Source organism: Thermobia domestica, chromosome 11 (assembly GCF_964235325.1).
Source record: "Thermobia domestica chromosome 11, izTheDome1.hap1.1, whole genome shotgun sequence".
NCBI lineage: Eukaryota > Metazoa > Arthropoda > Insecta > Zygentoma > Lepismatidae > Thermobia > Thermobia domestica.
In genome coordinates this window covers 209,261,697-209,405,875 of record NC_137464.1, presented here as the reverse complement: position 1 = coordinate 209,405,875, position 144,179 = coordinate 209,261,697, and the positions used below count along the sequence as shown (strand labels likewise).

General features: G+C 35.4%; 1 protein-coding gene across 1 annotated transcript; it reads right to left on the bottom strand.

Annotated features, from left to right (window-relative positions):
- Positions 1–76,895: 76,895 nt before the first annotated feature.
- Positions 76,896–142,707, bottom strand: LOC145665441 (pickpocket protein 28-like). Its single transcript, XM_081732749.1, has 11 exons — positions 142,503–142,707; positions 128,237–128,515; positions 118,428–118,676; positions 112,733–112,790; positions 106,608–106,744; positions 102,801–102,966; positions 97,795–98,068; positions 87,356–87,415; positions 81,858–81,999; positions 79,834–79,919; positions 76,896–77,146 (listed from the first exon to the last, which is right to left on the bottom strand). Exons 2-11 carry the CDS (start codon positions 128,503–128,505, stop codon positions 76,896–76,898), a joined length of 1,692 nt encoding a protein of 563 aa, XP_081588875.1. The 5' UTR covers positions 128,506–128,515; positions 142,503–142,707.
- Positions 142,708–144,179: the final 1,472 nt, after the last annotated feature.

The following is a 144,179-nucleotide window of genomic DNA, read 5'->3' as shown; positions in this document are numbered from 1 at the left end:
TTTATTTGTTCGTTATTTAGTGATCTTCCCTTTTAGTTAAAGATTAGATACAGTTTTCAAAAGAGAAAGTGGATTTTTAAAACCCGAGTTCTATATTTCATTGCTATTGTTTTCTATTTTAAAATTAGAATGAAAAATAAGCATAATGATTTACCACGGGGGAAAATCAGTGATCGAGCTTTCTTCTCTGTAAGATCAGTAATCACATTAAAATACCACGGTATTTTATATTTACAAATAATAATAGTAATTTTATATATATATATATATATATATATATATATATATATATATATATATATATATATATATATATGGGTGTGCCGCGAGAATTCAAGTTACAGCTATAGTGTGCCGCAAGTTGAAAAAGGTTGGGAAACGCTGCTATAAGTTCTGCAAGGAGTGATTTAGTTTTTGTCCGGTGTGCTAAGAAAGTGGATCAGAGACGAAGTAAATTGTATTCACTTTTCTTATTCATTTCTACATCAAGATCTATTGCCTAGAAATCTATTGCTAAAGCAAAGTGGAAAATATTATTAAAGCTGGAACCATGTTCATAAATTCATTCTGCAGATTATTGAACAACAACATACGAACAGAAATTTAATATTTAAGTCACAAATTACAAATAGAAAAACTGAGAAAACATAGTTACCTTAATCTGTCCGGTACTGTTAGTCATTTCGCTAACATTTAACCGAGTACGAAAGGTACCACGGAGAGGTCTAGGATACAGCGTATGTAATACATCATGATTATCAACATTCACTGTAACTGAATAGCCTTTTTCCAATGACCAGTTGAGATGTTTCGCAGTTTCACTGAAATATGAAAATTATGACAAAAGCTGAAAAGGGTTTTCAGCGACAACGAAGAAGAGAAATACAGAGTGTCTGGAGAGAGAATTAAATAATTGGCAACTAGAATACATAAGCACAAGTAAAATGAGATATGAGAAAATCACAAATATCTAAATTAATCATAAGCATAGATGTAAATAAATCGACTTTCTTGGGACGGACACATTTTCATTTAAAAATTCTGACTTTTTAAAATGCTTTTAAATTTTTTATGGCTTCCTTGTCCAACTAACAAATTTATTTCCCTGTAGTGGGTTTTACAATTAAGAAAGTGTGATTACTACACCCAGTGCTTATCTCATGTTCAGTCCGGTGCTAGCTATCTTGATTGAATTTCTAACTGGCAATTGTTTCCGGCAAGGGTACATTAATAATAAACTATGTCTCAAAATGTACTTTTGATTTTCTAACCATCTTATAAAGTCTCTTGAAGTTACACATCTTGATATATGTCTTTTACTGGTAACGTAAATGCATTCTAGCAGGAAGAATAAAGTACCATAAACCAATATATATAACTTCTATTATTATTACTATATCTTGTCTTACATCTTGTTTTCTGTAAGGAAAACATTTCTTTCAGAGCTTTTGAGTTCAGTTTACAAAATTAAAATCTATAGACTCTTATTTTGGCTATGATGTAAGTTTAGCATCATTGTGCATTGAACTTCTCCTTTCTTTCCTATGATATTGTGTCCAAAGTTTTGAAGTAAGAAATTAGTGGATAGTGTTTCAAACGTTTCTTTCTTGAATTTAAGAGGTCTCAGTAAAATGTTATATAAAGTTATAATGAAGGTTTAACTTATTTATAAATTTTAAATGATAATTTTGTGCCGCGTAATCTACTATGCTTTCAGCACATTTATTGCTAACACTATTAAAATTTTCAGTAAAAATTTTTGGTGTTGAACGTTAAACCAAGTAGCTCTCTAAACAATTTGTTGGAACTAGAGTGAGACCATCAATTTACACTTTTTCTGACCTATGGCATAACAGATTTTTGTTCAGGATTTACTCTTTAGAATATGGTACCTAAAGGTCTTTTCATGTTTCATGTATAATCTCATTGTAATTACAATGAGAAAATCGTGGTAAAATGTACTGTTATCTTTCCACTAGACTTTAAATACTAAAAAAAATCCCAGGCAAAAAAGCCTCGGAAAATAGTTTACAAAAGACGGTTTCTTCTGAACCCCTGCATATGTAGTCCTAATATGTGTATTTATTATTATGCAAGAACCTCAAAATATTAACTAGTATTTACTACATTACTAACTGAAGCGGAAATTCTTCTCAAAGAAGGCGTTGAGACTACTGAAAATATGTTTGAAACATTTACATCCTATGGCTCCAGAAACTCGTTGACGAAAATTAGAATCAAATTTAAATCCTCAATCCAACGTTTCGAAAACTTGTCTCCTCATATATATGTTTTCCTATTTTTCACGATGTATCTCTTGTTCGATTAACATAGACCAAATTGAGGCCATTCACAATGATTCTCTATGCAAATATAATGTGAATCATAAAGAAATAGTTGCATTTCATGAATGTAAAGCTATGTTGCTAAATAAGTACGCTGTGCTAGCAACAAGATTAATTAATAGTAAGAGGATAGTATTTAAGCATTCTGATGCTAGGATTTTTTTCCAATATAAGGCCTCTTCAGAATTACGCAATATAATTTTTTGGGTTGACCGTTTCCTCCAGTTCCCTGAAGTCACCTACTTATCACGATCATATTAAACAGTGGACCTCCACAGCAAATGGACTACATGTTAGTAAAAATCTCCAACTCCAAATCGTTTCTAAGAAAATTGTCCGGAGATAGACTTTGCATCGTTGTAACGATATAGATTTAATATGTAATTTGACCGTCACTATCTGTGGCCAGTTTGTGGCCATCTGCGTTACCATTTGTTTTTCTTTTTTTCCTTACGAACTTTCCAATGAATCTTTTTTGACATAAATCACCATTTAAAATATCTAAGATGCCACCCGGCCCCGGGGGTCCACCCATTTACCACGATCATTTTAAAAAGTGGACCCCCACAGTAAATGCACTACGTCTTAGCAAAAGTTTCCAACTTTGAACCATTATAGGGGCCCGAGATTTTGTTCAACACCCTACATGAGATAGATATAAATGGATACATACATACATAGCTACAGATTTAATATACTAATATAGTTATGCGTATGTATAAAATTAACTTACTTTGATCTGAACATATTATTCTGATGTAACATGTTGAAACCATAGCATATATCTCTCTGAGTCACATATTTGTACATAATAGACTCACAGTTTTTACGTTCCATATGCCATTCACATTTCTCCAACAGATCTATTTTCTATGGATAAAATACAAATTTATTAAGTGATAAGCAAATAAATAAGAAAAGCCAACCTATTTATTTATTTATTTATTTATTCGCTATAGCAACATTTATAACTAAAACAAAGTTAATAATCTATTGAATTTTCATGAATACGTCAGTAATTATTAGATAAAGCAAAACACACAATGGCATAATGTCATAACCATCATTTACAATTAATTTTGTATTATCTACCAACTACACGAGTTAAGAACATTTGCGGGTCCCAAACGGTTCTGAATTCTTGCATAAAATTCACTAATCTCATTGGGTTGAAGTTGATTTGATGTTATGATGAAATGTGTGGGTAGGGGTATAGTGACTCAATGGTTCAGCGATCATCTCCAATTTGAGATGTACCTGATTCAGTCCCAGCCAGTGTAAGTTTGTTGTAGTTGTCCCATTCCCTCCCATATTCATATTCCACATTTTTTTTTCATAATTATTCACTTTCATTATCCAGTGTATCCTTTATCCTAAAGGTTATAATCACGGGTCGTATTTAAGATGTTTTTTACTTGTTTTTCCTCCCAGAAAGAAAAAAACTTTGGTGATCGTGAAAAAAACGAATTTAAGATTTCAATTTATTTACGTTTAATGGCCCCTACATGCCGCGCAAGGATAGTTTACTGGAAAGTGAAAATTAAAATTTGCGTTTCTTTCGAAAACGACTCGAATGATATTTAGACAAGTATTTCGTAAATCAGTATAGCATTATCAAGCCTATAGCATGATAAAAGTTCGTTTTCTAGCAAACATTCTGAAAGACTAGTTTACTCTTTTGAAAATTCTTTTTAACGATTTTCTCTAAAATGACCCAGCCAATATTGTTTATATCTCGTTTTTAAAAAATCAATTATAACCCTACAATCTGGTCACTTCTCATGAAAACCCAAGGAGTATTAATCTTGCCTTGGAAGCGACTTTTCTTTGAAATTTTATCCGCCTCAATTTTATCTATAGTGTTTAACCTATTAGCGTAAAAAGATAGAACACAGTATGTATAACTAACATTAAATTAATCGATATATGTATATTATCATAGTCAACCATTGTCGATCTACTGTTCGATGAAGGCTTTTGCAAATCTTGTTCACAGCAGTAAACTTCATCTCTATCTATTTTAGGCAATTCTTATCCCCGCTACTCCTCAATGTTGCTTGATTTTGTTGCAGTAACTTTATAGTGACTCTTCCTAGGTCCATTCTTATATCTTGGTGTCCTGTGTAAAATTGCTTTTAATTATCGATCACGATTTCTAGTTGGATTATGTCCAACTCACCGACATTACAATGCTTTCATTTTCATGATAATATCTGTGATCTTTCTAATCCATTTGTTCCTTTTCCTATCTTTGTTGGGAATTCATAGCATACGTCACCACATACTTAGTTGTTTAGTCTCCAGACGTTGAAGGTCTGATTTTGTTAGTGTCTCTATCTCTCATCCACATGTCACATACCCTATTCACAAACAGTCAGAAATTAATTCATTGAAAGTTCTACCCTCTAAACACATTAGGATTTTACTTTTAAATTTCATGTACATAGTAGATGAACATATTCCATAAGTGTAATTCATACTCATTTCATCTTTCTATCAGTTCTTCACTACTTGAATATGATCTACAGTGCCGTAACTACTTCTAAATCCAACCTGTTTTCTTGGTTGGAGAAGATCGAGCTGATTTTCCAATCGGAGCATCAATACGTTCGTAATCGCTTTCTAAATTGCTGAGAGAATATTTACAGGTCTGTAATTCCGAAGTCTTACAAAGTAATACGATCACACTTCGCTTCTCGAGAACTCCCCCACTTCGTAGACATTTAGTATAAACTTGCGCTAGGACTTTTTCGCTGCTTCACAAGCTTCTTTTAGTATATCTAATATAACTTCGTTTTCTCCTAGTGCCTTGCCTCGTTACATGCTTCTTTAACGCATAATCCATACCTTATGTCTGTTTCTACTATAACAGTACAGAGGTATATCTATTCACCCTTTCTTTCATTTCTGATTCATCAGTTCAAAATAATCTGCTGAAAAACAGTTGAATTTCTTCAGCACCTCTTCACGGCTTTGCCTTCTTAAGGTACGTTACGTCTTCAATTGTTTTTCTTGAAGTTTAAGTATGTACCGAGGGTGAGGGAGACGACGATTATGGTAATGAATGAAATGATGGAATGAACCAAGTGGATGGAAATGGAACGTCTCCGAGAAATGGCACACACAAGTGTTTGTCTACTTTAAAGCCCATTTAGTGCAAACTACTCAGCCACCTCTTACCTTCGTAGCTTTATCAATCAGATTTTTTATTGATCTTTCTAGCTTCTAAAATCGCCATGTCCTACTCGAATTTGAAAAATCAGTTTTTCAATTCCAGTTGAATTATGCTTTGCTGTCCTTGAAGCATCTTCATTTCTATAGTTCATATTGTCCTATAAGCTTTTTCAGTTTCCAGTTTGACCTTCAGATGTAATTTATTCCTCCCATTCGATTGTCAACAGAACAATGGAGTCTTCAATAATGTACCTTCTGTACAACAAGATGCAATCAATTATCTTTATTCTTTCACTTGCGTGTTACCAGGTCCATTGTGTGTAAGGCTTTTTCTTGAAGGAGACAATTCTTCTCGGCTACGACAAATTTTATTAAAAGGTTTTACATTTGATATCCTAAACTTCTTATTGGTTTCGGTTTGGCTCTATTTGACCTATTTTGACCTTCAAATATCCCAAGATAATTTTTACGTGGTTGTTTTCTATAGAATAGGAACGCTTCCAAAATTTTAGCTGGAAACCTAATCGGAAAATGACCGTTAGAAAAACCTAGGTGCATATGAGAGGACAATACTAAGATGGATCTCGTAGAAATAGAAATACAAAGTAGAAATTGGACCCAGTTGACTAAGGAGAAAAGACAAAAAAAAGTTTTTCTTAATGTGATATTGAACCTTGTAGTTCCATAGGACATAGAGTTAATTAATTATTTTCACAATTACTAAACGGGTGCATGTCTACATTCTTCGTAAAATTCTTCCACTTCATCGTCTGAATGGCTTGTTGTCGGAGCGTACTCTTGAATTATTTGTATACTTGCGAAAGTTTGATAACAAGCTTCGCTAATCGATTGGAGGTACTACAGGGTGTCCAATATACATTGCAACCCGTAGTTTGGAATAGTAGAACACAACCTGGAGCGGTACACAAATAATGTGTTATACCAAAATGAAACCTTGTTCATGCATATATTGTTAAACTAGGGAGCAACGATTGAAATACACTAGAAACCACACAGTGTTGCCAGATGTAACCGAAGGTGTAAATCAATTTTTTTACAAGTCACGTAAATTGACTCATAACTGATACGTATAGATGTTCTGTCGTTAACCTTCAGTTTGTTTAGTTGTAGTAGCTTGGAAACTATGGAATGGAAAAAAGAATTTTTCATTTCCGCCGATAACTAATCGGATGAGGCCTTTGCAATGAATTACTAGGGAAAACGTGGTTTTCATAAATTAACATTCTTAATTGGCAATATTATTGATGTTTCAGTGCATCAAAAGGTGTGTTAAGGATCTGTCTACATTATGCAATTCCTGAAAACAATGAAATAGAAACTTTGAAATTATCACGATAAAACTTTTATTTACATGCACCCGGCAACATTGCTATTCATCACGAACTGAATTATCAGTTTTACTGCAGATTCGTTTTGATTCAATGAATAGCAGTATTGCCGGGTGCATGTAAGTAAAAGTTTTATCATGATAATTTCAAAATTTCTTTTTCATTGTTTTCAGGAATTGCATAATGTAGGCAGATCCTTAACACACCTTTTGATGCACTGAAACATCAACAAGCTTGCCAATTCAGAGTATTAATTTATGAAAACTACGATTTCGCTACTTCCCCCTTACAGAAGCCTCATCCGATTAGTTATCGGTAGAAATGAAAAAAAAATCTTTTTTCTGCTCCATACTTTCCAAGCTACTCCAACTAAACAAACTTAAAATTAACTATAGAACATCCATGCGTATGAGTTATGAGTCAATTTGTAGGTTTTGCAAAAAACTTGATTTACACCTTCGGTTACATCTGGCAACACTGTGTACTTCCTAGTGTACTTAAATCGTTGCTTTCTAATTTAAAAATATATATGCATGAACAAGGCTTTATTTTGATATAACCATTATTTGTGTACCGCTTTCGGTTCAGAAGTTCTACTATCCCAAACTCCGGGTTGCATTGTATATTGAACATGCTGTACTTCCAAGACATTGCTCTTCAGATTTTCATTGATACGAAAAATTCATCACCAATGGTTTTGCTACTCGCTGAAACTCTGTAAAAAAAAAATAAATATCCGCTCTTCAATTCAATAAGTTCATTTTTTCTTGATTTCGCTTAATCCGAAGATGTTCTATTTGACCTTCTGCTCCCAGTATTACAGACTAGGAGTTTATATTTGCTACGATAATGTTTGTATAACGTTTCCAGTTTAAGGTTAAAAGTGCTTTTATATAACACATTAACTAGGAGGAGAAGAAGAAGAAGAAGAAGAAGAAGAAAAGGATAGGTAGCTGGATATGTACTGACGAATATCAATTTGTTTGTTGATAATTGCAAGTTCGTATGTTGACTTCTGTATTTACTGGTTGTTATGGCTACGAATGGTATCAAGGTACTTCTTTATTCATGATAATGAATATATAACAAGTTAGAACGACATACTACAAAAACTTATGTAAGTTTGCTGTGATATTTAATGCAAATGTTGATAATATATTGAATATTTAAGATATACAATCGAATGTGAAATTATTTAGAATGTAAATAGTGCATATTACTTTTTGTAGACATAGAAAAAACGAACTATGTGGGCACAAATATATATATGGTTATAGATACTTTCCATGGCAGGAGGGCGAACAAAAAGGAAGTTGGTTTTGTGTGACACGCATTAGAACACACTTGATGAGAAAGAATTTGTTGAAATATAAGTTGTTTCTTACTTATTTACATAAACTATTTGAAATGCACAGCTCAAATATTTAGAAGAGGCATTGATTGCTAAATATGCTAATCGTAATATTTTACTATCATACGTGTATTATCTTTAGAAGTATAAAAGTAATTACTAGGTAAAATTATTTACATCACTGCTTAATAAGCAGATTGAAAAGCTTTCTTTGGAAATATACACACTTTAAGAATATAGAAGTGGAAGAGACAAGCATTACAACTGCAAATTATTTCTTTTATAAATTTAATAGTTAAATATTTGTGAAATATTTATTAGGTAAAAATATTAATATGTATCATAACAAAAATATTGGTTAACTTACCTTCGTTGAGTTGCCTACCATTTGTGACATTATATCTTTATTTCTAGAAGTTCTGTAACTGAAAAGTATTAAATTAGTTACTATTATATACCACCGAATCAATGTCATAAATATTAAGTACATTCGGAAAATGTTGAGTCAAATATTAATAAAAGAAAATCTTATGTTCCAACGTAATCCATAAATGAAACCAGTGGTGTTCGCAGATTTTAGTCAAGCAGAAGTTCAAGTATTCATTTTCAGGTCATTTTAATATAAGTGTGACTTTTGTATTTACTGTACATATCTTAATATGGCATTTATTCCGAAGTTGGGCGTCCGCTTTCGCCACGTTTTTTCACTGTTATCTCCTTTCCACACTTTCTGCAATTTGTTATTAGGTTCATTAATCCGTGCTCTTCACAAACTTTTCAAAGATTTTGCTCGTTATTAACGTATTGCTTCATAAATGTTAAAACTGTTAGTTCATTGCCCTTGTACATTCGCCATGTTGATAACATAAATGCTCGTTTCTTTCCCACAATGCACTATTCAGTTACATTGCGCCAAGTAGTTCCTTCCGCTCGCCGCATAGTCCCATGTTTATAACCGCTTATATATAACAAATAAACATATTTTTCGAGACTCTTATATATTATCAAGCACACAAACGATCAAATTATCCTTTTCTTTCCTGTAAATTTCAAAAATTTTGCTGGAAACGGACGCCCAACTTTGGAACTTAACCCCTTAATATAGTAAATGTTTATCTTTTCCATACTATCGTGCTCAAGTAGCCTTAAATCCTGAATCTCCGTTACTTATAGCATTCTACGTACTGGCATTTTATGTACTTGTGGCATTCTATCTCTGTTACTTATGTAATCCTTGGATTTCCCAGCTAAGTAGATTTTGTAGTCCAATCAGAATTTTCTGTAATATGTCAGAACTTATTTTTTTGCTGTGTGTTCTTAATGGCTAACTTCCGAAAAAAATAGCATGGGAAATTTCAAAACATATGGGAGACATCCAGTTCTACTGAGGGGGATTTTCCCCTTATCCTCCCTGATAATTCAAACACTGAGGACAATGTGTAAGATTCTAAAATTAAAAGTAACTTCAGAACTAACCTGTTAATGTGATAACTGAGTTTGTTTCTGGGACGAAAATTTCTCAAGTCTTGGTCGAATCTTCGAGTGCTAGAATCAGCTGATTCTGGAGTCATAGCAATTTCCGTGCTTCATTTTTATTGATGTTAATGCAGAAAAACCCTGTTCACACAAATACGTTGATGGAAATGGAAGAAGTTGTGAAATAGCACTGTCACTAATTTCATTGTACTCTTTTCGAGCATAAATTCTAAATTCACAAATTGACAAGTTATCGAATTTCATTTGCAGTGAATTGTCAACAGACATTTCCAGCAGATTATCTTTTAACTTCAAGGAAGATTACAATTATTTAATGCAGAAGTGCTAAAAGGATTTGCTAGCCAATCTTGCGTTTTGTCTTCTCGCTCGATTTCTGGAAAATATTTCAGGAACTCTATTTAGATTTCGTAGATAGCATTTGATTTTCTCCAAGACCCCTTCAGTAACACTAACATCATTTTATTCAGAATTGTCAAAAGCAGTTCGAAAAATTGCTAAATTTCTTGTATTAGCATTACATGACAGGGGTATTTTGTTGTCAAGTTTCCAAAACCGTGGGATGATTTACAGAGATATAAAAATGGATTCATACACGTGGAAAAAATTCTGAGACTGTATGCAATAAATGTTGGAAATATTAGACGCGTATGACGTCATCTCGAAAATCGTCCATTGAAAAGAAAAAAACATTTCTTCAACGATCATTCAATAAATATAGGAAATATGCTTATTTTAGGATTACGTATTGCCGGAAACATCTTCGCGTACTCCCGTTTGAATAGTGCTGAACTAGACTATTGTTAACTAAAGTGTGGAAGAACTAAATAAGCTTCCAAGAAAACTAAGTTCAACAACACACTAAAAACCAGAAAATAAAATATAAAATAAAAGTATTAACTGACTTCAGCAAAAGCGCTAAAAAGTAGAAATTAAAAAAGAGCTAAAAAAAAGAAAATAATGATAAAGACTTAAAAGTAGAAAACAATTCATTGCTATTATCTAAATAAATTGAAGTTCATGCCAGGCCAAACGTCCATAGCAATTTTAGATGGAAATTGAAGTCCATTTATTAATGCCTCATAAAATTATTAATGAAACTGTTTTATATTAGGTATTAATTGGTTTAGCTCAGCATAAACTTTGATTTTTTTACAGATAACTAATGAATTATTTTCTGTTTTTAAGAGAATTATTATTATTATTATTTTCTGTTTTTTAACTTTAATTATTTTCTACTTCTTATCTCTTTTGCTGAAGATAGAGAATATTGTTTTTCTAAAAACAAAATTATATAAACTTTAAAACTTACACTGTGCTGTGATCATGCAATGGATTAGAATGAAATTAATACAAAAGTATCAGCTCATTAAGCTCTTCATTACAACACTAGCAGCGTAACAATACATAGCATGGATAAGAAATATAGTCCAATATTATGTCAACACTTGAATTTTAATTTTTGTTTAAGTATAACAAAGTCCAAAGAAAATACATCAATCGGCAGATGGCATCAACCTGAACAAAATGACAACTAGAAGATAAGTTTTCATACTTAGTTGTAAAGAGAACAGAAAAAAGCTATTTTTTATTATTCTAAAATACTTAAGTAGTATGTTGTTAATATCTTATATATTTTTCCTTCTGGTATAGTACATTCGTACTTTACATGAAAATCATATACTGAGTAGCATATTGTATTTATTGCTGTCTGATCTCTCCCAACACTAACACACATACACCTAACAGTACAACACATAATCCGACAGTGACAATGTCCTAACATAGTCCCTACATAGTCCTAACAATGATACACACTCTCCTAAAAGTAACACACACTCCTCTCAGTAACACACACTCCTAACAATGAATCACATATTGGTAACGGTGACACAAACACTCGTGACATTGACAAATATACTTCTAACACTGGAGACACATTCCTAACTGTAACAAATAGTCCTAACAGTGACGCACACGCTTGTAACAGTGACATGCACATATTAGTAACAATGGCACACATACTTCTAATGGTGACATACACAATCCTAACAGTAACGCACATAACTCTAGCATTGACCCAATACTTCTAACAGTAACACACGTACTCCTAACAGCCATACACATATACCTAACAGTGATAACACATACTTCCAACAGTGACTCTCACACTCTGAATAGTGACACACATAACACAACAGTGACACACACACACACTTGTAAAAGTGATGCATCTAATCTTAACAGTGATACACATACTGCTACGAGTGACGCACATACACCGAGCAGTGACGGGCATAATCCTTACAATGAAACACATACTCGTAACACATATTCCTAACAATGAGAAGACGTTAAACTCAAAATCAACTCAACTTGCTCCTCCAGTGACACACATATTTCTTACAGTGAAACACATACTCGTAGTAATGAAGCACATAATTCTAACAGTGAAACACACATAATTCTAAAAGTGGCATGCATTATCCTAACAGTGACACATATAACTTCAATAGTGACATATACAGTAAAGCGTCGGTTATCCGAACGTCGGTCAACCGAACGACCGCTTAACCGAACTGTGTACTCGCTCGCTTAAAGGATTTTTTAAAACGTTAATTTTGTGTACTGTGTGTATTGTTCATGCAAAATGCGTATGTAATATGTAATATTTTTGTTTAATAAACTGTACCATATACTATATATTCCTACTAAAGTTGCCTTTGTACGTTACTTTGTAATACTTAAAGAGATGTCTATTTTTATGAATAAATTTACTGTACAGTACTTCTTTTTGGCAAATAAACATGTACAGTACGATTATCCGAACAAACCAGTTTTCCGAACACCCATGTCCCCCAATTACTTCGGATAATCGACGCTCTACTGTAACTCCAATAGTGGCACACATTAGCCTGCTTACTCCTAACAGTAGAATTATATAACGAAACAACTTTATTCATCAGGAACAAAGCAGTTAAAAAGTGCGAATTACAAATTAGTATAATCCTCTAACAATTACAACGGGTTACCCAACTGCCATCGTCACCAAAAGGCAAAAGAATGTTGAACAACTCTTCCCTTGAGAAATATCAACTTTCAACCAGAAAAGTTGTTTATAATTGTGTGTAAACTGTACTTTGACCTATAGTGTCACACACAAAAGCTAACAGTAGGGTAGAAGGGGGAATTAGCAGGTATGTTTTTTCAACCTTTTTTCCCTCACAGGTTATAGGTGTTTTACTAGTTTTTAAGAACTGATTGTATGTTATAGGTTCTTCTGTACCTATTGTGGTAGTAGTAAGCTTTGGGCGTCTTTACTTTTGATGCTGCAACATTTTTATTGTTGTTGGTCTGATTTCCACCCAATTACCCCCTTGGAAGTAATTGGGTGCAAAATGATTAAAACCATTGCCGGCGCACATAAACCCGTGAATGTGATTGGGTGTAAATGCAGAAAACTCAGGCTTTCATTTGATGTATATAACTTGTATTCCACTTAAAAACTAATAGTTTAAGTGGCCTACAAAAGAAAATTATACCTTTGTTTACACAAAGGAGTAACTTATTTTTAAATTTCAAAGATATTTGAATGCCTTTTCAAGCCTTCCAGTTATTGTTTATAACATAGTATATTGTCCTGTGAACGTAATCGAAAATGTATCGCATACGAAAAAACTATAAGCAGTCAAAACTTTGGCCGAAAACCTAAAAAATAAAATAAAATTTAACAAACAAAAGAACAGGCTTTCTTATTCAAACAAACATAGGAGAAGGTAATAACACTAACACTAAATAACAATAAACTATTATAATAGAACATGTGTTGGAACTCTGGATTAATAAAAAGATTCTATTTGCAGCATCAGCACTATTGGCATACGCAACGGCCACTGGAGGTCCAAGTTGAATAATATAGCTTAACAAGCACAATGTACTATGAAACAAAAGTGTACACCACAAAAGACAAAACTAGCACATGATTTAAATGAATTCTAAGCAAAAAAATGTTCACTTAAGCCATTCCACCCATTTACCCCTACTTCATGGGAGATACAAATTTTAGCAAAATTTTAATTGCTTGACAGTGAGGATTCAAAATTGCTGCTCTTCACGGTAACATCCTTATGATGTTTTTAAGAAGGAGTAAAAATTCTGGATCAAAACATTAAGAAATGCGAGATTTATTGTGACAAACCAAAACACACACAAACCTGAAACTCGGTTTGAAATATGTCATTTTTTTTTCTTTCATTATTACACCCTCTGAAAATTTATCATTTTTTTTCTGATCAACGTCTACTCACCCAACATTTGGGTGTAATTAAATTCCATAAAAGTATACTGAAATGCAAAATATACATTTAAAAAAGTTTTCCTCCCAATTACTCCACCACCCAATCACCCCCTTCTACCCCTTATGCACATACCACTCAAAAATTTTCATTTTTTTTTTTAATTTGAAAGGAAAAAATATGTGAAATTTTTGTATTGTTATTCTCATACTGAACTTACTTGCTTGGCACTTCATTTCCAAAATTGTAGTCTATTTCTTCAATGTCCCCTAATTGCTCATAAATGTTTGTGCTGTTCGTAATCTGCCTACATATAGAAATGGCTGGAAATGGATAATTTACTAAATTAAACTTGTGTGGATTCTTCAACATTTTGAGCATGGGTGAGTCATCCCACTCCCGGTAAGCTTTTGAAATAAAATAGCCACATGCTGAAGCTGAGAGTAGAAAGAAAACAATCCAAACACATCTGAAAATAAATAAACAAATAAATAAGAAATAAATGAAGAAAAGAAAGAAATAACGTTAACATACAACTCTAACAACAGTTTATTACAATGTAGCATGGTTTGAAGCTATCTTCAATTCTGCTAAGCAACTTACTAATACAGTTTTTATGACCAATAATGCCTTCAGACGATTTTCTCGACGTGAGGGTGAGTTTCAATATACAGAGAATTTAAATAGTAATGCAAAAATATTACTAATCCTTGTTTACCATGACCATTGGTTAAATTTGGCCCGGGGTAGTCTTGCAGCTCCGAAGGGAAGAAAGTCTATCCAGGCCATCTGCTCAAATTATCACTGGTTATGACTAGGGCTCGGAAGTTGAAGACCTAAAATTGCCTAAAAACGACCTATAAAAAGACCTAAAAATATCTTTAAAAAGTACCTAAAACTGAAAAAAAGGACGTAAAAATAAGACCCAATTTAATTAGAATTACATATTTAATGAATATAATGCTCAAGAAATACAAGCTTCTGGTAGGTTAACGATCTGTCCTTCTTCCACAAACTGAAGTACAGACTAAAATACTAAAACTTCCTCACTCTTACCTTCCCCCCACCCCCTTGCTGAACTACATTGTTACGACTCCTTATCTGACTTGTGATTGTTTCAGATCTGGTCTTGTCAGTCAAATCGCTGAAGAATGTCTTATATATTGAATTTTCTTTACTAAAGAAAAGATGTTTAAGAGGCTTCTAAACTCCCATCTAATCTACCAGAAACTACTCTAAAACTTCCTTCTAGGTTTACCTCCTGAGAGCCGGCATCTATCTGAATGTTGCAAAAATGTTTCATTATGTTTTTTTTATAATAATAAGGGCCCACTAAACTGTAGTTTCAGTTTTCTTGAAAAACATGTAACTGTAAGGTGAGGGAGGTTGCTCTAACAACTTTCAGGTCTCATTGCTACACTTACGAACAACGTGTTTTCTGAAATAAGTTATAATTTCCTAATTATTTTCTCTTTACATTGCTTCTTTCATTAGAGAATGAGATTAACATTGATATATTTTTAAACTCTAAATATCTAAAGTTTTGTTTTATTTCATGTGAACAACTACCGGATTTACCAATAATAACCTACTAATTGTTACAGCAACCACCTACCTTCATCAAACTTTACAATCAAACTATTTGCAAATTCAGAATTCTAAGAGAAGTGTATGTGTTAATTCCTTACATTCATTTTACCCCCCCCCCCAAAAAAAATTTGTTAATTGCATGACTTACAAATTATGAGCCCCCCCAAAAAATAGCATACTTCGTCTTGCACAGGCATCCACTTTAGTAGGAACTTGTGGCGGAGTAAGAAACTTTTGCGATTTCCTTTACGTTCCTACAAGGTTGCTCGAACAACCATCGGGTTCACGATCGCTGAAAGTAGAAGCGACTCATGAAGTTGCAAGGGCCAGATGGTTGCTTGAGTAACCAGAAATTAGTCTCAGGTCCCAGGAAGCTAAGAAAAATAGGCTGTTGCATCCTGTAACAGCAGCAGTCCCATAAGTATTGTTTACAACAACAAAAAAATTTTACCTTTCAATGCCTGGTCTCTCTTTTTCTCCGATATATCGTAGTCCATGTAATGTGGTGTAGTCGCAATATTCTCGAGAAACTGTTTTCCACACCTCCCTCTTAGGCTTGACTTTTCTCCTAGGAGCAATAGGTCTATTAGTCTCGGGACTATCATATTCTTCACCCTTTGAGTCTGCCTTGCCCTCAGAGCCAAAAGTATTTTCAGCGTTTGGATGGTTTTCTTCATCGTGTGAAGGTAAACGAATAATAATACTCCTGTACCTAGCGGTTTCGCTCATTATGAAAATCCTGAAATACAAAAGAGTTGAGTAAATAACTGTTCCTGAAGTATCGTGCATAGTACGAGAAAGCAAACCGTGATTTTTAAAGTTAGATTAAGTTATATACTCTCCTTGCTCTCTTGTTTTAATTTAAGCTCCATGCAACATAAACTAAGCTTAAGGCATAAAGATAATATCTCATGTTCATTCAGAATCAGATAACTTTTCCAAAAGTTAAATAACAAGCAAGGATTGCCAGCTGCGAGTAATTATTTTTAACATAAATTTTTGGAATAAAAAAAAACATTTATTATTTTGTCGATAAATTACATAGGTCGACGTGAGGATGCGATACACTTGTAGTAATATTTTTTCCAGAACATTGTCGCCAGAATGCGCATTTTTTAAATAAATGTGCTTTTTCTGAACATGTAAAAAATTTCTTACTAGCAACGCTGCAAAACAACGTGCAATTTTCATTCTATCCGATAAATACTCACGAGTATTAAATTTGTACGTCAAGAATTTCCGTAATTAATTATTTTTTCTGTTTTTCGGGTTTGATTATCAGTAATTACACTTCAGTTAATTTAAACAATAAATAAAATTTAACGTGACGAATTGTGTCATTGGTTTTCTTCTCAAGACACAGTATCTGCATGTGCAATGCTAAATTTTGTTACAAAGGGTCAGATCTGTATCTTTCTTACTTCAATATATATATATATAGAATTGAAGATCGGTTGCGTGACTTTACGTATACACTGTACCTTAAAAAGAGAACAAAATTCAACACCGTTTCTGTTTACAAACCAGATAGCGGTAATTCGGTGTTACGGCACGAAGACACCAAAATACATTTCGACATATTGATTCTGTTCACAAAAACGTGACCGCGTAGCATAGTACTAATGCTCTCATGGTTGACTGGAGAGGTCCCCGGTTAGATTCCCGCTGGGGATATTTGGTCGAAAAGGCGAAAAATCCTTTTCAGACCAGTTATCATGCGTGAGATTTTTCCTCATTTACACCAGGCAAATGTCGAGATGGTACCTAACGTTCAAATCTCAGGTCGCTTCCTTTCCTCCCTTTCCTGTCTTCCTTCTCCACTTCCTTGGTAATGTGATTTTTGAGGGAATCCATCTCCCATCCGTGATGGGATTGAAAGGCCGTAGGTGTCGAAAGCCCAGAAATATAACTCTATCCATCACGACTCTGGAACTCACTAAAGGAATAATTAACACTTCTGACCAAAGTATATACACTTATTTATTAAAAACTAAATTACAGTGTAACGGTTTCTACAACTTTACGTTATCTTCATCAGACACTAACTGCAGACTTTTTTGATACGCCCTTGTAACTTTTAAAGAATTACATAGAATACAAAACGCTGGATTTCGCACCATTCAAATATCGATAGTACAGCGTCGCCATCTACATAACCTGATAAGGAGTCCTGCCAACCCAGCATAATAATTTCTTTAATTGTGCTCCGTTAGGTTATAACATACTTCCAATTTACATGTAAAGCAAGAACTTAAACAGTTATTGTGCAATGTTGCAAACTAAAGAAACTCCAGTATCATGAACATCTAGAAATAACCAAATTTTGAAGGGTCCTACAACAGTAATAACAGAAGTGACACGAAAGGGCAGTGCACATCTAAAGTACCTTACTGTCAAGTATTATAGTCATCATATGACGTATTTCAAACACGTAGAAACAAAGTTATAAGGAATTGAACATTTGACTTTTACAAAGGATATCTTTTTAATGCTTCGATAAGTATCATATTCAATTACGTAGAGGTTTCGATGGGCATTAGAACGTTTGCGAGGTGGGATGAAAGCTACAGCTTGTGTTTTCTACTGCATTAATGGAGAGGTTTCATTGGTGCATCAATGAGTGAAGTGATTAATGGCCTTTTGCAGATTTTGATTCATTTGCCAAATAGTGTGTCCCAAGGCTTTAACTCTGCATATTGAAATAAGCAAATATCAGGAGGAAGCGAAGGACAATTGGCCACAAAATGTATGTACAACATAGGTGATAAAGCAGAGCCTTGAGGTACACCTGACAGAAGGAATATAGGATGAGATAGTTTATTATTAATGTAGACGTAAGAAAGGCGATAGATCAAAAAGTGGCTTCTAAAACGAGTGTAAGCAGTGGGAAATATAAGGGGAATAACCTTATGAAGAAGTGCGGGGTTCCTGACCCTGTTAAATTCTTTCTCCAAGTCAAATAGTAGAAGGCAAGAAGGTTTTAATTAATCGTAGCGCGTTGTGATAAGGCTGGTGAGGCAAAGGAGTTGATCGTTGATGGAATATGAAGCACTGAAGCCAGCTTGGGGAATAGGGAGGTTTTTCTTTTTAGTTTCGAGATATGCATGGAGTCTCTTAACAGTGATACGTTCAAGGATTTTACTGAAAGTAGAAGTTAACTGAAAAGGGCGGTAGGATGATGTGTTGGTGGGAGACTTATTGGGCTTTAGAAACATGAGGGTTTTTGAAGTTCTTCACTCTATTGGAAAGAAGCCAGTTCGGAGAATGAATGTGTAGATGATAGAAAGCAAATTTAATGATAATTGGGGATTTTTGATATGCCGATACATAATGTTGTCAAAGCTTGGGTCTGAATTTCTCATACGGTTAATAACACTAATGATTTCATCAGTAGTGATGGGGGCTGTAAGATGATGATTCGGTGACGTATTGGTGACGTTAGGCTGTAAATGAGGAGAAGCAAGATTGATGCGATCAACAGGATGTGAGTTAATGAACTTGGTAAAAGGCACAGGTATAAAGATGTCTTGCAAGTAATCGGCAAAGGCGTTTGCTTTCTCTTCATCAGTTTGAAGCAGTTTGTTATTGTGAAGAAATGGGTAATGCGGCTTAGTGTCTTTGCCGCAGTGCATTACGAATTTTCCAGAATTTTGTAGGATATCTAGTTTTGTTAAGACTATTGCATGTTCTGACCAATGTTTTAATTTTTAAGCCTTAATATAGTTTCGAACGGTGCAGCGTAGCTGGGTGTGATGATGAAGAGTATCAGGATTTTTAGTACGAGTGTATTCTAGATACAGCTGACCAGAACGGGGAATCATAGGTAAATATTGAGGTATAAGACGAAGTTTATACGGTATGGAGAAAGTGGATGGAATGTAAAGTTCTGATGTATGATTGATAGTAGAGTTGATGGTATTAAGGCTGTTATATAGCTGGTCTTCTGTTGTTGAAAATTAAAGCCAGTGTAAAGATTCAGAAATATATTCATGATACGTGTGGCATTCGATCTTGTCGTAACGAAGAGTTGGCCGTGAGTATGGCGATATGTCAGCTAAGGGGTGCGTGATAGCTGCCAAGAAATTCAAGCACGTGTACGGTTCAGTTGGAAGCAAGAGTGTTAGAAGTGTCGAGCACATCGAGGGTCATCTGAGAAATAGGGTGATATGGAGAAAGCAAATCAAGAGGAATGCCTCTGGTGTTTGAAGTGACAAATTGAGGGAATGAAATGCGTTCATTATCGGTACGACTATGAAGGTTAATGCCTGTCATGATGATATAATGTTTGTATGTGTTGGAAGTATGTACTATTAGATGACATATTATATATCTAACTATGCAAAACGTTAGGTTGACTAGGATAAGCTATAATTCATATATATATATATATATATATATATATATATATATATATATATATATATATATATATATATATCGAAAGGGTCAGTAGCTAGAGAATAAAATCCCGATATCTTATAAAACCTTTGAAATTATGTAGTTTGAGAAATGTTGACCCAGGGTTACTAAAAGTCATCTGTAGATAAAGAATTGCAATAGCTCTTAAATGCATTCGCGTTTCTAAATATAAAACAGCCAAGACCCCAGATATATAGGCCCCAAATTCGAGGCATTTCGTTCTTTCACGCCTATAACGTGCGTGCTATACGATGATATGGAGTATCAAATTAAAATATATACTAAGTACTATCTACTAATATACAGAAAAGTTTTCCTTATCTTCTTATAAGGACACGAAAACCAACATGCAAAAAATTCAAAAATTCTATAACTCCGGCCCCAAGCAAAAGTTGCAAAAAAAATTCGAATCGACTATAGTGTTTGGGGTCAAGGTCTACCTATTCATCGAATTTGATTGCGAAACTCCTGGGGCAAAAGTGTTCCCTCCCTTGTGAGATGAAACATTCTTGAAATGCTGAATACATATCAATAAACCATTTATCTTTACCTACTACCGCTTTTGCTTTATGCATATTAATATTAAGATGGTAGGAGCTCCTTCGTGGGTAAGCGGTTAGCGTCCGCGCCTTTGGCGTGGGAGACCCGAGTTCGATTCCCGGCGGGAGCTCATGTGGTTCAGATTCCACGTTAATCAGTATACCCACGTCTCATATAGCCTCGTTGCTGAAAGGGACGCTAAACTAAATTCAATTCAACTCAAATTAAGATGGTAAGTTGTAGTAGATACCAACTACTTCCGATTGCAGTAGAGAAGTAAAGACGCATAAAACCCCTATTCTTGTGCTACCGAATTTATATTTCTGTTAAGAAAAAACTACTTCTCTACATTTATTATCATTTTTTTACTATTGTAATCAATATGGTAAAGGACGAGATGAAGCTTATATTGACACATTGAATTCATATCAAGCTATTTCTGAAAATTTCTTACCTTTTTTGCCTGACTGGAGATCAATATCGAAACCAAAACGGATAGATGATTTCTACCGTTTCCAGTGTTAATGGAGATATATATGGATGGATATGGAACTCTCCCTTTAGACATTGAATCGATTACAGAAAATCACTTTTCGCCATCTATTACTATCTTTCCTCTCTTATGATGAAGTTAAAAACCGAAAATGGTCTATTTCTATCACGTTCGGTTTAAATAGAGAATTAAGGATGGTGATGAGATCTATTCTTGGGATGCTGACTCAATTTTAAAAAAGGGCTTCTGTCTTTCCTCTATTGTTTCATAATCTGACTTCTGTACACAGTCAGATGGACGGACCTAAACGTTGTATAACATTACCCGTAGTTTTTCATCTATTAGAATGTGATTTTTGAAATCTAGGTAGGTGTCCAGATTTTTGTTTTAACATAACTATACTGTTTTTCCCCACTATTACTTCACCGTGACACAGTTTCAGCAAAATTACAACAGATCCCCGGCAAATACATTGCTATCACATCGTCATTAAATTACAATGAGGGTCAGTGATGATTTTTAGGGTGTGGCCGGGCCCCAGTGAACTTTCCGCCCAGAACAAATCTGTTAACTTGAGAATGCCGCTTGTTAACTTGAGAATGCTGAATCAAATTAAACTATTTTTTAGCGTCTCCTTTGATGGAGTCACGAGAAAATTTACCTCAAAATTGAGACATTTTACTTACCACTTATGTCAATGGTAAAATAATCCATACTCAAAGTTGGAATACGTATATTTATTTATATCTCAACTTTTAGATTGCTCTCATGACCTCATGAACAGATATAGTTTAGAATAGTTCAGCATTCTCAAATTAGTGTAAAAAGTATAATTAGAAATTTCCCTTAACGTACCCCTTTTTTACCGGCAACATGAGCGATAAATCGTTATCCGATTCTAATGAATATCGATATGAATTTCCCTCCAACCTAGGAAATAATTCTATTGTTCGGGGTTAAAGCACATCAAGAATATGGAAGTAAAATCCAGTCCATGTTGCAAGTTTGCAAATAAATACATAGAAAATACTGTGATTTTGCAGTATAGACTTCAGTACTTAAAAATTTATCGGTTTTGATAAAAAAGAAAAAAATGTTCAATATATTTCTTTATTAATTTCCAGTGACGTAACTAAGGAAGGGGGCAAATGGGTCTTGTGCGCCAGGTTGAGGGGCGCAAAATTGGGCAAATATTTGTTTTCACTATAAGGCAGGGAAAGTTTTTTTTTTCAAACTAAAGATCATAAAATATACCTTAGAAACTTAATAGAACAACAACGTATCAATAACTTTAGGATCATATTCATAGAGCATAAGTTAGCTTCAAAGCAGTCTCTTGAGGACCTTCGCAGCCAAAAGAGCTCGGAAAGTTAAATTTTAATTGCAGTCTTTTAAGTTTTCATTTAACTTACATTAATTTAAAAGATTTGCAAAATGCCCGAATATAAGCACTCGAGAGAACAGCTTGACTGTTTATCATAATTAAAATATTCTATTCTAAAACAACAAACTGTTGATTCATTCTACACATATGCAACCCCCGATATAATTCCAAAAACAGACATTATGATTTACAGATATTATGATAAGACTATAAGAATATTTCAAGCATGCTACTCTCAGATTATTTAGCAATCAAATACTAATTAGTTTGGTGATTTATCTTGTATACTAAAAATTAAATTATGTACAGCAATTTTGAAATCAAACTTTACTACTTGAAGAAAAGATGGAATAGGAGAATTATAATCTGTGATCCCAATATCAGGTGTAGTTGAGGAGCGTTTTGGTTTGAATTATCGCAGGAGGAGGAAAGGCGCTAAAGCGAGTTCATACCTAGCTTAGCTGCGTAACTGAGTATTTCCAATCGTTCCCATTGGCTACAGTTGAGTTCGGATAAGGATAAGAGATTTAAGAAACTGTGTTCCCCTGAGAGTTGTAGTTTTCATATTTACTCGTAAGTATTGTAATGTAAAAGTTCTTTTCCGCGAAAACTTTTGCCAAAATTATTTGATTTTCGTGTAACGTACCGTATACTTGCTTTTAGATTTCTCAATCATATGCTCTGGGTTTAAATTACACTAGTTAACAAATTTAAACTTTTTGTTTGTTACATGAGAAAAATCACCTGATCTTAAAGGAACTTTTTGCGCTAAATTCGAATATGCACTCGGTTTCTCTCCATCACGTACGATTTTCCCGTAACAGAGGGATTTTCGGGAAATTCTCTCAAAAATTTCCCTTTTTCAGATATTTTATTCCCTTAGCTCCTGTCCCCTTACATATAGTAACATAGAAATTATACCTAAGTATACCTTGATTTATATTTAATAAACCCTAAAAGTTTCGTAAAAATCGCTTTGTTCTTTCTAGAGAAATAAATATATTTGCATGTATACTGTGTGCACTGTTTATTGCACCTGATGGTAATGCTTTCAGATCTCCTGAGTTGGGGTAAAAACGATTTGCTTTATTACTACAAACACAGACATAAAAATGAATATTTACAATAGTCAACAACACACTTGTATTGCTCTCTGTAAATTAGAAACGTGTATAAAAATAGAATGTACTTCCAACGTATATTTTTTTTAAACGTACAGTATATGTATATCTTAATACATATATACAATTCTCCAAGTTTTTTCGTTTTGTTCATGAAATGGTTATCAATATTTGTTATCAAATGTAACAGGATGCAAAAGAAAGAAAGAATGGAATACAGGCTCCAGCAGTGGAACTTATTGGATGCAGAAACGAACATATCAGTGTACAGGGAAAGGCATGTTCAATTTTCAAGCTATTTCTCAATGCAAGATAATGTGTGCGTATGTACGGATATAAATGGGTTGATGGCGGAGCTAGGAATTCCTTACGTTCCAGAAGAATGGAGGTTATTTATCGACGCGTCAAAGGTCAGCCTTAAAGCTGTCCTTTTACATAATGGAAATAAAAAACCTTCTATACCACTTGCGCACTCAGTGAAGATTAAGGAATCCTATGACACCATGTCAACTTGGCTAAATCTTATAAATTACAAGGACCATTGTTGGCAAATATGTTGTGATCTCAAGGTAGTTGGTATTTTATTAGGGCTGCAGTGCGGTTACACGAAGTACCAATGTTTTTTATGTTTATGGGATAGCCGAGCTGATGACAAACATTATGAAGTGAAGGAATGGGAACCTAGAGTGAATTACGTACCTGGAGAATTCAACGTCAAATACGCTCCTTTGGTAGATCCTAATAAGATATTACTACCGCCACTTCATATCAAGTTAGGACTTATGAAAAACTTTGTCAAAGCCATGGACACATCTGGTGAAGGTTTCAAGTATTTGCGAGATAAGTTCCCTAACTTGAGTGATGCTAAGATTTCAGCGGGAGTATTTATTGGTCCCCAAATTAGGAAATTAATGCTTGATGATAGCTTTGACAGCAAGTTAAACAGTGCTGAGCTAGCTGCCTGGACAGCATTTAAGTGTGTTGTGCGCAACTTTCTGGGCAATAACAAAGCTGAGAGTTACACAGAAATCGTACAGGACATGATACAGAAATACAAAGAGTTGGGTTGTAGGATGTCTTTAAAATTCCACTTTTTGCACTCCCACCTCAGCTTCTTTCCTGCTAACCTAGGTGCTCTCAGCGACGAACAGGGCGAAAGATTCCACCAAGATATAATGGCAATGGAGAAAAGGTACCAGGGACGATGGGATCCTTCAATGATGGGGGACTATTGTTGGGGTCTTGTTAGAGAATGCAACATTTCTTACAAAAGAAGGAAGTAGTGTACGTTTTTGTAACCCAATGGAAGTTTCATATATTGTGATAGTTTTGATTGTCTTTTCATGACCTTTTGGTACATTTGTATTATTGTTTATTGTAAATTGTCACACTTGTAAATTATATTGTGTTATATTTTATATGTGTTTGTGGTAATAAAGCAAAACGTTTTACCTCAACTTAAGAGATCTGAAAGCATTACTATAAGGTGCAATAAACAGTACACACAGTATACATACAAACATATTTATTTCTCTAGAAAGAATAAAGCGATTATTACGAAACTTGGAGGGTTTGTTAAATATGAATCAAAGTATACTTAGGTATAATTTCTATGTTAGTATATGCAAGGGGATAAGATCTTGGGGTGTAAAATAAACGAAAAGGGAAATTTTTGAGGGATTTTCCCGAAAATCCCTCTGTTACGGGAAAATCGTACGTGATGGAGAAAAACCGAGTGCATATTCGAATTCAGCGCAAAAAGTTCCTTTAAGAACAGGTATTTCCTTTTATGTAACAAAACCTTTGTTAACTAGTGTTATATAACAACAAAAAAGTAAATTAGCTCTTCTCTCAATTTTGATTGTTTTAAAGTTTGTTGCGAAAGCCTTTACAACTAAGTTTCCATCCTTCATCTTTTTTTCTTTCTTTCTTTCTTCAGAAAATACATACGTACACCAAAATATATATATAGCGAACACAGCAATAGAACTAACTGAAAGTAACTGTTTTCACTGTTCTTACCTTTAGAAGAAATTGCGATTAATAACTCCGAGAACAAAACTCACATTTGGTTCACTCCATCAATTTGATTAAAAGAAAAGCGGAATCGAAATAATACTATTATGCAGTAAAATTCTCAGATGACTACTCTTCATTAATTATCGTTTTTAAAAGGAAATAACAGTTTCCCATGTTCCTAAGATCATGAGATCATGTGGACTTTCCATAAAAAACAACCGCAAGCGATTGAATTATCTAACTTCGCAAGGAAACCAACAGGACGAAAACCTCCTTTATTATTCTTAAGTTAAGAAGGAAGCTATGACAAACAATTTTAGGTACGATGCGTAAACAACCAATATTTATTTGGTCATTATTATTACTTGTAAAGATCTCCAAAATATTTATATATAGTACACTGTAACATCCTAAGTTTTAGCATTGAGAAAATTGGGTATTTTAACTTTGAAAGAAACGAAGTTTTGAAATATGAAATAACCCAACATAGTTAAAAGAATGTTACTTTATGTTCAGCTTGAAATAAGTTTTCTCATCTAGTAGTAATCGCAGAGTATGTCAAAATCAAGGTTGCCAGTTCAACAGGCTGTTCCCACCTTACCCACCTTAAAGGGTTCCCACCTTACTACAAGTACAACGTTATTGGGAATCGAGATATTCAAGGTTCCATCACATAATAATGTGCACATCCTCCGTGTCATTTTTGCGTCTCTTTACGTTCCGTTCGGATAGCCTACTGAACTGAATTGCTAACTGCTTACTTTCGTTAACATAAGAAGCGTCACGAATGTGAAACTCAAACAACTGGAGCAATTTGGAAAAATTTAACCATTTTAGATTGAAAAGCATGTATTTTCCAGAATCTTCCACTCTACATATTATTTCGCATCTTTATTCAGAACGGAGATGGCTTATGGCCCCAACTTTTGCATAATATCATATTAATAGTGTTCTTATCATCTTGAAACTGACAGGAGAGCTTAACATTTTGTTTGCCCAAAAAATACACCTCAAGGGTATATATACAGGGTGTTTCAGATAAAACGTCCAGTGCTTATAAATCCGAAACGCCTGAGAATGAAAAGATGAAACAAAAACTGAGATAGGAAAATATCATAGGGCACATCACATGGTGTTGTTGTGGTGGCCCCTAGGGCCCTCCTTCAAGGGGGCCCAGGGGCCAACTTCAAATTTTCAAATGGGAACATGTATTGAATCATACCTCATTCAATAGTATTTGAAAAACGAAACAACTTTTGTAGGAAACAATTTTCGATTTGGGCCACCGTTTTAAATGGCCGCAAAAAGTGGGTCCTATATCAGATAAAACGTCCAGTGCTTATAAATCCGAAATGGCTGAAAATAAAAAAATAAAACAAAAACTGAGATAGGAAAATGTCATAGGGCACATCACATGGTGTTTTTGTGGAGACCCCCAGGGCCCTCTTTCAAGGGGGCCCAGGAGCCAACTCCAAATTTTCAAATGGGAACACGTATTGAATCATACCTCATTCAATAGTACTTGAAAAACGAAACAACTTTTGTAGGAAACAATTTTCGATTTGGGCCACCGTTTTCAAAATGGCCGCAAAAAGTGGGTCCTGTATCAGATAAAACGTCCAATGCTTATAGGCCTAAATCAGAAACGGCTGAGAATAGAGAAATGAAACAAAAACTGAGATACAAACGATAATAAAGCATATCAAGTGGTGTTGTTGTGGTGAACCTCAGGAAACTCCTTGAAGGGGGCCCAGGTGCCAAGTTCAAACTGATACAGGACTTTTTGCGGCCATTTTTAAAACGGTGCCCCAAATCGAAAATTGTTTCCTACAAAAGATGTTTCGTATTTCAAGGACTATTGAATGAGATATGATTCAATACCTGTTCCCATTTGAAAATTTGAAGTTGGCCCCTGGGCCCCCTTGAAGGAGGGCCCTGTGGGTTACCACGATAACACCATGTGATGCGCCCTATGACATTTTCCTATCTCAGTTTTTGTTTCATCTTTTTATTTTCAGCCATTTCGGATTTATAAGCACTGGACGTTTTATCTGATATAGGACCCACTTTTTGCGGCCATTTAAAAACGGTGACCCAAATCGAAAATTGTTTCCTACAAAAGTTGTTTCGTTTTTCAAGTACTATTGAATGAGGTATGATTCAATACATGTTCCTATTTGAAAATTTGAAGTTGGCCCCTGGGTCCCCCTTGAAGGAGGGCCCTGGGGGTCACCACAACAATAGCATGTGATGCGCCCTATGACCAGGGTGCGAATTGGCGGGGGGGGGATGCCAGGGATTTCCCCCCTGACAAAAATCTTTCCCACCCTGGAGAAGGAAAATTTTATCCCTGGCAGGGATAACTTTTTCCCCCTCTGGAGTATTTTTAAGTGGACATAAAGATAAGTAGGTCTACTTTGCGTAGCTAACCTAAATATTACTTGAGTGAAAATTTATGAAAGATCTCACATCTCAACTGTTTTGTATTTGTTAGAATATATATATATATGGGGGAGGACTGCTTGCGCATATGGGTGAAATTCATCCCCCCCTGGGAAAATTTTTCAATTCGCACACTGCCTATGACATTTTCCTATCTCAGTTTTTGTTTCATCTTTTTATTCTCAGCCGTTTCGGATTTATAAGCACTGGACGTTTTATCTGAAACACCCTCTCTCTCTCTCTCTCTATATATATATATATATATATATATATATATATATATATATATATATATATATATATATATATATATATATATTAGTCTATGAACTCTATATTCAGACAATCTAACCTACACTAGAGCCAAGAACCCAAACACAAAATACCTGCTACCTTAACTCAACATTATTAACTTAAATAATACATATGAGAGTATGCAACGACGCCAATTTCTGTATTATTTGGAGTTGCCTTGCTCCTCTTCTCTTATGGAAATTAGCTCGTCAATTTTCTAAATTGATTCCTCGTATGTGCAATTTATTTTGTGATTCACTGCAAATGATACAATGGCTGGGAAAGTAAAAGTCTGTTTGAGGCGCCATTTTGAGGCGCCATTTGGTGACTGGGTTTGATATAAGTTGACCTACATTGCGATTTATGTCTAAGGAGGGCAGACGTAAACACGAGAGAGGCATTCGCCTTCTTTACCTCACTTTATTGTCATCATTAATGAAAACCCTCGTACATAAGTCATGACGTAGTAACAGATTTCATCTCTGCATCAGAGAGCTCTGCGAAGTTTGGAAACAAAGTAGAGTAGACTAAATTTCACTCCGTGACGAATCCTTTCGTTACAAACCCAGGTCCTCTTCTCCACTTTCATAATTAAATATTCTGTGCAATGATAAGCAAGGAACCTTTCGAGATTTTAACTCCCTCCCCTTCAGCAAGGTAATATATAAAAATAAACATTTACCGTATATACATACATATACATATACAAATATCCAAAATTATAGGAAATTGAAACCCATCCTGGAAGAACTGCTACACCACTGCTTCTGTCTTTATTTTATCCACAAACAAATCCCAACCCAGCCACGAATGCTAGCCGTTACAAAAACACTGATATTTGCCGAATAGTAAGATGTATACTTTCGATGTTTAACGTCTTTTCTTTTTCTTAACAGTAACAAGCCTACAGTATGTTAAATATTTGTATAAAAACAACATATTTTATCATAAATCGAAAGAAAAAGATTCCAAATTATTATAACACAAATTATGTTATTTTGTTTATGCGGATTTATAATGAGTTTAACAGTTGTAACAGATCTCGGATCTAATGGCTTTATTGGTTTGCACTAAACGGGCCAAACAAGCCAAGCGGGTCAGACGGGCCAAACGAGCCAAACGGGTCACAGGCTAAACAGACAAACGGCGTTGAACTCGCATTTGATCCGATAACAGGCGAGCTGGCGGGTACCCGTTTACCCGAAACTTTTCAAACACTAATTCATAATACATTCCAGAAGAAAAAGGAATAATAATATCTTGGTTTTAATCAAATACATTACCCAATCTAACAGTGTAAAATAGCTGTACATTAAACATATATACACAATACATACGCATATAAAACAGAACTTTCAAACTAAATTGGTTGCTCCAAATTTTTTTTTTTTTTTTCGTTGCGTCTGACATCCGTTAAATAGATGTCTGTAAAACTGAGGTATAAATCTTATAAAGTTATAAAAAGAGATACTAGTTATGAAATATCAACAAAATCTTTAGTGGTTTCTGAAGAATTCATAAGTACTTATTTTTATACCCAGGTGTACAGGATAGTTTTATAAGTGTCAGCTAGGTTTCAAACAGGTCCAACTTTGGTTTTATTCCCGGTTGGGAATGGAGCGGTGCGCTGATTGCAATGACTTATTATGCAAAACTTTCACTAGGCAGCTAGCTAGACAAACATTGCAGTGACGATTGTCCGCCTAGTGGGGAACCAGAAAGGGGGTACGGGACTCGCGCGCCCCTCCATGAGGAGTAAAATATATAAATTAACCTCTAATGAAGCGCTTGTTCAAAGGCTATGGGGAAAAAAATGTTTTAAAATTTCTCTCAAAAGGAAGATTCTGCGTGCGTTCTTCACTTATTGCAGATAATGTATGCGTTTCCAGTTCATGGTAATAATGGATTCTCTCCTGTTGAACAATATGACTTTCCTCAAAGCCGCCTCCAGAAGGGCGGAGATAAATACCTATTATGAAGCACTGCAGTCCACATTTTTAGTTAGTGAACCAAATATTAAAAAATGTGTCAAGTTTATTTTTCGGACCTGCTCTTCCAACTCAAAAATTCCTGGATCCGCCCCCGATATCGGCTGTTGCCAATTAACTGCTAATAGTCATAGCGTACCTTTAGAAATGTTTTCAAATGTTATTTGCAAAAGGAACAGTTTTCCGAATTCTTATTTTTTTTTTCTCCTTGCGCCTTTTCGTTGTGCGTCCTGGAGCACTTGCTCCACTCGCTTCATTGTAGTTACGCCACTGTCATTTTCAATCAATAAGGAAATTGATAATGTCTTCTTGCTGCTATACTAGAAATATTTGTTTTATATTAATTGAATTTTTCATCATTTAAAATTCAATCTTCGAGTTTTTATTTGGGAAATAGTAAGGTTCTTATTTAGATCATTTTGGGCTCCCTTTTCCGCCAGAGTTTTTATCTGTTTTCATTTTCTCTTTTTCTGTTTATCGCAGGTACGTACACAGAGAGAGAAATCTAAAGCATTTACGTATAAGGAAAATCCGCAGATGCTGGCTACAACCGGATTTCCTGGCGTTGTCCTGCCGCCGCAAGAGAACTAGAATCTATGTCGCGGTGCAGATTTTCTGTACTGTGTTTTAAGGAATATAGCCAAGCCAGCCTAGATATTGCATATGTGCTCAATATCTTTTTACGTATGTTCTGTACAGATTTTATAGATGCTGCTAGGTACTCGATCCTTTTTCTCGTATGTTTATTACCGGACAGAAGGGAAATCAAGTTCGTACACAAGAATGGGACTGAGTAGTGTCCGAACACAAACCAGGCATGGTTTATCAAAAGTATATAATTGTGATTATCTGTATGCAGACAGTGCAGACGAAGAACACACACATGATTTCTGCCTATTTGTAGCTGTACAGATTGGTCATGGCTAATCAACAAGCATGTACGTAGGCTGGTACAGAAAATCTCGTGTAGGATACGGAACCCTACTAAATTTTTACTCTCCAGATTTTCTCGATTAAAAATAACCTTTTTCATTCCCAGTTTTCGTATAAATTTATTATTATTATTATTATTAATATTATTATTATTATTATTATTATTATTATTATTATTATTTTAAGTTTACGTTCGCAGTTTTTGGGCCATATCGTTTGTCAAAATCTTTTTTGTTCATCGCTTTTTTTTTTTTTTTTAATGTTTCAAAAACATTTTGATTTCATTTCCTTCCTTCCTTTAGATTTGAGCTAATTCATTTTGACTTTAACTTCCCTTTCAGCTGCGAGGCTACATGAGACATGGACCTACTGATTAACATGAAATCTGAATCACATGAGCTCCCGCCAGGAATCAAACCCGAGTTCCACTCCAAAGGCGCGTACGATAACCGCTTAACCACAAAGGAGCTCTTTTCTTTTAACTTCGTCACATCGTCCACTTTGTTTTCACTAGAAAGTTTTTTTTTTTTATTTTTATCACCAGTGACGTCACGTTTCCTGTTAGTACTTTTGGGGGGGAGGTAGTTCTCTGTTTCCTTTAAAAAAAAACATTTATTAAGGGGCCATTTCTAGACTATCCAAGATTTGTGCAAACATGATGTTTGCGCAAACACGGCCATACACGGTTCAACTTTTTGCACAAACTTCAGTTCAATTTTGAGTTTGATCGCGTAAACATGTCTACTGAAGTAGCTTGTTTAGCGATAGTAATTGCCTGTGCTTTGGAAGCGGAAAGACCTGCGAAACAAGAAACCAAGAAGAAGTCATGGATGAAAAAGTGGTTCAAGAAACGACGTAAGTTTAGTCACCAAAATTTAATAGCCGAGCTTGAGATAAGTTCGACTGTGGATTATAAAAATTATTTACGAATGGATTCAACTATATTTGGTGAAATACTGGAAACTTGATTTTATTCCTCACTGATTTTCTGTCCGTCTTCTTATCTATTTCCTTCAATTTATACACCAATTTCTCGTATGCCGCATTTTTCAGATTCTTGTTTTTATAATCTTCACACTTTACCTTACACAGTTCAAGTAAATTTCGATGAAGTTCAATGAATTCTTTCCAGAAATCTTGATTCCTATTCATTGACGCCATAGCGCAAGAAATAAGCGTCTGTATACTAGACCTCCCACTCAGAAATAAACCTCGTGTTTGTACAGTCACCGACTGTAAAAAGTGGAGGTTGGATACATAAGAAATGATAGCTTTTTCCAGTAGCAGAATAGTTTCACTGTATGTCTGATAGTTGGACAACCAACATGACAGCAAATACATGCCCGAAAACATAACATGCCAGGATATTCCTCCATTTGAAGGAAAAAGTATTACTATCTGAGAGCATCACTTAGAGAAACAACCACGAGATAAATCTGCAGAAATTCCATTCACTTTAAGATCAAAGATATAGGAATTAAAGCAAAGGAAACGAAAAGAATAATACGCATCATGTAGAGACCGAAAAAGTATGGAAAGCTAAACAAAATGAGAAAAGAAGGAAAGAGGGAAAGGAAAGAGCAAAAGACATGGGAATAAATTAAATTTTAACACTTAAGGATAAACTATCTCCGTCTTTCCCCCTGCCCCCTGTATTGTCTTGTTTTTCTCCCTTCATAGGATAAATCTCTTTCAGTATCAAACGCGAACATCATTTATAATGTTTAATTCCTTGAAAAAAAATGCAACTCAGTCTAGGCTGAGACTCGAACACAGAATCCTGAGAACGACAATCACACACGGTACCCACTTATCTACATAGGCTCCATCAAGTGTGTTTATAATTCAACCATTACACGCGCTGTCATCAAGCGTGTTAAATCAGCCATTGACGGTGAGTTACTCCAGTTACACTTGAAGTTAGAATTTCATTTACGGCTTTAGCTATCTACGGCAACAGGCCCCATGTTTTCATTAAAAGCATTTGTGGTGTAGATTAACATCAAGAATACATTAATCTATTATGAATTAATCTCTTGGGTGCACCAACACACACACATACATCGTATATACGTATATAGAGATATAATCGGATTGATTAAGGATTAAATGAGTTATTTCGTAAATTTACGAAACGGGTCTTGAAGGACAGTAATGACATCTCGTAGCGTTGTTACGTAACACACGTAATATAAATAAAGCTTCAAAGCCAAATGTTACAAGTTCTGCCGTGGCTAAGTCGGTAGAACGTCTGTTTCTTAAGCGGAACAACGCGGGTTCAAATTTCGGCTGGTTCATTTTGATTTTTCTTTTTCTCAAAATACATTCCTATATGTTTGTATTTGTCAATAATAATTGCTTTATTGCATTTTTTGTAGATTAACTTAAATTAGTGAGGTTAAGTAAAGTCAGGAAGGTTAAGATAAATATATGACTGCTTTATACGTGTGTGCAGTCCAGAGATGGAGTGAGTCAGTGGGTCAATTGCGTCAAGATTTGTAAGTGGGTCATGGGTCAACAGGATGTGACTCACTGCGATATACAACCCACCGTGACTCACTCTGACCCAACTACCCATTCTGATCCACACTGACCCACTGATCCACTCTGACTTACGACCCCATTCTGCTCAGTGCATTGTAGACAGTTTCTTCTGAGCACTGGTGAATTTGTCTACCTTTTACTTTCAAGGCCTCCTTTTTTCTTCTTTTTTCATTTGTCTCTATTGAAGAAAGAATTTCAGGCACTCTTGCAGAACTTCAGGCAATTGATCATATTTGGAATTGTAATAATAGCAATAGGACTTACTTCTTGATTTTTCAAACACATCCTGTGAGTTTTTAGAGGAGCTAACTACTGGAGAAAAAAATGTGAATTACCTATAATGTACGAATAATTATATAAAACATTGAATATAACTGTGTGTGTGATCGTCATGATCAAATTGCAAAGTCAACTGAAATGACATTTGGTATATACATAGTTAGTTCCTGACCTCAATATCATTTTTAAAACTCTTTTATTGGGAGGCAGCATTTTCTATATATAGGGTTGATTTCTAAAAATAATCGAAAACGATCAATATTACTTCAGAAACAAATTGAAAAGCAATTATTGAGAAATAAAAACTACAGTTTTATGCATTTTACATCTACTGCTTTTTATTATAATAACTGATGAAACTTGTGTTTATGTATGGAGCGTTACAGCATAAGGATATCACGTCATAAAGTTGTGAGGAAAATTTACATAAAATTTGTACTGCAAGCTTAATTACGTGGGAATTTTAAATTTGTACGGGATGCTTAATTATATGGCCAATTTTAGACTTCTCTTTACTTTGGTCTACTTTACCTTGATTTGAGACTTTCAAATTTCATCCTATTTTCCACTGAAAATGTCTGTAAGTCAACAAAGAAATAATTATATATGATAATTAAAGTTAAATTCATCGCAATTTGGCCCATGACAAACACTTTATCATTGTATATCGTAAAGATCACATCCACCGGTATTGTAACAGAGCGGTGCTTGAGCGTTGAACCGTGGAAATTCAAACTCCGATTAGTGATAATTTCACAGCCTTGTTTTATTACAATTGTAAACTTTATTTAGTTTTAAAGAGAGCGTGGATCATGGGTCAGAGTTGATGACGATGGGTTTTGGCGGGTCGGAGTTGGTCACAATGGTTCACAGTGGGTCATAGTGGGTGGTGGGTCGCAGTGGGTCACATGCTGTTGACCTACTTGACCCACTCCAACTCTGATTAACGCTTCGACATCTGGAGTAAATAAGTTCTGCCAGGGGACCCTTTTCCTTTCAATATATATATTTTAATATGCTCATATTTATTATTATTAATTACTTTCTTGCATTTTTTCCTACATTATCTTAGATTAATGACCGTGGTTTAGGATAGATTATATAAAGTGAAATACGGTTATGTATGTTTACACTTTCGTTTCTTTCTTTCAAAATACACTCCTATCTATTCACGTAGTCCAAAAATAGGCATACACCTCTTCATTGATCAAGTATAACATTCTAGTTTATGAGTTTATTTGCTTCGGCTCTTCCGAGCTTAAGATGTAAGTAAAACACATTAAGAACAAATAATAAAGAAACTAAGTCTATCTGATGGATAACAATAAGAAATTATATAAAATGCAATGAACTGATCAGTACGGCACTGTAAACCTATTTTTGGGCCACCCTGTATATTACTAATAATTTATTTCTTGCATTTATTAATAACTAGCTGAAATACACACTTTCCGCATGGGTCAGATAAAATACCTATGCAAACAAACTGAACAACGAAACGAAAAGATATCGGTCATTTTCTAATACTTTTACATATCCCGGTAAACGCCCCCTGTGACCCCCTGGTTTACAATTTAAAAGAACGCCTCTCGCCCGCAGGCGATTGGCCTGTATTTGAAAGTCAACGCCTCTGGAAGAATCACCATTCATCTCAGCGACCGTGAAAACTAAGGATTTGACACTAATATTGGTCATTTTGGAATATTTTTTATATATTTCGGTACCCCACACCCAGGGTGACACCGACCCGCATACAATGGTAGCCTATTTTCAAAGTCATCGCTAATGGAAGTGTCACCATTGTTCTCAGCGACGGCGCTAACTATAAATTCAACACAAAAACCGGTCATTTTCTAATGTTTTTACATGTCTCGGTAAACGGTCTCTTCCCCTGAGAAACTGGTTCGAATTGAAAAAACGCTTCGTTCTGGTCTGGAGCCTGGATAAAGTATCCGTGACCAAAGTTTAGTAACTTTCGGTCAACTCGTCTGATTCCCAGGCCGCACACAGACAGACACACAAACAAACTCGTATTTCATACACAACAACAGATAACACAACCCAGAGCATTTTTTCTTTTTTACATAGCACAGCGTTCTTTGTCATAGAACGTTGCTATGTTGCTTCCACGCAGTCAAACCTTCTAGTAAGTGCCTGAGGCAATTAGTCTTTTATACGTAAACACGTGCGTTTGCCTCTTCTGTCGAAGTAATGGGTCGCGTGTACTTCTTACAGCTATTTTGTTGATGTATTGACCTTGAAGAACCTACAAATGGATTTTCATTAAGCCACGAGTCGCTTTTGTCCTTGAAGTTGATATACAGTAGAAATGACCTATTCATTATTAACCCGATGTAAAATACTAAGATTATATTGGTTTTACCTGAACACCCACAAATTTGATGTAGCAAGAGGCCTTCCCACAACTGCTTCCAACCCGGCATAAATTTCACGGTTAACTTTTTGAATTATACACAAGAGTATCATTGATATGTTAGTGTTAATAATATTTATGGAACTAGACAAGTTTTTAACTTCCAAACTGTGCCGTGCATAAAAGTCGGAAGTCTCATAGAGTGGTTTCATCCGTGTGTGTGACAGATACCAGAGCAAAGATAGAAGTGATATCGGGAAGTGATTTTCTGCCATTGATTCTGCATCCAAAGAATAGGTCCATCTCATCCGTTAACTCCATATTCAAGCCAGAAGTGGTCCAAATTAGCTATTATTCGTGTCTCGTCTCGTCTCGTAAACGAGACGAGACAGAACTCTTTGGGACAAGACGAGGCAGACGTTTTCGAGACGAGACACGAGACGAGACGAGACGTCTATTGAAATGTCTCGTCTCGTCTTCTGTCTCGAAATTGCAAACACAGTTTTTGAATTTAAAGCACACACACAGCAAACGTAACGTTTTCGATGTTACTCGGATGACACATTAAGATGTTAGAACATTGAAACCGTTACGTTTGCTCTGCGTTTTTTTTAAATAAAGTTAAGTGTGATAGCCTTGTTAGCTGATTTTTATTAAATTATTTCTTCATGTTTAATTTTTCGGTTGTTTCTAGTGATCACTCCTTAATTTCCTACAGTAATTTGAGTCCGACATTTATAATTGAATTTAAGTTTTGGTTCCATCGCATTTTATTGTCAATATTAAAGTTGCCTTACAACACATTTAATTTTGACTGAGGAAATGAAATTTCTTCACGTATTTGTGAATTCGAACCCCTGCCCTGGATGACTTTTGTATGTGTCCTTAACCTTACTTTTTACAACGTATGTCCTGCACAGTAAAAAAATAACTGTGTTGATTCAACACCATTGGCGGAGCTATGGGGGGATGGAGGGTATTGTCCCCCCAACTTTTAGACAAAAAATGAGTTATTCATATTAATTCCACACTCGTCTAGGAAGTATTCCACAGGTCGAGACCGACCAAAAGGTCTGTCCCCCCAGCAGGCAATCCTAACTCCGCCCATGTTCAAGGCAATGCGGTGACCCAACGTGACTACCACTTTTTGTGTTAAATCAACACAACACCGGTGTTGATTTCGGTAGTGGGAGAAAAAAAGGTTAGCTGCAGGGAGATTTGAATGGATTAGCCAGTTAGAAGTCGAGCGTCTTACCTAATTGGCTAACTCATCAGACAGAAAAAAACCCTTAAACCAGTATAGAGATAAAAAAAAATGTTGCTGAACACTAAACACAAAGTTACTCTCACGACATATACCATGATTTAATTACTTTTTCAATCGTCAACTAAGAAGCACATTTCCCTATTCCTTTCAGTACCCTTTCTGTAGTTTTATTTTTTTAAGCCACTACACGACCTGGCGACGCGACGGCCAAAACATTTTCTTTCATCGCGCTTTTGTTATTATCTCTGGATCCAATCATAGCATCGCTATTACTAGCGTCAAGTCATAATAGTAAATACGGTCGTAATTGGAATACCCATCAAGTTCTTTTTTTTTTTTTTACACTTTCACTGTCAAAAACATTCTTATATGGCTATTATCATATCTAATATAAGTGTGTTAGGACTTGGAAACGATTAGTGAAAGTTAGGAAAATCACGAAGCCATTTTAAACCTGTCTTAAGACCGCCTTTACTATTATGATTGTCGTGTGCAATTACTAACTCCAGTATCGCAGTAGACATGCCTATCTGATTTGACTCGCGGTTTTAGAGAGTAAGGTAGGTTGTACGGAATACTATTAAAAAAAAAAATCTTGAACACGTTCAGGAAGGCCTGTTTCAATTCAGTTTGGCATTTTACTTCGTAGGAGCTTTTATTTTCAGTTGTTTGCCACCCTCTAAACGTTCCCTTACTCGCTCCTAACAACAATCAGTATCGTCTGGGGCCAGTGCAGTCACATCGAACTTTACTTGTTGTGTTAACATTACTTGACATTAATGTCTTCGTTTTCGACGTATCTATGAGCAATATATATTCGTGTATTCGTGCCGGTAAAACAAATTTCAATGTTTCAGAATGTTAAAAAAAAAGTTCAGGGTCGAGGAGCCTCAAACCAGCGGCGCAAATCTGTCTTCAACATTGGGGGGGGGAGGCAGGGGGACGAGTAAGACCGTTTCCGTATTTATTCCACATACCGTATTATCCGACATACCATTGCAGGTAAAAAGTAGGATCAATCGGCAAGAAGAACTGCAGGTTGTGTGTGTTGTGTGTGTTTTTGATGCTCTGGACTCTATCGCCTAGCACGCCCGTATACACAATGACTCATACGTCTATCATTCAGTGCAGGCACGTATTCAAGTTTTCTTTTCAGATGGGGCAACACACGAATCCTCCTAAGCACTTAATTCTAATGTTTCAAAATTATCGATATTATTATTATTATATTATTATTATTATTATTATTATTAATAATAATAATAATAATAATAATAATAATAATAATAATAATAATAATAATGAAACAGTTCTGTATTTTTCTTAAACTTTTTCTTACTTTTCATTTATAAACCGCTTTACTTTAAACAAACTGCATTGTAGCACAAACAAAATCAAAAAAATATTTTTGAGACACATGTAAGGAAAACTGTCTGCTACGTATATCACATAAAAGCAGCAAATGGCAGTAAATGTATCGTACTAATACATTAACGTCATAAACAGAACGGAATCGAAATTGTAATCCCATTTAAAAATTTTCTTTAACTTCACCTGGTATCAATGGCATTACGGTATGTTCTTAGAATTATAACAACATATTGCCCACTGTTTGGACACTGCCTCAAAGTAATCTGATATAAAAGAACCCAGTGCGCGAATTAGATAATTCATATTGGGTGGATAAAATTAGGCAACAGGACGTAGAGTTTGAAGGCAAAATAATTCAAAATAAGACAATAATGTCTTACCCCCCCACACACAAATATATGGGTGGACAAACACCGTGCTCGTGGGTTTTCTCGGGGTACTCCCGTTTCCTCCCACTTTCTTCATTCCACCATTTCATTCATTTCTCATAATAACCGTCTCCTTTAGCCTCGCCGGCATAATCGTGGGATGTTAAACTTAAAGATTTCATTTCATTTTCATTTCAATTTTTTATATAATAATTCATATATTACACATGATTCAAACATTTTTTCCCAGTAGTTAACTCCTCTAAAAAGTCACAGGCTGCGTCTCAAAGCTAACTAATAAGTCCTATTGCTATTATTACAATTGCAAATATCAATATCTAAAATTGCCTGAAGCACTTTTTTCAATAGAAAAAAATGAAAAAGAACAAAAAGCATGGCTTGAAAGTAAGACGTAGACAAATTCATTAGTGTTTGGAAGCTGTCTGTAATCCACTGAGCAAAATGGGTCGGTGGGTCGTAATGCGTTGTTAAGTCATAGTGGATCGGTGGGTCACAGTGGGTCCCGGTGGGTGGTGAGTCGCAGCGACCCCCTCCATCTCTGGATTGCACATACGAGAAAGCAATCATATATATGTGTTTTAACCTTCCTGACTTTACTTAACCTCAATTAATTTAAGATAATTTACAAAAAAATGCAAAAAAAATACAATTATTAATAACATACATAAAAATATAGAAATGTATTTTGAGAGAAAAAGTAATCGGTGTACTCGAAACTCGAACCCGCACTGCCCACTCAAGAAGCAAACACCTTACCGACTTGCCCACACCACAACTTGTAACGTACGGTTTTGAAGCTTTATTTATAGTGCGTGGGTTACGTAACAACCGTACGAGATGTCATTATTTGCGAGGACTTCCTTCAAGACCCGTTTCGTAAATTTACGAGATAACTCATTTAATCCTTAATCAATCCGATTATATGATTATATATATGATTATACACAACACATATATATATACGATGTATTTGTGTCTGTGTGTTGTTTGTGTGTGTGTTGGTGCAGCCAAGAGATTATTAATTCATAATAGATTAATTTATTGTTGATTTTAATCGACAGAACAAATGCTTTTAATGAAAACATGGGGCCTGTTGCAGTAGATGGCTAAAAGCCGTAAATAAAATTCAAACTTCAAGTGTACCTGGGGTAACTCACCGTCAATGGCTGATTTAACACGCTTGATGACAGCGCGTGTAATGGTTGAATTATAAACACACTTGATAGAGCCTATGTAGATAAGTGGGTACCGTGTGTGACTGTCGTTCCCAGGATTTTGTGTTCGAGTCTCAGCCTAGACTGAGTTGCATTTTTTTTCAAGGAATTAAACAATATAAATGATGTTCGCGTTTGATACTGAAAGAGAGTTATCCTATGAATGGAGAAAAAACAAGACAATACAGGGGGTAGGGGGAAAGACGGAGATTGTTTATTAATAAGTGTTAAAATTTAATTTATTCCCATGTCTTTTGCTCTTTCCTTTCCCTCTTTCCTTCTTTTCTCATTTTGTTTAGCTTTCCATACTTTTTCGGTCTCTGCATGATGCGTATTATTCTTTTCGTTTCCTTTGCATTAATTCCTATCTCTTTGATCTTAAAGTGAATGGAGTCACATCCTGTTGACCCATGACCCACTTTCAAATCTTGACGCAATTTACTCACTGTCTCACTCCATCTCTGGACTGCACACACGTATAAAGCAGTCATATATTTATCTTAACCTTCCTGACTTTACTTAACCTCACTAATTTAAGTTAATCTACAAAAAATGCAATAAAGCAATTATTATTGACAAATACAAACATATAGGAATGTATTTTGAGAAAAAGAAAAATCAAAATGAACCAGCCGAGATTTGAACCCGCGTTGCTCCACTCAAGAAACAGACGTTCTACCGACTTAGCCACGACAGAACTTGTAACATTTGGCTTTGAAGCTTTATTTATATTACGTGTGTTACGTAACAACGCTACGAGATGTCATTACTGTCCTTCAAGACCCGTTTCGTAAATTTACGAAATAACTCATTTAATCCTTAATCAATCCGATTATATCTCTATATACGTATATACGATGTATGTGTGTGTGTTGGTGCACCCAAGAGATTAATTCATAATAGATTAATGTATTCTTGATGTTAATCTACACCACAAATGCTTTTAATGAAAACATGGGGCCTGTTGCCGTAGATGGCTAAAGGTCGTAAACGAAATTCTAACTTCAAGTGTAACTGGAGTAACTTACCGTCAATGGCTGATTTAACACGCTTGATGACAGCGCGTGTAATGGTTGAATTATAAACACACTTGGTAGAGCCTGTGTAGATAAGTGGGTACCGTGTGTGACTGTCGTTCTGATGATTCTGTGTTCGAGTCTCAGCCTAGACTGAGTTGCATTTTTTTCAAGGAATTAAACATTATAAATGATGTTCGCGTTTGATACTGAAAGAGATTTATCCTATGAAGGGAGAAAAAACAAGACAATACAGGGGGTAGGGGGAAAGACGGAGATTGTTTATCCTTAAGTGTTAAAATTTAATTTATTCCCATGTCTTTTGCTCTTTCCTTTCCCTCTTTCCTTCTTTTCTCATTTTGTTTAGCTTTCCATACTTTTTCGGTCTCTACATGATGCGTATTATTCTTTTCGTTTCCTTTGCATTAATTCCTATCTCTTTGATCTTAAAGTGAATGGAATTTCTGCAGATTTATCTCGTGGTTGTTTCTCTAAGTGATGCTCTCAGATAGTAATACTTTTTCCTCCAAATGGAGGAATATCCTGGCATGTTATGTTTTCGGGCATGTATTTGCTGTCATGTTGGTTGTCCAACTATCAGACATACAGTGAAACTATTCTGCTACTGGAAAAAGCTATCATTTCTTATGTATCCAACCTCCACTTATTACAGTCGCTGACTGTACAATACGAAGCAAAAAACCTGCAACATGAAAGTTTAAGTTCATTGTGAAACTACGCCAACAACATAGGCAACCAACCTAACGTCTTTGTGGCACTGATCACGCCAGGATAACCTTCGGCTTCGTCCCCCTGCACACTTCGTTTGGAGCAAGAAATGCGTAGACCACGTGACTACAAATCACAAATTTCTCACAAGATGGAGTAATAGATTGAGGTTCTTCTCATTTCTCTTCTCATTTTACATCCTCAGTTTTAAAGAGAGAGAAAGAGAAAAAGGTCAAGGTGATAAAAACTAAATAAAGAGGAATATGCGAAATATAAAGGAAAAGAAAACGTACGCATATATTGACAAATGACACATGCACTTCAAAGGAGACCACTTCAAATTTTGTTATGAACCATATATAATAACTGTGAGAATCAGCAAACCACAAAGACATAATTACACACAGTAAGTGTTATATAACACATATTTATTTAAACAAATAAAAATGCTCGCAGAAAGCTGAAAATGTCTTTAAAATCTCAACCATAACTGAAACAAGAGATTACTTCTCTATTGTTTTTCTTCGTAGCATCCATCTACATGGGGAAATGAGAAAGAGAGAACATCTTAAGAGATTCGCACGTATACAATATCGGAAACTGCTAAATGGAAAAAATTACAGTCTTTCGATGGGATTCGAACCCAGAACCATAGTATTAGAAATCCCACACACTACCGATGTAGCTAGTCTGACAGTAATACCCTGTTCCTCCATCATTACCTATGAAAGATGGAATGGAGTCTGCAGAAAACTACGTCTAACATGTCCACGACAGACCGCCTATAACCTATGTCTAATTGGTACTTAAAAAAGCTAGTTCTACACGTGCATAGAAAAGTAAAATCAAATGAGTAGTTAGTACACATCACTTTGTCTGTCTCACTCTATCTCTGACTATAGAAATCGAGGAAGAAGAAAAAAGTATAGAGGTGAGAACACAGGAAGAACAAGCAAAAATATAAGTTGCAGGAAACTGAATATCAAGGAGAGAGAGAGAGAGAGACATAGAGACAGAGAGAAAAATAGAGGAACGGAGCAAATGATTTAATATACATCGGAAAAGAAGGTTCACAACTGTGCTATACATTTAATGTATTGAATACTCTGCAGGCCCGTCTCCACGGGGGGGCTAGGGAGGCCGGGCCCCCCCTAAAGTTTGGCCGGCCCCAATAAAGGTTTCACGATAGGCTTGCAAATGAACTATAATATGGTGATGAAGTATAATATGATTGGGTCGGGCTCCCCCTAACTTCGGCCGCCCCCCCTATATTTTTGGGCTGGCTACGGGCCTGATACTCTATTTCTTCTAAATTGCTTGCTAGATGACAAATATTAATTTGTAAAAACGTAGCAAATGCCCGCGTTGTCTTGTTTTCTTACTGTTTCAGTAATAGTGGAAAACGTGGTTTATGCAACATAATAAATTACTAATTTTCCCACAACAATCATGTAGATGTTGTTGATGATTTTGAGTTTAACGTCCGTTCAGCAGCGAGACTATATGAGACGTGGACCTACTTATTAACGTGGAATCCGAACCATATGAGCTGCTGCCGGGAATCGAAGCAACCATGTACTGTTGGTAAGAAATTTCTAAGCAAAAGAAAAAACTGATCAGCAAAATACATAAAACGATAGTCCTGCAAACTATTACTTAAAGAGAATTTATTGTAAAATCAATACATCCATGTGGCGATATATAGTCGTAAAGTGATTAGAAAACTTAATATTAAACTGTCGATCACATTGTTTTACTTATTTGAATTCAATGTCGTATAGATTCGATTTTAGCTCTAGATTTCAGCGTTCTCACTTCGATTCTTAACTTGTTGGAAATATGCATTAATCGAAATTATAAAAGTATACGAAATTTAATAGCTAAAAGAAGAGAATAACATAAAAATCCGGATTAGAGTACGTCGTCGCCAACATGTGCTTTTATTTCAGGGAGCATAAAGTCGAGAAGATCAACATTTTTTTTTACCATTAAGTCGGCCTATAATTCGATGGATACCACCTCAACCTGCAGTCTCGCATATCCATCCCCAACAGTGAATCGTCACATAACCCATTCGCGCTGAACGGGCCATATATTGTGGATCAAACCGTCTTCCAGATGGGCGATACACACGTGTTGGCCCAAAGTTTCCAGTGGAAAATATTTTCTCATCTGTAAAGACAACAGTGTCCCAGTGACAAGTAATATTTAGCTGTGCAAACGCCAGTCTATCGACTTTGTGATCTTCTGTCAATGTCTCCTTAACAGCAGCCCGGAAGGACCTTAAGCCTGCGGACCGAAGTCGCCGTCGGACTGTAGTTACATCACCTGGAAAGGCGGTAGACTGCTGCAGTTGTCGGGCACACATGAAAGGCTGTCGACAGCATTGATCAACTAATCGTTGGTCTTGTGTCGGTGAGGACACTCGTGGCCGACCACTTCCAGATTTTCGAGTTAGACTTCCAGTTTCCTCATATTTTTTTCCACCATCTGAACGCTGTTGCACGATGCACGCCTAATCGAGCGCCTGCTTCAGGAACACTCAATCCCGCATGTTCAATAAGAGCGATAACACTCTCACGTACAGAATGATCATATTGCGCCATTCTTACACAAAAGTAAAAGTGCTAAAAACGTCTTTGAATATAGGATAATGCACAATATTGCTATACATGACGTCGTATTATGAAAAACGTGCGCAGAAGAAGTAGATGTGCCTGTAATCAACTGTTGTTGCACGCAAAAATACTCACTCACTGTTAGTAACAAAATATTTTCCATTTTTTTTTTAATCCAATACATTAGGATATAGTAGCAGTTACTATCTTTCAAGAACATAACTTCCATCGAGTGGTGGGCATAAACAAAAGCTCGTAACTATGCAACAGTTAACTTCCATCAAAACCCCCGAAGCACTTTACAGATTTAATCTGATTTATTTGTGCAATTTAGATACATATAAGATTACAACTTGTCTGGGAAATTTGTTCATACTCGTCTAAAACAGTTCTATTCTATTATTCGCCACTCGTATACATTATATGACAAACAACAAAACAGAAACAAGTAAAGTGCAAATACTCTAGACAATATTTTTCAAAACGTACTAGAGAATTAAGATATAGCCGAGCGGTTTAGTAGAGTAGTCTACTACCTCCGCCTTCTCGTGTTCAAACCCACCTGCGGTTTGTGTCTATTCTCTGCTTTTTTTCTTGTGCTTTCACAACGAACGTTTTTTCTATAATTCCTATAAGCTATGACTTGCAAACCCTAAACAAAATACACATGTTTATTGTAATACTCTAATCCGGATTTTTAAGTTATTCTCTTCTTTTAGCTAGTTAAATTTCGTATACTTTTATAATTTCGATTAATGCATATTTCCAACAAGTTAAGAATCGAAGTGAGAACACTGAAATCTAGAGCTAAAACCGAACCTATATGACATTGAATTCAAATAAGTAAAACTATGTGATCGACAGTTTAATATTAAGTTTTCTAATCACTTTGCGACTATATACCGCCACATGGATGTATTGATTTTACAATAAATTCTCTTTAAGTAATAGTTTGCAGGACTATCGTTTTATGTATTTTGCTGATCAGTTTTTTCTTTTGCTTAGAAATTTCTTACCAACAGTACATGGTTGCTTCGATTCCCGGCAGCAGCTCATATGGTTCGGATTCCACGTTAATAAGTAGGTCCACGTCTCATATAATCTCGCTGCTGAACGGACGTTAAACTCAAAATCATCAACAACATCTACATGATTGTTGTGGGAAAATTAGTAATTTATTATGTTGCATAAACCACGTTTTCCACTATTACTGAAACAGTAAGAAAACAAGACAACGCGGGCATTTGCTACGTTTTTACAAATTAATATTTGTCATCTAGCAAGCAATTTAGAAGAAATAGAGTATCAGGCCCGTAGCCAGCCCAAAAATATAGGGGGGGCGGCCGAAGTTAGGGGGAGCCCGACCCAATCATATTATACTTCATCACCATATTATAGTTCATTTGCAAGCCTATCGTGAAACCTTTATTGGGGCCGGCCAAACTTTAGGGGGGGCCCGGCCTCCCTAGCCCCCCCGTGGAGACGGGCCTGCAGAGTATTCAATACATTAAATGTATAGCACAGTTGTGAACCTTCTTTTCCGATGTATATTAAATCATTTGCTCCGTTCCTCTATTTTTCTCTCTGTCTCTATGTCTCTCTCTCTCTCTCTCCTTGATATTCAGTTTCCTGCAACTTATATTTTTGCTTGTTCTTCCTGTGTTCTCACCTCTATACTTTTTTCTTCTTCCTCGATTTCTATAGTCAGAGATAGAGTGAGACAGACAAAGTGATGTGTACTAACTACTCATTTGATTTTACTTTTCTATGCACGTGTAGAACTAGCTTTTTTAAGTACCAATTAGACATAGGTTATAGGCGGTCTGTCGTGGACATGTTAGACGTAGTTTTCTGCAGACTCCATTCCATCTTTCATAGGTAATGATGGAGGAACAGGGTATTACTGTCAGACTAGCTACATCGGTAGTGTGTGGGATTTCTAATACTATGGTTCTGGGTTCGAATCCCATCGAAAGACTGTAATTTTTTCCATTTAGCAGTTTCCGATATTGTATACGTGCGAATCTCTTAAGATATTCTCTCTTTCTCATTTCTCCATGTAGATGGATGCTACGAAGAAAAACAATAGAGAAGTAATCTCTTGTTTCAGTTATGGTTGAGATTTTAAAGACATTTTCAGCTTTCTGCGAGCATTTTTATTTGTTTAAATAAATATGTGTTATATAACACTTACTGTGTGTAATTATGTCTTTGTGGTTTGCTGATTCTCACAGTTATTATATATGGTTCATAACAAAATTTGAGGTGGTCTCCTTTGAAGTGCATGTGTCATTTGTCAATATATGCGTACGTTTTCTTTTCCTTTATATTTCGCATATTCCTCTTTATTTAGTTTTTATCACCTTGACCTTTTTCTCTTTCTCTCTCTTTAAAACTGAGGATGTAAAATGAGAAGAGAAATGAGAAGAACCTCAATCTATTACTCCATCTTGTGAGAAATTTGTGATTTGTAGTCACGTGGTCTATGCATTTCTTGCTCCAAACGAAGTGTGCAGGGGGACGAAGCCGAAGGTTATCCTGGCGTGATCAGTGCCACAAAGACGTTAGGTTGGTTGCCTATGTTGTTGGCGTAGTTTTACAATGAACTTAAACTTTCATGTTGCAGGTTTTTTGCTTCGTATTGTACAAACATGCCCATACACTATCCACGTGATTGCGCAAACATCATGTTCGTGTAAACAATTTTCGAACGAAAAAGGTTTACACAAAAGTTTGCGCAAACAGTTCTTACAGCATCATACACGGTCAAACTGTTTGCATAAACTCTGGACCATGTATAGGCCCTATAACTTGTTGAAAAAGTTCCGTATTTTGTTCATCAATGGTTATATTCAACAGTGGACTTTTTTGTTCTTTAAACTTGCTACGAGTGATTAAAATTTGATAGTTGATTTCTTTGTCCGTGAAATTTGAAATTTAAACTAACGTTTCTCAAACTATGGTCTTCAAAATTTACTCTTAGATTGAGCATTAGTTAAAAAGTCAAATTAAACTGAATGGTGAATCACATACTATTGTTAACCATAGAACACAACCCTTTTCAATTATATGACATTGAAAATGAAATGGAATCTTTGAGTTTTACGTCCCACGGTAATGCAGGTTAGGCTAAAGGAGACGGTGATGATGAGTAATGAATGTAATGGTGGAATGAAGAAAGTGGGAGGAAACGGGAGAACCCCGAGAAAACCCACGCACACGGTGTTTGTCCACCACAAAGTTCACTTGGCGGGGGCTGGGATCGAACCCGGGACCCCAAGCACCAGAGGTGAACGCTCTACCACTGTGCCACCGCGGCCCCCGATATATGACATTGATATGGGCAACATTGCTTTATGTGTTCTGTTTTCAGCACTATGCATTTTTTGTTCAACCATTCTAGAATGTCAATAGGGTTATCTGTGAGTCTGCAATTTTGATTTTTTCTTTAGTTGAAACACCCATTGGAACAACGATACATGTGACATCTTAAACAATTTTGACTTATCAGTGGAATTATGCTCTACGGACATGTTGGACATTGAAAGTCAGTGTTAGAGCGTTCACGTCTGATACATGAGGTCCCTGGTCCGATCCCAGCTCGTGCCCATAGAGTTTTGTGGTGGACAAACACCGTATGCGAGGGTTTTCTCGGGGTTTTCCCGTTTCCTCCCAATTCTTCATTCCACCATTTCATTCATTTCTCATCATCACCATCTCCTTTAGCCTCGCCGGCATAATCATGGGACGTAAAACTAAAATATTTCATTTTATTTGATTTCTAAACAACAGGGTCGCAAGAGTAATATCTGAAGATGATGGAAACAAAGTCATTTTTTTGTGAGAAAAGTAGAAACAGTTACGATTCCTAAAACCACTACAAGAGGAAAGGATAGCTGTTGGTCTATGAAATCTGCAAGTCGATCTATGTGACGTACACTGAGCACCTTGCAAGTCGCTAGAGAAACAGTTTTGAGTGATTTCAATAATTTAAATGCAAACATTGCCTTTTGAACTAAAAGCATGTTTACAAGCTTTGCAAAGCCAAATTGCTCTAGAGATGTATTCATATGAACAAGATAATTTAGGATCACCCTAATGTACTATATTAATAATAAAAGTATAGGTAAAAGGTAGAAAATTTGACGAGCCTTTGTGCTTATGTACGGATAATATACAGGGTTTCCATAAAGCCTGGGGAGATGTGAAAAAGCACATTTTAGTTAATTTAATGTTAATGAATAATATATTCAACATGATTTCCGTGCTGTTTAATGTATAGTTTGATGCGCTTTGCAAAATTAAGGTGAACTCGATGGAATAGGTCTGAATTGCCGTCTATTCCAACCCATTGACTGGTAATGCGTTCTGTCAGATTGTTTAAATTTATAATCTTCACTTCACCATTGACATAAAACACACCTTCATCACTGACCAATACACAGTTTTTAGTTTTAAGCAAAATTGATACTTTCATCCTATTTATCTGCAAACCATTCACACATATGCATACATCTATTTGGGTCATTTTCATTTAAGTGATGTAATATCCGTAACTTGTATGGATGAAACTTCTTCTCTGCCAGGATTTAGTGGATGGTTGACCTTGGAACACCCAACTCCATGGATGTCCGACGAAGCGATTTCTTTCGGCTAGCATAAAATTTAGCCAAGACAGCCTCTTTCGTTTCGTCTGAAGTCTTTGGTTATCCGGAACGGGGTTTGTCCAACACATTGCCTGTTTCCTTAAAGTTGGTGAATAATTTCCCGACGGCAGTGAAACAAATAGTTTGACGATGAGGGTGTCGAAGGTTAAATTTTTCCACAACTTTGATGTATGACCATCTTTCTCTTCCACTTAAGAGTATCAACACGACTCGTTTTTCTTTAGACAAAGAAAACATTCAATCTGGAAAAACAAAAGCAAATTATTAGAATTCCCTATGTACCCAGACTTTATGGACACACTATATCTTTGAGTTCTTCGAAAGGTATTGTTCAAATTGTATTGATAAACTTCAATTTTCAGTATGTAGCAGCATCCCGTGTACACCACATGAAGTGGTTTGGTTTGTATGGAATGACATTTTCTCAATTAATATTGAAACCGGAAGTGGCAGTAGTTCTCTACCACTTCTGTTTCCAATAAAGAGATTAGAACGGGAATGGAACATATTCTTGAGACTTCAGACTTGAGACTTGAGAGAACATATCCTTGAGAACTTGAGACAGTTGATTGCAGAAAACAGATCTATAGCGATCAATATTAAAACCGGAAGTAGTAGATTTACTACTAACTAACTAACTAACTCTATGGCCTATGGAACCCGGAGGTTCAGTGCCGCGTTCACAAAAGCTCTCCACTGACCTCTATCCTTAGCTAATTGCATCCAGTTTCTACATTGTATTCCTATCTCTGCGAGATCCATCTTAATATTGTCCTCCCATCTGCGCCTAGGTCTTCCTAATGGTCGTTTTCCTATGGGTCTACCAGTCAAGACTTTGAAAGCGTTTCTACTTTCTTCCATTCTAGCTACATGACCTGCCCACCTAAGCCTCCTAGACTTGACGACCCTAACAATGTTGGGTAAACCGTATAAACTATGTAGTTCCTCGTTATGAAGCTTCCGCCATTCCCCATTCCCGTTCCTCTTGGGTCCGAATATTCTTCTCAGGATCCTGTTCTCAAATACTTTCAGTCTATGTTCTTCCCTCAGAGTAAGCGACCATGTTTCACAACCATACAGAACAACAGGCATGATTATCGTTTTATATATTTTAAGCTTCAAATTCCTCGACAGAATTCGCGACGACAAGAGATTTTGAACCGAATAGTAACACGAATTCCCTGCTTTTAGTCGACATTTAATTTCTGAATATGATTTTCGTCTGTTAATATTGATCCTAAATATTTGAAAGTATCCACTTTATCAAAAGCATTATTTAATATTTTAACGCCTCCACAATTTGCCGTATTACGGTCCCGACGCACTTCCATGTATTTAGTTTTCTCTGCATTTACTTCTAAACCCATGTCCATGCAAGCGTTTAATAAAGATCTCTGCATTTCTTTCTACTGTTCTCCTATCATCCCCTATTAAATTTACATCATCAGCATATGCCATAACCTGGTGAATGCCGTTCAACTCTAGGCCCTGGTTGCTATCTTTGATTTTCCTTATGGCGTATTCCAGCACAAAGTTAAATAATAATGGCGACAACGCATCTCCTTGTTTCAGGCCATTTTCGACGTGGAAGCTCTTGGACAAAAATTTTCCTACCCGGACTTTACTTTGAGATTCACTTAAACATATCTTAATTAATCTAATTAACTTTCTCGGTATTCCAAGTTCTGTAAGAACGTTGTATAATGTTTCTCTCCTAACGGAGTCGTAAGCCTTTCTAAAATCAATAAATAGTTGATATACCGGGGTATTGTATTCCCACTTCTTTTCGAGTATTTGGCGAATGGTAAATATTTGGTCGATAGTTGATCGATTTCGTCTGAATCCGCACTGATAATCTCCAATAATTTCATCTGCGTATGGGGTCAATCTTGCTAACAGAATATTTGAAAGGATTTTATAGGATGTTGACAGAAGAGAAATGCCTCGATAATTATTACAGTCAGTTTTGTCGCCTTTCTTGTGAATTGGAACAATGATTGACTCTTTCCACTCTTCTGGCAATTCTTCCTTGTTCCAGATTTACTACTTCTGGTTCGAATAGAAAATTAAGAGAATAGATTGTAGCTATATTTAGAGTGCTAAATCAATTTTAAAAAACGCTTCTCGTTATCTCTCAATCTTTTTGTTCTTTGTATAAGTATTAAAACCGGAAGTTGCAGTGGATTTCTTCCACTTGTGGTTTAGTATGGAGTTAGGGTTGAAGATGAAACGTATTCTTCAGACGCTTAATCAATTGCAGAAAACCGTTTTTTGCTATCTATGATCGTTTTTGCTCTATAGTGATCAAAGTTAAAACCGTAAGCTGAACTTCCTTTAAAAATAACATGTATTTTCCTTTATTAGTAGTTATTCTTTTTCAAGTGAAATACCAAATTGTCCTTCATTCGATTTTTATTTTTTTGTGTGCAAAACCACTCTAATTGCTATTTAAACAGTATATATATTAAGTTTTTTATGCCCAAGAATTTAAAAAAATCGACTGTGCATAAATCGGGAATTCAAAGTCTGTACAACATAATACAGTAGGAAGTCGAAAACCCGAACTAATTGGAACCACAGGTAGTTCGAATTTTCAAATTGTACGGATATTCGAAAATGAATAAGAAAATGCCATTTACGTTTAAATATACTGTAGGGTATGCTCTTTTATCGATAAAGTAGTTTAAAATACATACATAATTACAATACCATACGTAAGGCTACTTACATTTAATGTTTCTGAAGAACCTGCTCGTACACTAAATTTCACTGTTCTTGTAACTCACACTTAAAACTTAACTTTTATACGCCTAAGGGAAAATAAAAATATGTATGACAAACAATTACATATGAATGAGCTTTTGTAAAAATACTGACTTCACACAACACCGACGGACAACCCTATTGTTTGTTTATCGCTAGGCTGTGATAAAATGTAATGAGCTTCTAGAGATCGCGTTCGGAATTTTGACGTTTCGGATTATTGACGTTCGGATTATTGACGCCCTACTGTACTTCATATCTTATACTGGGGATCAAAGTCTACCATCATGCAAAATTTGAAACCGATCGGATGTTTTACATATATTTTCCTTTTAAGATATGATCTAAATTTTGACCACCCATAACTTCATAATCGGAAGGGTCTTCAACATAATAATTTAAACGTTTTTACAGTAGGTGAAATTCTACCACCATACCAACTGTGATCCTGATTGGATGGCTTAGGTATATGGTTTTGTGTTTTTGAAAATACAAGGAGCACTCAAATAGTGCCCGGAATTCTGTTGTAGCTCTTTATTACCTCTATATCAGTACACAATTACTTAATGCCTTCAAAATTGGTACCTTTGGAATATACACACAAACACTTGTTCCACTCCTTCTGCGATTGGTGGAAACACTGACGAATAGGGATGTGCACGAGACAAGATTTGTAGATGTCTTGTCCCGAAAATGTGCTGTAAAAGTGAAGCCTCGACTCGAAAACTGTATATTTTACTATTGGAAGAGCCATGTCTCGACTCGAATTTTGTCAGGAAAATTCTGTCTCGACTCGTCTCGTGCGCATTCCTACTGACGAAAGTTCTCTTTTGGTATCTTCGAAAGTTCAGCTGTCGCATTTTGATCTCTTCTACGTTGGCGAAACGGGCACCGTCGAGGTCCATTTTTAGCTTTGGGAAGAGCCATACATCCGATGGTGCTAAACTGTTTTTATGGCTATAAAAGTCTCTGAAGCAGATTTTCCTCAAGCTACACACGAACTTGACGTTTGTGTGTTGCTCGATCTGTATCATTGTGCCAGCTGATCACCACACACCAGTATGCGAATTGAAAATTTTTCCCAGGGGGGGGATGGATTTCACAGATATGCGCACCCAGTTCTCCCCTCACGCACACACACACACACTAATATATATATATATATATATATATACGGTGTTGGAATAAAAATACGAAATTTTAATTTCCAATTGGAGTAAAGTTATTCATAGTTCGCTTATTATTAATTCTTTCTCGTCTTTTAAAACTCATGAAAATGCAACACCTGAATGCTCATTATTGTTTCTCTGAATGTTAGGGGTACAATGGTGCAAGAACTCCTAGTTAAAGGATAGGATATAAAAAATGAGTGTGATGTACAACATCGTGTCCATGGATTTTCTCGACGTTCTTCCGTTTCCCCCCACATTATCATTCCACCAATTCTTACTTAACAATTTTCTTTTACTAATCGCCTACAGAGCAAGACCATGGGACATAAGTAAAAAAATATTTTAGTTGAAAAAACTAATTTGATCTTCGATGCAAAGATTCAATCGAAAATGTTTAATCTTGTCAGTCAACAGTAGAATATTAAGACGCTATCTTATATGGTTTTACCCAAGCCGTCTCCTCCTCAATCATTTCTTCGGTAAGGATCACTTGTATCTATATGTTCAGCAAGGAAAAAATTAAATGAAATCTTTAAATTTAACGTTTGAGCTCCGTCGTGGCTAAGCGGTTAGCGTACGCGCCTTTGGCGCGTGAGACCCGGGTTTGATTCCCGGCGGGAGCTCATGTGGTTCGGATTCCACGTTAAGCAGTAGGTCCACGTCTCATATAGCCTCGCTGCTGAAAGGGACGCTAAACTAAAAATCAATCAATCAATTAAGTTTAACGTCCCAAAGTTATGCCGGTTAGGCCAAAGGAGACAGTGATAATTAGAAATAAGTGAAATGGTGGAATAAAGAAAGTGAGAGGAAACGGGAGAACCCCGAGAAAACCCACGAGCACGGCGTTTGTCCACACAAAGTCCATACGGATTCAGCAAGGATCATTTGACTAAGTTCTATCAGCATCAAGCTGGTGCCACGCAAAGTTAGTAATAAAAATTGAAGAAAGAAAAGTGCATCTATGCTTAGAGTCTGCAGATATAAGCAAATAACTCCCATTTAGCAAAATACAAACGAAATAGAACGGAAAAGAACTATATGTAGTATTAGATAGTTTTTCTACATAAATTCGAGCTTAGTTCTCATTCTTGTGTATACTATAATAGTGAATCACTCAGAGCAGTGGACACCCGCTTGATCTAGTGGCTAGCACGCCTGCCTTCTGTGCGCGTTGCCCCCCCCCTTCGATTCCCGGTGGGGGTACTATTGAACGATAAAAGTGGTTTGGATCCCACTATAATCAGTAAGCACACGTCTCCTTTACTCATCCAGGCATAACTGTGGGACGCTAAACTCAAAAACCAACTAACTCAGAGTAGTGTTGGAGAAATATTTAATAATAGCTACATGCTATTATTGGGTAAAACTTAAATCAAATATAATTGAGAAAAGTAACTTCAAACTCTACACGATAAAAAATATTACACAAGCCGTTGTAAAAAGATAGCCTACTCTAAATTTTCATCTAAGGTATTTATAAAACATATTCTAAACCTTAATTTAGTATATTACTTAAACAACACATAATTTCATAAATAGGAGAGTAAGAAATCTTACCTTTCTTACTGGCTTCTTATCTCCTACGAAATAAACAGCTTACTTGCATGTGTAGAAGACTGATCCGTTTCTCTACGGGAAGGTTTGTCACTTGCGGAATGATGTCCTTCTTTGATCCACATGGCAGCATACTTTGTAGCCGGAAAATCTTCCAAAGCGGGGCCATTAATACAGATGAACATTAGTGACGACAGAGTTCCTATATACATTCTGTTCCTTAATTTCGTTAAGATAAGGTTCATCTGACTAAAGCCACGCTCACACTCTGCTGACGATACAGGCACAACATTAATTCTTGACATCAACTCTTTCAACAATGCACCAACCGACAATATATTTTTGTTTTCTTTGTATTCCCTGAAGTCCTTCATTACTAACCACAAAGAATTGCTACTATCAGATAGATACATTTTCACAAAATCACATAGAGTTTGTATTTGTTCATCACCAAATAAGATTAGTTCGTTCTCATTGCTTGGCCACTTCTTTTGGTTCAACACTTCACAAGTTTTTATGAAGTTGTTGGAGTCACTGAATCGCGCAACAATATTGTCAACAAGTCCCTGCAATAACTGTTTCCGAAACGATACAAAATTCTGTATTTCACTGGCTGAGGGAGACTTAATTTCCAAGTCCTTAAACGTCATTTTTGCTTCGTATTCCTGTGTGGCAGATTTAAGATACGGCCCAGGTAAGTCTTTCATTGCACTTAGGGCACGAATGGTACGCTGAACTTCAGAATTTACGGTAATTGCGTTTGATGGCCTCATTTGTAAGTATAATGATAATTGTTTGATAGTATCTAGGATGTCTTTGAACAAACAAATCTGCATGACAAAAGACTATTTTGACATTACTTCATACATTCCATGAAACTTAGCTCGAGTTTTTGACGAATATGTATCATCCGTACTACATTCATTAAGAAAGTGAATAAGAGCAGACTCTCAATACAGCCGTGACTGTAGAACAGGACGAGGCTACCCACCGGATATCAAAACTACGACCAATTTTTTGTAATTCAAAATGAAGTTTCTCTGCAACAACTTCTAAACGCCGTTAATTCTTTGGACTTGCTGAGAAAAGGGTGTATAATGAATCCATAAAGGACTTAAAATGAAGAGAAGTTGATTGTTCGTTCATTACGTCATGAATAGCGAGCTCTAATTTGTGATTTAGGCAGTGTATTACAATTAAATTAGAATTAAATCTGTTCTTGAGAATTGATGCAGCGCCCTTATAGTGTCCCTGAAGATTTGCTGCACCATCGGAAACAGAAGCAACTAACTGTTTTTTAAGATTTCTTCAGAAAGTCCATGTCGCCCTAAGCAAAAAACGATAGCATCTGCTATTGAACTACCTGTAAGAGAGGATAGTTCCAATATATCGAAGAAGTAATTGCATGCTTGCCCGTCAAACTGAGTACGAACATACATTATAAGGCAAGATTTGTTTGAGATTGTAGTGCTTTCGTCTACTAAAATGCTAAAAATATTGCCTGAGTGTACAATATGGTTAATTAAAGTTTCTTGCATTTTCTTAGCCGTGAAATTAATTATATTTGCGCAAGAATGTTCTGAATGTAGCATTTGTCCCATATTAGCCCCGTTAAGGCGTTGTAAAGTGCACACATCTTTAAAGAGTTTAAAAGGTTCATTTCGCTTACACAACAAATAGGCAGTGCGGAAATTATGTGAAGTCACTTCCACCTTCGATTTATTTTGCTCCTCCCACAAAGATATACTGTTTGACAAACGATGATTTTTAGCGTATCCCTTTATCTCTTTTCCAAAACAGTCGCGCAATCTATGTGATAGATTTTGCATGGTCTGATATTTTATCATTTAATATTTTACTGTTTTTTGCAACAACTCCGTTCACAAATGCAAGTTCCACTCGCGTATTGCTGTTCTTGAGAACTCCAAGTTTTTGCACATCACTACAATACAAACGAATCACTTCCCCACTATGTTTTGCACTCAACCAGGGTCGACTTTGCTTCCATTTTTCAAATCTTTGCTTCTCAACACAGCCAGCAATAACTGTACAAGTTTCATTTTTATCTTCACTTAAATTAACCCTTTCTGAATTTTCTGAATTAATAGCACACTCATCACCTTGGGTCGGTACAGTCACACTTTTCGCTTCCGTTTTCCGGTTACTACTTTATTAATTATTTGAAAAATCGATTTTGCTTTTTTTCGAAACAATCTAAAATTGTTTTTTGACGCTTCATTATTTCTCGAGCAATGACACCACGACTTCGAAACGCTTAATGGTTGATGCTATGAACCAGTGTAGCTTAACATTCATTAGAACGGGGAAGGGGATCTAGATACAAACACTTATTAAGCTTGTGTGAAGATAGTTATTTCCGTAAGTACAATTTCTGTTAAAGCTAGATGTATCATCCTTATAATGAAATCGTATTGGATTGTCTTAATCTATGTAATCAAACACATACACAACTTAACTAATAACTACTGGTACTCGATATTGAAATTTCTTCTTAATACAAATATGTTTGTAGATGAAACTAGATCATCATCCGTTTGACTGAATCTGGTGACACGGGTTCTTTTCCAGTAACTGCAGACTCAAACATTTGGTGACCTTTCCACCCCCTTCGAGTTTCCTTGCATACTTCGGACCCACCCCCGCCGCCCTCTTGCGGAGGAAACCATCCATTTACTTGGGGAAAGAAGTCAATGACCTCGGCTGTATTGCCAATTTGTCATTCAGTCGTTTGTTCTTGGCAAGTGAAGATCGTAGGCTACATAGAATGGCTAAAGTGCACAACGAAACCCTGCGAAATAATTCACTGTGGCAACCTGTCTGCATCCAACTATTGAAGGATCTCGGTCACAGCAACTTGTCCCTGCCCCTTTCGAGTGAGATGCGAGAAAACACACATCGGCATAACACCAGTAGGGACATACTTGAAATATTGTTTTATTATTATTATTATTATTATTATTATTATTATTATTATTATTATTATTATTATTATTATTATTATTATTATTATTATTAACAAGTACAAAACATTTGAGATGTGAGATGTTTCATAAATTTTCACTCAAGCAATATTTAGGTTAGCTACACAAAGTAAGAATTGTGCTCTTTTTCTATCTTCATGTCCATTCAAAAATATTCCAGAGGGAGAAAAAGTTATCCCTCCCAGGGATAAAATTTTTCTCCCCCAAGGGAGAAAGATTTTTGTCAGGGGGGAAATTCCTGGCATCCCCCCGCCAATTCGCACCTTGCAGTATATAAAGCATGCGTACAGCATACGTAAAGAATACGTACAGTATATAAAGCATTGTTTAACTAGCCATTGTTGCGCATGCGCACGATAATTCATTGTGCACGTGTTTTTGGTTGGATATGCGCCGGATTACTGAGAGGCCGGACTACTGATTGCCGGATTAGCGAGAGCCTAGTGTAGTACATAGGTGATTTCATAATGCTATTTTCAAATCACAGTAAAGGCAACCTTGATATAGGCAATTTTTTACCTTCGACCAGGCACAATCGTTACCTCTCTTACAAGTGTCCGAAATCTTAATGCCAGTGTTTGTAGATTTTTCGAGACAAATGTAGTGCTCAGTACTCGAGAGAATCAAGTCTACCTTTGGGTCATTTTGGATATATTCGATCTCTGAAGATCTCTATCTGAAACTACCTTCAGAGCTTAAAATTTTCACGTCCAGATATTTTGTATAATTCTTACACTGTAAAAACAAATCAATGTACAAGTGCCTAAGCAAACCTACAAACCTTATATCTCTTTTTTTTTTCATACGTTTTGTAACTGAACGTGATTACCTTGTGCTCTGAACGGCCCAAATTTTACCAGTAAAGACATATACAGTTTTTAGTTAATTGTTTTCTGTAGTTTGTAACGTTTTATCCGCATTTATGACAACAGTATACTTGAATGTTTTTCTTTGGAATAAAAGATTGAATTTGAACAAGAGAGTGGAATAATTTTAACAGAGTTAATTTCAGCATAATTACTTACACCAACTTTACTTTTTTTTTTACCTTATTTATTTATAGTGATATTTATGTGTCTGTTTTTTTTTTTTTTTTTTTTTTTTTTTTTTAATGAACTGGAAGTTAAATGGGTACGATTTTGTTGCTTTTCTTCTTCAAATTAACTTAAATACGTGTGAAAATTAAATTTTGTTAATCATCCTCTCATTAATTATCCGGTTCCTTTAGCCTAAATCAGGCCTGTAGCCAGCCCAAAAATGTAGCGGGGGCGGCTGAAGTTAGGGGGGCCCGATGCAACCATATTATAGTTCATCAACATATTATACTTTATTTCCCAGTCTACTGTGAAACTTTTAGAGGGGCCAGCTAAAATTTAGGGCGGCCGCCTCCCTAGACCCCTTGGATACGGGTCTGGCCTAATGGCACAATCACCAATCACGAGTGTAAAACTAGAAATGGGTAAAGGCTATATGTGCGAGATACCTTATTATCTCTATAACTTTCCAATACATTCTGAATCTCCCACAGCGAGTCACTATCGCACTTTACATCTCACCAGAACTAGTAGGTCATGAATAAATGAGCTTTTTTCTTTTCCTTTAGATCAGCATTGCAACCTTGAGTCCTAACATAAAAAAAATTATTGCCACGTAGACTCGAACATTTACAAGTTGCGAAGTTGCCCCTTCCCCGTTTAAACCAATGTTTCTTTCAGACATGTTTCTGGGGGCCACTGTTCCCCCGCAGTTCTGAGAGTGCCTCCGCGAATGAGACCAAAATAATACGATTAGAATATAATAATAAATAGAATAGTACCGTATGAAAATAATATGTGCTCCTCCTAATACTAAGTGTACCGTCCCGGAACTTTTTATCTAAAAGAAACACTATTTTAAACGCACAAACATTCAGTTATGCGTTATTAAATGCAGTTATTTACTTCTAGTCTAGTTCTTTACTATGATTTTCATCAAATTATCTTGTCCGGCGTGTATGAAGTGAATCAGAAGTTTGGATTTTTAATAATAATAATAATAATAATAATAATAATAAGAATAATAATAAGAATAATAATCGCAATCGGCAGGAAACTCAAATTCTCCAAATAAACAGACTACAGTCTGCGTTGTACAACTCCTAATATTATCGCTCTGCTTTATACTCCTTTAAACCAGTCTTTTTCGATTCGACACTCTACATGTAGAGTCTATAAACTGAAAATTGCATTAAATTTCAAGTATATTTAACACTTCTATAACAAAATAGCAAAAATTCCTTTATGTTAAATATTAACTATAGACTGAAAGATTACTTATATGAATCTCAGTAATTAAAAGCAAAAAGTTGGGTTTAAATAATGGTGCATGGTGCATTTCATTTTTCCAGAATAGTAAGAGGGCAACGGAAATACGGGAGAACGGTAAGGGTTTAGAAACTATTAGAACCTCGAAGAAAGGAAGACTTTTGAAAGTAACTGAAGAGAATTGAGGTTTATTCATTATTCTTTTTAGATGATAAAACGAAAATACGACCACATAATTCAGTCTGTAACGCAAAATTCCTATTTCTGTCGATTTCAGAATCTAAATATTCCCTATTCACTAAATTTTGTTAACAAATTATACTAGATAAGAGAATTTTTTTTAAATCTATGGACATTGATCAGCGTGAGTATTCCTATCGTTTCTTCCGTCTTACGTGTGAAAGGTGATAAACAAAATTATTTATATCTTTCCGCGATCCGAAAATGACAACTATGTGTTCCCTCGTACTTCTAAAAGCTATACATAAAATGATTTTTATCCTTTCGCTATATAAAAAACCTAATAGGCCAATTTTGTTCCTTTCCATGCTTATAGAGAAGGGGGAAATTAACATATTAGATGTTTTTCGTTGAATATCTGTCATATTCACCGAAAAAGTTACAGTGCTTTGGAAAACAATTATTTTTGTTCTTTTTTAAAGATTTTCTTTGTAACCAATGATATTTATCAGTACGTATTTTGCAAAGGTGTTTTTGATTGGTATGTGAAGGCTCCCTTTTTTTTTAGTTTCACTACAAGACTCTCGAAATGAGAAATGAGCCATCTTCTTAAGAAGAATTCACATCTAAAGCGTTGAACTGGTGGGAAGCCTTTCATTAGCACGCAATACTTCTATTTCATAAAATGGAATTGATTGCATGTTTTATTATATAAGCATGGCAATTTGAATCGTTATTATTCTCACTGTAATATGTCAATAGTTACTTGATTGTTTATGGTAAAATTATACTTGTAGTGATCAACTTTTTTTCTTTTTTTCTCTTTTTTTTTTTTTTTTTTTTTTTGTATAGTACACAACTCAGTAACTTAACAGCAAATGACCATTTGGAAGCAGCCGAGGTCGTTCGCCTGATCGTGTACTCCAGCTCTCTTAACGGACTATATTGGAAGAGTTCCTGTTGCATAATGCTCTGTGCACCACCTTCAAGCTCACGAGGGAAGAGCGTGATGTCACTCAGAGAAACTTGGTGCAGGAGTAGGTAATAGGAATAGGAAAGAACGGGTGAAAGCATTCGTTTCGCAGGTGTCCCGAATCAGAAATAATGGACCTGGAGAAGTATAGCCTTTCAATCAGATATAGGTTGGACTGAGGGCGGGCATTGGCGCATATTCTGTTCAGATTATCTTTTCTGTTTTCATTATTATTTATTTAACTTCTTCTGTATTGGCCGCAACTGCGAACAAAGGCTCCGTCCCACTAATATCTGGTTGGATAGCTACACTTCTTCAGAACTGTAAAGCCCATTATTTCTGATTCCGAATGTCTACCAAACGAATGCTTCCACAAGTTTTTTTCTATTCCCATTACCTACTCCTACACCAAGTTTGGTGCAATTATCTCTGAGTGACATCACACCCTTCCCTCGTCAGTTCGTTTCCAGAACCCAGTTCCTTTACAACCTCAATATTATACACCGTGCCCATAAAAATATTATTATACTTTAAAGTGGTATTGTTTCGTTTTGAATAATCGTATTTAAATGAAATGGGTTACATTTGAAAGAAAAGTTGAAACATTTTTACTATACATCATAGACATTGAATGTTGGCCCCATGAGTGGTATTGTAGACATCAAGACCACATTCCATTGACGCCGCACACGCTGCAACATATTTGATGAAATGGACTGGATGGCACACTGATACGAACTTGTACTTCTTGCAGGTTTTGAGTAAACACAATCTTTTACGTGACACCATGAAAAGAAGTCACCAGACCGTCACGTCAGGCGAGCTCGGCGGTACTTGTGGGGTCGCCATAACCTCTTAAAACGTATTCTTTAATAACAACACAACGAAAGGAAATAAATTTACGTTAGCAAATTACGGCATAACAGAGCAGAAACGTAAAAACTTCCCAAGAGACCTCCAGCAGAAACAGCAACTGCCTGCTAAATATCTAACAATGAACTCATATCGAATAATCACAAAGTAAACATGAGTGAATTTACTTTTTGTGTGTTTGATCCCATCCATCATTGACATGGTTGTCCATTGTTGACATGCATAAAAGTATTTTGAGTTTTCCTTTCAAATGTGGCCAATTTGATATAAATACGATTATCCAAAGTGACGTAATATCAATTTAAAGTATGATGATATTTTTATGCACACGCAATATAAGTAAGACAACATTAATGAATGTAGCGATCGCTATAATCTGCAGGAAAAAAGATCATTGGAATGCTGAGTATGACAATTCAGTAATAGGAGTAGACAAATCTTACGTTGTCATCTTATAAAACTCTATCTAAAGCCAGTTATTTATGAATCTTCTGTGACGTCAGAGTTTACTGTTCCTATTCTCAATAAACTACACAAACAGAACAAGGATTATCAAGCTTGGCGTTCATAACAGCAGTGCTGATAGGAAATAGGGACATTGATAATGTAGTCGATGGTTTTGCAGATACATTACTTCTGAATACAATGCTACTTGTACGCTGTCGATGCTTGTTTATTTTACTCTCCTCTTTCATCCCTCTCCTCGTTTGCTCTACATATTTCTGTTGTTACTTCGATCCTACGTCATACATTGGCCAGATTGGAAAGGAATGATCAACACATACTTAACTCGAATCATATTCTGCATCAATCAGAGTTTTTAACACGATCGTTATTACTAGAAATGGATCTCAATAACATAGTAATAAATTGTTTGCTGAACAGAATACTTTTATTATAGGCTATACATTTTAGCTCATATTATAGGCTATACATTTTGTACTTACGTTTTACATATACAATATTTTATATTTATTACTCAATGTTAAACCTGCAATTACAATGAATCAACATGGCTTCCTAGAGAAAAGATCCACGGTGACTAACTTAAATATAATTTCAGATTTCATAACTTCCTCCTTGGATAATAATGGACAAATGGACGTTATACATACGGATTTTAATAAAGTATTTGATACTGTTGATCATGATATATCAAGTCGAAAACTTACCAAGTTCAATTTTAGTCCACCAATGATAATATTTTTAAAATCTTATTTACGTGACGTAGACAATCCGTTTTCTATTAAGAATATAAAACCAAAACATTTCGCGTAAATTCTGGAGTCCCTCAGGGGTCTAATCTTGGGCCTCTTTTGTTTTTATTATTTATTACTGATCTGCCACGTAGTATTTAAAAAATCTTATAAAATACTCTATGCAGATGATTTGAAAATATTTGTAGATGTGAAATGTATAGATGATTGTCTACTCTTGCAACAAGATCTGACTAATATACTAAAGTGGTGTACTAGCAATAGACTTACAGTAAATATCAATAAGGGTAAAACCATGACATATACTAGACGTGAGAGAACGTATGACTTTACGCTACAATCAATTTAATAAGTTTAGAAAAATTAGATACAATTAAAGATTTAGGTGAGATATTTGACCAAAAAAATAACCTTTTCGCATCATGTGGCAAATATGGTAAAGGATGCATATAGAAATCTTGGGATTCTTCTCAGAATAACCAAAGAATTTACGATTAACTCTTTGAAAAAGCTTTACTTTTCTTACGTAAGATTCAAACTTAAATATGCCTCACTTATTTGGAACACTTCCGTGAAAACACGAAGTCAAAAATTGAGCAGATACAAAGCAAGTTCATACGTTTCTTTTCACATACAAAAGGACAAGATTTTGTTCAAAATATGAACCATACGATAATTTAATTGGAAACTTTACACTTCAGACACTTGAACAAAGACCGACGTTGAACGACCTCATTTTCTTACACAGACTTTTGCACAACAGAATAGACTATACAGATATAATTGCAAAGACAATGATTCAGATTCCAACCTTCAAAATACGCAAGGGAAATAGTGGGCTGTTTCACTGCAGGAAGGCACAGACAAATGCACTGCATATGTCACCTACATGGAAAATTTGTTGTTCAAAAGATTAATACTGTGTATTTTATAAAAAAAAATAAATAAATAATCAAGGAGACTATTATTTTAAGTCAAGTCTTAGTATCATTGTAATTTAAAATTATGTGTTACATGTAGACACTAATTGGGCAGTAATGTCTGTTGTGTCGATAAATAATCCTCGTATGTTATACTAATGTGATTCAAAGCTTTAAATAACTTTGTATTAACAGGATTAGGATTGCTTGTACTTAAATAGATTCCTTGTCAGTTCGTTATCTTCTGATAGTCTGGCGGAGTTTTCTGAAAAGGAACTTAGAAATTGAGTTAGGGGTACAATATGTTACTGAGTGCCAACTGATATATTTTGATTTATGGGTCCCTAGGGAACATGAAACGGCTTGTTGGCATTCTTGAATTTCTAAAATTACATTAGGAGCCGTCATTTTGGAAGGTGATGGCCGTTGTCAGAAATACAATACTTTGTCTGTAAATATACATGAAAGTCGCTCAATATGTGCATATTTAGTATATATTTGTATGATATGAGGTTGTATAAGTTAGGGCAAATTATTCAAAATGTAATACTAGGACGCACAAAATATATTTTCAATATGGCGACCAAGAATTTTCAAATGTCCGTCACATTTTTACTTATTAACTTAATTAATATAAAGTTAATATAAATGTACTGAGTCTGTGTGTAAACATAGTTTATGCTATTTCTAATAGTCATATATTAACTCCAAAACACATTTGCCTTGGTATAGTAGTCCATCATACTACTAGATCAAAGTCACTTCTTGATCTAATGCATAAAACTGGAAATAGTATTAGGTACGATCAGGTCCGGTGTATCGACACAACATTAGCACAAAAATAACGTGAAAACTTTGCTCTGAATGGAAATACAGGAATTTCTTCTAATCTTCAAGCAGGCAATTTTGCACACTTCGGAGCAGATATTGATATTATTAAAGAGATTCATGTTGGTGAGGGAAGTTTCTATGTAACGCAGATGATTGAATATCAAGTTAAATCTTCAGTTGTTGCAGGAAATGAACAACAGGAGGAACTTAAGGTAGTTATGAATAAAATTTTCCAAATTCCTAACTTGCTTCCTAACCAAGTAATAGAAGCATCGTAAAGGGGGCAAATCCGACCAATTCCTGTATATTCACCTGGAGTAATAAAGCCAGATTGGTTCATAAATAATGGAAGTGCAGGAGCAGATAAAGCACTTGCACAAGACATTGTCTGGATACTTTGCAGAATGAGTGATCGAAACGCTTAGAAGATTCCTTCGTCGACAGGATTCAATGCATTGTCTTCTATATCAGCCAAAAATAGTTTAACAACTGTGGGATGTATGTCAATTATCAATGCTGCTGCTCATGAAGAAAATACTCTGTGGAATGAAATCCAACAATGTCTGAAAATATCAAACTCAACCCTGGACATCCAACAGTTTCAACATTTGACAAAAATCTTCACTGCAAAGCAAAATCATTAACATGGTTAAATAATGACGCCTCCAGAAAAACTTGTGATCAAACTTGAGGGATTTCACATAGCTCTGAATTTCATGCGTGCTATTAGAGAGCACATGACAGGTTCAGATCTTACTGAAATCTGGTACCAAAGTGGTGTGTTTGGAGCAAAGGCAGTACAAATATCTTAGGTGGAAAATCATACAATCGTTCTATACGTGCCCACAAATTAAATTATGAAACATTGCAAACAATTTTATTGCCACATGGTATGGAAGTATTTATTTTGCTTTTATTCACTTCCGTTTCCAAGAAAAATCAATGACCAACATTTTGGTTTTGTCATCCACAATATCTTGTTTGACACGGTTTTTTGCTTCATTTTAAACACTTTCATTGAATTTTGTATCCCTTCAAACATACTGTTTGACATCAAACTTGGGTAGGTTAATAAGTAAAAATAGGACGGCCATTTTGAAAATTCTTGTCTGCCGTATTGAAAATATATTTTAATGTGTCCTACTATCACATTTTAAATAATTTGTCTAAACTTATACAACCTCATATCATACATATACTAAGTATGCATATATTGAGCGTTTTCATGTACATTTACAGATACAGTAGTGTTTCTGGCAATTACCATTACTTTCCAAAATGGCGGCTCCTGATGTAATTTTAGAAATTCAAGAATGCCAACAAATCGTTTCATGTTCCCTAGGGACCCATAAATCAAAATATATCGGTAACATATTGTACCCCCTAAGCTCCCATTACTCGATTTCGCCGCTAGACTATGACCCATTGTTTAACAATGACAATAGCTACAAGAACATGTCAACAATGTCAATTACTAACTAGCTCCAAAGCAACATCTATTATAACCTGAGGTTGCCGTCACATATATTTTATAAGGTAGTTATATTATTTAACCTTACATCTTGTTATATGTCAGATACAGATCTACGCGTAATTATTAACTTAAGATCCATACATTAATTATACGTATTACAAAATATTACACAAATTTCCATCCGGACAATGTGTCGATGATCATGCATTTCGCGCAATTCGCTCATTCGTGTTCTTTTTGTTCAACTTTCTGAAAGCTTCTTTTAGTAGACAGAGTTTGGAATGTTTAGGAGAGAAATCACTTTCTTTCATCTTTGATACCACACGAATTGAGAAGAAATAGATTACTTCAACTATACTGAGAACACTGAACCCTAAGAATAGTCCAAGGAATCCACCACAATTTGCTGAAAGCAAAAAGTATTTAAAATAAGAATTTATTTAAAAGAGTAATCAAAATTTATCTTAATCATAGAGCAACATACATTAAACAATTTTCTACGAAAAGACATATGCGGTTACAGTCTGGAACCGGTATAGAATTATTGTACTGATCCACACCTAAATTCATTGCATGTATACTTCTTCTGTAAATCGACTCTCAGTAGTTCAAACGATCATATTTATAGTGTAGACTTGCATTCTACTGCAAGTCTGACTTTTATTAGGAGGGCGTCTGACTTTAGGCAAGATTGACTTTAGGAGGGCTTCAGTATACGTACAAGATAAGAACTACTGTGCATAAACACTAACCAACCAGGGGCGTCATTAGGGGAGCAAGAGCACCACCGACATAAGACTTTCACGTTTTGTACTAGTATATTAGTAGACAATCTATTAAAGTATATATATATATATATATATATATATATATATATATATATATATATATATATATATATATATATATATATATATATATATATTCCTCAAACTCTTAGGGGGCAATTGCCTCCCCTTCCCCCCTAAATGATGCACCTGTAACCAACTTTTGCGGCCCCTAAAAAGTACGAATGCTATCTAACCGAGCCAGGGCAGGAGCGCAGTAGGGAAGTCCGAGCAGTAGCGAGGGAAGGGGGCATTAGTAGGAGCGGGTACGTCAGTGACAGTGAGTATTCACATAAACAAGGTTAGCCCAAAGCACTGCATAAAGCATAAAAGCATTTTATTATATGTTGGATTATGTATTTGTAATTACTAAAGACCAGGGTGGCCACTCACCTGGAAAACCTGGAAAACCGGGAAAAGTCAGGGAATTTTTTAATTCTGGCAAAGTCAGGGAAAAGTCACGGAATTTTGATGAAAAACATGGAATTTTTACTCGGGGGAAAATTTACCTTCTGCTGTATTCCTAGCCATTTAGCCAGTTTATTTATATACAAAATAGCTTTGGTCGCTGGGGGCTTCGCCCCCAGATTTCTCCTTCGTTCCAGGTTTCGTTTATCTTGCTCTGTTGGTTTGGGCTGCGCATACTTTCTTCATATTCTTTTGTCATTTAGTGCTGCCCATGAATTGAGCTGGAGCGAAATCGGGACGATTTTGTAATTAGCACACTTGTTATGTTCGATGGCTGCTCGATTTCTAGAATTCGATCGAGGCTGCGCCCCTGCATCCCGTTTTGGTAGTCACGTGATTAATATAAAGGCTGAACGATAGTTGAGTATTTCTGCCGGAAGAGTTCCGAATGTGTGTCGAATTCCACAAAATGTGTGGAATTTTGGTTAATGCGTGTATTTCTATGTGGAATCAAAAACTGTGTGGATTCCACATGCATTTGTACTTAGTGGCGGCAGTACTTTTTGCGACACACGATTAATTGGCCATGCTTTTTTTTACAGATATTTGACTTTTTGACCACCAACTTGAAGTAATGGCATTCCCCTCCCCCTAGTTTTTACACCCAATTCCGCTACTGCATGTACTACTGTTCTAAAAAAAAAAAAAAAAAAATCAGCCACAAACAAAATTTTCTGATTTCTTAAAAGCACATTTTAATAGTGCTCATTTACTTCAGTTCCGTTGTTTTGTTACACAATATTTCCCATCTATGTCGACCTGTTCCCCGGTTGCATAACCACCGCACGCCACTGCTGGCACGACAAAACCTTTGGGACCCGGGCCTACCTAAAGTTGTTAATGCCGGCTTTCTAGACCGAAGTCCACTACTTCTTAATACAGGTAGCTCCATAATTGTCCTCTCCATACTCTCTGGGCCAACACCAAAACTTTTGAGTGTCCACAAGATATCGAACCCGGGACTACGTGCATCGTACGCACACGCGCTAACCATCCGGTTCAGTATATATATATAATGTACGTTAGCTACGCCCGCCGCATCGATGTGTGCTTGTGTGAAATTGTGTGGTATTCAAACGTGCTACGCGTGTGTTTTGGACCTCGTGATCTGGCAGCTGGATTTAAGAGGTTGAGGATTAAGGAGGTAAGTAAAGATAGATTATGCATATGCAGTTATTAAAAATATATAAAACCTTAAGAGTTATTTCAGAATACATACGAATCACGATTGTGCTGTTTTATGTTTGCGTGTGAGAGGGGGATCACACGTCGTGTGGCTTGTAACAACAGCGCAGTTATAAATTTATCTATTTTTATTTATCTTTTATTTATTTATTTATTTTTTATTTATTTTTTGTTTGTGTTCAGCTTTGTGAGTACTTTGAATTGTTAGTAATGAAAACACGTAACTTTATAGAGCCATAGGGGTGTGCCTACTGAATTTTTGTGATACATTGTTTGCAATAAGGATGTAGATAGGTCTAACTATTCTTACATGTAGGCCTGTGTGACCATTAAAGACGGTATCTTTTAGTTATGTGCAAGAGGGTTGGGTAAGGGTCAGTCGACTACTCTGGAAAATTGCATAGGTTAATAATAATTTCTATAATAGAAAGTTATGCTTTCAAATTAAAAGATTATACTTATTAAGGAAGCTTGTATTCTTCACCCTCCCTGCGAAATTTTCTGTGGACGCCTTTGTTCATGACTGATGTATAGTACTGTTCAATTACAACATAGTGAAAAATATGCTGAGGTAGTGATGACGGGTTCGTAGCATGGAAATTTCATATTTCCATGAAAAATAGTCAAAGGTCTACAGAATACGTATGCAAAATTTGAATATGATACCTTGAAAACTAAGGTCACAAAAAATTCGTGAAAATTTCCTAAAGAAAAAAATGCGATTTTACGCTTCCGCGCCCCCCTCCCCCGTTTTGCGCCGCCAAGTTGACGGTCTGCGAAAAACCCGTGTGAGCAGTGTTGAATTTAGAAACTTTTCTCCGGGGGAGGGATAATGCTGGATGGATATGTTGGAGAAAATCATACCAATATTAATATCTTGTGAATTTTCTCATGTGTCTTCGGGGAGAGGGATTTTTTATCTCCGGGGGAAATGTCCCCCGGGGCACCTCTGAATTCAACACTGCATGTGGGATGATCTTTGCTCATTCTGTGAATGAACAATAAGAAAAACCAGCTTATCGCTCGTGTGTGAGCTTTATATGAGTTTTAAAACAACACTATGATATAAAAGTATACTAACAATTTGTAAAGGCCTGTACGTTAGTATAATGGGCCTAATTTCAAATATGAAATATCTTTATTTTAAATGATTTCGGTCTAAATTCAGTATATCTGCACATAACTACGCATTTGTAATTCAATACGGTTATATTTTAATTCATTTTACATTATAAAATAATATTTAACTGAAAGTTTCAATTTATTGTTTTTAACAATGGAATTATTGCTTGCCAACAACATACGTTGTTAGATGCCCGGGGGCCTGGAATCACAAAAGAATAATTAAAAGCAATAATTTTACTGGAATTTAGGGGTTCGTGTCCCTGAGTTGGCCAAGGTTCCTGTCGTGGTGTGTGAATTTATTGTGTATACCTTAGGTATGATTAACGTGTCAGTTTTCGTTAACGCGCGTAACCACCCGTAGGAGTGATAAAATATACACTGATAATTTTTATGAATTTTTCCAATGTCAATGATTTGTAAATATTATGTAAAACGACATTTCTGCGATGGGTTGGATTTATTTTCTGTAATTTTGAGCCGTTTATCGACCTTTTCGCGTATTGTTCGTATTTGTATTTGAGTTTCCGTTACATTCGATTTTCCGAACCTAAATTCTAGTACAGATTTGTTTTGGTCTGAGGAAATAAGCATGCATATTGATTGTAACATTCCGCAAATGTTGATTCGTCCTATATAAATTATTCGCTTCTAAATATGTAAAGAGAATAACGGATGGCTGATTCATGGGCGTCGATTAGGGGGGCAAGGGGCAGTTGCCCCCCCACTTTTTTGAAATGACCCATTAATGTATATAGTTTCCTTTGAAAATATAAAGTTTTTGTATGTATTAACGGTTCATAGAATAAAAATGGTGCCATAAAATATTTGCTGCTCCGTGAGTACGTCCCGTGCAGTTAAGAAAGCTACAAGAATTGCGTTTTAATTGCCACGAAAAATGGCTCAAAAATTAACCTATTAGCACGCCAGAATTCGAGTGTACTTTCATTTCTTCTTACAAGGGTTCGTACAAGGGTCTTACGAGTGTACTTTCATTTCTTCTTATATGTTACTCAGCCGCTTTGGAACTAATTGAGATAAAATTTCGCAAAAAAAAAAAAAAAAAAAAAAAAAAAAAGTCCTTCACAAGCAGTGTTTCTTTCAGGAACAATGTTCCGGGGGCACACTTAGTATTCCGGAGGGGCACTGCAGGTACTATTCTGTTTATTATTATATGATAGACTGTTATTTTGGTCTCCTTCGGGGGGAACTCACAGAGCTTCAGAGGGCAGTGCTCCCCAAAAAACATGTCTGGAAGAAACACTGTTCACAAGTTATTCTTTAATTGCACAAAAATCGACAGTTCCTAAAATGTCTTTTCTTCTTTCTACTAGTAAGGGATATTTTGATTTGATTTTTTTGAGTTTAACATTCCGTTCAGCAGTGAGGCTATATGAGACATGGACCTACTGATTAACGTGGAATACGAACCACATGAGCTCCCGCCAGGAATCGAACCCGGGTCTCCCACGTCAAAGACGCGGCATTGTTTTGCAGTGTAATATACGAGTGTAGGGCAGTAGCGTATATTGTGGGCTATCAAAGCTATCACTGAAGCCAATATCTAAAGTGAACTAGACAGTTGCTAGTGCTAATTCTTCGAAATGTGTAATAAAACTACAGAAAAGACTGCACTGTTAGTGAAGTTAACATTTAATCAACTAGCCTTATTGTCCGGATCTGCTAGGTCTAGTGATAGCCCAAGTCACAATCCCAGCATACGCCACTGGTTTAGGGGTACAATTTTATATATATAATTAAATTTAGTGAATTCAACATAATTTTAGGTTTTAGAATTATTTTACATAACTGAAGTGGGGAGTTATTCTAAGTATTGTTGAGTTTTGATGTATTCCAAGAAAGTGAAAATTGTACCTAATGGCAAGGAACATGTTTCTCGGAAGCTGCAAAAGTATTTCTTTAAATGTCGCAGCATAAGCTTGTAGTATTTACTGTCTTTCTAACAGTAATAACATATAATAGCATGCATGGAATTAAAAATATAAGTTGTTAATTAATTCCCAGTTTCAAAATAACTTTTGCAAAACAAGCCTCATCTATATATTTAATGCGCGTGTCTGCCTGTCTATCTGTACCCAAAATATTCACAGACTAAAAGCTAAAGGGGCTACGGGTACCAAATCTTGACGCATTCGCAATTTGCATAATCACGATTCCGGCGAACTTCCATGTGTTTAGTTTTATCTGCGTTTACTTCTAACCCCATTTCCCTGCAAGCGTTTAATAAAATCTCTGCATTTCGTCCTATTGTTCCTTTATCTCCCCCTATCAGATTTACATCATAGGCATATGCCATAACCTGGTGAACACCTTTTAGCTCTAGGCCCTGGTTGCTATCCTTTAATTTGCTTATAGCATACTCCAGGACAAAGTTGAATAATAATGGCGACAAAGCGTCTCCTTGCTTCAGACCATTCTCAACGTGCTTGCGGACAAGTATTTTCCTACGCGGACTTTGCTTTGGGATTCGCTTAAACACATCTTATTAATCTAACTTTTTCGGTATACCAAATTCAGTAATAACGTTGAGCAATGAGAAACAATAGACAGTGTGCTTATTTTACTGTTGTTGTTATATATATATATTTCTGATGTGAATGAATTGTACACTCATATTCATATTATTATTTTTCATTTCAGTTTGCGTCTCAATCATGTCTAAAAAAAGCTACTTTTTCAAACGACTGGCTGTCCAACCCAAATTTCTCATTGTGGCTTTCTGCTGTGAAGGACAACAAGAATGCTGCATTCTGTAAGATTTGCAGAAATACTTTTAGCCTCAGAACATGGGGAAACGGGCTATTATTAGCCTTATGGAAGGCAAAAAAACACACTGCAGCTGTGAAGAACTCTGTAGTAACTCGGCCGATAACAACTTTTTGTCAGCAAAAGAATGCTGTGGAATGTAGTGGTCAGAATCCAGGTCCTTCTTGTCCCGCTGAAGAACTGGTTGTAAGTAAAGAGATGCTGGTGGCTTCCGGAGAATCTATTAAAAATAAACATGCTAATGTTATGAAGTCGTTTCTAGTGTCTGAGTCAGTAACTAAAGCTGAAGTTCTGTGGTGTTTGCAGGCAGTAATGCAACACTTGTCATTCCGATCTGCTTCCCGACTGGCTAACAAATTTCAAGCTCATGGTCCCTGATAGCGAAATTTGTAGTAAGATGCAATTACAACGTACCAAGTTAGCTTATACTATCGTTCATGGTCTTGGACGACTTTTTAAAGGTGATCTTCTCAAAGAAATAGAAGCTTGCAAGCATTATGTTATTGGGTTTGATGAAAGCCTTAACAAAGTCTCGCAAAAGCAGCAAATAGACCTTACGATTCGGTTTTGGGACAATGAAAGAAACCAAGTGTCAGCAAGATATTTAAATTCAGTGTTCCTCGGACATTCAACGTCAGCATACATTCAAGTTAGTTTCAAGAATGGTATCTTAGGTTTGGACCTCAAGAAAATTGTTCAAGTTTCGATGGATGGCCCACATGTTAACTTCAAATTTTTAAGTGACCTGCAGAAAGATCTTGCAAGTTCACCTTCAGATCCAATTCTTCTTGATATTGGAAGTTGTGGGCTGCATACTATGAATTGTGCTTTTAAAGCTGCCATGCAAGCAACAGGTTGGAAATTAGAAGAATTCCTAAGGGCGTCTTATAATTTATTCAAAGACGTTCCAGCTCGTCGTGCAGATTACATAAGATGCACAGGGTCTTCTGTGTTTCCGAAAAAAATTTTGCAGCATTAGATGGACAGAAAATTTAGTCGTTGCTTGCCGGGCGATGGAAATATTACCGAACGTAAAGAAATACGTACAGTGGGCTGTTGATGAGAAGAAAGTACCACAGTGCAAAAGCTTTGATACTGTAAGACATTTCACAAATGATAACCTGCTTGGTGCAAAACTTGGCTTTTTCACAACATTAGCAAAAACTGTTGAACCTTTCCTGCGTGAATTTCAGGGAGAAGCTCCATTAGCTCCTTTCCTTTACAACTTGCTCCAGGCCATAGTATTGTCTGTTGCAGTTCGTTTTGTGAAAGATAGTGTTTTGGAAGGCCGGCCATTGGTTAAGATTGATTTCAATAATAGCGAAAACTTAAAGCCAGCCAAGTTTGTAAACATTGGGTACACATCAAAGGATGCTATACGAAAAACCAATACCGTATCGGATAGACAGACTCTTGAATTTCGACAAGACTCGCGCAGGATGTCATAAATTCATGCTGAAAATAATGGACAGGTCACCTCTAAAATTCAACCTGACAAGAGCAATTTCTTTCCTGGATCCAAGTGTGTTTGTTATGGATGACACTGTAGCTGCAAAGAGATTGTCCAATTGCCTAGAAATTGTAGTATCCAAAAATTGGATTTTAAGAACATTAGCTGATGAAATCCAAGGTGAATTCAAAGTTTTTGCTAAAAATCTTCTTGTATTGGAAGCAATGAGGAATTATGACAGGAAAAGTAAGAGATTAGATGACCATTGGTTGGAGATGCTGCATTTAGGCGCATGCTCAATACATATGACTGATTTTGTGAAATTTCTCCTCCTTTTATCTCATGGAAATGCTAGTGTGGGGAGGGGATTTTCAATCAACAAAGAATGTTTAATTGAAAATCAAAGCGAGTTGAGTCTAATTGCACTCAGGCAGGTACATGATAAAATTTCAGCTGTGGGTGGTATTGATAAGAGTCCAATTACAAAGAGGGTTGTCCATGCTGCCCGCAATGCTCATGGAGTATATGTTGAGTCTTTGAGGAATCAAGAAGAGGAAGAGAAGAAACAGAAGAAGAGAAATGCCATTAAGGATAAAGTTATTGAACTCGAGGCGAAGAAAGTGAAGTTGTTGAATGATGTCAAGGAGAAACTGTCTGCAATTGATGATGAGATTATTGGTTTGAAGTCTTAATACATTTAAGTGGATGTGGTCTTAACTTCAGTTTGATTTTAGTGAACTGCAAATCTGTGATTTGAGGTTTTAAAACATTTCAGTAAAGTAGTGTTCGTTCCAGTAATTTGTGTTTTAGTACTGGACTGTAAGTGTGTGTACTTTTGTGACTAGTATTAAGCTTAAGGTTGGAAAGCGATAGGGATAGACATTCCTCTTCTCGTTCTGTGCAGCAGTTGGTTACAGTGGAGTGGAAACACACAGGAGAATTGAAAATTAGGCAAGTAAGTGATTAAAATTATTTATCTTCGCTAGTGTTTTTTGTGATTCTTTTTTTAATAATGATCCTCTAGTCCACATTGCATTTCACTTGTAGCTTCTGTTTAAGCTTTGAAAAACAATGATATACCAATTTTAGATATCTCTAGAAATTTTCTGGAAAACCGGGAAAATTTCTGGAAAACTCAGGGAAAAGTCAGGGAATTTTGAAATTCCAAATGAGTGGCCACCCTGAAGACGTTATAGGTAATATTTCGATATATTTCCATTGCTTGCACATTTCTGTTCCAAAGTAACATAACATAATACTAACGTAAATTTCACAAATATGTGGGTCCGTTAACTGTCCGATACTTCTATTTTTGCGCGTCATGAGTTAGAACACTGACTTCAGATATTTTACCTCATTTTAGTTCGTATATTTTGATTAATTGCTACCTAGTGGACGAATCGGTGCTTAACATGTTAGATTTTCAATAATATTTTTCTACGTACATACGCATCGCACACATATTTAGACTAGCCTAATTACACACTGGTCTCCTAAATATTATTACAAATTGGGTAAATTTTACAAATATTTAGATCCGTACAGTATATCTGCTCCCTGGAACCACATATTTGTAACCTTTACGGAGGAAATATGTGATTATTTGAATAGTACATTGAGTAAATAATAAAAATTATGGAGATTGTACCTCTGAGAGGCTTAATAAAGTAGAAATACATGATCCAACGAAGAAGGTTTGAAGCAGAGAATCGTCCATACGGAAGCCATTAGAAAGGGAAGTGAAGTGAAATACTATGCTATGTGAAGACAGTGTGATACTTTATGATGCAGAATAATTCATGTGTCTAAAAAGTGTTCTACACGTAAGGAAGTGAATTGCACTATGCGAAGGCAGTGTTAGCTCATGACTCGCAACCATAGAACTGTCTCAAAAATATTTCACACCTAAGGGATCTCCAAATAAGAAAATATTACAAGTATATGTAGAAAATGTGAGGGATAACGTCTTTAGCATTGTGTCCATCATCATGTGTCTACGCGACAACGAGCAACAGCCACTACGCTTGCCACCGTTATCACCTGACTTCTCCCGGTGTCTTCGGGCAGGTATCCACACCCGCGCTCCGCATGAAGTCTAACCCATACTTGGAGGTACAAATCCCTTTGTGAGGATTCCTAAAGTCGTGTCCCTATGTGAACCGTCCTGCAATTTGACAGTGCGCTTGTCGTTTGCTGCGCATGACTTGATGTAATTGAAAACAAGAGATCTTTGCCATGTTACGCCTATAGGCCGAAGCCATACAGCCATAATTGGTTGATGAAGTTCAGAAGTGTGTGCCAAATTGCAGCACATCATTAAGTCCATGTGATTCCAGATCAGCGATGCTAGACAAGTGGATTGAACTAGGTCGAGAGTTACAACGGCAGAAATATAGTACAGCTAAAAGTGATTAGGTAGGGTTGTGAAGCAACGTTTAAATCCTCCTAAAGTGAATTTATACCTAGGAATCCAACTCCTCCCATAAAAGAATTAGTGGCAGGCTACTAAGAGTCAATCTTCTGAAGAAAGAAGTAGAAATAGCATTAATGGAAATCTACACCATATATGCAATAAACGTGTATAATCCAAGACAGTTAATTACTTCATTAATCCAAATTGTTAGTTAGTTCACTACACCTAAACTATCTTAACCTATTAAACACGTATTCGACAAATATGCGTACGAAAATTGTACGTTTTCCGTTTAGAAAGAAAATACCATCATCATATTGTCTGAAAAAGGAAAGGACCCTGGAATTTCACACAGAATATTATGTAAGCAAAGTGTGTACTCAAATAATATTATATGGCATATTTGGTAATACAGAATTTATATAGTTTGATATATTCGTAATGAGTATTGTATAATATGTTGATTTATACCGTTTCCTACAATCCTCAATATTATTTAAATTATTTGGTTTCGAGGTAAATGTCGATATAACAAATATGTATGTTTCCAAATAATATTTTCACACTTGTTAGGTCTCTGGAAGTAGAACGAGTTTAGATATTGTGAAATGTGGTTTAAAGCACACTTCCATAAATAAAAGTTAATAAGTTTTAAGTTTGATTAATTACTAGAAAACATGGTGAACATACTGGTAACCATAGGCTATGCATGCTTCTAAGATTTAGCTGCCTGAAGTATGTACTTGCGTTATCTGCGAACTTTATGATTTGATAATAATCGAGGATGATTCGGTAATAATAGAGACTTAAGCAGGATATACAAATATTTGTACTTTGGCATCACATTTAAATTCAATACATATGATTGCGGGCTCTTGTAGTATTATAACCTATTTTACTACTCAAACTTGACCCTAATTCTGGTTTTAAAATGACATGCAGGGTCACTGAAATGAAAGTGACCAGGAACACTATTTGCATGGGCTACTGTACATTAGATGGCCAGCAGAAACACGGTGTGGACCTAGTAATGTAAGTCGGGTAAATACGCAGTGGGTAGGTAAATAAAAATGGGTATTTACCCATCCAAAACTGGATATTTTGAAGAAATGATACCACGGGTTTCTCCTATATTTCATTTATTGATGAAATAGTTTCAAAATGACACGTGAAATATTTTACACTAAGAGATATCACAAACATTAATCTTATAGGAATTTACGCACTACGTTTTAGTGCTAAATTTTCACCGATGTTGGTTTCTTATTGGTATGTGAGGACGTTTTAGAAACATTTATTATTTTATTCCTTCAAATTTATTGACTACTTATCTTCTCTTCGTACTGACTTAAATAATAAAAAATGTTTCAGGTACATTGCAAATGAATAGCCTTTGCCGTCTGGCAAAATCAGCAATGTAGCTTATTATGATAAAATATCATATTTGTCTGTTCTGTTTCTGTTTCTGTTAGTGAAATAAAATAACTAGTTACTCACGTACAATTGATTGTCTGTCTTATGTCTATATTGATGAAAAAATTTTAAAAAATGGTTTGTTATATAAAAGAGTAGAAGAGAGATTCATCATTGCCCATGCCACACTATTATAACGAGAGTTTTGAAATTTGGGCAGAATGTTCTTCTTGTCAGGAAAGCAAAGGGTGGCCCCGATGCTGAAGGGAATGAACTATAAACCATTACTTTCCAATGAACAGTGTTGATGCAATAGCTATTTCACTGCGAGTCTATGATTTCGTTTGCACTAACAGGGTTAATGGGCCCCAGGGACTTAGCTGTCCATTGCACCTAAATTTATGTGCAAAACCATTTCTTTGTTATGTTTATCGAATGGACTGGATTAGATTCGGATATCCGGAAGAGAGGTTCATGTCCGTTAATTGTAAGTAATTATTACTGCGTTAGTTAATATATGCTAAATTAAATCTGAAATTACTACTAAAAATATCTGTTGTTGATAATTAGTGTTTCTGTTGGAGATGATACAAATAAGGAAGGGGGAAGTTTAAATATCCACAGCTCAAAACAAATTACCTATTTTGAGTAAATACTCAGATATTTATCCAGGTATTTTATACCACTATGTGGACCAGTACTGAGTGAATTCTGATTGTTGAAACTCAACTAATAATATGAGTCGGTGGCGTGCCAAAGGACGAGTCAAATAATTCTCGATCTGTGCTTTATATCAAATTGGATACAAGTGATGGAGATGTTGGTGTATTCAGTTCATGCAGTAAGGGAGCTTGAAAGTGGGAGTGCCATGGGGCTATGGAGGACGAATCGTCAAATCACACATTTGACGTGTCGCGGACGCTATGCATCAGTATTGGTGTCATTGTTCCGGGACAGCGATAATCTCTGCCGGCTGGCATTGATCGAATGAGTGGCATCTTCCAGGGCTATAAGGTAACGGCACACGAACAACACTATTCATCATAGTTTGGGAAATCATAGTCTATAATTGCCATCGTCTCTTGGGTCAAAATGGAAGCATTAATCAGTGCAAAATCAAACAAAAAAGTCATCTAAACTGTTCCTGCACTAGCAGGAAAGTACAATAACAGCTAGAAATAAGTATATCAGCAAATATATATATTACCTAGAAAATCTACCATTGTATACGTCACAACTCTTTCACAAAAAGTGAATCTTTCTGATGACAGGACCCCTATTTCATTTGGCTTTCTGTAAGATATAAGACATTTGTTTCATTAGAAAAGACAATTACATAATTACCAGTACATAGACAATTACATAATTAGTAGACAAACATAATCAAGCTCCGACAATAAGTACTTGCAGAATCTATTGCTATTTTAACATGTGGTGGATAGGCTTTTAAAGTTAACATGCTTCGTGATGGGCGTGTTAGTGCAAGATGATAATATTATATTGATTGCACACTGTTTGTAGATCTCTTGGATGTAGTATCACCAAATACTTTTACGAAAATATTGTTAAGTATGAACTTGACTATGATTATATAATTATGTAAACAAGCACTAATACAAATATCTTCGTGCTCCTTCGTGACCAACTAGCTTTGTACACACTGTACAGGATTAATCTCCGACAAAGCATTAGCCGGATAAAACAAGATCGTATCCCATTTTAAGCGAATCAGTTCGTCTCAGAAAGTCGTGGTGACCAAAAGTGTGTTAAATTGTAATCATTGAAATAAGATAATTCTAATGAGCTCTATCGATCTGATTCGAAAAATACCCAAAACATTGTTGGGATATCTCGCGTCTCTGAGCAGCAAATATCGGCAAATATTCAGATATGTCACATTTTATCTGTCATTCCATTACAGCTACAAATTTTAGGCTGGAACAGTGACATAAAGACCATGCAATCGACTTGCTGTTTCTCTGGTTAATTGTTAGAAGCTGAAGATTGAAAGGTAAGGTTCATTGAGTTCAGATAAGCCCAAACACTAGACTAAAATACTTAAGAGCTATCTTTGATTTAAAACTGAGATAAAAAGCCTCAAATTCACAAAATTAAAGAAAAAAGTGTGCGGTTTATTAGGTCTTAATTTGTTCGGTTAGCACGATCTCATATATTTTTATAGATAATAGTAATAAATTATTTTGTACTTTTAAACACGTTATTAATATTAGTAATGCTCTTTAGAGCTTTTATTTAATCTTTCGCCTATTTTAAAATTAGTTTTCTTTTAAATCTTTTTTAATGAACCTAACTAGGTTAGGCTAGCTTCCCTTAGGCAAGGTTAATTTCAGTTAGGCTTTGATCGTTTCCTTCTGCTCATTTGTCATCCTGATATGTTACAAGTAAGATACGTCCTTATCATAAATATATCTTAATAAAATGATCGAATGCCAATTCACAATATGAATAAATTTGTTATGTTAACTCGAGTGGTGCTTGCATTAGTTAACTTCCATCATTTACTCGGAATGTTATCTGTATTACACAATTCAACTTTTCTTACAGATTTCTCCTATTATTCATTAGTATATGATACTGATTTCGCATTTGAAATGTTTCTTTTAATAAGTATATCTTCTTAATTCTATTTTATAATGGTATTATTAGGAAATCAGGACGGGTTGTTCATTAATAGTAAGAATACACTTACTAATATTTAATGTATTTTGTATTCTACATTTTATTGCACATCAGATATTTGGTTTACTTTAGGAGAACTTTTATTCATGCCAGGTTTCGCGTATATATGTTTTCATATCGTCACTGCACTAAAATAACCTTTATTTATCATTTTTGCTCAAAATATGATTTTTAGTGATATAGGAGCGTTTCGGTATAGATTACATTTATACAAAGACTCTTATGTGAAATCGTTCATATAAGGGTACTTACGTCAAAACAGAAAAACCGCTGTGATGTAGCGGTTAATTGCTCTTATCTTTTTTTCCTTTAAGATGAACAATATCTCAATATTTGGCTTAGATTTTTATGTAACACGGAACTCATGAAACTTTTGAAGTTTACGTATTAGCGCTAATCACAGATAAATAGGATTCAAAATTTTGGCAATGACAGTGCGTACTAACAAACCCTAATGGTGTTGCCACTTTTATTTTAATTTCACATGACCTCTCATTGATCATAAACTAAACAAACTTGGAAATTACCTACCTGCCTACTTTTCGCTTTGAAACTTCGTATGTGATTTCTGTGCAGGCAGGGAGGCACCTTGTGTACCGGTCTCTTACTTTGTACACTTCGTTTAGTAGTTCTTCTGAATAATTCCCAGTCAGTACACAACCAAACTTCAAAACTGAAAAAAAAACAATATAAGTTTTGAAACTATGATCACAGGAATGCTGGTTTTTATGAATTAAACCAATCTCCAAGGGATTAATTAATACTTCTGACCAAAGAACATACACTTGTTTATTAAAACTAAAATACAGTGTAATTTGGTTTACAGGTTTACTTAACATTATCTTCATTAGACACTAACTCTGTACATTACGTTAGAAAACAAATATGTTTAATACTGATGTTAAGGCAATGTTTCCGAATATACAGAGGAATTACGTAGTAAAAATTATAAAAGGAGGGGTTGAAAGGCAAGAAATAAGAAATTGGAAAAAAGAGAAAATAGTGAAAGCCTTGAGTGTAATGTGAGACAATAGTTTTTGCCCAATAGGGAACAAACTATTCAAAACTAATGAAGAACTGAGTACCGGTATAGGTTCAAGATTAAGTCCGGTGTTGTCGAAACTATTGATGAACAGATGGGACCAGAAAGTGATAGAAGAAGATGGAAACAACCTAATATTGTTTTGAAGATACGTGATGACTCTTTGGCGGTATTGAGAGGAATCAAGTAGACAAGTAGAAAAATTCGTAAAGAAAATTGAAGATTAAGAGAAAGGAATAAGACTGGAAATGGAATTGGAGGAAAACAATATTATAAACTTCCTGGCCATGAGTATAGAAAGAAAAGATAGACAATTAACTACAAGATGCGCGGCAGGGGTATATTGTCACGAAAGGAGTGATGTAGAATACAGCACCAAAAGTAACTTTATAAGGAATAACGATTGGAAAATAGAAGAAATAGATAGTGAAGAAGAAAGAAAGGAGAATATAGAGAAGTTTCACAACATACTAGAGCAGAACGGGTACAACAAAGAGAAGTTAAGGAACAGAAGAGGGAAGAAAGAAAGGAAGGAGAAAGGAAGAAGAGAAGAAATGGCACGGGATAGAGAGCATTGGGGAGAAGACAGAACTACTAACGAACTTAATAAGAAAATATGGTGTAATGGTGTACAGAAAAGGAAGACGGAGAATTCTGGAAGTGGTTAAGAAGATGAAAAGTAGAGCGAAGGAAACATGTGAGGAAAATGAAGTATATAAAGTGGCGTGTAAGGATTGTAATATGATATACATTGGGGAAATGGGGAAGAAAATTAAGGAGAAAATAAAACAACATAGGGATGATGTGACTTAAGTGAGAAAATAATTTCTTATATACATGTAAACATGTTAAAGAAACGGACTATGATATAGATTGGGAAAGTGTAGATGGGCTAGAAAGGGAAAGTAGACGTATAAGGAAATGGAAAGAAGCGCAAAGGATAAAGAAAGTAAAAAGTGACAAATTAATGAACTGGACAAGTGGAATCTTAATACATGAGCTATGGAATAAATTATTGGAACAAATTGAAGAAAAAGAGCAAGACTAGACAGATCTACATGTAATTTATATTCATATATTTAGCACTGTTATACTTATATATAGTTTTATATATTGTTACATTTTTGTTATTTCTAAATGTTTTTTTTATATTGTTATATTTATAGTCAGTTAGTTGTATTTAGTATAGTATAGTCAGTGGTATTTCAATTATATCTAATAGGCATCAAGGAAAGACTAAGAGGAGGATTTTAAGACAGTTGGTCAATAATAAACAACAGGTGAATTACAGATGTTTGGAAAAGATAAAGACAGATAGAAGGGTAATTAAGTCAGGGCAGGTGGCCGATAGATTAAATCCGAGGAAGAAAGACTCAGGTGGCTTCCCATACAAACTACGAATCTTAGTACTTTCACTTTTAGTGTATATTTCTATGCTCTGAAGATCTCTCTTCCAGTAAGTGTCTGATGAATATAACGTTAAGTTCTCGAAACTGTTACACTATATTTAAGTTTTAACAAATAAGTATATATACTCTAGCCATAGGTGTTAATTATTCCCTTAATGAGTACCAGAATCATAAGTACGGAAATATTAAATATCTATTAACAAGCAAAATGGTATTCATGAACTTTTAGAATCACACATACATTGAATCAATATCATGGGATATAAGTTTAAAAAGTATGATAGTGTGTACTATCACTGTTATTGTGTCTGTCCATCCATCTGGGAGACAAAAATCTCAACAACTACATGAAAGATCGTCACCAATTTTAGCTAGAATGTAGAGGGGTAGAAGTTAGGAATTGAGATGATTGATGAATACTACGATTTAATAATTAAATCAATTAGAACGTATAAAGAGAAAAGGATAAAATTGTTTTTCATCCTCATAATTTCCAACATGTTAATATGACTAAAAGTAGAGAATTTACAAGCCTATAATATTACAACAGTTCGTTCCACATAACCACAATCCAGTATTATTAAATAATATTTTGTATGATCAAGTATTCTTTTTTTCGCTAAGGCATCTACTTATAATTTTCGAACAATGAATCAACAAACATTAGAATAACTTTAATATAACTACTGTTTGTCCAAATATGCTTATTGAACAACGTTGTAAGTTTCGTCAATAATAAATAAACAGGAAGTATGAAGTACTCTGTTAGTGGACTACCTATCTCTAGTATCACGAGGAAGTATTATGATAAGATATTGCAAAAGTTACATGATGTCACTGAGGCGCAATGCAGTGGATGTGAATAGCTGTTCAAAGCATTCTCATTTTGCGTGACATTGACAAGGTCACATGTCCCATGTTGTGGTTGCCAAATTGACTACCCTGGGATTTCAATAAGTGTATTATCCTTCTTATTCATATGATTTGACTCCCTCAGATTATTATTTCCTAAATTTGAAGAACAAAATATCTCAAGGGACATCATTTGAGAACAAACCTACTGTCCAATTGCAATTTACAAAGACCTTCTAATGTAAAATACAGCCAATAGAAATTTTATTTGGAAAGAGGTTAAAAAGGTATGACATACCATTGGTGTATCAAGTGCATTACTCTCAAGAATAATATACTGAATGACTTCCATGCCTCTAGATCTAGTCTTTCATGACAAAACCATGAACTCTTCCTCACTCCATTCGCACAACGAAAAAAAGTCCTGTTTCCACCGATGAGCTATTGGCTTAGGAGTTGAACCCAGATTTAACCCTTTATTTAGCAGTGTTGCTTACAAGCAACCTCGCATTCCATTGCGTTATCCACACGAATTATAACTTCAGTGATAATTTAATTGGCATTATTTCTTTCATACAATATTCATATATATGATTTAATTGTCCTTTGTTTAGATAATTCTAATCTTCGTCAACAGGGGACAGTCAAATTTAGTATTGTAGAAGGTTTGTCTTCTATGTTCCGTGAACGTTCTTTGTATGTGTGTGTGTGGGGGGGGTTCTTGCTCTGTAGAAAGATATTTCAACGAAACTGCTGCTAATTACTAAAAATATTCTTTTGATATTTGACCATAATACGGCAATGCTGCTCACTAGCAACACATAAGACCTATTTTATGGAAAGGTTGCTTTGAAATAAACATCCTGTATTTTGTAACCAAAGTACAAAAATATTTTAAAAATTACGAAATTATGATGAGGAAGACATGGTTCAACCATAAAAACAAACTAAGTATTTTAATGGTATTGCTATCAATGCTTGCCAATTAAAGGGTTAAACAATTTATAGAATTATCAGCTTACATTGCACTGACTCGATAACAAAGTGACACATGTATTAACATTAAGTTACTAAGAGTCAAATTAAAGATGCATAAGAAGAAATTTCCTTATGAATTTTAGGAAGTAAATTACACAACAATAAATGCAATCATTACGATGTTGATCTCCATAAAGCGTGAAGATGCGAAACGTTAAAGAGAGTTTGTTTACATGTCGAAATTGTTTTTGGCGTTACAAATAATAATACTAATAACATAAAATTGATAATATAAAAAATACCAATAACGAAAACATATGTGAACCACATGCTATCAAATAAACAGTGCAGAATTAAATGTGTGAGAAAGCAAGAAGGAATAAAATGAAGGAACAATTAAGAATGTAAAAATAAGTGACATTTTCAAAATAGCTACACATTCTGATTAAATATCTAATGAAACAAAGCGTCTATGTGGTCATGAGTGATGATAATACAACCTATTCAGGAGAGATGTAAATAATTAGCAAAAGTAATGTTAAGAAGAAAGATTTCCACGAAGAAAAGTCTATCAAATTCCCAGTCCTGACTTTATGTAGAATATTTATCAAACATTCATTAACTAAGTACAAAGATGGAAATTAAGAGTAGAAGATCTACGGTAAAACAGTTGTATTATATCATTATTAGTAGGTCGATTAGCGAGGCAGAAGTTTTCCATACACTACGGCCCTCAGCTAACTAACCTTTTCACTATCGATCAAACGCTGGTAGTAGTTGAGATTTTCTGTCTCTCGGACAGACATAGATATAGAGTAAATATACAAAGGAGATGTTTTAATAAATGGAATCTAAGATTGGTCAGTCAGTAATTGTCTGGAATTCCTTTATATCTCTGTTGTAAAGTATCTCTCAGAAAGTAGAACAATTACTGAAGTTGCTACAGTAACGGCTATTGACATTTTCTTCATTATAATTTATAACGCTTTATATGAATACCAGAGAAGTGCCTGGTATCGGACGGGAAGAATAATACGTACTTATGCCCAATATTTGCAAATAAAGAACTTAGTAGAGTAAATAAAGCGTTGTTTCAATCAACTCCCAAGCCACTTGGCATGTATGTTCTTGACTAAACTTAGGATTGAATATCAGCGAAAATGTCACAAATCAACTTAGCGACTTCGAAAATTATTGATTCAATACTAATTCGATCACTTTGGAAATTTAATTTTTTTTACTCGTTTTCTTCGTGCCTACGGCAATGCGAGCTGAACTCAGACTTTAACGGCATCGGGGATGTCACTACCCATCTCAGTAAACCCGAAAACATGGATTTCACACTAGTGTTAGTCGTTTCCGATTATTTTTACCTGCTGCATCATACCATCAAGCTATAACTGTTGTAACATTATAGTATTTTTCCTAGATTTAAGTTACATGTGTATTCAACTTGCTTTGCAGAATGACTTTACACACTGAGTTTCATCTTCCTAATATAAAAAGTTTGTGAGGTGAGATACAGCACTTTGGTATTTTTTTAAAACCGCCAATTCCCCTTAAAACCTCCTCCTTCCCCTTCAGAGTATGCATTTAAAAAATCAAAATAGTTCATTTTCTCTTCTAGACTTCGATACACTTATTTAGAAGTATGCCAACCCAACGGTTTGCATTTGTATACTGGTTCAACGTACAACCACTTTTTTATATATAAGATTTGTGTATTAAGATTATTGTATATAACCTACCTGTTACAGCATCATTCACACACATTGTATCAGCCTCATTGCATAATTTGTTTATCCCACCTGCAGATAATAATGAAAACAACTATGAAATTTTAAATTTGCTAGATGATGTAAGAAAATTGATGTACCCTTTACTAGATTATCGAAAATCAGAAATAGCTACAGTGAAACCTCTCTAAAGCGGACAGCCATGGGGAATCAAAAATTGTCCGCTATAGAGAGGTGTCCGCCTTAAAGAGGTTTCAATATTTTCTTACGTACATTAGTAAATAAGGTAATATGCAATTTTTAAAAATATTTTTGCATGAATCATGTATTCACAAATATTACCAAAATGTTACTGTACCTGCATTATCCTTCGCCATCCAATACTTTATGTTCTAGGCACAACATGCAAATAAGATGTTATAGTTCTCTGCACTTTACATTTATCACTAGTTACTAGGTTTTCAGTAAGTCGCTTTAATTTGTGAGTTAATTGCACTCCATTAGTGTCTTTTTTGAGACAATATGATTACCCGCAGGCAAAAAGCAACGAACATTTCTTCTGCTTGGTTAGAGATTCCAGTGAGGCAGTAGAATAATGTGTCATCCCAAAAAGCGGGCAACTGCCAATCGCTTTTGTATCTAAAACAGCTTGGATGGGAGTGGAATGCAAGCAAAAAACATGAGAATGTTGTTAAACAGAGAAACTTTGTCTGGGTTGCTGAGCAGAAAGTGGAGGAGGCAAAATGTTGTCACAATACTTCCTTGGTGGCACATATATGTATTACTAAAGATGTATTTTTACAGTACTTTTCAACTTGTTTCTAGGGAAAGTATCTGTAGTACGGACGTAAATAATACCTATGAAAGACAGAAAAGACTGTCCGTTTCCGTACTAGAGAGTGTCCGCTTTAGAGAGGTTTGCCAATATGTTTTTTCCTATTACAGTGTTTGGAGATTACAAAATATGTCCGTTACGGAAGGTGACCGCTTTATAGAGGTGTCCGTTGGTAGACGTTTCACTGTACTTAGTTTTAGGACCAAAGCTGTTTAATAAACTAACAACCTCTACACAGCAGCTGCCGTTCAAGTTTTATAAAAGAAAGTTATATGATTGGTTAATAGCAAATCCACTCTATTCGATTGAAGAGTTCATTGAATATGTAGAAACTGTATCGTAATTTCCAGAGTCATTCTATTTACAAATATTATTAGGCTATTTATTATACTAGTAATCAACAACTGATTGTTTGTATGTTATGATTATTTTTTCTTCTCTTTTGTTTTATACAGACCTATATATCTATATGTATATCTCGTTTGGACGTTGACTATTGCTTGTAAAGCTCAATGGCAATAAAATATATTATACTATCTTATTATATTTCGTATTTATATAATTGTAATCCTTACAAATTATCTTACTTTTAGTCAGCGGTGCAAATTTGTTTTCAACATTGTGGGGGGGGGGGGGACGAGTAGGACCGTTCCTACAATCTTATTTTTTAAGCAATATTCAAAATATTTATGAAGCTGGAAAACAATGTTGTGCAGGATCAGAGGAAAAGAGTTGTCTTCAACATTGGCAGGTGGGCAGACTTGAGGCTTACTTTGGGGGACATCAATTTCATCTCACTTTCCTTTGGGGCAATCGGACACAAATCATCACATTTCTCCCCATAAAACACATTTAAAATCGGATTATTGAGGGGACAGTCCCCCCAGTACCAAGATTGGAGGTGACGTCCCCCTCAACCCCTCGGAATTTGTGCCAGTGCTTGTAGTACATGTTTTATTCAAATCTACAAGCTACCAAATTACTCAAGACTGCTACACATTTTTCATAATATTCTTTATTTAACTTATTCAGCTTAACACATCCGATCATGAATACCTCTAGGTCCCCTTTTTTAAAACCCAAATCCACCAACTTCCACTACATTACTAGTACACAAACTCATTAGACATTTCCCTAATACTTGCCTACCAGTTCCATCATTAATAAACAACAAATCTACATAGCAACGCTCTTATTTTTCTTTTTATCGGCATGGTACAACCTTTAAATACTTTCCGCGCTAAACTTCTATTCATGACGCCAACAGTAATTAAACATGATATTGCTTTCTTTTAAAACTCCTGACCAAAACGGTGGGGGTGCTGACTGCCACAGCCAATTATTCGTGCTGATTGCCACGACTGGCGTTGATTGCCAATATCAAGGTGCTGACTGCCACGATGGTGTGCTGACTGCCACGAGCCTGAGGGAAAGTTGCTAGTCGTAACATTACCTGACGCCAAGAAGCACCAAAGAAATTAGATGATCCTTAAGATCGTGTTGTTCAGACCAGCACCTTACAAAGGTAAACAGGTCTCTGTATGTACACTCATGTCCAAAATTATTGTCACATGATTATAAATATGTTGTTCTAGTAATATAATTTGATAATGAATTCGCCCGGTATTTCTTATAATGTTAGTATGTGTATAATCGGCAAAGACAAGTAGGCCTATGTGGTAAATTTCATGTCAAAAGAGCAGTAAATAAGAACAATAAAACGAAAATAAAATTTTCTTGTTTATTTAGTTACATTTTATTTTACTCATTATGATTTTCGAATTTATAATTCTTTTCCTATGAAATTTATCATAAATATACATTTCCTGATTATACACATAATATAAGTATTAAAAGTACTCTGCAAAATTATCAAATTATATTCTTACAAGAAGACAGTTATAGATATGTGACAATAATTTTGGACATGAGTGTACTTTCAGTTTTCTTAGGGAGCGGTGCGTACAAAATTGGTACGATTTATGTATTCTCACTTGAACTCCCTATGTCAGCATGTACTACGTACAGCTGTACAAATTGTTTTAAGCAGGTCTTGAAAGTTCCATCAAAAAAGCACTGCTGGCTGTACCTCATAAGGGAAGTTCAGGAGAAAGCACTCGCCTACAGAGAAACTAAGCATGCCATTTGAAACCCTAATTAATGGTTATTACAACAAGTTAATAAAATTCCTGTACGGTTGAGAACTGTTCGAGATATTCAACTTGGAAGTTTATATGAGAAAATAAGGATATACGCATTTATACGCGTTAAGTACAACATAATTAGTAACGAACATTGACATACGAATTGAAAGCTATCGGAAATAACAGAAAAAAGTGTTTCGCAATAACTAACAGGTTTGTTAGATACAATTAGTCATTACATTGTTCACAATAATCATAGGTTAGAGATGAAAATTGATCACTGTTGTTCTTCTGTTTTATGAAGAAATGACGCAGGCAAAATACTCCCTTGCACCATGAACATTTTATATGTGCAATTGTGTTGCATCCGTCAAGAGAACAGTTCCCAGAACCAAAGCAGAAAGCAAATTCGACAAGTGATTCAAAAGTTATAGGCCTATAATTTGTTCGTAACCTGCCTTGCAGAATGCAAACTGAAACAATCCAATGTATCGCGGTGATAGGAAGTGATTCGTATGGACACGAATTTTCTTTGATTGTTTCGTTGGTACATTATAACGTCCAGATGTAGAAGATTCATACTATGTACAAATCTCCTGCCATAATCTTTGATTGATCGGAATAAAAACACATCAAATGGTTGCACAAATCGTGTGCAATTCTTTGGTATCTTCTCAACCATTAGGTCTTTGCCATCCGTCATGCAACTTGTAATGGACAATTTGTCTGTAAATGGACCCCAGTGATCAAGCAATAGCAAGTTCAAACCATCAGGCTTCGCCATGGGAGAGGATACTTAACGCATTGAAACGTGCATTCACTCATTTTCTCATATAAATTTCCAAGCTGAATATCTGGAACAGTTCTCAACGTACAGGAGTTTTATTACCTGTTGTAATCAGCATGAATTGGTCCTTCAAATGACATGCTTATTTCTCTGCAGGCGAGTGCTTCTCCCAAACTTCACTTGTCAGCTGGCTTCAGACCATCATATCCATTAAATAATACAATAAAACAATTAATATAAACAATGAAATGTGCAAATTATACATATAACAGAAAAGACAATCCCTTTATAAACATCCAAGTGTATGTCGTTCCACTTAGTGGGCAACTTTGTAACTTATAGGATGCCACATAGATTTGCTGTGATGATTACTAAATTAATCCCTACTAAATTAATTAATAATCATAAATTTAGTATGAGGGATTAATTTCTCTTCTTCCAAATACAGTTTCTCCTAATATTGTGGCAGTCAGCACGCCGTCGTGGCAGTCAACACCTTCATATTTGCAATCAGCGACAGTCGTGGCAGTCAGCACCAATAATTGGTTGTGGCAGTCAGCACCCGTGGCAATCAGCACCTATCCACCAAAACAACTGTCAGAACACTTTTTAGAAACATGGGTTTCATAAAATGCAGTAAAAGGTTTTTATAAGTAACTTTTTGTGGGTATGATGAAGAAATGAAAACCAATACTGAATCATTCTGCCATCCATTGAAGTAACGATTGACTAACTGGCGGTGGCTAACTCATATATGCAATCAAAGTGCTTTTGTATAACTTAAACTCCCCATGGAGTTACATTTTTCAGGGCAACGTTCTCTGTCACTTCCGTTGCAGTATTTTTCTGAAATTCGACGTGTGTGAATAATCACATTTTATCTTTATTTGAGGTAACTTTTTCCCTTTTGCACGAGCAAAAGGGAATGGTTTATGTTGTATGACGCTTACATATCAACACATTCAGAACACACACAAGCAAGCACGTATACAGGAATTTATTTCAGGAAATCCATTTATTTTTTGAGGGGCAAACATAATATGAGGATAAATTACATTATAATTTGTAAAATCACCCTTAAATGTGCTTATGAAGAAAATTATTGCACTACCTTGCAATATACACTTATTTAAACTGTTCTAGTGACAATGTTTCTTCTTTACGAAGAGAGGTATACACTGATTATAGAGGATTCCCCTTCATCCCCTGAATTGTTAGCACACTGCATAAGAGACTTTTCCTGTGTAAATAGGGAACGCCAGGCTCTCACATTTCACCTCATTCCAGGTGGTAGCCAAATTGACATATAGTTTTGCTTGTTTAGAAATTTGTGCAAGCGAAGCGAACAGAATACACTTTTAGGCATTTATCTAATGTGCTATGGAATACAATGCCCTGTGTGTGGAAAAATAAGCCTGATCTCTCTCTCCACACCTATCTATCTGTCTATGTATATATATATATATATATATATATATATATATATATATATGGGTAAAAGTGAGGGGGAACACGAGGGGATGCAGTCCTCCCACCTCCTAAAAATATGTACGGTGTCCCCCCAGTTCCATTCAAATTACAATTGGAAAGAATAGACAGGGCGACGGCGTGACGTCATACCGCTACCTAGGCATATTACATTTAAGTAGAAAGTACAATTTTGCACCTTCAGTTAAAACAACTTGTTAGCTGTACTTGACTGTATAGTAGGTGACCAAGATAAGTCCTGAGCCCACACCTATGCTACATTATTTGTTCCACGAATTTGAGGACATAGCTACAAGTAAAACGTAGTGCTATCAAATTCGATGTTTCTATCAGGGTTGCCAAATAAAAATAGTCAAAATAAGGGACGGCTTCACAAGTTTCAATAAATATTACGGGAAGGGTTTTGATAAACATGATCTAGTGGTCAGAAATGAGCCAGGCATCAAATAAAAAAAAAAATAAATAAACTGAAAGAAATATAAAATTATGAACTAATGTAAAGAGTTATTGTAAGTAAAATGAGGTTTAAAACATTCAATTTAGGTTACTTAAACTTTCTTGTAAAGATGTATTTCACGCTTGACTTAACTGCACTTCTAATCATTTTGAAGTTTGAATTTTTCTTTAGGCTGTCGAAAAACTCATTGCAAATTAAAGTCGAAGAGTTGATTGCTATTATAAGTTCAACTTTCATCAACCGGACAGACCATCTATTTCTTGTGTCAATATATTTCAAATTCATATGTGAGAAAACTCTTTCTACAAATGAATTTGACGATGGGATGCTTAGGAAACAGGAGACAACCTTAAATAAAATTGGCAACTCACAGCTTTTTTGAAATAGCATTTGCGATTTATTGCCCCCACTCATGACGACTTATTAAAAATTACGGGCTTTAAATTCGTTGTCTCAGGTAAATTTGTCATTTGGGCAAAATACGGGACTTTAGCCGTTCCGTATCGAAGCTCCCCGGGACGCGGGACAAAATCATAAAAAAAGAACTGTCCCTTAAAATCCGGGACATTTAGGAACTCTGGTTCCTATGATTTGGCGCGAACAACAAATCGTTGCTTTTGCTTGTCACGTGCAGGCGTCTTTCTTTAAATCTAATCAGTATCCTCCCACTATAGAGCACCATATTCCACCGTAGATCATAAAAACGTGATGAATTACTCCCGCCAAAGACCCTTATATAAGCAGCAACATCTTTGTGCGGAGAGGTGCTTTAGGCATCGTAACACATTATGTTCATTATGCCATTTCGGCTCCTTGAGATTCATTTTCCTTCTTAAATAAACCTAAGAATTGCCTGCCAAATTGGAGTCGTAGCTGTTACTACTGTAGTTTTTTTCAGGAGAGATAAAAAGAAGCTAACGGCTCATCTGACTTTGAAAAGCTATTATTTTCTGTGTACTCAGCACCATGGGGAGCAAGCTAGATTCTCCGGCCTTTGGCTTGCTTAAATTGTTTGGTAACTTTAGCATATAATGATAAGGTCGCAGTTAACAGTGTCACATGTCCTGATGGAAATCGTAAAGAGGAACCCAGGAACTAGAAGTAAGTGCTGACCACTACGCCATTGTTTCCCCCTATTTGTTGTTCCGTAAGTTCCGTACGTCCTTTGGCCCAGTTGCATAAGCCGATCATATTCCAGTTAATTTTTCGGAAAATTTCAGATAAATATTGATAAATACCGCGTCGAGAATACTGTGTCTATACATACGGACACCCGTTAACAACTCGGTTTCGTTGTTGCGGCAACATCTTTTTCGTCAAACCTATGAATAGTGTAAAGCCAATTGCGTTATTAGTTATTACTTACAACTTTTCAATCTTTTAATTTAAACTTTATTATTATTATTATTATTATTATTATTATTATTATTATTATTATTATTATTATTATTATTATTATTATTATTATTATTATTATTATTATTATTATTATTATTGTATGCTTGACTTAGAGGTTTAGACGGAAATACCCACCTTCCTGCCCAGGACAGTCCATTACTGCCTTGTATAGCAGATATATAGCCTATGATGTATTAAAATAATTATTACAATTTAGAACGTTATGCAAGGAACCAAATCCAATTCGTATTTTATTACTAAAACTTTCAACATGGCCAACTATACACATGATACAGCATTGATTGACTTAGATATAAAATCTCGCAGCCACAAACTCGTTGCGCAAAACCTCGTGTGGCCAAAATCTCGCCTGGTCAAAAGCTCACCGTCCAAATCCTCGCGGGCGAAAATCTGATCACTTTAAACTTCGTATTACGAAATCTCTAGTAAGACAAAACTTCTTCGTCCAAAAGCTAGAGAAATGAAATTTCAGCCATAGCAGTTTCTTCAGTGTAGAATGTTGAAAATATCACTACATGTACAGTATATACACAAAAAGTAGCATTTACAGTTATACCTTCATCAACGGACAAATTCATAACTTAATATGGACAGATTTTTTTGTCCCGGTAAGAATACGTGCATTATTCCTTAACAAATCCCTTTATTTCACGGACACTCTCAGAAATGGACAACTTAATTTATTTTGTTTGTTTGTTTATATATTTATACAAGTAACAATACAGACATAATGGACCCACACACTGCACACACAAATAGTATATCTATTTTTAGGCCGGAAGTTCTCCGGTACTCCAGAAACTTATTATCAGGCCTATACAAAAAACTTAGTTTACATACTAGCCTATATGGCCGGATGGCCTCCGGTATTCCACGAGGCAAAAAAAAAAAAAAGACATTAAAACACATACTATGAAATACATAAAGACAGACAGACACATACATATATATATTGGTGGCAACACTTCTAATACACACACCACAACTATAAAATTATTTATTTTTTTCTTTTACATTTATTAGCACTACGACTGGTAACCTCCGGACCTCCTTGAGGTTCCAGTCCTTGGCAGGGTTTATTTAATATTAATCAGTATTATATTATAAATCATTTTTATAGCTGTTACTTTTTTTTACTACAATTTTAATTAACTATCATTTAATTTATTATTAATTTTACATTATCTTTCAACAAGAAGACACATACATAATACAACCTTTCTCGGTAACTTCTACTCTCTACCTGTAATACTAAAATTAGCTTTCGATTGTCTATTGTAGTTTTCTTATTTTCTTAGAGGTTTTGATTGTAGTTCGTGTATGTTCCTTGACAATGCAATGAGTGCAATGATGAGTGGCTTGGTGCATAGTGGGAACCATTGATCATTACGGCACAACAAGATTGTCCAACTACCTTCTTTTGCGCTTATTTTACCTTACCAGTTACGCTTTAGTAGTTATACACGTACGGTCTGAAACACAGTACATTATTATTAACAATATTAACAGGCGTTTTGTAATCAACTAACTCCTCTGAGTTTTATACCCCTTTTATTCTCGTTTCTTGAACTGTATAAATACTTACTTTAGCCACTGCATATCATATACTCTATTTCACATTTCATATCATATTTCATAAACTGTTTCAAATCAAATAAAAGAGCTATTTTTGGTTTGAATACAGAAAATAAATCTGTTCTCTGTTTCTATTTTCATGATTATTGGAAAAGGAAAACTAACAAAAAACCAATACAGATTTTTTTTCCGAAGTGGGGGTTGTGTGTAACGATTTCTCGTTAAATAATAATAATAATAAAAAAAGAAGTATTTATGCGGAGAGGGATTTACTTAACTTTCTGCGTATAAATGTATTGTTTACTTTTTGACTTATCAGGAGGCTAGCGCGCTATCAATTTTAATACTACTTAGAGCGCTACTTGTAAGGGGTGGTGGAATTCCGAACTTGGCTGAATGGAGGAAGCGCGCTGGAGTATGCACGGGGCATACAAGTGTGAAATTCGTTGAGTTGAGTTGAGTTGATTTTGAGTTTAACGTCCCTTCAGCAGCGAGGCTATATGAGAGGTGGACCTACTGATTAACGTGGAATCCGAATCACATGAGCTCCCGCCGGGAATCGAACCCGGGTCTCCCGCAGTGTGAAATTCGGAACGGCTAACACTTCTCCTATAAGGTCTGATAAGACTATAGATACAGTGTACCACAAAGTTTATTAAGTTATGGAAGTAAAATCGTATTGTGGCAATGATTCTCGATATATAGATATAGTGCAATCCAATGCCTAAATGGTGTTAAAATTACATTATAATGAATTGTCCGTGGAAGTAGCTTCTTCAATTGCTTGGTTAATTCATCCATATTTCCATTTTGACGATCTATTGATTGGATTGAATTTTCCACGAGTGGATTGTTCGTGTGGGTGATCAAGTGAAATCAGTAATTAAACCGATTATCCGAGAGTGTTTCGTTAATATTGCTATATTTCCGCAATCTACGAGTTAAGTATGGTATTACTCTCGCACTTCGGGATACTACTGTGTTATTTAAATAAGTACGTAGGCAGAAATGTGGAGTCCTATGTTACGAAGAATTGCTGTTCGTAACTTAGCGTACCATATATTAGGTAGGTTAAAGACTTACTTCCTAATATTGTATTTAATTTTCTCAATAAGTGAAATTCTAAATAATAGTTGTTTCAAATAATGAATTTATATTGCATAAGAATCATGTCATTATATGTGGTGAGTTCACATTAATTATTGAAATTACTTTCAGAAGTATAACTGAAATAGTTGTTTTGCAAGAACATTACTTATACCCTATATATATATATATATATATATATATATATATATATATTATTAAGAAATTATATATATAGTTTGTATTCAATTGATACGATTCTTTATTATAAAAAAGATTCTTTTAAATTCTTAAAATTTTATTTCTGTCAAGTATATAACCCACGTCACTTCATTAGATTGAGAAAGATTCGTGGTAAGAAGTCATTTATGCCCTTTAAATTGCATTACGTATATGGAAATTAGTATTTTAATATGAAATCTAAACAACGTGTGTGAGGTAAGATATTGGACCAGAGTTCCTCCAACATCCACATTTCACCTTCATTTGTATTAGTAAAAGTTATACCCGAGAGTATTAAATAATGATTGTGTAGTGGGCATTTGAGTATTTTATTATTCTAAGCTCACTGGCCGATTCAGAATTCGTCCTTTGATGAATTTTGTTACAGAACTTACCTATTGTTACCTAGGTTACAATACAAATTACTGTTTTACTTGCCTGGCAAACAAACAGGAACACATTCACACATCAAGTGAACTATCTCATAGATTGCTTCTGTCTTGCAATTATATCTCGTATATGTCCTGAAGTAGGTAAGATTTGTTTCGTGTTGAAAGTAACAACCTCTTTTCTCCACTGAGTATGTAGCGAGATCTTTACTGGTTTCTACAATGTGAGGTGTGACGCTCAGCGCCATTCCTTGTTCAAGCACCTTAAGGGACGAATATCTTGTTTCAAACAAAGGCAATTGAACGGGGCTGTGCACATACACCTGAAAATAAAAATAAAAAGACTATGATTAATCAATTCATTACACTTGATTAAAAGAGAAGAATCATGGCAACTGTGATAATGTCGATAAAGAAAAAAACTTGCAACTTTAATACGGAGACGTATTGTCCCGAATATACGCCGCATTTTTATCTAAATTTAAATTTTAAAATTAGAATACATCTTATATTCGCAACCTTACAGAAATCATAATATTTCGTCATTTCTGTGTTGCTAATTTTTTCTTTTCATTTTTGAAGTAATGATAATCCGACAATAGCACAATTCTAGGGTGCGGCAACGTACCATTCATCCAATCCACTTTTCTGGTTTTCTCTTCCACACGAGGTCTTGTTTACAGTCAGCTACGTCTGAGTTTGAGATTAATAATTGGAAACTACATCTCTTGCAATGTATACACGTATTTTCCCATAAGTCACGTTTTCTTTTGTTACAACAATTGGTGTAAAACAGTTTGAATCTGTGAACGAAAGTGTTTGCAATGGTACTTAATAATCATGAATCAATAGTAGAATTTCAAATAAGAAGTTTCTAAACAACAAAATTTGATGAAAATTAATTAATACAATTAATGACCATCTCTTCATAGGACTTTAGTTTATTGTCTAGACTTTCATGAACGGACTTAGCTAATAGTTTTTATTTAAGCTAAAGGAACTGATTAGCGTGAGTAGTTCATACATTGGATTTACAAGAAGAAAATCCGGGTCCAAATCCTGGTTGATCCAAACTTTTTACCATGCCTCGATTTCAATTTCAACCCATACCCAGTGTGACAAGAAGATAATATCCTTTGAAAAAGAAAAGAAATGTTTGAGTGACAAGAATGGCGGAGAATTGGAGTGTGATTATGAATGAAGACAAAGCTTTACAAACTTATTACCTTTAATTGTTTCAGATTTGAATTTATTTCAACCATTCAACCATTTTCTATCTCATGTATGATGAACTTATCAACTGCTCGAAAAGTTACTTGTGCGTTGGGTTCCATCATCTATCCAGGCATTTGTGATACCACAAAAAGTGCTGGATCCGACCTAATGGAGTTATAGTATTCAGGGTTTCAAGCAGTTTCATCGTTGTTTCTACAAGTCTAATTTGTGATTAAACCACTGGGAATAAATTTCATTCGTTATTTTTACAATTTGCATCTAGAATAATTAAATATTACATATAGTGAGGAAGTTCAATATCTTGTAAAGCATAACAGAATTTCAATCTGTCTTTTTGTAGAAAATTCTACAACAAACTGTCTTTGTTTTAACGAAATTGGTAGCAAATGATTGTATGTACAGTTTTACAATATGTCGTCAAATTAAAAGATTAGTCAATTCTCTATTTGCTCTACAAGTAATCTTTTAGATTTATGATAGAATCTTGAGCATTATTTACGTTAGTTGCATAAATATGGCACGTAGTCATTTTCAGTGAGTTTCAAAGAAGTTTTCAAAGCCAATTTACTAAGTTAACAATGGGTGTATAAAAAACATTCCACACGCTATGCTTTTAAATGAAAATAAAGGAAAGATAGTGCATTCAACATACGAATTACTATTTCTTTGATGTTGCTCAGTGAGAAGATTTAACCAAACGTGAAAATAGAAAATCGACTCTCTCTACTAAATGGAGAGAAGGTTCTACGTTCACAGTTCGTTCTCCTTTAAAAGATCTGTTCTGCTTTCGCTGTAAAATGTTACCATACGTAAGAAACACCAAATCTGCGTTTATCTACACTGACAGTTAACAGATCACGAGTCCACCAGAGCAAATCATGACAGCTTTGAGCGATGGAAACGAATCAATCGACAAAAGACAGTCAATAATGAAACACATTAGGTTGTTGCAACAGAAGAGGAAATGGAGGAGTATTGTCACACGAATGCTCAATGTAGTCAGGTAACTGGCTTAACAAAACTTAATATTTCGAGGACAGCAGGAAAGTGTTGATGCTGTCAGTAGAGGGCAGAACCGGATTAGGTTTGACGAGGCCCTAAGCTATTGAAGGTAATTGGGCTTTCTATATGTCCAACTGTCCTTTGTCAACTGACACTTTAGGGAGCAGGTTAGCAGGTGGAGTCCTACTACTTACATCATAGAAGCACACTGTTGTTAGATGTAGATCTTATTTTACTTTTTATCCTATTTCTAGAAATGTATATTCAGTTTCTTCCTTTAAATTTTTGGGGCCCCCAAGAGAGTGCGCCCCTAATCTATAAGTACATACGGCACTGGAAGAGGAAACTTTTTTGAACTGGTAAGTCTCTTGGGAAAACACGATTCGGTCATGCATGATCATCTTACGTCCCTTGATGAGTTTCTTTACTTGTCACTGGACATTTACAATGAATTTATCAGCCTATTGGAGGAGCAAAATTATTCAGCAAGTTAACGAAGCACGGTATACCTGCATAATATTTTACAGTACACCCGATGATTCCAACAAGGGCCAGATTAGTTAAGTTTTACGGTATATGAAAATGGATGGTGTAAACGTGAAAGTTGTGGAATCTCTCGCCAATTTTATTGAAGTAGAAAGGAGGAATACAGAAAATCTAACAACATTCATTTTAACAAGATGAAGAAAATTATGTTGGACATTCAGGACTGTAGAGGACAAGCATACGACAATACCAGAGTCAAACAATGCATCATAGAGGTGAACCCTGAAGCACACTTCGTAAGATGCACGAATCATTCCATGAATCTTGACAGTGTACAGGCTACCTCCACTGCGATTGATTCTACCATGTTTGTTGAATATTTTGGCGTATTTATTACTATTATTATTATTGCTTGTCAACCTACAGGTGGGCCGTTCTTACCGCTGTTAAAGAACAAGGTTTGGAGCGCTTGACTGAAACTCTCTGTAGCGCACGACACGATGTAGATAAAATAATGAAGAATTACTTCCTCCAAATCCTAGAAGTGTCTGAACGACTTTCAACAAATGTAACAGAAAACGTCGTAACACGACAAGATGTCGCATTATTGCTTACTGAAATGGAGTCGTTCGCATTCCTGTGCTATCTCGGACTCTGTAGTGGGATGCTTGGGGAAATTAATGGCACATGTGTACTTGCAAACAAAAGGCTTCAGTGTTTATGATCGTGGTGCCAAACTTCGTGCACTAGAAACGTTTTTACCTGTGAATGACAAACTCAAATATACAAAGAATCTATTTCGACGAACTGGACATCAAGTTTACTCCGTGTTGAACAAGGAAGAAGAAGCGAATTCACGGTGATGAATTTGCAGGTGCTGGGCTCTCATACGAACAGAAACGAATAGACGATTTTTACGCCCCTGGATAAGATCACTCAAGAGATCTCCACACACGCCCTGCAACTTCATGCACTAGTTAATCAATTTTGTATCTTTATAACATCAAAGCTTTCGGATCCTAAATGCAAGTGCAAACTAGATAATGTATCCGATGTCTTTAGCAGGGAAGGGTTTGGACTGGAGAAGAAACGTTTGTGAAACTTCATTATCGGATGTGAACAACAAGATATTATGGACAAGGATCCTCTAATTTATCCTCAGTATTTCTGTTCAAATATTGTCACAAAATACGGAGTCTTTGACGATTTGAATTAACGTTGTCAGTTAAAAGCGCAGTTTCTCTAATTTAAAAGAATTACATAAGATCTATGACCATGGCGAGGTTAAAGAACCGGGCAAAATTTTTGTCGATTGAAAGAAAAATGGCGAACCAAAATAAATGATGATGTGATTTCAAGAGTTTGTTGTTTGGAAAGCGTATAAAAATTGATTTGTAATGGGGCGTTTACACTTAGTCGATTTGCGTTCGATTCAGTTGAATTGACGTCACTTTCAACTTAATCGACCGTGTAAACAGGACTTCAACGTAATCGCTTGTTGATCGAATGGGACTAATCGACTGGCAACTGAATTGAAAGACGTTCTATTTTCTGTGGTTGAAATAATTGAACACATCCATCGATCTGATTCGGCCTAGTTGCTTCGATTTAGTGGCAAATGCAGCGAGTCGATTTAGTCGTGCGACTAAATCGATTTAGTCGTGCGACTAAATCGACCAAGTGTAAACGCCCCATAAGTGTTGTCAGCTGTGTGTTTACAGGTATTTTGGTACGCCAGAAAATAAACAAATGCACTTAATTAGCTGTATACGCCAACTTTTATCTTGCCTCATAAATACTAGCCGATAAGATTAAAATTGTACGAGATATTGTAGGGGTAACTTATGGCTTTTAGAAGCAGCAAAATTGTAGTACGCTCCGAACGCCAATAAAGCAAGCTACGCCGTTCGCTGGAAGGTCGTCTGATGATATAAGGAGGATGAGTCAATTCAAGCAGGTGAACGTGAACATGAATCAGTATGTTTACATTATTTGGACATTCTCAGTGATCATGTGGTGCTCACTCTCCATTATCATGACGAATACGTGAGAGAATACTCCCAAACCCTTTGAAGCAAAACACAGATGATCCTGCAGACCAGAGTGGAGCTATTCGGAATAATTTAAGTACTGCAGGGTGTGCTTAGAAAGGGAAGCAGAGACGAAGTAAATTTTATATATATACTTATCCCACTCATTTGCACATCAAGAGTTATTGCCCAGAAATCTCTACTAAATTAAAATGGAAACTACTATACCAATATATTATTGAACTATAACGTACGCACAGAAATAAGCCACAAATTACACACCGGAAAACTGAGAAAATACCTTAATCTGTCCGGCCCTCTTGGTCATTTCGTTGAGATTCAACCACACACGAAAGACATCAAGGAGAGGTCTAGGATATAGCGTATGTAATACACTATGATTATCATCATTCACTACAATCGAATATCCATTTTCCAATGACCAGCTGAGATGTTTCGGAGTTTCTCTGGAATAAGAAAATCATGATAAACGCTGGAAAGTGTTTTAGGCAACAAAGAGAAGGAACAAGTGCAAATTGTCTGCAGAAAAAAGAAATCAAATCATTTTAAACACAATACATAAGCACAATTAGAATGAGATATGAGAAAATCACAAATATCTTAATTAGCCATAAGTAGAGATGCAAGCAAACCGAGTTTCTTAGGCCGGGTGGTTGCTGTCATTAAAATCCGTTGGCTTTTGGGGCAAAAGACAGAAAATTTCACTTTTTACACCCTTTTTATGATTTCCTTGTCCAACTAACACTTTTATTTCCCTGTAGTGCATTCTACACAGAACCGGATTTAGATTTGATGAGTCTCTAAGCTATTGAAGGTAATTGGTTTATATATTCCTTGACAGGCCCGATTTCTTATATTATACAAGCATATTGTTGCTGTACGTAGATTTCTTTTTAATCTTATTTTTGCAAATGTGCATCCAGTATTTTCTTTTAAAGTTTTGTGGCTCCCAAGACAGTGGGACCCTAAGCTATTACTTGTTTAGCATATATATACATCCGGCGCTGATTCTACAATTAAGAAAGTGAATTTACAGCCTCCTTCAGTCCTAGGCTGGCTATTTTGATTGGGTTTCAAACGTATTGCAAATGTTTCCGGTAAGAGTACGTTAAGACACCAGCATATCTCAAAATGTACTCTTTATTGTCAAATCTTTTTATCAAGTTCCTTGAAGTTATACATCTTGATACAAAGTGTAATCAAAAAGTACGGTGAATTTAGTTACACGATGCCATCTATCGATGTTGCATCCACTTCAACTAGTGAGCCCGGTAGCCTAAACCTTTGGTACAGTCAATATCGAGTTTGAACAAGTTGTGACATGTTAATTGGCTTCCAGAGGCAGAAGAGTGAGGACGTGTTAAGAGTGTCTGTCGCGCGAAAACAGTATGTTTTGTTCTTAGCTGCAAACAAGTGCTAAAGAAGCTCACGAAATGTCGAAATCAGTGTATGGCGATGAAGCAGTGGTACTGAAGACTAGTATTTACAAGTGGTATGAGCAATTCAAAAGCGACAAGGAGTCGGTTGCAAACGAGTAAAGGTCGAGACGTCCTTCGACGTCAAAAACAGATGGAAAACGTGCAAAAAATGGCACAAATGATTTGTTCAAACAGATGAATGACTATTCGAGAGCTATTCAAAGGACTGAACATCACGTATGGGTCCGTTGAAAGCATTTTAACCGCCGATTAAATGGGCAAATGGCTTTCTACTTCACCACAAAAACACGGTGTAGCATACAATGCTTTCGATCCGCGAGGTTTTGACCGAAAAATATATTCCTGTCCGTCTACATTCGCTATGCTCTCCAGATATAGCACCATGATACTTCTGGCTCTTACCAAACATTAAAACCATGCTTAAAGGAAAACGTTTTGACGCCGTTCCTGACATTGAGAGGACCACGACAGAGCAGCTGAAATGCCCTTCCAAAAGAAGATTTCCAGAAATGCTTCCAGTCAAGGATTCAACGTTGGGATAAGTGCATTGCTAGCCAAGGACAGTACTTGAAAGGAGATTAGACCAATTTCCATATAAGCTTATTACTATGTTTCTAATAAAATTATTCACCGTATTTTTTGATCACACCTCGTAATTTGCATTTTTGCGAAAATCAGTAGCTTTTAAACATTTTCGAATTATCTTTAGCAAGTTTAATTTCACATTTGTTCTGTATTATTATTATTATTATTATTATTATTATTATTATTATTATTATTATTATTATTATATTATTTTAGTTTTATGTCCCACGGTTATGTAGACTAAAGGAAATAGATGATTAATGGAAGTGTATTATCGTGATAGAATTGATGGAATAAGTGGAAACGGCTGAACCCAGAGAAGATCCACGGACAGGATGTTGTTAACTACAGATTAACAGCTTGGGATCAAACTAGATCACAAGTGTGTGCTTTACCACTGAGTCACCGTGCCTGCTGTATTATTATTATTATTATTATTATTATTATTATTATTATTATTATTATTATTATTATTATTATTATTAACATATCTTGTCTTACTAATATTTCTCTGCATGAGAAGCACTTTATTCTGAGTTCAGTTCAAACTTAAAAACAATAAAATGTTATTTATTTATTTATAATAGGTTTCAGATACAGCACTACGCCATTTTACACTGAAACATTTTAACAATTATTTAACATAACAATTCCGCTATGATGTAAATTTAATATCATTATGCATTGAATTTCTCCTTTTTATCCTGTTATATTGTGTCCAAAGTTTCCAAGTAAGAAATTTGTAGATAGCATTTCAAAAATTTCTCTCTCGAATTTAATTGGTCTCAATAAATGTTTAAAACTATATTGAAATTTTAATTTATTTATAAATTTTAAATGATATTTTTTTTTACCACAAAATCTACTACACTTTCAGGACATTTATTGCTAACACTACTCAACTTTTTAATGAAGGATTTTTGGCATTGACCATTAACCAAATAGCTCTATGAAAAACTCGTTGGAAGCGTCCATTGATTTACAATTTGATTCCTGAATTTTTTCAGGGTTTTCTCTTCAGAATGCAGTAATTAAAGGTCTTTTAATGTTATAATGGAAAACATCAAGGTGAAACGTACAATTATCTGTCCACTAAACTTGGAAAAATTAAAAAATCCCGGGCAAAAAAGCCTCAGATAATAGTTTATAAAAGACAATTTCTTCCGAGCCCCTACATCTCTAGTCCTAAGATATGTATTTATTATCGTGCAAAAAACTCAATATATTAACCAAGTATTCACTACATTAGTAACTGTACTACCGATTCTTTACACGGAAGAAACTAAGATTACTGAAAATATGTTTGAAACATTTACAACCTACGACTCCAGAAACTCGTTAACAAAAATTCGAAACCAATATAGTTCCTTAATACAACGGTTCCTCAATCCAATTCAGTTTCCCAAATATTGTTCCCTGTTTTTCACAATGTGTCTCTTTGTCGATTAATATAAAGCACACTGAGACCATTCCCAATGATTTCCTATACAAATATAATCTGAATCATGAAGAAATAGCTTCATTTCATGAATGTAAAGCTATGTTTTGCGAAATAAGTACGCTGTGCTAGCAATAAGATTAATTAATAGTAAAAGAAGAGAATTTAAGCACTCTGATGCTAGGATTTTTTTTCAATGTAAGGGCTCTCCAGAATGATTACAATATAAATTTTTGGATTGACCTTTGCTCCCAGTTCCCTGGAGTCACCTACTTATCACGATCATTTTAAACAGTGCACCCCCACAATAAGTGAACTACGTGTTAGCAGATATCTCCAACTCCAAACCGTTTCTGTGAAAATTGCCCGGGGACACTTTACATCGATACAACGGCAGAGATTTAACATGTAGTTTGATCGTCACTATCTGTGACCCCTTTGTGGCCACCTGTGTTACCATTTGTTTTATCTTATGAGCTTTGGAATGAACCCTTTTTGACATAACTCACCATTGAAAATTTTTATGTTGGTCACTCACTCAAACACACACACACACACACAGACATATATATAACGTTATATATATAGGTAGTCATAGTCATGTGTATATATAAAATTAACTTACTTTGACTTGAACATATCATTCCGATGCAGCATGTTAAAAGCGTAACATATTTCTGTCTGAGTAACATATGTGTACATGATAGACTCACAGTTTCGACGTTCCATATGCCATTCGCATTTCTCCAACAGATCTATTTTCTGTGGATAAAATATAAATTTAGTAAGTAATAAGCAAATAAATAAAGAAAAGCAAACCTATTTATTGACTCTATAAGGCTACATCTATAACTAACACAAAGTTAACAGTCTGTTCAATTTGCATGAATATCTCAGCTATTATTAGATAAAGCAAAACTCACACAATGATATAATGTAACTGTGACATACAATTAATTTTGTACTAGTTGAACCTGCGCTGTCTACTCAGCGCATCGTTCTGTTATGACCATGAATCTCCTTGCCACTGTGCATGTCTCCTTATTCACACAAGTAAAGGATAGGAGACTCACAACGGAAGTGAATTGCTAAGTATATATGTTGGAGTGAATTTGTAGAAAATTTATAGAAATAACACGATATCAAGTGGAAATATTTTTTTCCCTAAAAATCCACATCCGTCCGAGTACGTTTCATTGCCCCTCTTGAGGCCTTTGAAGTTGCCAGCATGCAATAGGTTTTGCCATTCAGTTAAGCAATATCTATCAACCAGCCATACGTAAGTTCTCTACTGGTGCCTAACACCGTAGTTTCGACCAACAACAATGTTAATCTTATGGGCTCAAAACGGCCCCTAGAATATTGAATAGAATAATAACATTTTTTTTTGAAAATTTGAACTAGATAATCTACACAAAATTTGGAATCGACCAGTGAAAACGGCACATTTCTAGCACTTGTGCTTTTCGAGATCTTATTGTCGAAAGGATTGCAGACAAACATATAAACCTAGCATTTTAATATATAGACTAGCTGAACCTGCGCTCTCTACACAGCGCATCATTCATATATGAGCATGAGTCTCCTTGTTATGCCTCACACGTACATGTCCCTTTACAAACACAAGTGAAAGACGTTTTGATAAAAATTGGCAAGAGATACCATAAAGGGGAGATTTTTTTCGATTACTTTTTCAATATCTCGCACCGTTTGCAAGATATGAGCCTACTTCCTGTTGGAGTTTTTAATTCATGTATGATCAGTGTTTTCTTTCTTCTTGCACGCAGTGCTTATTACACTACACAAACAATTAATTATAATGTCAGTAACATACGGTGTTCATTGGGCAAAACAATCCAAACAATAAAGATTCAACTTAGAGTGGAGAAATGCTTATCCTTCGTTTTTCATTATAATTTAGCCATGTAATAAACGCCTGAGAGGTATGCAACCCCCGTATACAATTTTGTAGTGTTGGAATGTATAAGGCGTAGGATATGATGCCTTAGTTTTTTTCTGATTTCAGCACTTCCAGTGTACCCGTAAAAATATAATAAAGAAATAATGGCCATGTTTTTTAAATATTCAATTGGACATAAAATTTGCAATCAATCAGTGAAAACGTCATATTTCTAGAACATGTAGTTTCCGAGATCTCATTGTCGAAAGGATTGGCCACAAACATATAAACGTCCACAAACGTATAGTTTAAATGAACTCCAAAGATCGCAGCACAATTAATTTCCATTGAGTTTGGAAAAGGCTTTGAACAATAATTTAAAAAGGATAAACTTTATCAAAAAAGGGATCTATTTAAATAATTTATTTAAAGGACACATACTTTAAAATATTTGTCTTTATTAAATGTGGAATCACAAATAACCGTAAATCAAAGGATTGAAATTCAAAGTTATAGGTTGGAGCTCAGGCGCCTTTGTTGCTATTGTAGCATTTTAATAGATAGTTTATCTACCAACTGCACAGACGTATCCCAAACGGATCGGATTTCCTACTTGAAGTTCACTAATTTAATTGGCTCGATGCTGATCTGATGTCATGTTTAAATTTGTAGGTGGGTCCATAATGACCCGTCCTACAGCGCTCACCTCCAGCTTGATATGAACTTGATTCTATTCCAGGTCTTGTAAGTTTGTAGTAGTTGTTCCATTTTTCCTCGTTTTTATGTTCGTACGATGATAATAAAGAAAAAGTGTGGGGTGATCGTGTAAAAAAAAAACGGATTTGAAATTTCAATGGATTTACGTTTAATGGTCCCTACTACATATCGCATAAGGATAGTTTACTGACGATTTTTTTTTCGAAAACAACTCGAAGATTTTATTTATACAAATATTTCATAAACCAGTATAGCATTATCAATCCTATGGTACAGTATACGTCTGTTTTCTAGTAAACACCCTGAAGGGATACTTTACTCTTGGGCAAATTTCTATTGACGATTTTCTCTAAAACGACTCACCCAATATTGTTTATATTTCATTTTTTTTAAATCACTAAAACCATGCAATATTAATTTCTCAAGAAAAGCCAAGAAGGAGTAGTTTTGTCTTAGGGATGAGTTTTCTTTTGAATTGCCATCCTCCTAGGCTTCGTCTATGGTGTTTCATCTATTAGCATAAAAAGATAGGACATGTTAAATATAATTAACATTAAATTCATCAATACGGGACAATGAATGAGCAAGAATGCTATTAAAACTAATGATGATTTTGGTCGTTTATTTTTGTCCCATACTTTATGTATATTATCATAGTCTACCATTGTCAATCTACTGCTGGATGAAGGTTTTAACAAATTTTGTTCGCAACATCCAACTGCAACTTCCTCTATCTTAGTCAACTTTTTTCTCCGTTACTCCGCAGTGTTTCTTGATTTCGTCGCCACAACTGTATAACTCCTCCTAGATCCATTCTTTTATCTTGATATCCAGTGGAAAATTACTTTTGTTCATCTATCATCATGTCGTGTTGCAATATGTCCAATTCACCGCCATTTCAATGTTTTTCTTTTCATGATAATATCTGTCATTATTGCTGTCTTTTGAATTCATATGATCCTTTTCCTATCTCTGCGAGGGATTCGGAGCATACATCTCCATATACTTCGTTGTATAGTCTGCAGACGTTGAAGGTCAGATTTCGTTAGTGTCTCGACTCTGATCTACATGTTACATATCCTATCTAAAAATAGAAATCAATTCATTGGAAATTTTACACTCCAAACACATTAGCATATTACTTTTAAATATAAAGCTGTTCATTGCGAATGCACTCCAACTTAGCTTAATATTTTTATTACTTTCTTCTTTAATGTAACTATTCATGAATATGCTGAGTTCTAGATAGACATAGGTATTCACTCCTTCTACTTCCGTATGTTCATCTTAAATTATTGACTTCTTTGCAAAGTTGTTGAACGTCACATTCGTCTTTTCTATATTTGCTTCCAATCCAACTTCCTTGTTCTTCAAAATTAAGCTCTTCTATCTTATATTACAATTCTGAGTGTTTTGCGAAATGAACGATGCTACCAATGATACGAAGATTGGTCAGATGTTTTCCTTTTACATTTATTCCATTGTTCTTTTAGTTCAGAGATTGATAGAAATACTCAAGTAAATTTGTTAAAAGCTTAGAAGAAATATCCATGATAATTTTTGCGTAGTTGTTTTCTTCAGAATAGGAACACTTTCAAAAATTTTAACTGGGAATCTAATCGGAAAAAGACCGTCAGGAAGACCTAGGCACAAATAGGAGGGCAATATATTAAGATGGATCTTGGAGAAACAGAAATACAAAGTAGAAACTGGATCCAGTTGACTAAGAAAAGAGGCAAAAGAGAGCTTTTGCTAATGTGGTACTGAACCTTCTAGTTCCATAGGCCATAGTGTTAGTTAATAAATTTCTCTATTATTCAACTGTCTATCTTATTCGTAGAATTCTTCCACTTCATCGTCTGAATGGCTTGTTGTGGGAGAAAACTCTTGAATTACTTGTAGTTTGTCTATTTGGCAAAGTTCGATAACAAGCCTTGCTAATCAATTTGAGGTACTTTCTCCAAGACATTGCTCTTCAGCGTTTCGTTGATACGTAAAATTTAATGCCAATGGTCTTGACACTCGTTGATGTTGTAACCGGCTGGAGTTCGTGGTCCATCTTCGGGCAGCTATTTATTTATAACCGCCTGTAGTTCTGTTCGCTGTCCTTGGCTCGTGGTATTACCAATAAGTATACTCCTGATACTTTAACTTACCTGGACAGGATGATGAAGACCTCTCCAAGAAAGGTTACAAACTGTTTCCAGAAAGCTCGTCGGTCTCAATAATGAGATGAGCATTAGGCGCCGAGAGGTTCGGGTGTCTCGTCTCGAAAACCTCACGGACGATCAGACGGTCATCCAGACCATAACGCACACAAACACCATTCATACATACAACGAAAACACACTGGGTTAAATGACACTATACTTATTTATTAGAACACTATTTTGAAAAAAAAAATATAACGAAGAGAAATGAACACAACACTGGACACTAATAAATTTTGCCGCTGAAATTACGCTTTGCCCTTTTCGGGAAATAGAGCCCTTTCTATATATATGATTATAATTCAGGTATCACTATAAATACTTTGCTCACACCATTAACACACTTGGGGGATTCGCACTGGGGAAAAGTTGTCTGGATCGTCCCACGATGAATCCAGTTGTTACGCTGAACAGTCCTGCAGCGTAAAGGTGAATCTTCAGCAAACACACAAAAGAAGATCTCCACAATGGAATACAGATATTGGAGGGCGCGTATATAACATTTTAAACGCACAAGGTCTGAGGACCTGGGATTTCACTGATTGGGGCTAGCCGTAAGAAATCGTCCTTCACCGGCTGAATAGCTTGGGCCCCTTAACACAACTTATGTTTGAAGTTCAACGCGAGATGCGTGGTTGCATCTTCCAGACCTGGAGTCAAACTCCCTGAGCATTCAAGCTCAAGCTACGGGTTGCAATGGTCAACAGAAAAGTGTTGGCAGTTCATTTCAAAAATCACTCGGTTAACTCACCTGTATGCACATACAAACAGAATACGGAAAACAATTTATGTTAATTTTAGTCAACTGCCTATAATGCACTAGACACGGCGATAACACTGGCGTGAGAAAGTACAGATAACGGGCTGGAATACAACGCAGTTGGTGCCACTTCGGCTACTGGGACATCTGATCAGCCCGTATTTCTCTAATCTATTGTAATGTTTCCATAAGCGATTAACGAAAGCACTTAATTCAGTTCCCAATAACTATAGAATATATACTGTGCATATAATAAGTCAGGGAGAAACACTGAAATGGTTAGTCACTAACTGAAATGTTCTCAGCAAAAGCAATGTTTTAAATATATATATGAAAAAACGATGAAAGACTTCTTTGTCCAATTGTGTGGGAAAGAAGCAATTCCCACCAAGAAAGAACTTATGTGCGTTGCAGAATAAAGTATAAATTGAAAATAATGATCACTGTCTTGACGAAATATACAGAGTGTCCACAAAAAATCCTTCTATAACCTGGTAGCGGTTATAATGTCCACTCTTCAATTAGGTAAGTTCTCCTTTCCTTGTGACAGCTTAATCCTAAGATGATCCAATTGATCTTTGATATGACTATGATACGTAACAGGAAGAAAACCAGTACGTTGAGAAATAGTCAAAGAATTATGAAAGCGACCGTATCAGACACCCATACCTGCCACTATTACACACTGGGAACTTGCTTTCCACGAATAGTATTTCAGATTTCGCTAATGATAGAAGGGAAAACAGAGAGGAAGTTTGGTTTTGTGTAGCACGCATAAGAACACACTTCGTAACGAACACACATTTAACAAAATTCGTTTAAATGTAAATTTTTACTTACTTATTTAAATATATTATTATTTAAAATGTACAGCTCAAATAATCAGAAGGAACTTTGATTGTTAAATATGCTTATGGTAATATTTTACTATGATACGTGTTTTATCTTTTACACTTATAAAAGTAACTGCCTGGATAAAATTATATACATCGCTGCTTAATAAGCAGATTAAAAAGCTTTTGTTTAGAAATATACGTCTTTTAAGAATATAAAGAAGTGGAAGACACAAGCATCACAATTGCAGATTATTTTATTTATAAGTTTAATGGTTAAATAGGTGTGAAATATACCATTTATCATTACAAAAATATTGCTTAACTTACCTTCATTGATTTGCCTATCCTTTGTGACAGGAAATCTTCATTTCTAGAAGTTGTGTCACTGGAAAGTATTATATGCCACCAAATGAAAGTCGTAAATAGAAAATACATTCGGAAAATATTTAGCCAAGTAATAAATAAAAGAAAATCTTATGTTCCAACATAATCCACACATGAAACCAGTGATCTACGCAGATTTTCGTCAAGCTGGATTTCAAACACACAATTTCAGATCCTTCCAATATAAGTGTGACTTTTGTATATACATATCTTAATATAGTAAATGTTCATTTTTCCATAATATGTTGCTCAAGTGGACTTAAACCACAAAACTCTTACCAAGCTAAGTACATTTTGGAGCCCTATCAGAGTTTTTTTTTAAACTTAACTCTTAATTCTGAGAACTTAATTCTTAGTTATGTATTCTTAATGGCTAACTTTAAATTTCTTATAATATTAGCGTTTAAGAAAAGACTAAGTCCAAAGATGAGATATAGACCAATCTATATATCTCTTTGAACAGCTCAGAATGATATAGGTGAGTGAAAATCTTCGTACAAGGTGTTTGAGAATATCGAGAAAAATTAACTGTTTTTTAACTGGCTTCAAAAAGAGGAGGAGGTACTCCGTTCCACCCGTATACAAGGTCCACTTGATAAATAAGTGGAAGAGTTGAAACAATTACAAAACTTCGACAAAGTTAATGCTTCTTTGTTATTTTTTGATGAGGTCCTACTGTAGAACTATTATCAGATAGGCCTGGCACGTCTGTCTCGTGATTAGGATGCTGGGAATCAGTGAACAAGATGGCGGCACTCTTGCAGATTTGCTCCAACATGGAACAGCGGAGTGTCATTAGATTTCTGTTAGCTGAAGTTTCGAAACCAATCGAAATTCACCGTCGGATGGCAGTGCAATATGGTGAAAGTTGTTTAAGTCGAACACAAGTATACAAGTGGGCAGATAAGTTCAAGCGGTGTGTAAGCAGTTTTGAAGATTAGCCACGCCCAAGACGCTATGTTTATACAGTCACGGACAATATTGCGAGAGTTGATGAGTTGATACGGGAAAACAGGCGTATAACGGTGAGTGATATTGTACCAAGGATGCAATGGTGTAGCGACATTCTTTATCTCCATAACTCAAGAAGGTGTGATGGTTTGAAGCTTCAGCTAACAGAAATCTAATAACCCTGCACTACTCTTCGTTGGTGCTAACTTGAAAGGGTGCCGCAACCTTATTTCAGTTATTCCCAGCAATACGTTCGCGGGACAGGCGGGACAGGCCCATCTGATAGTAGTTCTACGATACTACCAAAATATCGACGACTTAATGTCAAAGGAACGTATCTACATTTTTTTTAAGATATGAACATTTCTTACATTATCAGAGCTCGAATGTTTATTTCTGTGAAATGGTTATAAGTCATACTTCTTTGTAAGAAATGGTTGATCAAATAAAAAGCATTTTGGATTATCAAAAATTATAATCAAATACGAAAAAAATGCTTTTCGCGATTCTGAAAAACTAACTTTTTGTAGATACGTTCCTATGACACTAAGCCGTCGAAATAAGAAAGCAGCACACTCTTTGTCCAAGTTTTGTACTTTTTATGCAACTTTTCCGGCGATTTATTGACTGGACCATATATATCTATATCTATCTATCTATATCTATCTATCTATCTATCTATCTATATATATGTATATATGTATATATATATATATATATATATATATATATATATATATATATATATATATATATATATATATATATATATATATATATATAGAGAGAGAGAGAGAGAGAGAGAGAGAGAGAGAGAGAAAGATAGATAGATAGATAGATGTGTGTGTGTGTTCTGTCTACGTTCACTCATAACTTGCATATATGAGCACCGATTTTTATTCTTTGTTTGTTTTGAAAGAGAATACTTTCCCGATGATCGCACGTAAAATTCGTTCTTTGAAGCTAGACCACTAAAAACCCTTAATGGTACCATCAAACACATTAGTGTGAAAACTGTAATTAACCGACTTTAATATGTGTATGTTTAGGCGTAGCTTCGACATAACTTCACCAATTTTGTTGATTTATTTTTTTGTTCGATAAGGTAGATCTATTTCTGTTTCTTTCTTTTTTTCTTTTTTCCTGTAATACCACGTGAGCATCATAAGTGTCTAACAATACTCTTGGAAGCTAGACTATAAAACTTTTTAACGGCTGACAGTGTTAGTGTACGGAGTGAAGGGTTCGATTCCCGGTGGGAGAGCCTTTCGAATTTTAACTGTCCTCGATGTTTCTGTGTTCGTGTCCCTGTCGTTCTAGGATACCGGTAAAGTGAGTTAAACAAGTAAACAGGGAGTAAAATCAAGTAGAAACTAGCAGTAATAAAAAGTGGTAGAGCGTTCGAGAGTTCATCTCTGCTGCATGGGGTCCGTGGTTCGATCCCAGCTCGCGCCAAGTTAGCTTTATGGTGGACAAATTCCGTGTGCTTGGGTTTTCTCGAAGTTCTCTCGTTCCCCTTACTTTCCTCATTACTTACTTTCATTCATTTCTCATTATTACCATCACTTTCAGCTTAGCTGGTATAACCTGCTGCGTAAAATATAAGGATTCCATTTATTTTTTTTTCACTATGTGCATGTTCACACACATAAAACTCAAACATTTCATTTTCATTTTTCAATGTAGAGGTACACTCGTGTCCAAAATGATTGTCGCATATCTATAACTGTCTTCTTGTAAGAATATAATGTGATCATGATTTTGCAGGGTATTTTTAATACTGATACAATGTGTATAATCGGGAAATGTGTATTTGTGGTAAATTTCATACGAAAAGAATTATAAATACGAAAATTAGAATCTGTAAAACAAAATGTTGCTAAATGGACAAGAAAGTTTTATTTTCGTTTTATTGTTCTTATTTACTGCTCTTTTGATATGAAATTCGCCACATACATGTCTTTGCCGATTATACACGCACTAACACTTTAAGACATACCTGGCGAATTCGTTATCAAATTATATTCCTACAACAACATATTTATAGACATGCGACAGTAATTTTGGACATGAGTGTACCCTATTTTGATTATCTTTGTTTTAGTTTCAAAGAATATACTTTTTCACTGATTCCAACATAATTTTTTATCAAGATTTGATTAAAGTCATTGAAGTCAACAAATGATAGTATAAAATCTTTGAGCTTTACGTCCCACGCTTATGCCGGCAACACTAAGGGAGACGGTGGTGATGATGAGAAATGAATGAAATGGTGGAATGAAGAAAGTGAGAGGAAACTGGAGAACACCAATGAAATCTACGCACACGGTGTTTGTCCGCCAGAAAGTTCATTTGGCGCGAGTAGCGATCGAACCAGGGACCCCATGCACCAGAGGTGAACGCTCTACTACTGCGGCCTCACAGATGATACTGTTAATACCGTGTGTATGTTCACGAATAATCCCCTAACTCGTAGACCGATTTATATATGGTCATACATGTTTCGTAGAGCAACTACTTTATAGCAGAGTAGTGTGCTACCTTTAAGTTTAGATATCTAACTAAAACTACTGACTAACTAAAGTGTGGACAAATTAAATAAGCTTAAAACAAAAATAACCGACTTGAAGAACGCACTAAAAACAGAAAATAAAACCTTCAAAAATTGTATTAACCGACTTCAACAAAAACGCTAAAATGTGGAAATTAATAAAAGTACTAGAAAACAGAAAATAATAATAAAGCGCTGAATAACAGAAAATAATTCATTTCTACTATCTAACAAAATTATAAAGTCCCTGCCAAGCCAAAGAAATTAATTCTATTATATAAAAGAGAACGCACAAATCCTTTGTTAGCTCATCACGCTAATACGGCTGAACCAATTTCTTTCATTTTTGGGGGGTTATTAGGATTTGGACCCTAGATGGTTTTTATCATATCACTTTAATTTTTAATTACCAGTGTCTTGAGATAATTGACCATTCAAGTGTCCATAACGTACAAATCCTTTGTTAGTTCATCATAGGTATAAAAATAAACGTATTTATATGCAACCCGCATGACCGTGTCACTCGGCGGGTTAACATAAATGACAGGCGATATAATGTTAACATTTACTGGAATCTACTATGGTTTTTATCATATCACTTGAAAGCGAAAAAGTAAAAATTATCTAAGTAACAAAGTTTATTGCGTTCCGGGGTGACCGCAGCGAAGCGGGGCGGGTTAACATAAATGACAGGCGATATAATGTTAACATTTACTGCAATCTTCTATGGTTTTTATCATATCACTTGAAAGCGAAAAAGTAAAAATTATCTAAGTAACAAAGTTTATTGCGTTCCGGGGTGACCGCAGCGAAGCGGGGTGAACGCTGCTAGTACCTCATAAAATATTATCATTGAAAGTAATTTTACGTTAGATACTAATTGATTTGGTTCGGCATAAATAATATTTTAAAAATAATAGTAATGAATTGTTGTCTGCTTTTAAGAGTATTATTATTATTATTATTATTATTATTATTATTATTATTATTATTATTATTATTATTATTATTATTATTATTATTATTATTATTATTATTATTATCTGCTTTTTAGCTTTTACTATTTTCTACTTTTTAGTGCTTTTCTTGAAGTCAGTAAATATGGCTTTCCTAAAAACAAAAGTATATAAACTTAAAAGCTGACATTGTATGATAATCATGCAACCTATTAGAATGAAATTAATGCAAAAGTATTAGCTCATAATCTTTTCATTGTAACACTAACAGCGTGACAATACACAGCATGAATAAGAAATATAGTCCAATATTATATGGTTAACACTTGAATTTTAATTCATTGTTTAACTATAACAAAGTCCAAAGAAAATATATAAATTGGCAGATGACATCAACCTCAACCAAATGACAAAATAGAAGATAAATTCTCATTCAGAGTTTTAGAGAGAGCCGAGAAAAGCTATGTTTTATTATCCTAAAATACTTAAATATCATGTTGCTGGTATCTGATATTTTTTCATTCTGCTATAATAGATTCTTTATGTGCTTTATATGAAAATCATACTGAGTAGCAGATTGTATTTATTCATGTTTGATCTCCTCTAGCACACATACACCTAACAGTGCACCACATAATCTTAATAATGACGTATGTTATCCTGGCAGTGACGAACATAATCCTAACAGTGATCCATATAGTCCTAACGTGTGATACACATTCTCCTAGTAGTGGCACACATACTGCTAATAGTGACACATATATTCCTAACAATAACACTTTTACTTACCTCATAACAGTGACATATATATTCCTGCCAGTGACACTTTTACTCCTAACAGTGACACTCCTAAAACACTGATACTTATACTCCTAACAGTGACAGACATACTCCTAACAGTGACACATATACTCATACAAGTGACACACATACTCGTAACTGTGACACATTTTCCTAACAGTGACATGTACAATTCACACAGTAACACACAAATACTGCTAATAGTGACACACATTCTTCTAACAGTGACACACATTCCTAATAATGACACACATACTTTTAATAGTGACATACTCAATTCTAACAATGATACACATAATTGTAAGAATGATGAAATACTCCTAACAATAACACACATAATCCTAACAGTGACACATTATTATTATCATATTAAGCTTACTTTGCTGACATTTCAATTCCAAAATTGTCGTCCGTATCTTCAATGTCTTGTAATTGATTAAATATGTTTGTACTGTTCTTCAGCTTTCTACATATAGAAACAGCTGGAAATGGATACTTTCTTAAATTAATCATGTTGGGGTCTTTCATCCTTTGCAGCGTGGGTGAATCATCCCATTCCCGGTAAGCTTTTGCAATAAAATGGCCACATGCTAAAGTTGAGAGTAGAACAAAAACAATCCAAACAAATCTGAAAATAAATAAACAAATAAATAAATAAGAAATAAATGAAGAAAAGAAAAATAACGTTAGTGTACAGCTCTAACAACAATTTATTATGATCTTACATACTTGAGACTTACCATCGTTTCACTTAACCACCTAATTCATACAGTTATGACCAGTAATGGTTTCAGATAATTTTTGTCCAGGGTGAGTTTCAATACAAAAAGAGTTTAAGTAGTACTGCAAAAATACTAGTAATTCTTATTTACCATGACCATTGGTTAGATTTGTCCCGGAGGAGTTTTGCAGCTCCGAAAGAAAGGAAAGTTGCCCAGGCCAACCTTCTGAAATCATCACTGCTTATGACAGTTAAATAATAAGCTTTGTGTCCACTATTCTAGGCGAAATAAAAATCCTTGTTTTCCTTAATTCTCTTTTCGCTAAAATGACAAACAATAAAAGATCACGGAATTTGATTGGTTAGTTACGGCGTTGGAGACTGGTATTCCTATTGAGCCTGCTGCCTTCTTCTAGTATTACTATTGTTTTCTTCACTTTTCTTTCCCAATAACCTGAACCACTTTACTATCAGCGTTGTTTCAGAGAAAGAGCTAAGCTCTGTCAATCCTGATTTTTCTGCTTGCTATCATTTGATGTAATCGTAATTTTCATTTGGTCGAATTTCAATTATACATCCAATCTGTCCAATAGAGGTTTTCCCACATTTACATGGAATATGGTACACTCCTGGTGTCTCAAGTCGTAAATCATCTTTTACTGGACGTAGCAAGACCCTAAGTTTTCACTGAAAATAAAATGATTGGGTTAAAATTAATCTTATTGGTGCATGTTTTAACCCAACCAGGTGGCTAAAACTGCTCCAACCCAAGTAAGGTCAAAGTCTTTAGCTAAACTGGGTTGAAAAAGGTTCAACTCAACATGTAGTTAAATGTAGGAGTCCAACCCAACGACCCAATTAGTGTGAAATCGAATAACCGGTTAATACTGTAAGGTTCCGCATGTCTTCACACCAGGCTGTAGCCATGTGTTTATTACACGTGTTTGCAGTAAATAAATACAGCGCAGACGACAGTCCCGAAAAGGAGTCGCCCGGCCTTCAAAAATTTGCAAAATTCTCTCAATTGCTAGCATCAGTGAAAGAAATCTTGTATTCTCATGCTGCAAAACCTTACGATATTCTATTTCAGCATATTCATAGAATTCATTCAGCTGTCACATGTACAGTGTAGGTGTGTTCGTATTTATAGATTTTAACTACTAATGCTTCCAATTCAATAACTACTAATTTTAACTACTAATGGTGCTGTATGAATAGAGTCATGTTCAATGTGGGCACCATAACCAAACACATTAATGGATCTAACGGGCTCGTTCTTGATAAGAGTGAATACGTTGTTTCTTCCTTCTCTTTTCACTCCCCCAAAGTTAGTATTGCAATTGTCGAAAAAAAAAAGTGTTCCAAGTTATTTTTCCTGAAGACTGAGGGAAGATGATTTGACAATAACGTTGCACTTTCAGATGCAACGGATTTAAAATCCAACAGCTTAATCTGGATCCTAAATTCGTGTTTCAAATACCGTATAACAATAGGCATATTTTTTTTTTATTTATTTCTTTCCTGTTTGAAGCATCCATACTTATTGTTAGTGGTGCTACAAAACTTGCTTTCTCCAAAATCTTCACATAGGTCCTCCAATGCCAAAAGGTGCTATTACATTTACCACAACTGCTTCACATTTTCTTTTCTTAAGGAAAATTTATGTTCACAAAACTGTGAAATTAACTTGGAAAAGCATGCATTTGAGTTAAAACTCAGGCCATGGTTTGCTGTACGATAAGCAAAGGTAGCTTCTTGTGCGATTATATTTACTTAATTGTCCACAGAGTTGTTACTCTAAAAACTATTTTACTTTTGAGAACCCAGCAGCAGATAATAAACTATCTTTGTGTCTTTTTGTCTTTAAATGGTCAATTATGTCTGAACGGCCATCATGAGCTACAGAAAATTCCTATCCACACTTTTCACATTTAACCTTACCATCTATGGCACGCACCTATTATAAGAAAGGGAATTCACTTTGTAAGCTCTCGGAAAATTTACATGATCTTTTTGACATTCTTGCATATAAAATGTACAGACACATGAAAGTATAACACAAATCTTAACTACTGTACCAGCACAACATTCACATTATCACAGCCATTAGCACTGAACACGGACAACAAACGCTTCCTCCTCTTGTTTCGTTTTTGGATTGGGGCAATGTAATGGAGTTAAATATACACAGGAGTAACTGCGCATGTAGACACAGAAGTAACTGCGCAGTAGCATAGCATATGTAAATTCCCTACTGTTTAGCTGTGAGACGCCCATGGAGCTAGAAATAATGCCGGAGTAACTAGCATATATGTGAAGTCCCTATTTTTTGCTATAGCAGCATTATGTATCTAGGTCCACGTGGGACGCCAAGAGATTGTTGTTATTATAGGTAAAAATCATTATGCTATGCACGTTACAAGCGCTGCGCAGAACGGCTTCCCTGCACTGATCGGAACATTTCGGCAACCGTGCGGGACACCGGGATTACACTCTGAAACCGGGCCTGTTCCGGCCAATCCGGGACGTATGGCAAGCCTATTTTTAAGGCTCCTTCTTATGTTTTTATCGCTGTAGCCATTTTGCTGAAACGTGGCCTTCAGATACTGGAGTTTGGCCTGTATGCTTCCTTCATCTGATATGGCAAAAGCTCTATGAAACAATATGTCTATTAGTGTTATGCGTTAAGGCTTGTGGTTGAAGCTATTGTTGTTACGGTGGAGGTTCATATGTGTGGGTTTCCTGTGCACGCTATGTCCAATTCTACCGTCTTGTTTTCTTCTAATGAGAATGTTCAAAAATGGTAAGATCCCATTGTTGTCTATTTCCATAGTGAAAGTGATGTTCGCATGGTTACTATTGAGGAAATCAAGAAAGGTTTGTAGAGACTGTTGTTCGTGGGGCCAAACAGTGAAGGTGTCGTCCAGATATATATGTAGAAATGGGTTGGCTTCAGCGGTGTTGTCTGTACAATGTGGTATTCGAAATCTTCCATAAATAAATTAGACAAGGCTGTCCCATGGCAACTCTTCCAACGTTTCGTTGTCTGAGCCGTTTTTGAGAAAATCGTTCAAAAGAAAACTAATCCCAAGAATAAACCAAACCTTCTTGACTTCTTCCAGAGGAACGACTTATACCAGATAATGGAGTTGTTTCCGGAAAATTAATTTACGAAGTATAAAAAAAATTGTTAGATCCGTATAGAAAATCGCAACTGAAATAAACTACCCTTATTTTTAGAGATAGTACGATAATTCCAAAAAAAACTCTGGAAAATCAGATAGAAACCTTAAGTTTAAAATTTGGTTAAGATATGTTGACCGATATAGTCTGTAGGTGAGTGTACATCTGTCCGAACTTACGAATGGACCAACGTACAAACAGACGGACAGATGTCGAAAATTCATTTTTTCTATATGTATGGGCTATGAAACGTCTAAATACTTTGAAATCTCTATTTTTTCTCATAATCTCCATACTTTCTTCTCTCTTTTCGTTGCTCGAAAGTAAAAAAAAAGGAAAATATATTGACAACGTTTCACGCCATTATTGATCTGCGAGAAAAAGCGAAAAGAAAAAGCGTGACATACTACCTTGAAAAATATCCTTATGTGTTATTATTTCGAAAGATCAAACACACTTGCTATCATACTGATCGCTAAAGAGACAACGAAAATTTACAAAGTAGAGCGACCGATCATTCAAGCCCATTGTTCAATCCCAGCTCGTGATAAAATAGTTTTTTGGTACACAAACACACACAAACACACTTTTTAAAAAAGAAAATATGGGACTCTAGGCTCGCCCTTTCACTTCCAAGTTCAGGAAAACCCAGTCTCCAGAAAAGCTCATCGTCCACAGTGCGATTTTTTTTATTCACACTTTCCTAACAGTTTTACTTGTCGACAACAAACGGCCAAAACCAGCAGTTTAGGATATCTAAGTTGTCTGAATGTGGTATATACACGGGTTTAAAGACCTATACGGTGGATTTTAAATATTTTTTAAAGGTGATCGAAAAACGAGGTGATGTTGAACCGGCATATTATACAATTTGGTAGTTTCTTTGGATATGTTACAATCTTTTATGGGAACTCCATATACATCGACAACCAGCGTTGGCAACACGCTGGATGTTTTCCAGAGTTCACTGCAGCATAATTCTAGTAAGCAGTAACTCGAAACCCTCCTAAGTTCCTTTAGTGCACGAACTGACGGCAGATGACTTTGGTCACCGCATTAAATTTTGTGAAGTAACGATGCGAAATATTGATGTAAACGACATTGTGTTCTCTGATGAAGGAACATTTATCTTAAATAATCAGGTGAACCAAACTAACTCACTATTTGAGCGATGGAAACCCGCATTGGATGATGGAACATCATACCCTGTGTCCACAGAAACTGAATATTTGGGTAGGAATGATAGGATATATCAGAATTGTCCATTTCTTCATTGACGGCAATCTGACATATGAAAAGTACTTGGCAATGCTTCGTGAACAGATTGTCCTTCCCATCCAAATCACCACATACAATTTTAATCAGTTCGGTTCTAACATGCCAGAGCCCCACCATATTATGAATAGGATGTTTCATAATATTCACATGAAACTTTTCCACAATGATGAATTGGAGAACGAGGTAAGATAGAGTTCCCTGCAAGATCTTCCAATCTATCACTTCTGGATCACTATCTATGGGATATGCATTAGGAACAAGATGTATCATATCAAATTAACACTGATTGCTCTACGTGATTGCATTGTGGATGAAACAAAAGGACTTCCTTGGAATATGCTATAACGTGCACTTTCCAATTTTAACAAACGGTTGACATATTGTCAGACAGTCGACAGGAAGCAGTTCAAACACATGCTTTGACGCATTCTGTATGTAAATGTCATGTTTTCTTATTCATGTTGGCAGTTGTACAGTTACTCACTAGTCACAAGAAAATAGTGAACCTTCTTTGAGATAGTAGTGATTCTTTTAAATGTCAAACGTAGCACATTCTATATTGTAAAGGATTGGCAATAGGTCAAACTAAGTCAAATATGAGCTTAGATTCTCGTTTGTGGGAAGATTCTAGTCTAAATGGATGTGCGTGTTACACATACGTACTTCTTTCTATTTTAAAAAAAAATGTGATCTACAATATGACGGAATCTAAAATGGTTGTCATGACATCTACATCCCCACGGAATGCAGTTTACCCACCAAACCCCACTTGCTTTGCTTTTCCTCCATCCATACGTTTTGTTATTCTGTCAAACCCTTTAAGTTAATCCTGTATACTGATCTACATGTATGTTCTTTTGACACATATATACCAGATGCTGTACACAGAATAATGTTCATATTCATAAGCATTTTCATACTTTGTTCTCAGGCATTTTTTTTTTTTTTTTTGATCTGGGATCGCTTTGACCCGGGTCTTTTTGTTGCGAGACCTTTTGACTCGGTCTCTTTTGACATAGGGCCTTCTGATACTGGGTTGTTTTGACTTGGAAGCTCCTGACGTGGGATCCTTTTGAGAGGGGCACGTTTGACGTGAAGCCGTGATATCACCAGATCAACAGTATTGCCAACTCAACATAATGTAATATATTTTTAAAAAAAGCCACTACGTTATGTTATTACACAGCATTAGTTTAAACCTGCGTGTTAAGCATAATATTTATAAAAAAAACAAATTTTGGTGGCTTCTATAGCAGTAATAACGTGACTAAAATGGTCAAGGCAATGCACATCGAAAGTATCTTAGGATCTAATACTATGATCAAGATATTATGGATTTCGAATGAATAGGAACATAGTTACACGGGATAGAAAATTTGACTTTCATTGAAAAACCTTCATTTCGAAAAATAGCTCAGATAAATACCTCATCCAGATATCAAGGTGATTTTCAATAGATGGTAAACATCATAATGCTTTTTACAGCAATTTGATATATCAAGTTGTTCTGGAGATATAGTGAACACTGTTAAAGTTTGCAACACTGCTTACAATTATTTAATTCCAAGACTTTGTTCTAATTCTGTGTACCAAAAATTATTGTTGTAATTATAGAAGCAAAATAAATTTTAAAAAGTGGTTTAAAAATTCCCGCAAATACGTTATTTTAAGCAATATAGCCGTCTCTAACATTTTTTTCGTATCTCCGGAATAGTTTGAGAAGTTCAAATTGCTGAAAATGATATGATGATCTTTATGTGTACTGAAAACCAGCCATGTAATTACAAATACTTATCTAACAAGGGACATCACCCAATTGTCCGGCTCCGATTTCAATGAAATTTTTGTAGCTGATAGAGGATATGTATTCATTACTTGTGATGACAGAAATTTTTGCCATGGTGCAAGTTTTCTATTTTTTAATAATTTTTAAAGATTGTGATGTAGTTAATAGAGATTACTGCAGATGTCCCTTACTACCCTTTGTAAACGGAGTGTTAATAAAAGAACAACCATGTAGATAAGTATAGGACCTAGGGAAATGTCGTATGGTACGTATGACCTTGACGGCAGCCATCTTGAAATCCGCCATTTTGAATTAAGGTCAAGTTCTTTAAATAGGAATAGGGTAATATGATACATAATTTCGGGCTAGAATTTAATCAGGAAGACAATGGTGAAGTTAGTTTTAAGATGCGCCCATTTGGTGAAAAGTTACAGGCATATTAATTGTTTATACTTACTATGTGCGTAAGTCCCTTACCTCCGCTTCTAACCCGCGTATTAATGATAATAAGTGGATAAAGGTTTCGGTAATACATATTATGCCTAGAGGGAAGTGACTGACGGCAGTCATTTTGAAATCCGCCATTTTGAATTAAAGTGAAGTTTTGAAAACTGAAAACCATAGCATGTGGCACCAAATTTTAATAGTAAATTTTCCCCAAAAGCCAATGATATGCTTATTTTTCTTCTATAGTTAACCAATATGAATTTATGACTCTTCTAATATGCACGAAACGTCCATTATTCGATCTTTGAAATTGGCAACACTCCTAATTTTCATCTCATGTTTTAAGATTCCAACTGGCACTTTGCAATTGTTTCCATGGCTCATGTTTTCTAAATTTATTTCCTTTTTTTAAGAGTTGCGATTTGTCAGTTCATGAATAGTGTTGGGATAAGCATCCAGCAATCTTTCTGAATTTTGAAGACTTCCCATGTAATTAATAATTTCCTAGGCAGTGTAATTATTTATTTTAACCCAGAGTACATGAGGTACCTATGGACCTATGTGATGTAAAGAAATACAAATGAAATTATAAGAAATTGGTGTAACACGAACTAAAAATTATCATGAAATGTAGCCTACATGTTGCGCAAACGACAAACAGTATTTTTTAAAAAATAAATACAACTTTATAACTTTAAAGGAACAGCAGCAATGATAGAAAATATTAAAGAGACATAATATGACTGTTCCCAATACACTGTTTGTACCGTGAACAAAATATGAAAACAGGTAACTTGTTTATAAAGAGGTGTAACTTAATCGAGTTTCCGATCAATACTAATTATAAATCTTACAAACATGAACCACCGTCAACAATCGCTAGAAAACGAATGACTTTTTTGTCTGACTAGCTTTTCTAAAATATTGCCATAGAAAATAAATAAATAAATAAATATACAATGAACAAATAAATATAAAACAAAATACCATTGATTTACACAACAATCATATTTCGTTTCCTTTTTGAAGTGAATTTTCAACTTATTTCTCGTCTCATCTACTATCCATTACAAGCTACGTCTGCGGTATTACCTGAATGCAAAGTTGGAGTTCTTTCCTTCTGCAATGATTCATGTCAGTAAACGAGTTTCTGAAGGGCAGGTATAGGAAATAAATAATTACATTGCCTATGAAATTAATAATTACATGGAAAGTCTTCAAAATTCAGAAAGATTGTTGGATGCTTATCCCAACACTATTCATGAACTGACAAATCACAACTCTTAAAAATGTAATAAATTTAGAAAACATGTGCCATGGAAACAATTGCAAAGTGCCAGTTGGAATCTTAAAACATGCGATGAAAATTAGGAGTGTTGCCAATTTGAAAGATCGAATAATGGACGTTTCGTGCACATTAGAAGAGTCATAAATTCATATTAGTTAACTATAGAACAAAACTAAGCATACCATTGGCTTTTGGGGAAAATTTACTATTAAAATTTGGTGCCACATGCTATGGTTTTCAGTTTTCAAAACTTCATTTTAATTCAAAATGGCGGATTTCAAGATGGCTGCCGTCAATGATACCCTTATCGTATCACTTCCCTCTAGGCATAATATGTATTACCGAAACCTTTATCCACTTATAATCATTAATACGCGGGTTAGAAGCGGAGATAAGGGACTTAGGCACATAGTAAGTATAAACAATTAATATGCCTGTAACTTTTCACCAAATGAGCGCATTTTAAAACTAACTTCACCATTGTCTTTCTGATTAAATTCTAGCCCGAAATTATGTATCATATTACCCTATTCCTATTTAAAGAACTTGACCTTAATTCAAAATGGCGGATTTCAAGATGGCTGCCGTCAAGGTCATACGTACCATACGACATTTCCCTAGGCCCTATACGTATCTACATGGTTGTTCTTTCATTAACACTCCGTTTACAGAGGGTAGTAAGGGGCATCTGCAGTAATCTCTATTAACTACATCACAACCTTTAAAAATTATTAAAAAATAGAAAACTTGCACCATGGCAAAAATTTCTGTCATCACAAGTAATGAATACATATCCTCTATCAGCTACAAAAATTTCATTGAAATCGGAGCCGGACAATTGGGTGATGTCCCTTGTAAGTACTTTTCGAACTAAAGTCCTTTGAAAAGGTCCGATTTTCAATTCTAACTTCGTTTCTATTTCTTTGTAGTATTAGATGAAGGAGTAGGAGATTAAAAAGTTCAATCAAACGGCGCTAAGTGGAGAAATCCGTTACTATTATAGAAATAGAATGTTGCGAGTTATCATATGACTGCAACTTCTTATTGATAACACAAAAATATTATAAACGTTCTTTTCCACGTTAAGAAATAGAAACTCAATGCCATACGGTCAATACTACTAGATGTAGTTGCAGTACTCATGAAACTACAAACAAAAAGCATCTCTTCAGCTTTTTCATGAATTTTTGATAGATGCATCAATATTATTATGTTGTAAAGCAGGGGTTTTATTTTTACACAAACTTTAGTCGAACAGCGCTATATCTTGCTCTAGTGGCTAGCGCGCGCGCCTTGATTCATGAAGTCAGTCCCCTCCTCCATAAACTGTAGATCCACTTCTCATATATTCTCTGTGCTGAAGAAGACCCTAAGCTTCTATTCAACCTACCAACTACTCTAAAACTTCCTTTTAGGTTTAAAAAACAGTTTTATACTATAGCAGCAGCCGTCCAAAAAGTATTTACCAACAAAAAGAAATTGTACCTTTCGATCCATGGCCTTCCCTTTCCTCCGATATACCATAGTCCATGTAATGTAGTACGGTCACAATATTCTCGAAAAACTGTTAACCATACCCTTCTATGACTGACTTCGCTCCTAACAGTAGCATTAGTCTCGAGACTATCAAATTCTTCACCCTTAGCGTCTGCATTGCTCCCAGTGCCAAAAGTATTTTCAGCGTTTGGATGGTTTTCTTCATCGTGCGAAGGTAAACGAATAATGATATATCGGTGCCTAGGGGTTTCGTTCATGATGAAAATCCTGAAATACAAAAAAATTGAATGAATAAGTGTTCCTGTAGTATCGTGCATAGTACGAGAAAGCAACCCGTGATTTTTTAAAGTTAGATTAAGTTGTATACTCTCCTTGCATTCTTGACTTATTTAAGCTCCATGCAATATAGACTAAGCTCAAAGCATAAAGATAACATCTCATGTTTATTCAAAATCAGATAACTTGTTCAAGAGTGACAGTTAACTAGATAGCAAGAGTTGCCAGCTGTAGACGAGTAATTATTCTTATCGTAAATTTTTGAAAACAAATTAATTTATTATTTTATTGATACATTACGTTGGCCGACATGCGCAAGGATGAGATACACTTTCGGTAATACTTTTGCCACAATATTATTTCCAGAATTCACGATTTTAAAAAAAAAGAAATAAATGTGCTTTTTCTGAATATGTAAAAGTAACTCTTAGTATTGGCAACGCTGCAAAACAACAGCATACAGTTGTTTTTCCTGTTCTTCGCGATTCATTATCAGCAATTTTATTTTTTTCTAAATTACACTTTAGGTAATTTAAACAATTACTAAAATTCAACGTGACATTGTGTCATTGGTTTTCTTCTCAAGCTATCTGGATTTACAGTCAGTTAGAAATCTTTGTACCCTGTGGATACTACATGACTTGACCTACGAGCAGATGGCACACCGTGTTTTATGGTGCGGTGAAATGTTGAAAAAATTTAGAAATGGAAAATCTTCCTTTGTGAACAGTATTGTGACAGGTGAAGAACATTGACTCTATTACTATATCAAGACCAAGGCTCAAAACAAGGTATGGGTGTTCGAAGATGAGGTGACCCCCGTGGCTGTTCGAAAGTTTACATCAGCACAGAAGAGAATGGCGGCGGTATTTTCTAGTGTGCAAGGAATTGTCCAGCGAGTAGTCTTTGAAACTCAGAAGACAGTCACAGGAAAGTGGTATACCAAGGAATGTCTGCCTAAAATCATTACAGCTTTCAAAGAGTTGCGCCAAACTCAAGGACGGACAAATGGTTTCTTCACCACGCCAACACTCCAGCGCACCCTTCAAAAGTTTCCTCAGATTATTTGACCAGCATTGAACTAAAACTGTTAGATTACCCTCCGTACAGTTTAGACCTCGCTCCCTGTGCATTGTGCTGTTCCCCCATGAGAAGACCAGACTGAAAGGAAGGCATTTTACAAGCGATGACACCCAAACATACTGATTCTTATCGTAACTTATGTGTGACCTATTCTATGTGAATGATTCTGAATGGGGAAAGTGTGTGGGTCTTTGGGGAAAGACGCGAGATTTATTTTAACGTACCTTGTTAGCTAAAGGAGCGAATGATGAATGCTAGTAAATGATATTGATAAAATGGTTGCAAAATGAAAATTGTAGGTGGAGTCCAGTGGCGTATCTAACCCGGGACCGAGGGGCCTAGGTCTCCTAGTTTTTGAGTGTCAAAAATAATTTAAGCTATTATTTATATATTTTTGAAAACCTTCTAGATCCACCACTGATGGGAGTCCCAAGGAATCAGGTTTCTTAGTAGTAAGGGAACCGAATATAACATTTCTAGTCTCATTTTTGAGACGAGGTGAAAACTTTCATGAGTATCGTGACCAACACTAGTTCACCAAAGCCTTAGATCTCAAATCCTATCCTGATGGCCCCACGTAACGTAGTCGCTAACACTTTCGTCTTTGATGCGAGCGCTCCCACTTTCGATTTCCTGTGGGGACTCTCGGCCGAAAAAGTGTACAAGTTTTCTCAGACCAGCCATCCTGAGTGATGCTTTCCTGGGTTTTCCTCACTCACACCAGACAAATTAGGAGATCGTACCTAAGATGCAGGTTCCATGATGCTTCCTTCCTTCCCCAATCCTTTGTTCCTTCCTTTTGGTGTGCTAGCCGAGGAACGTCATCCCTCATACATGACGAGTTAACATGGCCATGGATGAAAAAAGCCCAGAAATCTAATCGCTAATCCTCAAACCTTGTTTTAGTGTTAACCGACTCGTAATACAGATACTATAAATCGATAAAGTGACTGCATGGACATAACGAAGATCATTTAACAACGTGTAAATATTTGCAAGAAAACGCACAATGTACTCCAATATTAAATATGGTCTCAAATGTTGTTATATCGCAAATGCAGGACTCTCGTGGAAGGATTCTGGTTACTTCCAGATGAAATTTAAAAAAAAATAATCAGAATATTAATTTTGTACATAAATTTATGAAACGGGAGAAGAAACATTTCGAAACGAGGTGAGAACGCTTTTCGAGAATCGAGACGAGACGAGAAAATCTAATTTTTTTTTGTCTTGTCTCCTCTCGTAGGGAACACTAATTCCAGTCATGAAAACTATTTATTTATTTATTTATTTATTTATACATATTTCTAGGCATTACCGACATGTCTGGTCTTAAGCACGTATCAGGGACCCTCGGCGAGCACACAAATCGGGAAAAGGGAGAAGGAAAGGAGCATCCTGGGACTTGTATGTTAGGTACGATCCCGATATTTGCCTGCTGTGAATAAGGAAAACTCAGGCTGGCTGGCCTGGGAAAGCTGAGAGTGTTAGCGATTACAGTGAGTGAGGCTACATCACGGAAATTAAGTGAATGTTTTTGTTCGAAACGTTTGAGGAGATATCGGTTCTGTTTGTGAAACCGAACACCAAAGTTATATTTGATTTATGTTCTGAAATCGTTTCATCATCATTGTTACCTCAAGATCGTAAGACGTTGTAACAATGTTGGACAATTCTAAAATGATAACACGGAGGAAGCATCTACAGGAACAAAAGGTTGGCATTGTTACAAATCCTATTTCTCTTTTCTCTGTAGTTTCCATTTTAATATCGTACTAGCATCGCTATTCCAGTAAAACCAGAAGACATGAGAACTGATATTCGTAGATCAATTTTTGATCTAGGCCTGAAAACGGCCTTCTCGGAATTGGTTTTGTTTACGGGTCCGAAACATTGAAATAATAATAGTAATAATCAAATTCTCTTTCGGTTCCTGTTCCAGAACCGAAATCCAATAAATCTATTTATACTTATGGGTTCCGATACCGTTACTAATTCTACGAGAAACCCTAATGTGGCTTGGGGTTGAATCAGAGACCTTCACACCAGTAGGGAATGTGAGTTCCCTCGTGGCTAAGCGGTTAGCGTACGCGCCTTTGGCGTGGGAGACCGGGGTTCGATTCCCGATGAGAGTTCATGTTGGTTCGGATTTCACGTTAATCAGTAGGTCCAAGTCCCACATAGCTTCGCTTCTGAAAAGAACGCTAAACTGAAATCAAAACATATGAAACCACCTACTACTACTACTACTACCAGGAATATCCTATACTTAGGAGCGTGAATCAAATTACAGAACACCCAATTCATATAATGGAAATTTCCCGGTGGTTGCTTATAGCGTTCAGATCTTACCTTAGGTTATAAGAGCATGTTTCACATAGCTTCAAAGATTACTTTTATCAATTAAATGTAGTAGCACTCCCGTATAGACAAGTATTACCGCATCAAGTTCTACGGGACGCAAAGCTTTAGGTGTTGACGGAGAACTGTGAGGCCAATTGGAGCCTTCTTAAAATAAAATGTAAAGGAAACAAAAGCTAACAGTAAAGGAACAGATGCACTCACCATACAAACATGGCCCAATTAAAAAGTCACATGGCTGACTGTAGCAATTCTTGGGTTGTACCAAAGCAGGTACGTTAAGCTTAATGTTACCAACAGTTCAAATGAGAAACGAAAATATGACTGATGAAAGGCAGTAATATGCAGCCGAAGATTTCCCAAATTAAATTTCCACTTTCATTTAATTGATTCAAATCTAAATGACCAGTTTTATAATACTAGATTAGAACAGACAAAATAATATAGTGTACCTCACATATAAAGCGAAAACCATGGATTTAGTTTATTGAAGAATTGACTTTTTTTCCAAAAGTTTGTTTAAGACCCATTTTTACCCTTGCAACTTTAAGTTCACGCAGTTACATACAAACTTGACATCTGAAACTTTGGACAGGCACATACATTCGATGACTATACAATATTTTCACACAAACTCCCTGGTACTTATATGTTTCGCGTACACGGCTTCGGCACGGGAGATCTGGGTTCGATTCTCACTGGGAGCTGTGAACCGGATTCCAAGTTAAGCTGTATGTAGGTTTACGTCTCATATAGCCTGAATACTGAACAGGACGATACAAAAAAGAAAAACTCCACATCATCCCATATTATGAGATGATATTCACCTTAGCTTATATTGTTTTGTTGTAAAATTGATTTTTTTCTAGTAGCTATACATCCTATTCCGTTATGCAACCAAAAATGTTCAGCCGTTAGCATGTACAGTATAACATCCAGAAGAAATTGGAGATTAGTTTTGTTTCAGATTACGATAAACTTGAAAAACTGTTTTTTCATTTTAATCCTCCCCCGCTCTTCCTTTACACACTTATTTACGGGTTTATTATCTTTGGATATTTATTTTGTTGTAACTTTCATTAAAGTTTAATATGTTTTCATCTATTTCGACGATCTCCTTTTAATTTTATATTTCTAGTTTTCTTGTGTTGGTAGCTCGGTCAGTGTGTTAACACTGGGCAGGCGCCCAGAAATTTTTCTTGGGAGGTGTCCAATACTGTAAGTCATTATGTTTATGTAATATTGAAAGGTATTATTCCGCACCCGAAAAGAAGATAAGTAATTGTAAAATACTTCCACCTATATTTTCAGAATACAAATGAAGTGTAAGATCAACTTTTTATGCTACATCAATCATTCCTGTTAAACATGTATAGTTTTATTGATAAAGTGTACAAATGTATATTGAGTTTGGAAATTTTAGGGGAATCCAAACCCGGCGAACATCCTCTAGCCTGGATTCTAACTACAGAATGAAATAAAACGTAACATTAGTAATTTGATTTGAATTTAATGGCCCCTGCAGCAGCAAGGTTATATGAGACGGGGACCTACAGCTTAATGCGAGACCCGAACGACGTGAGCTCCTGGCGGGAATCGAACATCGTTCCCCCACGCCATGCATATACTGACCGCTTAGCCACGAGTGAGCTCAGTACTATTTTTAAATGAATGCATAGACTGAGTGATCATAACGTATCATACTTATCTGAAAAATTACCATTCTATTGAGTTACGCAGCTAAAACGATAATCCTGACTAATTGATGTGAATTACACTGTAGTTTACCAACTAACTCTCTTTCTCATTTATTATATTAGTTCTTTCTTCTCCATGATTGGCTGGCAACACTCGATACTATAGCAACCTCGATAACGCGTCGTAGTAATTTTCTTCGTACATGACCTTGGAAAGCAGAAAGTCGAGTAAACCAGGAAAACTTGGCATTTCTCTGGCCGCTGATTGGCAGAGTGCTTAAATCACGTAAACACACAGCTGCATGTACTGTCTGTCAGGAAAGTAAATGTATAGTGGGCCACAGAAATTCTTGAGGTACAAAATCCGTGAGTTAGGCAACCCAATTAACACCCGCTCCAAGATCAATTACGCCTGGTAGAGTAGCTAGAACAGCAGCATGAAGTTGTCCCCACCTGTTAAAAGAACAAATCGTAAAGAGTGTTTTTGTGCGGAAGTGGAGCGAAACGCTGGGTGACAAGTCTTTGAATACTTGTACTCACAATAATTCTTGTTTGTGTGATACACATGTAAAATTATACACAGGCATTTGAAAAAAATGCGAATACTAGAAACGCCGATAAGAAGATAACAGGCGGGAGACTTAGTTAATCTTATACTGTCATTAACTCAAATGAGGGATTATGTAAACAACTTTATATAGTTCAAATAACTATACATATCCGCCTATCAAATAATATAGGATAGATTATGGTAGGATAGTATAGGATAGTTATTTTTTTAACTAACTCAAAGCTTTGCGCTGAGTTTTGAAAACGATTAACAGTAGTCCTACCTGCAAATCAATTAAAAATATGGATGGATCATTTGGGGGAAAGAACCCAACCCCCAATGGAAATTTTGACCCCTGACACAGACCGTGAGCTCCTAGGTTTCATCGCCACTGACTGATACGTAGTACTACTTCGAAAGAAGGAATTATTGATTTCATTATTCATTAAATGATTTTTGAAAATGCTAACTACTGGTAATTTATTTGCAAATATTAAAAATGCAAACTTCGATAACACTCAGACGAGTTGCAGAATTTATCCGTATTAACGTATTTCCCATCAGGTTACAAATATAACTGAGGGTTCATGATTTGTATAATATTTGTGAAAATTTACACATTGAGACACAAAGAGAAAGAGGGAGAATATAGTATCAATAAACAACAACTTAAAAGTGCACGAAATTAACGGATAATATCAAATATAGAACCATTAACAGAATTAACTCTGTAACTGGTTTTCTCCATTCATTTTTCTTCCTTAATTTCAGGACTGCATCATCATTAAATTTCTCCACTGGAGATTATCTTTCATTTAGCACCATTCAACTGGAGCTCAATCTTGTAAATGAAACATTTTAAAAATTGTGTAAAGGGGGAGGATGAGAATCGAAGCCGAACTCCGGGATTAGAAAAGCACAATTCTAACCACTCATCTAAAGCGTTACTTATTCTCTATTGCCTATAAAAGAGCCTTTTCAGTTCGTTGAAAACAGTTGTTTGTTAATAGTCACATAGATTAAAAAAAAAAAACAGGAATATGTAATGCCCCAGTTTGCCTTACGCCGCCCCTGTTTCCAGTAACCTTGAACGACAGGGACACGAACACAAAAACATTGAAGACAGTTAAATTTTTTCCCAGCGGGAATCGAATCCGGGACCCCGTACACCAAAAGCACACGTGCTAGCCACTAGACCGGCAGAGACAGCAAACCAAATGTATTTTGTAGTGTCTGAAAAGAAAATAGCATAAATATAGTCCTATAAGTTCTGCTGAGCGTAAGTGTCTGTTTTTTACGTAAAACAGTAGAATCACTTTTAACACGATCCACCTTACATGTATTTTATTTCTTTTAACCGTAATGGCAATCGTTTATTCTGACTACAGAAATAGAATTGTAATTCCTCGAAAACAAGTTAACTCGGATCAGGAGTACAGAAAAGTTTTGAAGCGTGAAATAAAATCCTCACCGACGCTAACTACTTATGTGCAAAGAAAAAGAGCAAAATAAAATGATAGTTCTTATAATCATGTTTCATTTATTGCGTAATGAAAACATTTTTGCACAAATTCGGATTCACAAAACTTCCCAGACAACAAACAGTCTGAGCCCAACGTTCATTAGTGTGCAAAAAATTTCAAGCAAAAAGTGTACTATCATATTTGCAAGGGACATCATCCAAGTGTCCGGCTCCGATTTCAATGATTTTTTATTTTTTATTTTTTATTTTTATTTATTTATTTATTTATTTATTTATTTATTTTGTGATAGAGGGCATATATGCATTATTTGTGATGACAGAAATTTCTGCCATGGTGCATGTTTTCTATTTTTTTTAAATAATTTTTAACAGTTGTAATGAAGTTATTAGAGATTACTGCAGAAGTCCCTTATTCTCAGTATCCTTCTGTTGAACGTTTCAATTACATTTATATTTGCTAAAGCATGGCTACCAATATATGAAAATTATTGTGAGGCTATAGGGGAATTCCGGTTTTGCCTTACGATAACAAGCCATTAAGTACCAATTTTTGATTGACTTTTCCTGCGATAAGAATCATACGGCAAAACGAAAAAAGGCGAACAGTGAAGACATGCTTGCAAATATTGTGAACATAAATATTTATGCGCAAATGGTGATAAAATGGTGAGACATGTGTCTTCTAGCAGATACCCAACCTAATTGTTTATAACATTTAAACATTTAGTATGTTTATAATATCTGTAGTAGAGTCAAGTTTAGAAAATCCACTTATATATAAACATAAACTGTTTAGCGGTGTAAAAGTATATGGACTTACTATACCATTTTTACCACATATTTACTTGCATAAAACATATTGTAAGTAAATATACTTTTATACTTACTCTCTAAATATAATAAAATATTAATAAAATAACATAATACCGTTGAGAATATACATCTTAAAGAATCCTCTGGAGACAACTGTAATAATATACTGTGACAAAATAACGAATTTAACTTTGAAATTATAAAATAGTAACAGAATGCAATTTTCTTTGTGATTGTACGTAAATTCCGGGAAAATTCCCAGTTTTGGGAATATTCCCAGGAATATTCCTAGGGAATGTTCCCGGAAAATAACTTCCCTGGAATTTACCCATCACTACTACTGACCTTCTCGACGTATATCTGTGAACTATCAGATCTGTTCTTCGAGATTAAAGGGAATGACTCCCTTCACCAGGAGTAAAGCTAGGTACGATGTTGGTGAAGTTGGTAAATTCTTGACACCGAAGCAATTCTGTTGCAACTTGAATGGTGATGACTGCGCGTTTTGTGAAAGAACGCAATTCATCATCTGCGATAGGTACGAAAAAATCTTTGCTTTAAACATTTTTATCGTGATTTTCATTACCATGAATATGTAAATGACTACATGGAATAATTGAATTACTGAACATGTCAGTTCTTGTCATTTGAATGAATTCTTGGCATTTAATAATTATAAGTCACTGGACACATAACTACGTAGCGTGAAATAAAACATAGTTCCCAAGTACGGAACAGTTTGAAACTTACATACATAAAACTTACGATTACCTACTTTTGAACTAGTGATTCCTTGCAGATTTGAAGAACACGTATCTCTTACTATGCAAGACGTTAAGCTGACTAGAATTAGCTATAGTCCACAGATACAGGTCGAGAGAATCAGTAGCTAGAGCATAAAAAGCTCAATATCCTGTAATTCATTTGAAATGTATTTTAAGAACTGTTGATTCAAGGTCACCAAAAATCATATGTACACTCATGTCCAAAATAATTGTCGCATATCTATAACTGCCTTCTTGTAAGAATATAATTTGATATTGATTTTGCCAGGTACTTTTAATACTGATACATGTGTATAATCGGGAAATGTATATTTGAGTTAAATGTCATAGGAAAAGAATTATAAATACGAAAATTAGAATGAGTAAAGCAAAATGTTGCTAAATGGACAAGAAAAGTTTATTTTCGTTTTATTGTTTTTATTTACTACTCTTTTGGCATGAAATTTGCCACATTCATGTCTTTGTCGATTATACACATACTAACATTGTAGGAAATACCGGGCAAATTCGTTACAAATTATATTCCTACAACAACATATTTATAGACATGCGACAATAATTTTGGACATGAGTGTACATAGAAAATTGCAATAGCTTTTAACCCTTTCCCAGAGGAAGTCGACTTTTGTCGACAGAACCAAATTTCCTTAACATGCGAATGTCGACTATAGTCGACGTGTTAAAATTTGTTTGTCCGTATCTTGGCTTTGTCGAGAGTAGTCGCCAAAGTTGTACCGTTCATTTTTGTTTGTGTTCTATTGTTTTCGATAAATAATAGAAATCACACAGAAAACCTTTGGCGACTACAATCGACAAACCCAAGATACAGACAAATTTTAACACGTCGACTATAATCGACGTTCGCAGGTTAGGGAAATTTTGTTCCGTCGCCTTCCACAGTGAAAGGGTTAAACGCATTCGAGATTTTGAATATACAATCCCCAAGACCAGGCCCAAGTTGCATGGTCGCGGCACCATTTGCGGCGTGCGAAAGCGTTATGGTTCCTGATGAGTGGTTTGGCCAGTGCAACATGACCCCGTAAGTTCACGTCATGTAATTCGCGGCGGGACACTGCTGTTCCACTGCGCCTGACGTAGTATGGAGACCGACCTAACACACCATCACCAGTGGTCCGGCGCTGCGGGCGCCACGACACCACTGCCAACCCATACATCTGACGTGTTGCCAACTACAGGTGTTTCCATTTTTCTGATCACCATCTGTATCATTTGATTCATATTAGTATTAAAAGTGCAATTAGAAATTTACTCAAGCATGGCCCTCTTTTACCATTGACATAAACGGTAATTAAAATATTCCAACTTTGAATTAAGTTTTCTCGCGACTCCATGTACAGATATGTTAAAAAATATTTTCATTGGATTCAGTATTCCCAATTGAACACGCAGACACACAAATGCTGGTTGATCCAAATAGTAGAATGTCGTTTATACTCGCTTCAATTAATACGGTTGATATTAATAATAATAATAATAATAATAATAATAATAATAATAATAATAATAATAATAATAATAATAATAATAATAATTGAATTTTCTGAAAAATGACGATGAATAATAACAAGAACGATCATTGATCATTGTTTATCAGTCTAACTTCTCGTGTTAACCCTAACCAGTGATCATTTCAGACGACTTCCCCCTGGGGAAGGGAGTTCATTACACTGGAGTTAAAGTAGTACTAGGCCGATGCTGGTACTTTTAAATCTTTGTTGGACACGATCGGGAAGAGTTTCCCCGGGTCACTTCCTGAAATTATTTCTGACCCTGACTTTAATTTAATGACTATATTATAGCAGTATATTTGTCGCTGACCTGTTGTAATTTTACTAAAAGTGTCCCAGTGTGGAGAAAGATTACAGTTATTCCAAATTAATACATGACATCCACCTAGATTTTAAAAACCACATTCTTGCAGTATTAATAAATATGGGTAGTGTTATACCAAGGCTATGTCCATCCGTCTGACTGTCTGTCTACAGGAACGACCATTTCCGTTTTTAAGTTCATCGTTATAAAGCATAGACGGTAATAGATGGCGAGAAGCTTTTTTTTTTCTTTTTTGCAGTCGATTCAGAGTCGCAGGGAAAGGTTCTTTCACCATCCATATTATATCTCTACTAACACTGGAAACGGTAGAAATCCTCTACTAGTTCCGGTTTTAATATTGAACTCTAGTTAGTAAAACAGGTAAGGGATTGCGTGAAATGCCTTTTTTTAAATATTGATTCAGTGTACCAAAATAATTTACACCTTTCTTGAAATCAGATGTAAAGAAAATCTACAATTTTCGGTTTCAATATTAATGACAATGGTGAAAAACGCTATAATAGACCGGGAGAAGCAGTTTCTTTCTAAATGTAAATTCTATAGCACAAGAATAGGATTCAGCACCCCAAGAATAAGTCTCATCTCACAAGGAAGGGAACACAGTTTTCCCAGGCCTATCGCGATCAAACTCAGTGAATAGGTAAACATTAACCCCAAACACAATAAGCCGTTGAATTTTTTTTTTTTTTTGCAACTTTTGGCTGGTTCCAGAGTTATAGGTTTTTTTTTTTAAATTTTGGGTATGTTGGTTTTTGTCCTCTTATAGGGAGATAAGAGGTCGTTTATATCACTAGATAGTATTAGGTAAGTACATTAACTTGATATCCTATATGATTCTATAGCATGCAGGTATAGACGTAAAACAACAAAATGTGTCGAATTTGATACATACACACAAATATATATCCCCCTATTCCCAACCACGGGCCGTGTTTATGTGTGGAGAACGCCCAAAGAAGCTTATGATCTGCAGTGTCTCCGCCCAACTGTGAAACATGGCGGCGGCTCGGTGAAACTGTGGGCCGCCATATCATGGTTTTCATTGGGTCCTGTGGTCACACTTAGCGGACGAATCACTGCCAACGATTATGTCGCAATTTTAGGAGACCACTTGCATCCTATGGTCCGGATGTTGTTTCCGGACAATGACGCCATCTTCCAGGATGATAATGCACCCATTCACACAGCTGGCGTTGTTGCAGCGTGGTTTGAGGAACATCGGGATGAAGTTCAACACCTCCCCTGGCCCGCTCAATCCGCAGATCTCAACGTAATTGAACATCTGTGGTCCGTCTTGGAAACACGACTCCGGCGACGATTTCCAGCTCCATCCTCTCTCACAGAATTGGCCGATGCCCTGCACGAGGAATGGTGTAAAATTCCACTTGCTACCATTCACGACCCCTATGTCTCCATCCCACGTCGCATCAAGGCTGTTCTGAAAGCGAAAGGTGGCCCGATACCATATTGATCTGGTAAGTTGCAATTTCGTTCAGGTGTTTCCATTTTTCTGATCACCATCTGTACTTCTTTCTAGTATATGCCTCCATGAGATGAAGAGAAAACACCTCAAATTTGGTATATTTATATTTATAAATCCCAACTTTGAAATTATTGATCTCGTGATCTCACGAAAGAATATACTTTAGAACAGTTCCATTATATTTAATGTTCTCAAATTAGTATAAAAAGCGCAATCAGAAACTTATCCAAACTTGCGCAGTTTTACCAGTAACATAATCGATAAATCGTTTTCCGATTCTAATGAATCTTAAGAGTCTTCATCCCGGCGAAATTAAAATATCGCTAATTTTACAGTAATTATGTGATATCTTCAAACAGATAAAAGATAATTGAAATATGGAACAAGAGCGCCCTAGACAATATTATTTTGCGTGTGGTATCACAAGTCACCTAGTGGCTTTCCGTTTTCAGCTGTTTAGAAACGCGAAAATAAATGCCGATTTTCAAAATGGCTCGAAACCGAAAGCAGATAAATCCTTTAAAAGTCGTGATAACAGTTTCTCATGTAAAATAATATTGTTTAGGGCGCTCTTGTTCCACATTTCGATTATCTTGTATCTATTTGAAGATATCACAAAATTACTGTAAAATTTGCGGTATTTTAATTTCGCCGGGATGAAGACTCTTAATATGTGTTTTCCTCCAACTGAGGAGAGAATTTTATTGTTCGCTGTTTAACCCAACAAGAATACGGAGGTAAAATCCAACCAATGTTGCTTGTTTGCAAATATACATAGTGTGATTTCACAGTATAGCTGATAGTACTTAAAGGTTGACTGCCAAAGTGATTTGAAGATACTGGTCCCAAGAGGCCATAAATTTCTTCTTACCTTTAGCTAGATTATTGATAGTTAATATCACATTTTTGTCGCGATATTTTTTCTCTCGAAAATGTACCAATGGGAGCCGAGCACCATATGTGATGCTCATGGTCTCTCACAGTAATTTGTGACAATGATCATCATATATGATGCCAAAGAACCTGGATAGGTTAGTAATTTGTGATATCAAACATTAGCATCATGTATGGTGCTCATAGCCCCACAGAAAAATAAGATAAGCACCACACATGATGCTCATGGCAGTCAACCTGTTAAAAATTAATCATGTTTGATATAGAAAGAAAAAAGTATTCAATATTTTTCTCAAGTATTTCCAATCGTTCCCATTGGTTGCAGTTGAATTAGGAAAATGAAAAGACGGTTTAACGGAATAAGTCCTCCTCAGCTTCGAAAAACTTTCGCCAAAATCATTCGAGTTTGGTGTAACTTGCCACATACTTCCTTTGAGGTTTTCCAATCATCTGCTCTACTTACGATTAAAATATATAACAATGCAAAAGTAACATTTTAAAACACATTTTTCTGACCAGAACAAAATGAATTATTTAATAATTATACGATTTTTGTTACAGTTTCAAGGACCTAACGTCCTCTTCATCAGACATTGAGAAAAGACAGATGACAGCAAATCTTATATCTTCCTCAGCCGTTAGTTAGCATTTTCATTTCTCAATGTCTGATGAAGAGGACGTTAGGTCCTTGAAACTGTAACAAAAATCGTATAATTATTAAATAATTCATTTTGTTCTGGTCAGAAAAATGTGTTTTAAAATGTTATTGTGATTATCCAGAACCATGGAGTATATTTATAATGCAAAAGTAAATTAGCCTTCCTCGGAATTTTGATTGTTTGAAAGCTTGCTGCGATAAAGCCTTTACATCTAAGTTTTTCATGCAACATTTTTGTTTCTTTCTTTCTTCACAAAATACGTACGCCGAACATAGTAACAGAACTATTAGAAAATAAGTGTTTTCACTATTCTTACCTTTAGAAGAAACCAATTAACAACTCCGAGAACAAAACTCTCACTTGGCGTACTCCGTCAATTGCATCAAAAGAATACTTTTAACCAATAAAGGAATCACTCGATGATTAAAGTAGTCTTCATTCTTCATTTTCAGTGACGCAAGTACTGGCAAAAGGAAAGTTTTGTATTCATGCGCTCGTTTAGGAAAGTGTTCTACAGCTGAGAGCCAGTGTGTGAAGCCTCCTAGGTTAATAGATTAGTAAGGTTGAACTATATAGTACTTCACCATAGGAGCACGTTGATTGGCTGGTGATAGACATCATCATAGAAGCAAAGGAACAGCCCACAATCACAGACTGACGACTAATCATTTTTTACGTACGACAGTTTCACTGACAACTTTTTTGTTTCTAGAGGAAACTGTGACTTATAGAAATCAAGGCAGAGCTTCCTGGAAGAGAATGAAAGTGCTTACAAATCTCAGATCTTTAAAAAAAAAAAAAAAAAAAAAAGAAGAAGAAGAAGAAGAAGAAGAAGAAGAAGAAAGAAAAATACTCAGTTGTCTCTCTGGACCTTACTCAGTAGAGTTTTCGTCAACGCAATGCTACAACTACATCTTAATTTGCGATAATAGAATAGCAGTTATAATTGCCCATTGCTCTTTACGTTGCGTTGTGATCAGCAAATTGTAGGATGAAAGTCTCTATCTTTAATACATTATGGGAAACCTCGTGGTAAATAGGGAAATTTTAAAGATGCAAATTATAATAGAAAATTGGATCTCAATAAAGTACACTGTGTTATCCCTTGTGCTTCTGCTGTGTGTTTATTTTAAAATGTGTATTTGTTTGTATGGATCTGAGTTCCTTTCAGCACTGAATGTAAATAATGTGTGGACCTACAACTTAACATAGGTTCCCAGAGGAAATCGAAGCTGGATCTCCAGCACTGAAAGCGCGTACGCTAACCATACAAGCAAGGAAGCTTAAGGGCTTGCGTAGGTTTTATATTATTTCTGTCGTCCACATTAAAGTTTGGGGAAAAAGCGATACAAATTGTATTGTAAAGCTTTTTTTTTTTTTTTTTTTTTTTTTTTTTTTTTCAAATCAGGATCACTGTTGATTTCAGCCGAAATTTCCTTCACAGTAGAAGCTTTGTTGGTTCCATTGAACCAAACTTTATGTACTTTTTGACGTATAACACGCTTTGTAAAGTCGAACATTTTATCCAAATCACACCGTCTCTTGTCTTTACGGGTGTTGACACTTTCCCCTCTTCCAAGAATTCCTTTTTCAACTAAAAAATCATGTCATATTAGCGGGAAGATTAACAACATCACTCACACTCTTACAGCAATCGACACGTCGTAAATATGAATACACGTTTAAAATAATTTGCCTTGCTTGGCTACTTAATGGAAAACCACTTCTATGTAATCGAAAATAACACGCAGGTGAACAGACACTAAAATTTCCCTCGCACAATACGCCATATTGCACCTGTACAGCAGAAAACAAGCTGTTTTATACATATGTATGAATTATTGTACTTCAGAGATATATTCTAGGTTTTTTTTTTTTAAATCATAACTGCATATTTTGGTCTATATACAGGATAATCTTCTTTAAAATGTGGGATTATTTGTTTGCACGCATCAACCATGCACCAGAGGTGAACATTCTACCAATGAGCCAC

What these genes read in the sequence shown, in the direction of transcription:
- LOC145665441 (XM_081732749.1), bottom strand. Translation starts at nt 128,505, where the DNA reads ATGAACGAAACCCCTAGGCACCGATATATCATTATTCGTTTACCTTCG. An exon ending in GGAAGGCCATGGATCGAAAG is followed by an intron (nt 118,677 to 128,236) that starts GTACAATTTCTT and finishes ATTTATTTTCAG; the next exon opens with ATTTGTTTGGATTGTTTTTG. An exon ending in GGAATTGAAATGTCAGCAAA is followed by an intron (nt 112,791 to 118,427) that starts GTAAGCTTAATA and finishes AATACTTTCCAG; the next exon opens with TGACACAACTTCTAGAAATG.